The sequence below is a fragment of the Sinohyriopsis cumingii genome, unplaced genomic scaffold (genome assembly GCF_028554795.1).
Source record: "Sinohyriopsis cumingii isolate HCF-2022 unplaced genomic scaffold, ASM2855479v2 utg001460l, whole genome shotgun sequence".
NCBI classification, from domain to species: Eukaryota; Metazoa; Mollusca; class Bivalvia; order Unionida; family Unionidae; genus Sinohyriopsis; species Sinohyriopsis cumingii.
This window is the reverse complement of record NW_028316002.1, coordinates 1,743,449-1,853,448: the sequence shown is the minus strand read 5'-3', so window position 1 is coordinate 1,853,448 and position 110,000 is coordinate 1,743,449. Positions and strand designations below refer to the sequence as shown.

The following is a 110,000-nucleotide window of genomic DNA, read 5'->3' as shown; positions in this document are numbered from 1 at the left end:
TACATACATACATACACACACATACATGCATGCATACATACATACATACACACATGCATGCATGCATACATACATACATACATACATACATACATACATACATACATGCATATATGCATGCATACATAATTCTCCGTAATTATATGTTTTGTATAATTGTATTCTGGACTTGACCTTGTCCAAAATAAAGTTCATTGTGTACCTGACATGTGACTTTTATTTTGGGTACAAATTATACATATTTAATATTTCTTTGTGAGTGTGGGTTAACTATTAGGATCATTATTAAGGTAATCATGTTTATTTTGGGTCTATGACATTGGAATTCCCCAATGATAAATTTCGTCCACCTGATGTTTTCCATGATCTTTATTATAATTTTAGTAATAGATTTTATCTTGTTGACAATTTTTAATTTTCTAGAAATGAATATATGAGCCACATCCTGCATGGTACTTCATTTGTGTCTTAGCTTTTTATATAATGTTGTTTACTTGATAACTTACTCATTCTTGCATTTAATATCTGAGGCAGAATCAGCCTTATTGTAGTGTTCAGTATTTCATTTGGATAGAATTATTTATTGAAATTATTCACTGGAAATACAAAGTACTCATCTTTAATATTCTTGGACTGGAACATTAATTTGGAATTATAATAATTTCAGATGAGAACATTTTTGGATTATATTATTGTGATACATCAAAAGACAGTTAACACATCACCACACTACAGGCCACTGGCACATTAGCTATTTGAGGATACAGGCCTGCCCCACACATTCAGTATTGGAACTTATTTGGAATACCACTGGAATTCAGTAGGAACTTTATACTGTTGGGATTTATGTCACAATACTGGAAGTTCTTTGTAAATTTTCAATGTGTTCTCAGGAAATCAACTATTTGTTGAATTTTACAAAACTTGTTGGTTTTGGCTGTTTTCTGTTACCTAGTTTAAGACCATAGAGTCATAACACTTCATGAATACTGTTCAGTGTAGCGATGGCTGATCTTAATATTCATATCATGTTTGCAAAGTTTGCTTCAAATGCATTTTGAATTCAGTACCCTTTAAACCAATCCATTTGACTGCTGTGCTAAATTCTGTTAGTGGAACAACTATACCAGTAACTATTCCATACTAATGCAACTCAGCTGTTGAAATGCATAAACCAGAAGATACTGTTTTCATACATGCTTCTAACCAGATCAAAGCATGGTATATCCTGCTGTATTTCTTTTTCTTGCCTTTGTAGTGTTAAGACTTACTAACCAAATCATTTTGTATCTCTATAACGTTTGATAAAAATTACCCAGAACCTTGGAATACAGTTTCAATTTTCTGGGTCCCTTATTGATTAAGTATTTTCCCTTCAGTTATCTCCAGTCATGCCATTGCTGATGTTGTTGTTTCTCGATTTGAATACATTGCCATCAGGCTAAGGTAACTTACATTCAAAGAAAAGCTTCTCACAAGAAATTAAGCATGGGATTTGTTTACTGACTGTAATGATTTCTCTTTTTTATGTCTTTTATTGCCTCTACAGGACATTGTCTACATCAGTGTTGCTTTATCATGTTTTTCATATGTACCATTTCGTCACTTATATGAATCGTTTTTGCTCCTTTTTTCTTTTTCCCCTTCTGGTCTCATGATCAGTGCACAATTGCATGACATATATAGCTTAATTCCTTAATTTTTCAATCCATTGTTTCTTCCATACCTATCAGGTTGTAGAAACTCTGTCTTTGAAAAACAAAATTTTCATGCTGCTTGCTAAAACTACCTCTTCACTGAGCTTCTAATACATTTTGTTGATGAAATATTTTACCCAAATAGTGAACAAGTCATATCTCCTCCATTTCATGAGGACATACATATTTCCTTTCATTCTCATGGTCTTTAAAATCAATTCAGCATTGTGCACATCATTTTTGCCATATAGGGATAGCTCTTGCTAATACAACTTGCCTTTAAATCCTCTCCAGTTCAGGTCTGGAAGTTTGTAATCAATGGAATGACATAATAGTAGTTGCCTGAGTTTGAATATTTGCTTAGTGAGATTAGGAATGTGGCCCTTGAAAATATTATTGTGCATTTTGTTGGAGTGTGTATCATTTAATCCAGAGGTGGGCAAACTTTCCAGTGCAAGTGCCGCATACACAAATTTACACCTTGTCGCGGGCCGCATAGTTCATTAAGTAAAATAATTAATATTTGAAATGGCAAAAACAAAAGGTTTTTCTAAATAACATCTAATTAATTTTCAGTTGTTAATATGTGGTTAATATTTGAAAACTTAAACTTAAACTTCAAAAGAAGCGCATTTATTTGATAAACAGAGTAACATAAACAGAGTCAGTGTGAATGATGACTTGTTCCTAGGCTGCATGAAAACCCTTGGCAGGTTGCATGAAAGCCCTTGGCAGGCCGCATGCGGCCCGCAGGCCATAGTTTTCCCACCCCTGATTTAATCTGTATTGTTTTTGGAAATATCTTCCAAATGTTTGGTGTTACTTCTGACTCCAAGTTTGCTGCCCCTGGCAGATATGAACATAGCAGCTGACATTTGGTTCTTGAAAAGATTTGTCCTTGTAAATATATCAAAAGTTAACCTTCTTACAAAATTAAAATTTAATTTTTCATTTTGATTTTTTTTCTTCATAAATGTTACAATTCAATCATTGTTAAAATGTTCCAGTTGTTGATTATGACTTTGAATTTTTCATGCTCAAAGTTTCCATACTATGTGCATGTAAAATGTAATAGTGATATTAACCAACAGATGTATCTTGGATTTACAAACAAAACAAAGCAATAAAAAAAAGAAACAGAAAACAAAAAACCAAAGATATAACAAAAACACACAAAACAGTAACGTTCCTCCAGGGTTTTGCAAGTATGCAAAGGTAATTGACAAATCTTGCCAACCAATTGTTAACACTAGACCTGATTACATTAAGTTTTTTTTTTAAAGTTGTTGGGTAAGATAGCAAAGTTAATATACAACATAATTAAGGCCTAAATATAAAAAACCAAATGTGTTCTTAGAGGGCCAAGTAAAGAATTTTACCTCAACAAATTATTTGCAAAATCGGTGATAAAATTAGAGACAACTATAGAAATCATAATTCCAATAATCGCTTTATTGGAATATATAGTGGTTATGATGATCATAATGATTGCAATTTAAAGCTTAATATATAAAAAAAATATCACTTTTATTTGTTCATAACTTATCTGGTTATGAATGTTATCTGTCAATCACAGTACTTGTAAAGTGCACATGATTTAGTAAGAGCTTGGAAGTTTGTTAAAGAAATAAACAAATAGAATTGTAAAATGCAGGTTTACATTAGTAGATAGCTAAAGATTTGTCATTAAATCTCTTGAACACTAGTAAACAATTTAAAAGATGCAAAATTTATGGAAACAAAAAAAATATTTTGAACAGGCAGTAATATGATTTTGTCCCGCCCCCCAAACCATTTATAGACATCAATACTTGGATGCATTTGAAGGTATAATGAAAGAGTTATGCCTCTATGGTGGAGGGGGATACTAAGCATTAAAGTTTTCACACATACCCAATGATAATTATCAAAATTTAAAATATGTGATCTTACACTCCAACCTTAAAACAATTTGTGATATAGACAACTATTATGTGAAAAAGTATATTCTGTTGGTATGTGACTTCTCTAAATTGTTCAGAAATATGTGTACAAAATAATCAAACTTATATTCTGCGTATTACAATAGTGTTGCTGGATTAGCCTGTGATACAAGTTTAAAAATAAATTGTGCTAAACTTGAATTAACAACTTTTTAGAAAAAATGCATCTGACCATTCAAAGTATGGACAGAGGTGTGTATTAAAATGATACCTTATAAATATGTAGCAAATAAATCATGAATTTTTCTTATAAGATAGGATAAAAGATTATGTTGAATTAGATAAACCAAGACCAAATAATTCACAATACCCACCCCAATATAATCTATATGACTGGGCAATGTGTCAACATTGACCTGTAAATGTTTCAAATAATGAACAACAACATATGGTTAAAAGAAAATATGTTCATACCTTCTTATAATATTGTCACTGGTTCCATGCTTGAAGCAGATTTGGAAACATCAATATTTCTACATATATATGTTAAGACTACACGCTTGCTGCTGATAAACTTATTACAAATCGAAATGGTTTGTTTCCATTGTACAATGAATTGATAATGATTTGAAGCCCACACAAACTAACTGTTCCTCAGGCAATTATAACACTGGAAAACAAAAACAAGAATGTTAAACATTGCATAAACCTTGATATATGCATGCAGTTACATGTGAAATTAAAAAACTACGAAGAGTTTCCCTGTTTGAACAATAACCTTAGCTAAAAACATAAACTGAACTAATAAGAAGAGCTTGAGACAAAAAGCAACAAATGAATTTGAAAAAGACCGTTTCAACCGCGCGAATAATACGATATTCGGTAAACGGGTCGAAACCCGTATAAATAGAATAATAAAATAATAATAATAATTAAAATGTACAAATGACACAAAATTGTTCAAATTTTAAAAGGGTTTATCATTCGCCAGGAGAACAATTACTGACGAAGACTTGGTATTAGTGTGATAAAACAAGTAAAAAAAAACACAAAACAAAATATACAGTGTTAATTTGGAATACTCGAACTGTCAAAATGTTTAATGTTTGATAAAACCCACCGATGGAGAAATACATAAACGTTTGATGACAGATGTAGATTCTGTGTACTTAGCACGATACGGAAAACTTGTAAAGAGACATGAAGACTGACATCAAGTTCTTCGATAGAGAGACTTTTCCAAGGACAACGAGTTTAAGGTCCCTCAAGCTAACAAGCAGTTGTGGCGTTATGCAAAGGTGCGCTAAATAGAACATCAACAAGAGAATTGTGTGGGTTATTTGAAAAATTGGATTCATCGCGGAATACCATTGAGCATAATAACATGCTGATAAAAACTAAATTTAAATTAGATATGAACAAAAATTCCTATTCAAATCGCAAGGAAAATTTACCAACAACTAATAATACAATACTCGTAGAAACATGCTACATAGACTATCAAAATGAAGAAAGCAACATTGAATTCATACAATGATAACTATTATTTTGATTCCACAAATACATTGCCTCATTCTTTACTTGAATTTCTTGTCTTGCAAAGGAAATTCGTGCGCCATTAAAAAGTTTCTTAATTTTGTTTTGCTTCAAAGTATCAAAGAATCTCTCCTTTTATTTCCTCTATGATGTCATTGTTCTCTTTCAGTTCTCTTTCCATTGTTTTTATACCCTTGCTTACAAGACAACCAAAAATCTTTGATTGTAGATTTATACCTTTGCCAGATCATCTATAAAAATGTTTGTAGTTAGATTGGTTGATTTCACTTTTTACATCATCCACATTCCGATAATTGTCAATTAGAAACAAAGTATTAATTTCTTGGTACCAAAAGGTCTAACCATTTATCAGTTACCTTCGGGATCTGTCACAATCACTTTTCATCTTTGAGTAACCACTTTCTGTCATAAACCTTGCTGCAGAGAAATATCGCAGAGATGACAAATATGCAGATGAATTTTAAAAAAAAATAATCGTTGTATTCATTCTCTATCAAATGCAGGACAAACCATGTTTTCCAACAATTAGTCACCACACATATTATTATGTTAAGGGGTTCATCTAAATATATTTATACATGCCTAATAGAGAACTGACTGAGCTGATTTGTTTAAATGTAAACTAATAGGTAAATATACATTTCGTGAGCATCTACATTTCCTTTTCTATTTATTTGTAAGTGGATACGAAGTAAATATGCATTTTGTGAGCATCCACATTTCCTTTTCTATTTACCTGTAAGTGGATACTTTGTTGTACATTGATAATTTAAGACCGCTACCATGCAATATGTTATCGTATGTACGTCTCAAAACATGACTGACATAATTATCATTATCTTCGCCAGCCAAGGTTCCAATATATTAACCACGGAACCTTGCATAGCGAACATGAATTAATATCAGCAAAATAATTTTTAATACCTACGGTTAATAATTTTATATACGTGTATGTTGTTTAATGACAAAATACTTAGTGATTTATGTAAAGTGGTGTATCAATAGGACACGTTTTGAATGAACCATATTTGGTAGCCTTTCATGGTAACCAATATATTTTCATTTGCTGACTTGAACACGTTTCTAGAATACTTTCTCCACAATTTTGTTCATATTTACAAAACACCTTCCAAGATTCTTCGAAGAAAATCAAGTTTTAGGTTCGTTAAAGATGTGTAGGTTACTATATCAATGATTCTATCTTTTTGTTATGCTCTCATATGAAAAATTAATTTCATTTTGGTACTTATCATTAACCGACTGTGCAATGATTTAGATGATATTGAAACGTGATGGAGACATGTTTTCCAATTTATAGTATTGATTTCCGCCTGTCATAACTTCACCTGCTTTTTCAAGCGTTATGTTTAATCGCAAATCTTCATGAAGAACATGTGTATACCATGGATAATGATTGATTTATTAGAATGTAGAAGTAAAGTTGTACTCTAAACGTCTTTCCATTCACAATAAACAGTACAACGTCTGTACCAGTATCGTGCACAACAGCAGTTCATGGCCGTAGATTTGTCAGCGTTTCATTCATAATACCTTATTCATTCCTACTTATTCTAACCGAAATAAATTTTGTATTCTATGAAAATTGATGTAGTCATTTAAGTTGAAAAGAGCATTCCTTTTATGGAATATGATAATGTTGTTAACAGACATTCTAATTGTTTAGTACTGTTCCTTTTGCCGTAACATGAAACAACACGAATAAACTCCCATATTTGCTCCTAGCTTTGGTATTGCCATGTGTAAACATTGTTCTGGTTTAATGCTGCTAGGTGTGTGTGTGATAAAATGATATGTCTGATTTAGGCATGTAACTCTTTGTGGTGTCTTTCCCTGTTTTTCTTTTGTAGCTGAGTATTTACCATACGAATAAATCTTTTGTAATTTATATGCTACATACCTTTAAGAAGAGTATACACTAACATCCATCGTTTTTCTTGACAATGAGATGGTTGTAAAAACTATTCACTTTAGGTCGCCTTTGATTTTCAAGTTTGGCTGGATCATTTAAATCATTTCGGTTATAAGGCATGCATTGGTACGTATAACGTTTAGGGGAAAAACGTGGCGCAGGTTGTTTGTTCAAGTTCTGCATCCCCAGTTCTTGTTTTCTTAAACGTACATTCAAGTAGTCAAGTATCTTCGACGTATGTTTATTGATTTATGAAGTTTTTATCTGGTAATCTTCTGTTATCAATAAAGTCTAATTCTTTTTTCATAATCTTTATCAGGATTAAATAATTTGAATAGATAGTTGCTTCCTGTAAAGGCTAGACAGTCAGCTAATGATCTCCACATCATGATCGTACAATATCTTTATCCAATGTTATTTGTTTTAATACAGTTTTTTAAATATATTACCTTCAAGATTGTGTATTCTTGTTTCTTCAACACTTGATTTTATCTTTAGATCATTTTTAAATGTCTAATGAGTAAGAAAAACTTTGTTTATAGTTTTCATTTCCTCTTGATTTTAAATATGTAATTAATTCAAATACCGTATTTTCAGAGTCATCTGTAGTTATAATTCGTGAATGTAAAGCAATATACATTAAGGTATCAGTTTATTTTTCTCAAGAAAGAGTTTTCTATAATTGTTCACTTCCTCATTTACTAATTTTTCATATTCTGTCAAATATTACACTATTATGTTATGTATATCTATATTTCATGTAACTTCTGGTAATTTATTTCATTTAATTTTCGTAATTTTTATTCATGGTCATAAATTGTATAGAATATTTTTTTATATAAATTCTGTGCGTAATTTGGCTTTGTTAAAAACAAAAAATCACGTAAGATCTATAAACAGTTGTACACGTACGCGTTGACAATTAATAATAATAATCGAGATAATAAGACTTAAAATGGCGCGTATGGCGTTTTTTCTCAGTGCTGAGATGGGATATGGAAGTTTCAAGAAGAATTTTGTGGATTCCCATTGGTTGTGTTAGGTCTTGTAAACATGCATAGTTTGTCGTCAATCAATAGTATATGTTGTCACATGGGGTCTATTGCGAACTACTGTCGCAATATACATTGTATATAAGAAGCTTAATCATGCGGTTTCATTCCAATTTTTGGAGTCATTGTTGTACTTTTCGAGAGGACAAATGTTTGTTTGGACTATTCAGTGGTGAGATAAAATTACTCATTTTTTGGTCAATAATATTATTCTGAAACTGTTATAAATTATTCGAAAGAATTCTGGACAGCGCCATCTTGACAACGTCAAGGTTTATTGCCGGTATTAAAATTATATGGGACTTTTCATTCGTGTAGGACGTTCAAAGACTTGTGTAAGGACAAATCTGGATTCACTTCATTATACTGTAAGTTCTTCTCACATTTACACTTTAATAATTAAATTGTTTGTTGAGTTTTACAAAATATGATAGTTTTACTTCTTTTCTGTTACTTAAGTTTGTGACCATAGAATCGTAACAATTATGTAAAGCCATTCCACGTTCAATCAAATTTTGAATGCCTGTGTGTTTTTGTTCACTTTGTTTTCACTGTGTCCATTATAGCATTTGATGCGAAATTCTTTGTAAGCACCTTAGTCTTGAACGCATATACTGTTAAGAGTTTAGGCTCGAATAAACAGTGACACAGAAAGAGTGAAAACAACAACCTTTTTAAAATTTAACAAAATTTATTTTCCTGGAAAATTCTGTAAAAATGAAAAAAAAGAGAAGATCTTACGGTTTCAAGAATCAAATACAAAAATAATCTAAGAATAATCCGCGAATTATATTGCCAAAAGTCTTAGTAATAAATGTTCTAATAATTTCAAGTTCGAATCCTAATGAAAAATCCAAGATGGATGACCTATGATGTAGTCAGTACTGTGTTTATCTACAGTTCCATGTAGAAATATAAATAATGGCACTCCGGTGTTGATAATCCAAATTAAATTTGTAAGCAATGTCTTTCCAAAATTTCTGTGTGGGCACTGTTGAAAATATTTCCAGAGAATAAAGAATTAATCCTTTTGAAATCCAAATGCTCGGAAGATAATTAACTCAAAATATGGCACCAACAAAGAAAACAACTTGATACCAAGTGTAAAATCCCGAAAACAGATCTCTCTCTCTCTAAAACAATGGTTATATTGTATCATAAGACGCAGTTTCGAAATTCTCCCAAGTTGCGAAATCGGAAGGGGGATCACGTGATCGTGTTTATATCACGTACACAGAATATGGCCTTGATTAGACCAATGATTTTATTCCCAGAATAACAATAAAAAACTGTTTACTTCTTAACCCACGTAGTCCCATCATGACCTTGACAACAACCAATCATTTTAAAATAAAATAGAACTTTGTTTACTAATTTTGAATCAAGGTTAGAATTTAGATCAACATCTGGTCTTTATAAATAGTCAAGGTCAAACAATTTTCTGAAAAAGTATCATATCTAGTGAATAAATTTACATTATAATAGAATAAAAAAGTTTAAAACTGATAAACAATTAAATTTAACAAAATCATGAATAAAATCAGATATGCATAAAAATACTCATATTGTAACCATTATATGTGAAATATTTTGTCCTTCCTTTTGTATTTTTGCGTATGTCATCGATATTATCGTGCATCTCGCCGATATTTTTAACCAGTTGTACTACATGCATGTTTTGGCATCCGTTGGTAGAGTGTTCTACCTCAACATAACGCCTGTTCCACAACTCTGTGTATGTAACAAAGATTTTCCTGTTGGTGTTATCACTAAGAACAGCAATGCATAGATTGTAAGTTGTTATAAAAGAGATGACTCTTCTTTCATTCAAATTTTGTTTTTAACATCTTCTATCATTTGGGTTATCTCTGTTAAATAATTCTTTATCCAGACTCTGAAAATATTTTAGTATTAAATATTATATAGCCGTTCATGTCAGTCATTTTTTGCCAGAAACATTCATTATCATTTAATTTTCTTGATAGTTTTCTTGGATTTCATTATTCAGATCTTTCCGAAATTGTTCAAGTTGAGATTGCAAAGAACCATAGTTTTCCAGAGATTTTTATGTATTGCCTCTATCACACCTAACAAAGCAACTATGCTTCGATTGGTTGCAAACATTGTCCAATTGCAGGTAAATCATCTGATCTTTCTTTTACTCGTTTGCTCCTTTGTTCAGCAGTAGACAAAATATTGAATATATGACTAACGATTTTTGTGCATCTTAAATCTTGCTGGTTCTGTTATTATCAATTAACTTTAATAAATCAAAGATTTTATTAGCTCTTTCAGTAATAATTTCTTACTTTCTTTTCATCTTGTTCCCTCCAGATCCTGAAATCTTTCAAGATGCTATGTTCGCGAGTTTTACATAATTTATGACCAGTTCATTGGTTAACAAAGATGTCATTATCAGCTTCAGATATCTACATTTATTTTGTTATTATGGCGATTTAGTCAGTCTTACTTTAGGTATAGTTTGATCTGCTGCATTTTTTTTTTATCTTATACATTGTTTCGTGCATTTTCTGTTAAAATGTTTAAAGGTAAGAACTCGCCAGAATCTAAAACATATATTTCTCAAAGCATTCAACACTACTTTACAAGGAAAGCATAAGTTATAAGTTATAAGCTATAGGCGTACCATACAAGATTATGACTTTTCTTTTTCATCTGTCATGCTATTATTCAGTCCGTTAATTGTACCCCTCTGTAATTGCATGCAAGAACTATTAACATCGCATGAAACAAAGTCTCCATGAAAAATATAATTAACTGGCAACGATTCTAGAAAAGGCGAACAATGTCCATGAGTGTACTTTTGTTGTTGGTGATGGTGTTATTGACCTAGCAGAGGAAAATATATAAATGCTTTGGTTTCCTCTTTGACCGCCTTTATATCAAGTTTGTAATAAACGTCATGAATTGTTAAGTCCTAGTTTCATTCTTACCACATATTTTGAAAATGATAACGATTTCATGTTCATCAGAAATAGTGAAGTAACCAACAGTAAAATTTATTATCTTCAATGTAAAACACAATTTACCACTTCTGTCTTCAATTTTAAAGGGGAAATATTTTACGTTTCTTGTTTTACTCATCTGATTATTAAAATATACTCTTCATTACTTGTTTGTGTTGTTGGTGTAGACCACAATTTACACCATAGGTGATTCATTGTGATCATCATATCAAGGACACCATTGTACTTAAAGATGGCAGACGTTACTGTTTCATCATGTTTAAAAAATTTTTTTCGAATTATCTATTCATTCGATGTTTTCAAAATAAAAGTTAGTGGGACAACTATACCAGTAACTCTTCCTGGTATACATAATATATCTGCCCAAACACTTACTCAGGTTGAAACTGTTTTCTTATACCTGACTAAACCCAAATGAAAACTTTGCGAATAGCCTCGTATTAGTTTTGTATTCGATCTCCTTCAAGAAGTTATAATATCTTCAATATTTTGCAGACGTGTTGCGTTGCTATCTTGTATAGGATTTTCACTCATTTTTTGGCTACTCCATTTATTGAGTAGAAATTTTCTGAGGTACAAGTCCATTTGTTATGATGCTAGTCGACTGTGAACTGGTTATAGGAAATCACAATTATCTGCTTTAAAATTTCATTAATATCTATTGCTGATCATGGACCAAAGACTATTGTACTAAAAGCATGCCCTGGGCAACAGTAAGATCAATGCTTAAATTTGCATGTTAAATTGTGTTGATAATGCTAGTTGGTTCGCTAATTATTTTTCTTATTTATTTAGCAAAGACAACTGGCTGAATTGTTTTCCTAAATAAGTGCAATGGAATAATGACATTGAGATCAGCATATTCTGATGTCAACATAGTATCAGAGACTGCAATGGCTGGTTCAAATAACTGACAATAGTGTAGCACTTTGTCACAGCCTAAGGATGCGGTATCTGTTGTAGCCTGACATGCCTTATTCTTATGGCACTAGGAACAGAATCGTGAATAAATAAAACAATAATTAATCTGCTAACGAAAGTTGACGTGCTTATTTATAATATGTCTCCAATCTGTTTTCAGCAAAAGATGTAAATGAGGCTAATTATTGTCTTTTTCAATACAAAACGTCCAATGCGGTGTATACTGCCATCTTTATCCTACAATGTACGACCCTGATATGCATGATGCAGGTTGACTCATTCCCCCTTCCTGCCCTATGAAACATATGAGGCTCGACGTCTTACATTGTAGGAGGACTAATGACATCTCATCATCTCGTGACAAATGATGAAATCACTCTACGGTGAACCAAATAGAGCAGCAGAGGGGGCGAATCGGACATTTTGTCCAATCGTTATTTTGCTTAATTATTACTTTCTGCACTCAACGATCTAGTGTCGTCAGCGCCTGGTAAAAAAAAAACGACGACGACGCTGGGGGATCGTCCAATCGTCATTTGGTTTAATTAACACCTTCTGCGCGTCGATCCCCAGCGTCGTCAGCGTCCGGTAAGCACATCGACGACCGCGTCGATGTCATCGCCCCCTCTGCTGCTAAGTGGTTATTTACAATGAAAATTATTTACAACTAACCGAATATTTGGTCAAGTCCGATACGATATCGTGTCCGAGGATCATGTAAATTTATCGTTACGAATCCATGTGGGGTCGACTGAGCATGACTAAAAAAGTTTCGAAAAACATTAAAGTCCATGTCACCGCCGCACCATGTCTGCCAAATATTTCGTAGCGTGTGTGTATCAACGCCGTTGAACACAGCAAGAATATTACAGTTGTCTCTAATTACTTTTGGAATCTGAGTATACCGCTGAGTGACATATATCACGTCGGTGTTTTTATGCCTGCCTCTGGAAAATATCCTAGCTGGGTTTTTTTGATTGTCTAACATAACATCATCGTACACGACTAGATTGTTAACGTCGCCATCAATATCATCGATGCCTGGTGCATCATTGATATCTGTAATAAACTCAATAACATTTTTTCAGCGATCGCTGATGCATTCTCGTTGAAATCTTTCAACACCTCGTAGCATCGTTGATCATCTACGCTAGGAGCAACCAAATACAACTTATCCCACTTCATCCATCTCATTATTAAATTGAGTAACAATTGCGTCTTGCCGGATCCAGATGGTCCGATGATAATCATCCGGATCGAGTTTGGTAACGCTGCAACATGCTTAACTGGTTCTCTTGTTTTAGTCGCCGAAAAATCAATTATATTCATATCTCTATACATAAATTATGGATCTATATTGTGTGAAGTGTAGAGTACGTACTGGCACAAATGATATGACAACCGCTACAACAAGAAATAACAGATCGGCCCTTACTGGCAAGTGTGTACAATGCGGTACAAAGAAATTTAGATTTATTTCTATTAGACCCGGAGATGTTTTAAAAAAAAGCGAGGTGGTGACATCGCAGCCAAGTTATCAAAACTCCCCGGAACCCCGTGGGCAAAGTATCCAGGAGAAAAACACCTCCCAGGATATAACTACTGTGGCCCCGGAACACGATTAGATATTAGACTCGATGATCAAAATCAGCCCAAACCCGGTGAGTATCCAATAAACGCTATCGATAAGGCGTGTCATGCTCATGATGTTGCTTACAAAAGTAGCGATCTGCAACAGCGTCATATCGCGGACGTAAAATTAATTCACGCGTTAAATGCTATTCCTGATAAATCATTCAAAGAAAAATTGGCTTCATGGTTGGTAAAATCGGCTATGAAAGGTAAATTAATGATTGGAAGCGGAGCTTCTCGCGCTGGTAATTGAAAACGCTAGCGTTTATAATAACAACATGGATTCCATCTATTATTCCCCGAGAGGATACTGGAAGGGGAAGGCCGCAATTGGTAAACTCGCAAGCGCTGCAAAGGTAACAAAGGCCACTGCGGTTAATTGGTTATCCAAACAGGCTATATGGCAAATTTATCTACCACCGCCTAAACAAATCAACTTCTCGCGCTTTGATGTCAGCGTACCCAATGAAGTTCATCAGGCTGATATACTATTTTTGCCGCATGACAACGGTTACAAATACGCGCTAACCGTAGTTGATGTTGCGAGTCGATACAAACAAGCGGAGCCGTTAAAAACAAAGTCAGCAACTGAAGTAGCCGCTGCGTTTGAAAGAATTTATCGAAGAGGCCCTCTGCGCTGGCCAAATCTATTACAAGTTGATCCCGGTAGTGAATTTCGCGGCGCTGTTTTATCAACGCTGAAACATCATAGCGTCGCGGTACGACGAGGTCATACTGCGCTACATCGTGATCAGGCAATTGTTGAACGATTCAATCGGACTCTTGCTGAACGGTTATTTGGATATCAATACGCGAAGGAATTCATCCAAGAAAAACGATCTCGAGAATGGGTCAAAAGGTTGCCAGGTGTAATTGCAGCGTTAAATAACGAGATTACCCGAGCAATCAACATGAAGCCCAGCGACGCGATTAAATACGAGTATATACCCGGAAAATCAAAAATAAATAGCGTTTCCAAGTCGATTCTTGGCGATGTCACTGTTAGATATCTATATGAACCAGGAGAGCTTGAAGGCGGTAAAAAAAGAGCTACTGATCCTATTTGGAGTGTTACCACACATAACATATCAACGATAACACGATCAACTGGTAGACCACCGATCTATAGACTGGATTCAACTGCTCCTCAGCGCGGATTTACACGCGAGCAACTACAAGTGATACCTAACGATACTCAATTGCCCCCACGTGGTCTTAACTAGCGCCGTTGCGTCTATTGCACTCAAGACAGGTCAACCTCACATTGTTTTTGACATGACCGAGACTGTTATCGATCCTATCCACGGTAAATTGGCGAGTGTCTTTATCCGAATAACGCCAACTCATTATACAATTGCAACTCGCGCAGTGATTATTCTGTTGTTGTCGTAACGCAATTATTAATTCGGCATCAATATCAAAACGCCGCTGTTTTTTTTTATCCTGTTGGCGGTAACCCGAGAGTTTTCTATCAATGACGCTTGCATCGATGGTGACTTTGTCGCCGGCTTCGTCAGTGACTCCGTCACCGGCTCCGTCAACAACAATTCTTCGAAGCTGATTTATCCTTCGTACTCGGGACACTGCAAGATAGACTAGATTCGACCATTCGATGCGATTATCAACCATCCAAACAATTGTGTCCGTGATGGTTAGTCCCTGCGAGGAATGTATTGTTGTTGCGTATCCTAGCGTCCACGGGGATTTATCAGCACGTAGCGCGTCCTCGACGACACCGATATCAACGAGCACGATATCATTCAGCACGAGAATTTGTTTTTTTGTCCCTGACGCTGTCGGCCCCGGGATTTCAACTTCAATGTTCTGCCGCCGTGTGTCAGCGGGTCTATAACACAACGGCACTGGGCGCGTTGGAAACTTTTCCTTATGCAACGCAAACAACCTCCGCTGAAGTGTGTCTCTGACTATCTTTCTGCTCGCTACAATTAAATCGTTTGGTCTCCATGTTTCCCAGAATTCATTTAACGGCGTTTCCGGAATCACCTCGCGGATTATTTCACATTGAATTCTATCCGGCTGTAATCTGATTAGTTTTTTAACCTCGCGCAGTTGTTCATCAAGTGCTCGGTAATCAGTATCGGTTTCTTCATAATAGTCCACAAAACCCTTTAACCAATCATGTGGACCCTCGCCGACAAATGGTGGTGGTTGGCCATGGTCCCCACACATGATTACTGCTGTATTCGCGCGCAGCAACCACTCAAGAAACATTTGTAAAGTATCTAACGAAACAGTACATATCTCATCCCAGATGATAATGTCGGGAATAAATTTTTCACCCATTCGATCAGGAGTCCACTCACCGCCGCTGTATCGAAAAAAGCTGTGATAAGTAACGGCGTCAACATTTCGTTGTTTTATCTCTCGCGTTAGTCTATGGGTCGGTGTAAGCACGATTATACTTGAACGCGTTCGAAATAATTCAATTGCCCGAGTCGTCTTTCCTGACCCGCCACAGCCGCTTAAATAAACTGTTTTGTGTCTACAAATTGGATCAGAACACGATGGTGCATTAGACCATTCTGATAAATTATTACCGCGTAGGTAATTGTTCTCAACGATGACATTTGCTGACGGGGAATAATCGCGTCGTATTTCTTCTTTAATTCTCCATGTACCCCAACTCTCGTCCGGACTAGTAAACTCGGTTACGTTTTTCTTATACTTTACGTCAATATAAAATGAATCAACGGCTACTCTAACCGCGGTATCGGGGAATCTATTTATCATCGAGAATAAATTGATAGCGGCGTAACCCAGCATAGACGCCCTCAAATGTGGATACGCGGGGCTGTCTCCATCGCTGTAGGAAACAACTGTACCCAACTTTGTTCCATTGGACAAGAAAGCTGTTTTGCAGTTCACGTATCTATTTTTCGCCACTGCGTCCTTGATTACGAAATCATATTCTGCGTCATCTATAATCAGCCGTGAGCAATATCGTTTGTAATCGGTTTTTTCCACCTTGTGTAAACTTACCAATTATTCTTCTACCGAGATCTTTTGCCTCGTGGTTTCGTTGGTTGAATATCCTCCTGGACCATTCGATGATATATTCCTCGTCGGCATCAATGTGTTTTCTGGATTCATCAATTATGCTATCTAGACGCTCTGGTTCTGGTAACCAGACTTCAGTCTGCGCCCGGTATGATATAATCGCGTCACTGACAATCAACGAAACTAGCATGCTACAATCAATCATATACCGTAGCAGCGCTATTGGCAACCACTTCTTTTCAGCTATGTGTCTACCGATCCAAATATAGCAACAGCGATGGAGTCCTGCCGCGAATTCAAATGATACTATGCGAGCGAATCCGGTTAAATCAAAATCAGGCAGTGGTCCATTAATAGCAACACGAGTCATTTCATGTCTGGGGTGTCCAAATCGTTTGAAATACTCAGCGGCGGATCCATACCCGAGAAAACTCGCTGGATAACAGGCAACCATATCAACGGAAATCATAGCGTCGCGGTTGTATTCAGTGTTCCATAGTCCACCGTGATAGTATTCCAAACAACTGGATTGTACATCTGGTAAAAATTCCTTGCGCGTTGGTCTCCACGCATTTTTCCTTGCTGCAACATGAGCTACAACCGATGGAATCGTAAAACAATTTGTTAGCAGTTGTTCATCATGCTCTTCAAATTCCATGGCGGTTTTTTTCATCCTGTTGTGAAATGCTTCAGTACGATATAATTCGCCGTTTGGTCTTACAAACTGATCAAAGGTATCCGCATCGTTTTCAGCGCTGCGAAGTAACCACACTGATACAGGGTCGTTTTTACACAAGTAGGCAATAGCATCAAATAGTTTCCTCTCCGCGAGAAAACCGTCCTTGGAGAATTGTTCTCCCAGGAATTCTTCGGGTATATACTTTACTGTTCTATCCCGTGGAAATATTGTGATCGCGGGCGTCCATGCGTGTTCGTTATGATCAATAATTTTGATTGGGGCTCCCTTCGATTTATACTTCGATTCGTATAATACTTCACCGGTTATCGTTGTAACGGTTATTGGAAATCTCAGCGATGTTTCTAATCTCGCTATGTCGCTGATGGTCGCTCCACGCTCTTTTACGGTTAGTTCCCACTGGTTGATTTTGCTACGTCGTAAATCAGTCAATTTGTTTCCTCGACACGCATTTGTAAAATGCTCTATTATTCGTTCTGCTACACAATTTATCCCGGTTGACTGTTTCATCGGTTTCAGTTTTCCGATATCAGGTTTCTTATTTAACGGGTATATTCCATAAACAACTGCTGTTTCAGGATACGCTCGTTCATAGTATGGTCTGTCAATTCCGGTTAACAACCCCGGCTTGGAGTCGCGGCTGACAATGACTGTTTTCTTGTCGCTGAGAACCGGTTCAAATTTATCACGTATGATCCAATCGCCTGATTTCACCCGGACAATGAATTTTACTCTGAAGAAATATCTTTTACCGTCAAGTTGTGATATTATCGTTGCTGCGCGGTTGTCGTTCATGGTAGCATCAACAATGCCATCAATTCGAAATGTTGACCAACTGTGAGATGCGCCATCACGCTTGAATTCATTGATACAATCGCGTATTTTATTCAACAGGGTTTTATCGTTTATTAACGCTTTTGGTGTGTCCTTGAGGACTCTATCGAGATTGAATTTAATATTTTTCCGGGGCTTAATTGCTGCCAATCTCTCAAACTCATCCATATAATTAAAACAAGTATTTAAATGAAAGAATATAGTATAATGAATCACTGCAAATGGTTGATGATTGGGTCGACAACCCCGTGCAATAAATCATGTAGAGGTGAATTCTGCGGATACCATTTACAAAGCGTTCGTAATGGTTCTCTTGGCCCTCTCCCGTGCTTGGTTTGCCACGTCGGTGTAAGAGGAAAATCACAGTTATGTATTAATTGTGGCGGAAAGCGATACAGGGAACTAAAACGCTATTATGACAAGCGAATTAAAAACGCCGTCATTGACCCTACCGCAGACTTCGTCATCAAAACCCCCCAAGACTACGTTGAAAGATTTATAATTAAACCAAATAATAAATTAGACAAATAGTATTATTATACAAATGGACCAAGAATTTCAGCCGCATCCTGTGCTCGTCAGTTACGAGGCATCTCGCGACGGCATTGTTAGAAACCGCAAACTGAAGAAGCCGGTTGGTACCGTGAATAATCGGGGGTATTTGCAATTTAGTGCTGGAAAGAAGACGTATTTTGTTCACAGGGTGGTATATGAAGCGTTTAACGGATTGATCAAAGATGGCCTCGTTATTGATCACATTAATTCTAATTGTCAAGATAACAGACTGTGTAATCTGCAAGCTATCTCTCAGAGCGAAAATATTAAAAAAGGCCAAACTGGTAAGTGTTCAAATCAAGCAAGAGGTGTCAAATCGTTTAATACATCAACGCACGAGGAAAAAACATTTCACTCCATGCATGCGGCAGGAAAATATTTCGACATTTGTAGGGCCTCAGTACGATTTGTTGCAGAACGAGTATATCAAACAGCGATCTCAAAAAGGACCGGACACAGAATTCGATTTTCATATGTAAATATCAGCGAGTGACGAAGTCACCGGCGCCTATGGCGCTGACAAGGCCACCGGCGCTGACAATAAATTGTCCGTTCCGGAAGAAAACAAAGTATGAACACCTCGGAATTGATACACGGGGTTTTCATTTTTTTTTATTTAAAAACAAGATGTTTTATAAGAATAATGAATATCGAAGACATCAATAATATATTAACTGAGATTTCAAAATTAAAAAATCAAGGAATTGAATTATCTGATGGTCTCGACAGTGAAAAAATATTATCCGATTATGAGATTATTAACGAACAGTCGAAACGGGGGCGTTTTACCCTGGCCCGCGAGTACTTTTTTATAAAACGATTACAACATACGATTAATGAAAACTTGTACCACAATGACGCAAATGCATTCATTGGACTATTTACTGCCGTTGAAATAATACGAAAAAAACTCGGACGTGTTTATGAACGACGCCGGGAGATTTCTAGTAAGATCAAAAACATTAGAAGGATTATAGACGAAAACTCCGGCGAGAAATTAGAAATTGCTTCGCAATTGCAATAATGGTAGGCGAATCACTTACTACTCGGCTAGCCAGAGAGCGGCTAGCAGCGCTTAAAAAGTTTATACCGTTACGAGACAGGGTCCGAGAACAACTTCAAACGCGGCAGCAACTACAAACCGATTTTACTGTTGGAAGCGAACAACTCTTTGCCCCGGTAACTAAAGCGACCAAAGATGTTACGGCGGCAACTGTACCCGTTCTTGGTGCGCTTGAAAAGATAGCGGCTCAGACCGAACAAACAAAAAGGTCTTTAGAAACACTTCCTGCAAAAATAGCGGCTGCTACAACACGGAGGCCGCCACCACTCGCTATAACCGAACCACAAGAACCCTATGTTACAATGGCCGATGAAGAAGAACTAGGTGCTACTGCGAAAGAACCGGAAGAAGAAATACCAGAAGAGGAAATACCAGAAGAAGAAATACCGGAAGAAAAAGAGGGGAATATACCCCGTATTGTACTCAAGAAGAGCACAATAGATGAAATTAGAGGCTTCAGCAGCAGGGAAGAATTAATTAATTTTGCTGCCAACAATTTTGCTAAGAGCATACGAGATAAGAAGCATATCAATAGCGGTTACGAGAAAAATATAAAGTCGTTAAAGGACTGGGCAAGAATAGTGTATTTAGCGAGTAAACATAAAGAAGCATTACCACATCGTGGTGATCCCGATTACGATGAATTCCACAAGGAAGTTAAGAGTATAACACCAAAAAAAGGAAAAGGATACCCTGTTGGTAAAGAATCCTACGGCGTTACCTGTCCTAATAGTGTTCTCAGTGATATATCACGGCTGGAAGTACTAATCGGAGGAAAACGAGCCGGAAATAACTCTCCGGAAATAATCAATGAGGCCGCTGATATTTGCAAGCGGTTATTTGCAGGCGGTATTATGGACATTAATGCATATCGAACGCTCATAGACGAGCTCGTGGATGATTAATTGGAAAACTGGTGTTTTTAATAAGGATGATCATACACTACAACCACGATAAACCAGTACTCGTCTACGTGGTAAACTCGCGATTGCCTGTTTACCGCGCGTACTATGGAGATGGTCTCGGTAGCACCATTGCGGGGTTATTTACAAGAATGGCTCCAAAAGTAGCGCCGTTAGCCAAACAATTAGGAATGAAGGCTATTGATGTTATTCGTGATAAGGGTATTAGTGCTATTGGAGATGTTGCCGGAAAGGTGTTTTCAGCCGCGCGGGACAAACTAATGTCATTGGTGAAATCTAAGAGATTTTCAAAAAGAAAACAGATGCCATCAACGATAGTGATGCCTGCAAATGTCAGTAAAGTAATAAATAACGCCGTGGAAGAAAAATTAGAGTCATTGGCGACGACTCAGTCGTTGGCGACGACTCCGTCGTTGGCGACTTCGCCATCCGCCGATGCGGCATCCAACGCGCTCATGAACGCGATAGCGGGGAGTGGTTTAAATTCAAAGAATTTACGACGAAAAAATCGCAATTGAAAACATCAACATGATAAATAATAAAATGTTTGCGCGTACCGCTGATCCCGCGTTTGATATGGACGCCCCAGTGCGCAGGGATGATTCTGTCCGTGATTATCAATATTATTCTTATTATGCAGCGCAACCCGACCTACGATCGCGAATTGAACTTCAGGTCCAAGATACTAGTAAATATTTTTTGCCGTGTGAAGCGTTTATCGAAATTGAGGGGGAACTCGTGACAAATGCTGCCGATAATGCACCATACGCAGATGACCATCGTGTTCGAGTTGGCTTCGTCAACAACGGTATCATGGCGTTATTTGAGAGCGCCAGATATCTTATTGACGGGCGAGAAATTGAATCAATAGAACGCGAGGTTGATGTTGCAACGACGATAATTGGGTTGGCGAGATACTCGGATGATTATACAAGATCGGCGGGCCCATCTATGATGTTTTCGAAGGACACCACCAATAACGCTGACCATCTTCAGTACGTTAACGTGCTGGCGGAAAGAGATACCGCAGTTGACCCACAGGCTGAAGCAGCCAATCCAGACCGCAGAGCAAGACCAGGCGCTAATTTCAATATTATAAAAAGCACCAACAATGATTACAATCTAGGATTCGCAGCACGAGTAGGAATGTTGCAAGGACCACGCCGACAGTTTTCATGCGCGATTCCACTCCATCACATATTTGGATTCTGCAGAAATGTCAGAAAAGTTGTCTATGGGGCTAAGCATACAATCGCGCTGACGCGAAGGGGCGATGATAACAATGCAATATGGCGTGCTGCTGGCGTCGCTGCCGGTAAAGTCGTTTTAACTAAAATGGCATTGTGGATGCCGGTGCTGACTCCATCAGTTACCACGGAAGCACGATTGTTAGCATTTATGGAACAGGGAGGGAAATCGTTGTTGAGTTGGCTAGCGGTAACAACTGATGCTAAAGAGGATAACGTCGCCGATACGTTTACATGGCACCTGGCGTCAAAACAGGGTGTTTCAGCCCCGCGTCATATATTCATAGCGCTGCAGAATAGGGAACGATTGGGTAGTCAAGAACGCAGCCATATGATATTTGATCAATTAGGAGTCAGGGATGTTTCGCTGAGAATAAACGGACAACAGGAACCATCCGAGGATATACAGCTTAATTACGGCGACAACCATATCGCACGTGTGTATCATCGATTGCTGTCGTATATGGGTCGTGATCAAAACGTCGACACTGGTTTGCAAATATCACAACTTGATTTTAAAAACCTGTATCCGATTTATTATTTTTCGCTGGAACATCTTGATTTAACGAGACAATCCGTCGTTGATATACACTTCAGAGCTCGTATAGCCCCGGGTGGTGTTAATTATAGAGCGGTTGCTGTCATTCTCAGCGATAAATCAATGCTGCTAGAAGGCGTTGGTGGACGAATGAGAATCGTTGATGCGCCAGTGGAAAACATGTAATTGAAAGCACAAAACGCGTTTACAATAAAATGTCGTATAGTGTCGTCAGTGTAGAGTTGACTGATGGTCAAGTCAAGAAATTACGATCAAAGTCGGCTAAACAATGCGGGACCACAATAACGCTGAAGCCGTCACAGATGGCAGGTGGTAATCATAAGATATCGTTGACGGCGCGTCAAATAAAACATTTCAATGATGCGATGAAGAATAAAAAGGGTGTTCAAATAGATTTTTCAGCCGCAGCAATTAAAAACATGGAAAAGACCGGTGGGATATTTCCGCTGTTAGCTGCGATTCCGGCATTGATTGCCGCGGCCGCACCAGCAGTGGCTAAGGCGGCGGCGTTAGGAGCCGTTGGTACCGCGGCGGGAATGGCATTGAAGAAGGCAACCGGGAAAGGCTACAAAAAAAAACCACCCGTGGCCGGAAAGGGTCTAAGACTACCGGGAACCCCGTATTCATGGTACTCGGGAAAGGGTCTAAGACTACCGGGAACCGTTTATTGACTCGGGGGTCAATGACTCCTGAGTCTATGATTCCAATGTCTAATTTTGATTTAATAGACGCCGCAAACGCGCTAGCGATAAAAAACTTCAGAGGTGTTTTTATGAGGGATCAATTACCGGCGGCACCAAGGAATATTGAAACCGGCATAATTAACCTCGATGGGTCCTCCGGAGCGGGAACTCATTGGGTTGCATACGCGATTGATCCGCGTGCGATCGTCTATTTTGATTCATACGGGTTAGCCCCGCCGAAAGAGTTCATGCGGTATATCCGGGCGTGTTCAGCCCGGGCGTGTTCGGCCCGGGTTTTTTATTCCACGCTGCCAACACAGCGATTAAGCGACCCACCGATATGTGGCCGCGAGGTATTGAACGTACTTGCGGCGATTTCATCATCGCGAAAACCACCTCATGTGGTTGTAAACGAATACACTAGTGGGGTCGTAGAAGCTCAACGGATTTTAGAGAATAACATTTACAATAATAATGATTGATATCTGGGGACGACCGGTTTCGGCGCTGAAAAAGCCCACGGAAACGCCCGCCACCGATGACATAAAAAAACTAATTGAGGATGAAATCGCTGATACGTTGAACTTAACCAGTGTTGACCCAGATGAAATAGTTGTATTTCAAGACCGCCAGGGTAAATTGAAATCCAGTAATGTGTCGCTGGATGACGTTTTAATACGACAGCGTGATACCGCCGAGGACACTATCGCGCTGTATACCAGCGACGGACGACTCAAACCGGGTGAATCCATCTTGACGATAAATGGAAAAATAAGTACACTTGGCGACAATTATATAACCATGTCAAATTCGTTAAAGGGTTTACGTAGTGAAATTAAATTATATGAAGAACGGATCGTGTTGACGCTAACGCATTTCGACGATGTGCAACACATTGTCAATAGTTTTTTTCGGGGACCCCCGACGGCAACCGAACCAAATCTTGCAACAATAACAAATGCTATTTCGGAACTTATGGCGCTGTCGGCCAATTTACCACCGTTGCGAAAAAATGTTAACAGGATCGATGACAACTTTGATAAATTCTTTGGTAAAAAAAATACCAAGCCGGATGAGATTACAATAACTATAAATGATATCACTGCGTATGGACAGAGAATAGAAACAATCAAAACTGATGTTGCAACGAACAAAAGGAGTGTAGACGTGCATGAACGGGAAATAGGAATAATCGGCGCTAATGTTGCAACGATCATAAATAATGTAGACTCGCATGGACGGAAAATAGAAACAATCAAAACTGATGTTACAACGATCATAAATAATATGAGCGCGCATACACAGGAAATAGGAACAATCAAAACTGATATTGAAGCGAACAAAAAGGGTGTGGACGCGCATACACAGGAAATAGGAACAATCAAAACTGATGTTGAAGCGAACAAAAAAAATGTAGACGCGTATTGGCGGGGAATAGGATTAATTAAAACTGATGTTGCAGCGAATAAAAAAGGTATAGACGTGCATACATATGAAATAGAAACAATCAAACTTGATGTTGCAGCGAACAAAAAAAGTATGACCGAGAATACACGGGAAATAGAAATAATCAAAACTAATGTTGCAGCGAACAAGAATAATATAGACGCGAGTTGGCGGGGAGTAGGAATAGTTATAACTGATGTTGAAGCGATTAAAGACAGACTACCGAGAATGGCAGAGCAACTCGAAAAAATAAAAACCCCTCATGAGAACATCATCAACACAGTATACACAATTCGGCATGGATCATTCGATTGGACTCTTACACAGAATACAGTAAATATCACCGCAACTGTTAAGGGCATTTATCGACTGACACTGGTTTCAATGATGCAGTTTAATATATTATCGTCGAGTTCATCCGGGTTTAACAATACAATATCAACAATTATAGACAAGGACGCAACTGAACCGTTTACAATTTATGCCGTTGATGGAAATTTAACCAGGGCAAACATTACATGGTATGTGGAATTTGTAGCGAATCTAAGTAATTAAAAACACTAGCTCTTTTAAAATAAAAATGACCACCAAGGAAATTGAATCAGAGGTATCACCGACGTCACATCAATATCGATTCGATACCGCAAAAGAATTTTCCGCGAACTTGAAAACGCTTTCCGAACAATACCGTGCAAAAATAAAAAAATACCGCCGAAAAATAACCGCCATCGACGCGGTCGTGTACTCGGTATCGGGTATAGTAGCTGGCGCCGGTGTTATTTTATCCACGATGACCACGATAACCCCGATCGCTGTTCCAATCGCTGTCTCCGCAATGACAACAGTTGCTGGAGTTGCCAACGCAATCACTAGGAAGATATCATCGTGTTTTCAGAAAAAACTCAACGAGTATACAGTAAAACATCAAATAGTATCCGACGCATACTCGAAATTATCCGGGTTGATCTCGTTATCGATTGATAATTTGTTCGTATCCGATGTTGAATTCTCCACGATGGTCCAGTTATATAGCTCCGCGATGTCAAAAATCGAGGATTTTCAACTGGAAGCCGAAACCACCTGGTTGTTAAAATTAGACACTAAAAACAACGAATAATAATAATGTCGCTGAACCCCGAAGGGTTTCAATTACTTCAGCGGATCGCGGAGAACACCACTCCGGTACAAACAAATATGATATCGATAACTTCAACGAAACCCGAATTTAGTGTGAACTTCCCATCGCCGGTTCCAGTGAAGGAAATAGCGCTGGCAAAATTGCGAGTATATCACAGTTGGCCTAATATCCGAGCGGATGCATTTAACGGACAACAACCTAATAACTCGCTGGTTTTTGCACGGACAAATAAACCCGATGGGACCCCAAACTGGGAGGAGGTTACAATACCAACTGGGTCATACCAAATAGAGCAAATCAATAAAGAATTTCAACGCAGGATAAAATCGATCACAGGAAATGAATCAAAAATCGCTATTACGGTTCATGAACCGACGTTATCGTCGACGATTGAAATAAGCACACCGGGGTATATGGTTGATATCTATAACAGTTCAATAAGAACCATACTAGGATGGCCTAAGAATCCACCCGAGGACACCCCCCCATCAACTATCCTCAGACACGATAACGGGGATGATGGTAGGCATATTGCTCCATACAACGTAAATTTTGCATCGGTGATAGCGATCAATCTAGTGTGTGATGTTATCGAAGGGAGTTATCAGGTGGATACCAAACAATCAAATCAAGCTCAACAGGGGTATATCCTTTATTCGTTTTCACCAACAGCCCCTCCGGGATTTTTAATCATTGAGAGTCCGATTAATCCGGTCTATATGCGATGCCATGATCGGTTTTTAACGAGAATTAATTTCAGACTTACCGATCAGTCAAATAACCTAATTGATCTGCAAGAGGAGGAGTTAGTGATCACTCTGTTTGTAAGATCATTGTAAATAACCACTTAGCAGCAGAGGGGGCGATGACATCGACGCGGTCGTCGATGTGCTTACCGGACGCTGACGACGCTGGGGATCGACGCGCAGAAGGTGTTAATTAAACCAAATGACGATTGGACGATCCCCCAACGACGTCGTCGTTTTTTTTTTACCAGGCGCTGACGACACTAGATCGTTGAGTGCAGAAAGTAATAATTAAGCAAAATAACGATTGGACAAAATGTCCGATTCGCCCCCTCTGCTGCTAATAGATTATGAAATGAACGTGATGTTATTATCATTTTGTCGTGCACAGTTGACAGCATAGTTCAAATTTAATACATTTACATATCTGTATTTATTACGAGTCTGTAAGGTTTATATCCAATTTATTTCTTGTGAGATCATGTGGTCATCTGAAAACAGATTCTTTCATCAATATGTTCGAATTTCTGAGCCAAATATCTATAAAGAGAGAAATTCCATATTATCAAAATGGAGCTGTTTTTATGACATGCTTCTTCTATATTGTTTTACTCTTTTCACTTCTTTGTTACATGTTAGACTTAATTACTCATTTATTCATTGCATAGTTCTTTTGTAGTCATTAATTAATATGAATGACAGGTATATGAATCACAGGTATACTGTTATACTGACATGTTTTGGTATATTATTAATTGTATGAATAAGAAGAATCATCAATAATTGCAACCTTCATATAAATAATAACAATAGCAAAATAATAATAATAATAATAATAATAATAATAACGATTTTATTTTCAAGAGGGTAAAGCAATTAATTGCATGGAACTAATCCTCCTTGTGTCCTTCTATTATGTACTTACATACATAGCTACAGACACAATTTAAAAAAGTCACTTACAACTCTTATTTCTTCTTAAAAATAGAAACAGAACTAAATATTAATAACAAACTAAACTAAATTTATACATTGATATATTAAGCAGAATTGTTTGTAAGAACATGCTCAAACTGGGTACATGTGTATGTACAGTACAATGTAGTGAGACAAAGCATATATTTACACTTTCTCTTCCAAATTAGTGCTCCTGAATATTGAAAATATTTCTTAAAGAATTCTTTATCTGGTTTTGGATTGGAAAGGTGATAGTTGAAATTGATCTTGAATTGGGAGTGTTGTCTTCTTTCTAGCATGAATAGTTCTCTGATATAATTGGACCATATTTTTTTAAACTGTGCATAAGTTTTTTTAAAAACATTATATGTTCACTTACTGTTAACATTATAATATCATCCACTGCATCTGGAATGTTTTTAACATTATTTAGGATGAGTCTGCAAGCTCTTTTTGCCAGGCAAATAATTTGCAAATAATCTTGTCAGGAGTGTTTTCCCAAATAACATAACAGCAGTCTAGTTATGATTCCATTAGCTTTATAATATATTAGCTTATTTTAATTAACAGATACGACTCTATCTTGCTTAATAGCGACATATATGAAAGACTTTATGCTATATGACTTGAAAGTTTTAATTTCCACGCAAATTGTTGTCAACCATTACCCCAAGTAATATATCATGGGGAACTATTTGCAGTACAAATTTGATTAAATTTAAGGTTTATATTGTTGTTTTCAATTTTGATGGGTAGTAATAATTAATACTTTAGTCTTGTATTGTTTACTTTCAGGCCATTTTCCACGAATATAATTTGGGTAAGACTGTCTGAACAGACGCCTCTAGGTCTAATTTTCACTGTTTGAAATTTGATAGGGCTGTGTCACCTGCATTTATTTTGGCATATAAAATACAGTGGCCTATTTTAAGCGGCAGATAGATTATGAAATGAGAAAGAGCAATGGGTCCAAGATAGATACTCCACGTGTAATTGGTTCTTCTTTATAAATAACTGCCATTTTTTTCCAGACACTATTATCTTCTTGTCATGATGTGACTGAAAACTATCAATCGTGTATGTGTCATATTGATAAATGTTCAATTTATTGATAAGAATATTTTACGCCTCTTTATTCTTAAACTAAGAGAAAAGAGCGAAAACCAACAAGTTTTGTAAATTTCAACCAATAAGTTATTTCCCTAGAATACAAAGTGTTGTAAATTAAATCCCAAAAGTTCTATCACAAGTCCAAATGTAAGAAGTTCCAAATGAATTTCATGGTATTCCAAGTAAGATCCAGTACTGGATGTGTTTACGTGCCTGTAGTCTCAAACGAGATAATGTGCCAATGACCTTGTTTTTGGCGATGTGTTAAAAGTCTTTTGATGCATCACAACAATATAATCCAAAAAATGTCCTTGTCTATATTCACTAAATTCAAATTTAATGTTTGTGTCCAAGATATTTATTAATTAGCACTTTGTATTTCCAGTGAATAATTTCAATAAATAATTCCTCCCTAGTATAGGATTAAACAAAACAACAAGACTGATTCTACTTCACGATGTTAAACATATGAATACATTCTCAAGTAAACAACATGATATAAAATGCTAAGACACAAAAATAGAGCCAATACTACCCCTGGGAAAAATGTTATCAGTTGTACAGACCCAAACTATCATTTGTTTTAAATATCATTCATTAGTCAAGTTTGCTGTCAAAAGTTTGTCAGTTTGATTTTAAAACTTGTATGAAAATTTTATTTTTTTGTTAAAATTTAGTGTTCTAAAATTAAATGTTTATTTAAATTTCCATTAAAATTTAATTTGATCCATGTTTTTATATTTCAAACATATTTTCAGGCATGCCCTATCTTGTATTATAATTAAGCTTTTACTGCATTTACAAAATTCCTATAATTAAGGAAGATATTGTAAATTTAGTTTTGGTTTCTCAAGAGTACCTGGACAAAAACTTAAGCCCTGTGGAACACCAGCACGACACTCATTCTGACAGGTGTCACACGTCTTGTTTGCTAGGAAATTCAAAAAGGGTATAAAGTTGAAATAGGTGCCGCATGCAAATATAAAGGTTTTACTAAAATTGGCCCTAAAAAATCAGGTCAGAATCTGTACTTCCAGTTCAGTACAAAAAATGCAGTATTTTTTAATCTCTCATTTTGGTGGTGAAAGAAGAGTTATATTTATGCCTTTTTTGTAGGGATTTAAAGGTAATTGTTTATTCTTGAGAATATGAGCTCAGGGTGTATAAATTTTCATGTGTATTTCGGCGACAGTGCACAGTGAGTAATAAGGCCTTGCTGATGATCCGGAAGTGAAATCTGTGTTCTGTTTACACGCTGCTCTGTTGACAGTCAAGCCTCTCAAAAAAATGCAGGATAACCTTTGACAAGAACTCCACCGTGAAGTCATCTTTGAAGGTATTTTAGATTTACATATGATTTATATTGATTGTCACACAGTGGAAACGTCGGTATTGAGAAACAAATATAGAGAACATATAGTAAAATTATTTGTGTTTTATGCCCATAAATAGTTTGGCCTGACGGGAATCACAATGATTGGTTCAGTACCCATGAACGTAGTCCCGAGTATATTTTTAGAGCATTTTTACCTGTTTGCATTTGGTGGTGATAAAAGAGTTAGATTTAGGCATTCTTGGTATGGATTTAAGGGTATCTATGACAAGACCTTTACAGTGAGTTCATTTTTGAAGGTACTTTAAATGAGATATGATTTAAAATCATTAGGATACAGATGATAAACAAATGTAGAGACTATATAGTAAAATTAATTGTGTTCTCATTCCTGTTGGTACTGTATCCGCCATTTTGACAATATTGCGGTAAAAACGTGATCTTTCTTTAGTAAAATATTGATAGGTGTATAATAATAAATAAGTATATGTCTCTTGCATAATAAATTAAAAAATATATCTCTTGCATTAAATAAATCTTGTGGTCAGGGTCGGTTATTTAGACGTTACGATATGCGAGTTTTAGACGGAAGTTAATTCTTTTCAGGGGTGGGTGCCGAAGTCATAATTCGCAAAGGGGTACAAAAAAAAATTATACTGTATGTATTGTACGGGGTTGTATTTTAGTAATGACCCTCGTTATAATGAGGTGCTCGTTTCAGTAGAGATAGTCAATGAGACATTAAACGGCAACAATACTTCATCATGGTACCAATAGCAACAGGAGATGACGCTAGAGGGCGCTTGAGATCAATATTTAGATTTTCTCAAAATGGCAACATTATTACCCCCGTTATTTTCTCTGCTTTCATATATAAAAAGCCGACATGATTACATACGAATGTATTCATGTTTTAAAGGTCAAATGTTTATCTTTAGCGTATGTGAAAGTGGACCTTTTGTACAACATTAGGCGGAAATAAACATCAGTTTTCAAAATGCAGCAAAACTAAATAAATGAACATGTGCTGACCTACGAATACTTTTTAGTTACTTTGGAGATAATTTTACAAAAATAACGCTACATTGTATGAGGATATTTGCGGAAAAGTCTCGAATTATGTGTTTATAGGACTCATGGTACTAATTCAGTTTCCGTAGTAAATCAAAATTCAATAACTTCAAATTTTTGAGTGCTCATGATCACACCTGTATTTATCAGTATAGATGATGAAACCTGGATGTCAGCTTCTGTATAGAGGAAAGGATATGAGCCGCGGTATTTTCTGGAATTGCACGTGTTTGAAACATGTGCTTTCAATTCCGCACCAAAGAGTCAGGTGAAGTGAAGGTGGAAGATCCCGTATCTAAGGACTTTTCATTCCTAAACCTGTAGTGGATAAGTTTGTTAAAGTTTTCTTATAAAAAAAAGTGAATATAGCACATTGTGTTCTTCAAAGATGAAACAAAAACAAGTGAATGAAATATGGTCATTTGATTTTTTTTTCAAGTGTCTTGGCTAATTGAACTTCACAATTATCACTCTTCTTGGATTTAAAAAAAAATAAAAAAATTATTTCATAATGAAGTAAAATGAGCAGTCTGATAGCATATTTTTATATTGGTGACAAAACAATACCGCATAATGCCCTAAAGTATTTGCAAGGAAAAAAGATTTTGTTATTGGGACTAAAATTTTAGCCCGGGGACACCCAATTTCATTCAAGGAATGAATCATGGAGTCCTACTTTCAAAATCTTATCTATAATCCTGTTTTTTTATATCATAAAATGATTATGGCGATATATGCGTGGCTAGACGTATTGTATATTAGGGTTGAAGATGAAGTGAATATATGAAAAAGGTGGTAGCAATAGAGTGAGTACTAAAAATAGAGATTAAGCAAGTTTGGTATATAATAAAACAAACTTTCTGATTCCTGTATAAATGCCAGATATATTTCCTCCTAGGTACAGTACAAGAAAAAGATGTACCATTATTTTAACTCAAGGCTCCTCCATTTGCTTAAGTATTTTGCTTTTGTACCACATGTTGAAACATATCTGCTATTAATGTGGGAAAATAAAATATCCTCTAATTTCTTGATGCTTTGCACTTTTATTTTCTAGTATTTTATAATGTGCTACATTTTGCATACATTCAATAACCATCATACAGTGGAGGGAGAGAATTGGGGTGCACAGTTTTCTAAAGATTATTGTCAATTTACCATAACAGGATTTTTAAGGGAAAATTTATCATTTCACAATAACTGTATCAGTTTTTAAAGCTTTACTAATATGGTATCAGACTCTACAAATTCAGTACTTCATTGGTAAATGCAACATATGTTCTATCCAAATACCATATCTTGTCAGTTCTAAAGGTATTATTCCCTCCACTGCATTGTAGTCTATGAATACCTGATTGAGAAAATATATTTTCTAACTTCATTCACTTTGATGACAACTTTAATGTTTATGAAAGGTCTTTCTTAGTACTAAATAATACATGTTTATATGGAACATATTCCTTTCTTTACTAGAGATGCCAGTCAATTTCCAAAGCAATTCAATAAATATTACATTTGAATTTATTGAAGCTCAACTTAATTCTCTCTCTCTCTCTCTACATATATATATATATATATATATATATATATATATATATATATATGCGGGAGGTCGCTGGTTTAAACCCCTGCCAAGTCATACCAAAGACTTATAAAAGTGGTACTAGGAGCTGTCTCGCTTGGTGTTCAGCATTAAGTACTTATTGTTAGGACTTGTTGGCCTGATATCAGCATAATGTGACTGGGTGACATCATGCTACATGTCTGCGGCATGATGCCCCAGTGATAGACATCACTATAAACTGTAAAAAATCCAAAACACACACACATATCAAATGACAAACCAAACAGCCCTTGTCAGAAAGTTTGTGTATGATGTCACTTGCTGTGATGCTGCTGTTAACTTTACTGGAGTCTACTTCTGCAATGACACCATTGTACATGTGCTCCACTCAAAAAATATAATGCAGAGCAATGTCAGTGGTACATAGACAATCAAAATAGGAAAAATGACATACTTTGATATAATAAGAAAAATGGTAGAGGATGCTGACTAAATGTATCATAAAAGCATGTTTCTTGTAAATATGCACAAATTATAATAATAAGGAACCACCTCTGAACATCAGTAATGACTGTTCCACATGAAACTATGCCAGACAATATTCCAAACAGTATTACTAATATAGTTATCCACTGTAAGCAGTGTCATACTAATGAGGGGTGGGGTGTGTGCAGACAGAGCAGTTGCTCTAAGCACCAAAACAGCTGATAAAAATCCAACTGCAGGACAAATTTGACAGGGTTATCATTGTCACCTTAGGTGCCATGTACCCTTAGTATGCCACTGACAGTGAGTCATGTTGCTGTTGCATATTGGGTAGCAGACGGGGTGCCTATTATGGCAGGAAGTTGATTTGGCTATCTGGTTGGAAAAAGAGAGTAAAATGTTATTTTGTATGGTATGCATCTTGGTTTCACTTCACAACTGATAATGATAGTATTTTCAACAAACTTTTCTATTTCAAATTTCTATAAAATGAGTCACATTTGGTACAGTCGTTTCATTGAAACTAGTTTTGTCAGTAATTCAGATGTTGACAGTTCTCTGTAATTTACTTGACAATCCCCCACTCACATCTTATTGGCACTGAAGACTGCTTCATTGCTCTCTCTAGGTTGATTGTATAGAAACATCAAAGTGGCCATGTAATCATTACCAAACAGCAGCATGTAACTAACATTTGCAGGAAAAGTGTATGCATTCAAATTTGCATGGTCCAGGAATCTATTATGCCTGTTTGCATGATTTATCCATATACACCTTGAATGTGATGTCATTGTTATGTGATGAACACTTTAGTTCTTTCCCTTTGGTGACACTAGTTTTTGTTTAGGGTTAGATTTTTAAAGCGACTGCTCCAGTGGCCTTAAGTGGTTAGAGTGTCTGCCTCAGAAGCAGGAGGTCATGGGTTTGAACCCTGGCTGAGTCATATCAAAGGTTTACAAAAATGGTACTAACAGCTGCCTTACTTGGTGCTCAGCATTAAGAGGTTAGTGTTTGGACTGGTTGGATTGGTGTCAGGATAATGTGACTGGGTGGGACATGATGCTACATGTCTGCAGCATGATGTCCCAGCGCTAGACATGACTATAAACTGCCACACTGCAGACATTGTAGTGATATGACTGAAAAATTGTTAAAGCTGTGCTAAAAATCTGAATCACACACACACAGATTTTTAAAGACAAAGAATTTCCCAGGTTTTCCTCACTGGTTATCATGGCCATTTAAAAAAGACTTTGTACATCATAGGTATTGTTAAAAGAACTTTCCCTTTATTTTGGTGTATGATTGATAGGTGTATTTAGGGTTATAGAGGATACAACTTGGCCATTCTGCAGATGTGCACTATAAAAAAAATTTGCTTGCTCTTCATGGTCATTTTCACTTGCTCAGGACTTCAAAGGTAAATTGTATGAAAAAGAGCAGATGACTTTCTTTTAGCTTTTTATTTATTTTGTAATTCATTCACTGCACTTTCAGAAGTTGGTATTGTCTAGTCTGGGAATTTGTTTCTGTATTTTAATAACTTCTAAAGATATTTTACTTGGACTAATTCAGGCTGATTTTTTAGCACAGTGGGTGCATGAGAGTAACATACAGGTATGCCAATATTCTCTCATTTTGCATGTTGCAAATGCAAATAACTTAACATTACACCTGTTACTTTCTCAGAAGTACATAATACCTACAGAGTGCCCCTTTTGAAGTGACTGCTATTACACATGGTTGTAATAAAGTTATTGCAGAGAGCATAAAGTAGGGTGTATCCCTGAGCTACACAGCTTCCAGTCAAAATTCCATCATTTGCTTCATGGTTATGTATGGCAAATCTCTTGTCTGCAAACAGCAGGGTTACAGTTTTCATCATTATTGTTCATATACTTAGGCTTTGACATGGTGATTAGTGCTATTACAGACAGTTAAACTATACTTAATTGTTTTATCTAGGCATATACCAGTTTTTTAATATATACAAAATCAGAATAACAAGAAGAGTATTGCACATAGGCTCCAAAGGCAGGGAGACACATATCCCACATGATGCAGATTTGGGGGACAAACATTTTAGAGGGGCAAAAGAATATAATAATAATAGTGCTAAAAAAATTAAATACTCTTGTTTCAACAGGCTTTGCCATGTTAAGTTTCTGGCCTGCACTGTACTATCTTATTTTCATTGGTCTCTTACATTATTGCAATGAAAGTTTTATTCTGTTCTCAAGTAATTCATGAAAACATTAACATGTTTTAATATCTGGTTAACCTTAAATAGATGCATAATGGAATATTCCATTCTGGATTTTGCTGTCATTTAACTTTAGTGTACACTCATTATCTACCAGTATTTATTATAATAAATATATTTACCTGCTATATGTTTCCTGATTTTTCTTTCCAAACTAACAAATCATTAATTGAATGACAAATAGTGCATTTATATAAATTTAGCCACTTTTATCATGACTTCAATCTCCAAATAATTTGAATCTTCCTCACTGTACAATTTACATTGCAACTTGGCCAACTACCACAAACCATAAAGCCTTCATTGCCAGATACATTGTTTTGAAGTGGATATTCATTGCCATTTTACAGGTTTTATCACCTTTTGTAATTGTAGTCTTTGCTTGTGCCAACGGAGGCATGGATGAACATCCACTCAAGAATAGTTATAGATGTATTTTCATCATAAAATAGGATAGGACAAAAGGTTGTGGGAAATCCACAAGCCCACATGCAATGTGGAACTCTGAAAGAAGCATCTTTATTGAGAAGCCAATCTTTGAAATTTGCTGCACTAAGTTACCCTTCTCTAGTCCAATTTAACCAGCTAACTGTGAGTTATATAACCTTCAGGAGTTGAGCTGGAACAAGTTTAGCTGGCAGCACTATTGATTGTCAAACAAAGAAATAGACTATAAACTACCGGTAGACATGGTGACCTTTGAATTTCACTTCGTTAAGGTGTTTATTTGACAGTTTAATGGAGAAGCATATTAAAGGCAATTTGATATAATGATCTTTGGGATATTTTATATGACCATTGTTAGGTTAGGTTGTTCAGATTGTGCTGGTCAAAACCTTTGAACTGGTGGTTGTGTCTGGCAAGCACAGGGATTTAGGAAGCCCAATATATATTTTATATATATATATATATATATATATATATATATATATATATATATATATATATATAAATCCATTCAAACCTTCACTGGCAGTGAGTGGATTAGTAGAACACTCACTTGGCAGATAGTAAAGATGTGTAAATCCAAAAGATTGCTGCAATTCAGGGAGATGATTAATGGCTAATGGAACTAAACACCCTATCTGGTTTTCATGAGGTGGGAATCAGTGATATGGACAAAAGAGACTACTCTTGTAACCAGAGGACCCTCTCTGCCTCTGGTACAATCCCTTTTTTAAAATTTCATGTTGAATATTTTGTGTGCAAAATTTAGTGCTAATTGGAAACTGTTGAAAACGTACTTCACTGCTCAACAATTCAGTCCATGTGGGTGATGGAAGGGAATTTGAAGAGAAATATGGGTTGATTGAAGAGGTGCGGTGCTGAGAAGCATGGAAGAATAATTATATTTTGAAAAGTGCAGACAGTGTGCTCCGTCATTCAAGATTTTTGGTAAATGTGTTAGGTTGGTGGAAGGGGTTTGGTAGAGAACAGTTGAGAAGAAGGTATTTCCACATTGCTTTACTGCTAATGTTCAATATTTCTATTATTATTACAGATCATCTTCAAGTCTAAATATTACATGGCAGCCTAGTGAAGTTTTATCATCTTGAAAAGTTGTGTAAAGTTTTCAAGGAGAGAATGGATAATGACTCACTAAATTGGTTCAGATTTGCAAACTGTTTAGTGAATATCGGAAGTGAAGTACTCCAAAAACTCCTACATTTTCACATAAAGACATGCAGTTTCAGAGAATACCATGACTTTTGGCTGGAAAAAGTAACAGCAGACAACTGTATCTCAGGTGATCTGAATATATTGTACAATTCATTTAGTCAGCAGTATTCAACACTGGATACAGCAAGTCAGCCAATTGTGCAGCAATTACTTTTGAAATGGAAACAAAAAGTTCCAATAATGAAAGTAAGACGACAGTTGCTTGCTCTGGAAAAATGGGAAACGGATTTACAAGACACATCAAGTAATAATGCAGCACTGCAGGTCACACTGAGCAAGTGGTCAAAGGAAATAAAAGAACTTGTATTGGAGCATTCATCAATGTTGACAATTATAAGGAACTGGACCAAAGATTTTATCAACCTGTGCCATATGAATCAGTTGGATCTGTTGCATCTAACTGAAGAATTCAATAAAAGTACAATTACTCTCTGGTCACCTTTCAAGCAAGATGTGGGAGATCCTGCAAATGCCTTGAGAACCTGTCAGCAAAATGAACAAAGTTCTTTTCTCACATTAAAAAGAAACCTGCAAACCTTTTTCACCTCTTGGCAACCAAAGATAGATGAACTTATTGATTCATGGTTGATAAATATTCCAAATTGTCTTAATCAGAAGATTTTGAAGGATCTTTTAACAGATGTGAAGAAAGACCTGCCAGCAATTCACATGGACTGCCAGGTCAAGATTGATGACATTGGTGAAACATGGCACAAAAATGTACAACAGAAGTTGACTAAATGGAACAAGAAGTTACAGCGGGGTGGTAAATCAATAGTGGCTCTACAGGATCTTGCAAGGAGGTGGCATGAGAAATGCATGGTTTTTCCTTCTGTATCTGATCTACAAATCATTGAATTCATTAATTCAAAGTCAGCAGATTTGCAAAAACTAAAATCACGTGCTTTAACAGCACCACAATGGTCATTGCTGTTTCCACCTAAAGGTGTTGTAAACCTACAAGCATTTGACATAACATTGTTATCAGTTCTACTCAGGAATATTTGCACAACTCTGCAACCTGAGTTAGATAGTAGTGGTAAAATAGTGGACACAGACCTTTCTATTTCAGCAGACTTGATGAGATTGACAATCATCAGAAACAATTATTTTGGCCACATATCACATTCGTCCCTAATGACTTCTGACTTTGAAGTGATCTGGACAGAATTGGAAGCAACTTTGTGCCGACTTTCCATGCCTGTAGGAGATGAATTCTGTCAAGAAGTTCAGCAGAAAATATCTGAAATAAAAACATGTTCCTTTGATGCTCGAATGGAAATAAAACTTCAACTGGAGCTTCTCATTTGGTATAAAAGTAACTTAACGTATTTTGATCAAGCAACAGAGGAAAAATTTGAAAGCTGCCTTGCATCTCTTCAAACACTGAATGAAAAAGTTCAAGATTTGCCACAGCAACAAGTTATCCTCATATCAGAGATACAGGATATGAAGACCATGATACAAGATATGAGACAAGGTAATACATTTCATTGATATCTATGTATATTTCTCTTATTCAGATCCATTTTTAAAATGCAATGTTTTGACTTCTCCAGTTGGTCATGAAACCTAACATAACATAAACCCATCACTACATTAATTGACTTCCTTATACACTGCATAATTCATTCATTTTTCTACATTTTTGATGAAAACCATGTACATATGAAAATAAATTTGGTTACGTTACATTTTTCTGATTATTATAGTATTTGAATGAAATAACTGAAATTTTCCGAGCAAACTAGAACTGGCCAAATCACACAGGTTTGTTTTGTCATCCTATACAAAAGCCGAGAGGCTGTACTCAATAAACATGTTATGTTTTGTTTAGGCTTTAATGCTACTCTTTACTGAATCATAGGAACATTATTCATTTGTTGGCAAACCTCAAGGAAAAATCTGAAAAATATTAATTTGTTTAGGAACTATGGTTGGGTCTGATGCACATATAGTTCTGCTTGGGTCAAATAGTGTAATAATACCTAAAGGGTTTGAAAGCATGGTGGATGTTGACAGTTTTAATTGTATATGTCACTGTTGATACAGGCATGGTACTTTAGCCTTGAAAGCATGGTGGATGTTGACAGTTTTAAATGCACATGTCACTGTTGATACAGGCATGGTACTTTAGCCTTGAAAGCATGGCGGATGTTGACAGTTTTAATTGTATATGTCACTGTTGATACAGGCATGGTACTTTAGCCTTGAAAGCATGGTGGATGTTGACAGTTTTAAATGCACATGTCACTGTTGATACAGGCATGGTACTTTAGCCTTGAAAGCATGGCGGATGTTGACAGTTTTAATTGCATATGTCACTGTTGATGCAGGCATGGTACTTTAGCCTTGAAAGCATGGTGGATGTTGACAGTTTTAAATGCATATATCACTGTTGATACAGGCATGGTACTTTAGCCTTGAAAGAATGGTGGATGTTGACAGTTTTAAATGCATATGTCACTGTTGATACAGGCATGGTACTTTAGGCTTCAAAGCATGGTGGATGTTGACAGTTTTAAATGCATATGTCACTGTTGATACAGGCATGGTACTTGAGGCTTGAAAGCATGGTGGATGTTGACAGTTTTAATTGCATATGTCAGTGTTGATACAGGCATGGTACTTTAGGCTTCAAAGCATGGTGGATGTTGACAGTTTTAATTGCATATGTCACTGTTGATACAGGCATGGTACTTTAGCCTTGAAAGCATGGTACTTTTGTTTTAATTGCACATGTTACTGTTGATAAAAGCATGGTACATGTATATTAACCCTGAAAGCATGGTAGATGCTGATCACTGTACACAATTTGAATTGCATGTATCACTGTATATACTGACATGGTACTTTAGGGATATCAAAGGAATGGGGGAAAACTGTGGCAATGGAGATTGTTGATTGTTAAACTTCCAATTTGATATTTTAATATAAAACTTATGGGGCTGAAATTGGGACAGCCAGACTGATGATTAATTGTTATGGTAGAATCATCTATTTTTGAAAAAATCATTGCATATAAAAATATAAATAGAACATCTCAATATGCTAGCTGACAAGAAACGTGCCTGCAGGAAACTTTGTGAATTGAAGGCTTTAAAGATGTTTTCAGAAATAATAATAACTGATAGATCGGTAAATATTTTGCCTTTGTGATCTGTTTGAAGAGGTTCATTTTCTTATACCATTGCTTATTGTTCCAGAGTTTACAATGCAACGTTTGGAAAGAATTGAGCATAGGTTAGCAAAAATGGAAGAACACAATATGTCAAGTAAGTCATTGATTTTATAGTTGTTCCAGGATTCATAGTTGTAAAGGCAATATGAAGTCAAGACTACTTACATCAGTACATAATCTTGTTTTCATTGGAGATATCGGTATGATTTCTTGAGAGTTTTCCATAACAAAACTTACTTGAATGACACAGTATGTCATAATAACTTTCTTTTTTTCATGCTGATAAATTTCAAGCAAGTGATTGATGTTAATTGTGTAAGATTGAAACTGAATTTTTGATCCAAAGTTTATTTTCCAGTTATCTTTTGTATTCACAGTTAAAAAATTTGATATGGCTGTTTCATGCTTTAGGACAAGAAACTTGTATGCTTATTACTTTTGCAAAACTAATAATAATAATGACTTAATAGAGCACTTAATCTTTTTTTAAAAATCTCAGCACTTTACAACTGCAAGTTAGTACATAGGGGGTTTAGATCATTTTGCATACAGACTACATAAAACACATGAAAATATCTCACAAACACTATAAAAACAAATTAATTATTACACAAAATAACGACACAGAATAACAACATGAAACAAATAATTGGGTTTGCACAAAATAATCTGAAATCACAAAGTGAGCTTACAATACAGTATCAATCTAACAATAATGACATATGGTTGAATGCCAAATTTATTCTTGCTGGTGGAAAAGATGTCTCTTGAGAGCACTCTTGAATGTCATCATGGTCCCTTTGTGTCTGAGATTAAGAGGCAATTCAGTTGAAGTAGGTGGGACCTGATATGCAAATGAACGTTGTCCATAGGACTTAGTTTTAACCTATGAAATACAAAGAATATGAGTGTCAGATGATGAGGGCAAGCTTCTAGCAAGAGTGTACTCATGGGTGAGATCAAAAAGGTTGTTCGAACCAGAGGCAGTCAAAAAATGTTACAGAGAGAATAGATTTTATGGTTGATTCTATGGCAGACAGGTAGCCAGTGGAGTTTGTGAAGAAGTGGGGTAGTATGATCAGTTCTTGGTATTCTCAGAATGATCCTAGCTATAGTGTTTTGGAGTGTTTGAAGTTTCTGCAGAATACACAGTGGCAGACCAGAAAGAAGAATGTTACAATAGTCAAGTCTAGAGAGTACTAATGAACACACAAGGGTTTTTGTGGCATCAACTGTGAGAAGATTGTGAATAGTGTTGATGAGTCTCAGCTCCAGGAATGCTGCTTAATAAGTGTTCAGGACATGCTGGTTCAGTAAAAGAGAGAGAGCTATCCAAAGTAACAACTAGATTTCTATGTGATTGTCTAAATTTAATGGCAATATCACTGATATTAATTGATTCTGTTAAATGTTGGGCTTGAGAAATTCTTTGTGAAACATCAAGCATGGCTTCAGTTTTATCATCATTCATTTGTAGGTATTACACCTCATCCTTGACTTTAACATCCGAGACATGCTTATCTGTGCTTTCGATGGTGCTGGCAACTTTATATGGACAGCTGGGTTTGTACAGTTGAGTGTCATCAGCATACAACTGGTGGGACACAGGATGGCAATTTATAACACTTGATAGGGATAGTGTGTATAGAATAAAGAGAATTGGTCCTAGAACAGAACCCTTTGGAACACAGTAACAATGAATTATTTGGGCTGGAATGCTTACCATTACTGAAACAATTTATTTTCTTTAAATATGTTGCCCAATCATAGTCATATCAGTATTTTATTTTAACCATAAGACTTCTTATGATTTGTAGCTGTTGCTAAATTGAATTGGTACCAATCTGATATCCAGTATGGTCGCCATAGAACCCATAGTGAAATGTTTTTATTGTTATTGCTGCAAAATGGAAAGTCATATGAGCATTGGGTTTGCACCAGAGATATCTTCTGACCTCTCATGCAAATGTGCCAATCTGAAATCCATACGCCCACCACAGCAGCTAATTTGAAAATCTTGTTATCAGTGACAAATATCAGAGATGTCTTCAGATCTTGAATTACAAGAAAATCTTTTCGGTTTCTGGAGTGTCTGTCACAGGATGTCAGTACCTTTGAGGGACCATTGATTATCTTTATCAATCTAAAATTAATTCTCTTTTCTAATGTGACATTTAATTGATTTTAAAATAACTTTTGGAAACATATTAATAACAGTTAATCAAAAGTTAAAGAAAATTTACCATTATGAAAAAAAAGTGCTTAAAGAAAAGACACTACAATTGATGTTAGTTGTATGGCTATAAGTATGATAGTAACAACTCTTAGTATAACCGTAACAAATTTTGTAAAAGGATTAACACAAAATGGAGGAGGAACAATTGCTGGTGTTAGTAATGATACAAATAAGATGCAGTTATTGACCCTGATTTAGAACACAGACTGAACATGGATACCACACAGATCAAATTGAAGACCAAAAATGATTTGACCTAGACATAATACACATTCCTTTTGGAAATATGTCAAATCCAAATGTTCAGACAATCTAGGCAATCATCCAGTTAAGAAGATCTGCTTTATAATAAATTAAGACATAGATAAAGTCCAAGTCCTCATTGACCAATTTAAATCTGTATTGATCAAACATGATACCAGATACAAGAAACTTTCTTTGATGTCAGTAGTCAGGGTAACTTCAAAACATTAGCTCTACACAATCAATTTTACCAATGTGACATATGGCATATTAAAAGCAGACAGGTACACAGCAAATATTTACAAGAACACAGCAGAGATCAGATACACTGAAACGTCACCAGTAACAATAGCTACAGTAATTTATATGACATGCATACATGTATATGCATATTTTCTTTTCCTAAATAAATCAAGTGTATGTGATACTTCACAGAATGTGGAAATTTAGGTAAGAAATATGTCAATTTTTTTAGTTAAATACATGCACAAGGCCATATTATTAAGATATCACTTAATGAGGATGGTACAAAAATTAAATTAAACAAAATAAATTGATAAATAAAATAAGCATTATGAGAGCAGAATTTAATTTTTTTAAAATTCAGTAAAATTAAATAAACATCAACCTAATTGAAGTTGACCACTAAGGGGATTTGTGGGAAAAAATATTTCTGGCCCTCAGATAGCATGAAAAATATATTGAAGCTCTGATTTATAGCAAAAAGAACTTATTATATCCAGTATATTAGTTGGAGAAAAAAGAATATTTCAGGTAAAAGAAGAAAATATTCTTCCTCATAAGGAAATCTCAGGCCAACTCCCCCCACAAGTAAATGGTTTGTCCCTAAATTAAATCACACAAATATACACTGAGGCCCTGACCAGGTTTGAAATTGGCTTGCTGAATTCTTTAAAATCAGATATTGTTTTCATCTTACTGTACAGAGAGAATCACACTTGTTACAAAAACCATCAAATATAAATTTTAGTGCCCTGTCCTGTAATTTTTCCATTTAGTCAGAATTTTGCTTGCCAATAATTCTACTGGGCCAATACAAAGGTGCTATACCGACCTTAATTACAAACGTGTAGGTGTTGAGAAATTTCTCACAGAAATTAACCCTACTATAGCCAAGGACCTAGATTTGACCCTGAAAGAATGTGAAACACAAATTTACATAAGAGGTGTTTTTTAACCCTTTACCTCATGCAAACGTCTTTGGATGCCTCTACTCCATTCGCATGGAAGCACCTTTTGACACCTCTACTCCATTCGCTAGGTCATTTGATATGTGTATTCTCCTTCAGGTTTGACCCCTAGCCAGAATGATGCAAGTCCAATTCCTCCATTGGATTCAGCCAAATTGGTTTCCAATGCATGGTGTAGACTTGGGCAAACCACTTTGCCATGCTTCCCTCAGAAGGATGTAACTTTCAAGTTTAGCTGTGCTATTAAATGCTACAAGAACAAACCAAACTGATAATATTTGCCCAATACAAATGCTACTACACTGAATATGCACCTTGCTGAATACTACAGACCATGCATGCAGTCTCTTTAACATGTGTCACATGCAAATTACTTGAACACACCATTTGTTGGTATAATTTGGAATATTTGGAAAGAAACAAGTGATTAATAGTACCAAACAAGTGTTTCCATTCAAGCTTTTCATGTGAAACCCAGTTACTTATCACCGTACATAATCTCTAGGGAAATTTTGACAATACTTTGCAACAGATGTTGTAATCCTTGACTTTTAGAAAGTCTTTGATATCGTTCCTCATCAGATTGTTCTAAGTCACAGCACTATAAAGAAATTCTTCATTCAGGCTGCATTATAAGACATCTTATAGTTCATGGTGATCATTCCAAATCAGTGACCTTTGATTCTGATGTACCACAGAGCACAATAATTAGTCCCTTATTATTTTTGACCTCCCCTTTTTATTAAATCACAAGTCTTTCTCTTTTCAGATGACTTTCATTACGAGAACTGATCTGGATTAAAATAATCTTTGTGAGAAAACTGTGAGGGTAGAAATAATAGACATAAAATATACAAATTTTAATTTCTCCTAAATACCATTTTGCCCAATGGACTATGCCTTGTAAGGGCCCTTTTCTGCACAGAAATAAAAGCACACAAATTCCTCTGACCAAAGCCTGGTTTATGGATCCAATCCAGGTTTTTCTGGATTTTTTTTATTCAAGTAACAGAAATCTCCAGGCAATATCCAGATTTAAGACCCAGTCTAGAATGGATATGACACAAATCCATTGCAGCCTAAAAAATGTATTCAACCCAGACCCAGCCTGAACCTTGATTTTCATGTGCAGTCCAGTTTTTTTATATTCTGTGGCCCAGTTACAAGATTAAAGACTTTCAGTGTCACCCAGACTGTAAACAGATTCAAGACAGACCAACCTAAAACAAGCAATATCTGAACACTTCCATTTCGAAACACAGATTTAATGCAGATTAAAATTTCATAAGGGTAATTTTTACAGATAGTGGTGGACCAGACAGTTCCACTGGTTACCATGCTGCTCCATTTCCTAGCAACCCCAAACATGATACAGCATATGGTTCAGGTGGGATCTACAAAAGAGGGATAGTTGACAATACTGACTTTGATGGCAGACCTTATACAGGTATGCAGCCACCTTCTTGTAACCCTAACAACGGTATGGTAGAGGTCAGGGTCAAAGGGGAGTTAAAGCAGAATATGAATACCCTAGATGGTAAGAAAGGTGGTGATCAGGAGAAGGAATTAACTGGATATTTGCAGACAAAGCCTTTTTAGCCTGATGAATCCAGCCTAGATGGTAAAAAAGGTGGTGATCAGGAGAAGGAATTAACTGGATATTTGCAGACAAAGCCTTTTTAGCCTGATGAATCCAGCAAGACATGACCTTTAGATTTATTCATCAATTTTTAGTTTAAATTTCCCAGTCAGGAAAAACTTGTATATGAGTTTATTCAAGTTAATTCAGAAACCTTAGTGTCTCTTGTATGTGCAGTTATGAAAATTATGACTTGTAAGGGCCAAGATGATCCACAAACCAATACACATCTCTTTTGAACATTTCTTCATTTACTTAAAATTTATAAAATTCATAAAATTATTTCAAACTTAACTTGTGCATGTTATAAAGTGGAAACTAACCAGTGAGGTTGAGGAGGGGTAATGATGATAAAAACTTTATTTAGAGAAGATAACTCAGTTAGTTTCAGAATTAATTTACCTTGAGGCCTTCTATCTGTTATGTACAATATATACAGTATATAAAACATGATGTGAAGAGTCTGGCTTGACACTAAATAATTAAGTGATTTTAAAAATCAAAGTAACAAGCCTTGAACATATGCACAGGCATCTGTGAACACATAAACATATATAAAAAAATCATCCTGCAATGAAAAATTCAACTGTGAAAATGATGCACAATTACAGAAAAGCAGGCAGTATTTAGTTTACTAGAACTGTTCAATTTTCTAAAGATTTCATCCATTCGAGACATTGATTATGAAAAGAAGAAATGCTAGGAGCCTACCTTATGTCACTGGGAATGTTGTTCCATACCTGTGGACCAGTATACCGAAAACCTTTTTTAAACAATTCCTTCTTTGGCCATAATATATTGTAATTTTTACTTCTTATAGACCTTAAATTTGGAGTATCATCAGCATCTCTTTGGTGAAAGATATTGCTTAGATAGACAGGAATGGTTTTTCTCAATACTTTATACATCAATTTGGGCTTTCTAAGAAATATTCTTTCATGTATTGTTAAAATCTTTATATTATTCAGTGCACCCTGGAAATTGTCTGTACATTCATCTAGACTTAAGTAGCAAGCTTCTTTTGTAGTCTTAAAACTGTTGTTATGTTTGAATTAGAAGTATTACCCCAAATAACATTACAATATTCCAGATATGGCTGAATATAACTTTTATAAAAGATGACCCTATACTGAAGAGGAATGTATGTTTTGATTTTCCTCACTAGCCAAAGATAAGAATTTAAACTTTTTTAAAACGTGTTTAATGTGAATAGACCAAGTAAGATTGTTATCTATGAATACACCAAGAATTATATCAGGAGAGGTCATATTAAGGCTCACATTGTCAAAGAGAACCTGGAGCTTGTTGCTATAGCCTTGTTCATTTTATTTGCATTGTAACTAGTAGGGCTTTTGATTTTTCTGTATTTATGATCATACTGTTTTCCTTGCACAATACTTTAGTCTGTTTAGAGCATCTTGTAAGTTATTTTCAAGTATCGTTTTGGTTTTACCCATCTCAGACAGTGTAGTATCATCTGCGTAGAGGTCAGTGGAAGAAATTGAAGTTCATATTTGGGATGCATCCACCTGTTAAGACATGTATAACACAGCAGGTGTCATTACATGATATCGAGTCACCTAGACAAAACTGACTCACAACCCATTGAAATTTTGAATAAGCAACAATCTGCAACAGTTTACTGACAGCTGATTGGTAGAATTTGGGAATTGTTCAATTTCATAAGTAATGCTAAACATAAAGTAAAATAAGTTTAATATGCAGCAAATCACACAATAGGATGTAATTCAGTTGTCACTCACATGGTATAATGTCATATGCCATTTATCTTTGACTAAGTCAAGGGGTCAAATGTCAAAGTTAAGTGTTCATGTATTCTTAGGTAAATATCATATCATAAAATTTCAGTTCACATAAATTACAAGAATGTCAGAATATCCTAAATAAATCATTAAGCTTCTTAGAATATCAGCTTATCAGATCTTTGGCATCAAAATCTGAAGTCACACAAGGTGACCACTCCCACTCCCTCTCATAAAAAAGTAACATTTATGAGATAACAGCACAAAGTTATGATTACAGTGATCCCGTTTTAAAATGCTGTTCATGGGAACTCAAAAGCATACAGAGTTATAGCTAGAGGAGGCTACCTTATACTGGATTACAATGGAAGCAAGACTTTGTTACTGTCAAAATTTTGAATACAAGATATCATTTTTATTATCGAACAAGTTTTATGTGCAAAAAACACCATAAATGGTTAATATCAGACAGAGACTGAAGAAAAAAGAAAACAAATTAATTATTAATTTTAAAATTTAGTATTCATCAAATGTGCCATATTTCTCCAATGATAAAACCAGGAACTGTCCTAAAATAATTTTCATATGTGGGGAATAGGCCTATTCTTGATTTTGAATTTGAACCAAATTATGTAAAATTGGGTGTACTGCACTTCACTGTTCATGAAGTGATAGCATAATGGGAGTCATGCCTTTAAACTTATAATTTACTGTTTAGATGAAATATTTTCATTCTAAAACTATTTGGAGAGCACATCAGTTTTCATTTAAAGAACAGTCCCTTACACACACATACACCCATCTTATGTAACATGTTTAGACTCGATTAAACAGTAACATAAGAAAGAGTGAAAACAACAAGCTTTGAAAAATATAATAAATTATTTCCCTGGAAAAACAGTCAGAACGAGAAAAAAATAACAAGTTTTCCAGAATCAAATCCAAAAACAATCCAAAATAATCCACAAATAAAATTTTAAAAGTCCCAGTAATAAAATGTTCCAATGAATTCAAGTTTGAGTCCCGACGAAGAATCCAAGATGGAAGGTGATGACGTATGCTTTAACCTGTACTGTGTTGAAGTCTATAGTTCTGTGTAGAAACAATAATTAATCCTCTGGTTTTGGAAATCCAAATAAAAATTTTAAGAAATGTCTTTGTTCAAGAATTCTGTAAGAGCACACATAATTTTCCAGGAAAAATGAATTAATCCTATTAAATCCTAATAATCTAAAGAAAAATTAACATATAACTCAAAAGCTGGCTACAACAGAAGAAAACAACTTGACATCAAATGTTTAAAAGCCCAAAATTCTGAGATCTCTCTCTAAACATTCCTATTAATACTAAGTATTTTGCAATTTTGGAAATGCCTAAGTGTGAAATAGAGGATCACATGATCATGTTTACATATAAAAATCACGTAGCCCCTGTATGTCCTTGATAAGAACCAATCATTTTACTCTGAGAATAAAAGTTGTTTACTTGACCCTCAATCCAGGCCAGGAACTAAGTCAAAAATAGAAACAGTATTTCTATTATTAGGTATTTAAGGAAAGATTCAGGTCAAACTTAATTTTTTGGAACATATCAGATTCCTAGTAAAACAAAATTACATTACATTGACATGTAAAGAAAATAAAAAAGATTCCAAAACCCATAAACAATCAAATCAAATACAAATTAAATCAAATATAAATTAAATATATGTAACACACAGAAATGTACACTCTCAGATGTTGTACAAAAAAAACACTCATTTACAAACTCCAAGGTGTTTTACATTGCCTGTTTGTTTTTTGATGCGAATGTAAAGAAAAACTAAGAAACGAAAGCAAAAGTTTCCACCTTTTTTAAAACTTATTAATTCTGTTATTTACTTAGAATGCTGATTTTTCCGGCCTTTTGTGTGATAAAATACAATGTTTAAAATAGGTGAGATTTTGGATTTTTTATGTACTTATTATGATTTGTATATAACATATTTTGCAAGCAAGATTAGAACGTTGATATAAGATCATAACAAATTTTATTTTCTATAAAGACATGCATACATACATACATATCCTGCACCAGTGAGATGCATGATGGATGTTTGTTTCATTCATGCACAATTGTATTGCAGAACGACAAACATTATCAAATCATTTTGTGTTGAATATGTTTAAACCTTTTGTACCCTATTTAGTTACAACCAATTCTTATAACTGTTGTATGATCCTATATTTATGTTCTAAATAAAAGATAACAGATGACAAAATTAGACTGTGTCATAACAAAGTGCTTCAATCATTTTATTCTTGCCCACAATTTCAATACATGTGAATTTGCATTTCAGGTCTGAGATGTCACAGTCACATAGATGAGTGATATCACACCCACCGTGGCCTCTTGTTAATAATTATATCTGATACTGATAAAACCTTGTCTTAAAGTAATTAGAGTAGACTCTTTTTTTAAATATCCTATAATAATTTAATTGTTTGATGTCATCACTATAACTGTATGTGCAAAGCCAATAAAGAAATGATATAATCTTTTTTATTCCTCTTTCATTTTTGTAAATAGCTGATGATGAAGCTGCAGACTGTCACCAATCAGAATCCAAGAATGAGCTTGCTTCCGACTACGAGTCATCAGATGGTAATGTAACCTCTATGTGTTGTATAACAAGTTAAAGCACAAATGTGCTCCAACAGATTATAATCTGCTCTGTTCTGTTTGTCATTTCATCGCATAGACATTGATCTGACCGCACACTAGCCAACAATAAATCTGGGTCTGTGCAGTTCTTAGTTCATATAATATGCTGCTAAAGAAGGTTGCACTGAAATTGATACATTGTTTTCCATTTATTGTAGACATTTACATGCTGTGTTATATTTGATATTAAAATCCTTGATTTTCATTTACTGTAGACTTATACATGCTGTGTTATATTTGATATTAAAATCCTTGATTTTCATTTACTGTAGACTTATACATGCTGTGTTATATTTGATATTAAAATCCTTGATTTTCATTTACTGTAGACTTATACATGCTGTGTTATATTTGATATTAAAATCCTTGATTTTTGTTTTTAGGCTGAGATATGTATTATCCCCAGGTGTTTTTAAAAGCCTCAAGATTATTGCGATACCTTCCCATCTGTCCGTGACCACATCTCCTAAGTTTCTGGGTGGAATTTCATGAAACTTTATTTTTATGTTGTCCCAGTGATAACCATTTTGAAATATGTATCATCATTGGCTCCCACTTTTGAGTTTCTGAGAAGGAGCCAAAGATACAGACATTCCAATTAAGACATTTTGAAATATTTTCCAACCCAACTTTAAATATTTAAAAATATAACAGGATGATACATCAAATTTTGCATTTTGACATCTGTTTAACTATCAAGGGGAAGGGAAATTAGAACCGTCTGAATATACAGATATGATATACTTGATACACAGAAAGAAGCAGGGCGATTGGCAATGGCATATAATTGCACTTGCTTTAGTTGAATTTAAATTTATTGCATTAGGTTAATTCACATGAAGATGCTTTTAATGTAACAGTTAAATGTGGTAATATTCAAAGTAGAGGACCGTTCCAGTGGCCCAGTGGTTAGAATGTCCGCATTGGATGCATCAGATATTGGGTTTGAACCCTGGCTCAGTCATACCAAAGACTAATTAAAATGGTACAGACAGCTGCCTCACTAGGCACTCAGCATTAAAAGGCTAGTGTTAGAACTCATGGTCAGCCTTGTCAAAAATGGCTGTCATCACTAAATTAAACAACAGTTACAAAACTTCTTTTCTGAATCCGCTCAGCATAATTTGATCAAATGTGACAGAAGCATTGTCTTGAGGATCTTTCCAATTTGTTCAGTCAGTGCTGATTTACCACCAAGATTGCCATTACTGACGATAGAAATACATTAAATCACCTCATCTCAAGCTCCATTTTACAAAATTTTACTAAGTTCGGTAAAAATCTCACTTCATCTCAAGCTCTATGAAACAAAACTTTACCAAATTTGGTAAAAATCTCACCTCATCTCAAGCTCCATGAAACAAAACTTTACTAAGTTTGGTAAAAATCTCCCTTCATCTCAAGCTCCATGAAACAAAACTTTACTTAGTTTGGTAAAAATCTCACCTCATCTCAAGCTCCATGAAACAAAACTTTACTAAGTTTGTTGAAAATCATCCAAGCATAAAGGTCTTTTATTTTTATATAGATGATGCCGATTATGCATTCATTATGGCCTTAGATATAAAAAATATACAAGCCTAAAATCAGTTTGTTGTTCTCACCAAATTGGACAGGAAACATCCCAGCAGTAACTGCTTTCTGATTTGTATAAATGATGCAGACCTGCACTTAACTTAAATTAGATGTACTTAATAAATCTAGATAAGCTCTAATATGACTTCTCAAGAAATGCTTAACAGAATTCAAACAAATTCGACAGACAGCATCCAGCTGGCTTGAAGGGTTTTCAGATTTGTTTTAATGATACCAATCCACTACCAAATATGTCATTGCTGCAAATATAAACTTTCTTCAGTGATTTCTAAAAGATCATTCAACAAAACAAATAGGCCAATTTTGACAAAAACATCCTTGAATGAAGAGCTTTAAAATTAATTCCAATCCTGCCAATCTGCCATCAGATATTTCACTGATACTAAACATAGACAACTTTTTTTCAACAACCTCCTAACAGATTTGACTACATGAAAAAAGCACCCTTGTACAATGGGGCCATAACATGTTTGCAAGTAATGCCAATCCAACATCAAATATGGCCACCATTACTAAAATGAGAAAAATATACTTACAGATGAGTATAACTAGAGGCTGATTTACAGAATTCTACCAGCACTGACAAAAAGAATCATGACATAAAGGTCTTTGCATGACTTCATGGCTGTGATAATACAACTTTAATGCATGTACTACTGAACCCTGTCATAAAGGCCTTTACAGGACTTCATGGCTGTAATAATACCTCTTTAATGCATGTACTACTAAACCTTGTCATAAAGGTCTTTACAGGACTTCATGACTGTGATAATACCACTTTAATGCATGTACTACTGAACCCTGTCATAAAGGCCTTTACAGGACTTCATGGCTGTGATAATACAACTTTAATGCATGTACTACTGAACCCTGTCATAAAGGCCTTTACAGGACTTCATGGCTGTGATAATACCTCTTTAATGCATGTACTACTAAACCTTGTCATAAAGGTCTTTACAGGACTTCATGACTGTGATAATACCACTTTAATGCATGTACTACTAAACCCTGTCATAAAGGCCTTTACAGGACTTCATGGCTGTGATAATACCTCTTTAATGCATGTACTACTAAACCTTGTCATAAAGGTCTTTACAGGACTTCATGACTGTGATAATACCACTTTAATGCATGTACTACTGAACCCTGTCATAAAGGCCTTTACAGGACTTCATGACTGTGATAATACAACTTTAATGCATGTACTACTGAACCCTGTCATAAAGGCCTTTACAGGACTTCATGGCTGTGATAATACCTCTTTAATGCATGTACTACTAAACCTTGTCATAAAGGTCTTTACAGGACTTCATGACTGTGATAATACCACTTTAATGCATGTACTACTAAACCTTGTCATAAAGGTCTTTGCAGGACTTCATGACTGTGATAATACCACTTTAATGCATGTACTACTAAACCTTGTCATAAAGGTCTTTGCAGGACTTCATGACTGTGATAATACCACTTTAATGCATGTACTACTAAACCTTGTCATAAAGGTCTTTGCAGGACTTCATGACTGTGATAATACCACTTTAATGCATGTACTACTAAACCTTGTCATAAAGGTCTTTGCAGGACTTCATGACTGTGATAATACCACTTTAATGCATGTACAACTAAACCCTGTCATAAAGGTCTTTACAGGACTTGATGGCTGTGATAATACCACTTTAATGCATGTACTACTAAACCCTGTCATAAAGGCCTTTACAGGACTTGATGCCTGTGATAATACCACTTTAATGCATGTACTACTAAACCTTGTCATAAAGGTCTTTGCAGGACTTCATGACTGTGATAATACCACTTTAATGCATGTACAACTAAACCTTGTCATAAAGGTCTTTGCAGGACTTCATGACTGTGATAATACCACTTTAATGCATGTACAACTAAACCCTGTCATAAAGGTCTTTACAGGACTTGATGGCTGTGATAATACCACTTTAATGCATGTACTACTAAACCTTGTCATAAAGGTCTTTGCAGGACTTCATGACTGTGATAATACCACTTTAATGCATGTACAGCTAAACCCTGTCATAAAGGTCTTTACAGGACTTGATGGCTGTGATAATACCACTTTAATGCATGTACTACTAAACCCTGTCATAAAGGCCTTTACAGGACTTGATGCCTGTGATAATACCACTTTAATGCATGTACTACTAAACCTTGTCATAAAGGTCTTTGCAGGACTTCATGACTGTGATAATACCACTTTAATGCATGTACAACTAAACCTTGTCATAAAGGTCTTTGCAGGACTTCATGACTGTGATAATACCACTTTAATGCATGTACAACTAAACCCTGTCATAAAGGTCTTTACAGGACTTGATGGCTGTGATAATACCACTTTAATGCATGTACTACTAAACCCTGTCATAAAGGCCTTTACAGGACTTGATGCTTGTGATAATACCACTTTAATGCATGTACTACTAAACCTTGTCATAAAGGTCTTTGCAGGACTTCATGACTGTGATAATACCACTTTAATGCATGTACAACTAAACCCTTTCAAAAAGGTCTTTACAGGACTTGATGGCTGTGATAATACCACTTTAATGCATGTACTACTAAACCCTGTCATAAAGGCCTTTACAGGACTTGATGCCTGTGATAATACCACTTTAATGCATGTACTACTAAACTCTGTCATAAAGGTCTTTACAGGACTTGATGGCTGTGATAATACCACTTTAATGCATGTACTACTAAACCTTGTCATAAAGGCCTTTACAGGACTTGATGGCTGTGATAATACCACTTTAATGCATGTACTACTAAACTCTGTCATAAAGGCCTTTACAGGACTTGACAGCTGTGATGATACCACTTTAATGCATGTACAACTAAATCCTTTCAAAAAGGTCTTTACAGGACTTGATGGCTGTGATGATACCACTTTAATGCATGTACAACTAAACCCTGTCATAAAGGTCTTTACAGGACTTGATGGCTGTGATAATACCACTTTAATGCATGTACATCTAAACCCTGTCATAAAGGTCTTTACAGGACTTGTTGGCTTGATAATACCACTTTAATGCATGTACTACTAAACCCTGTCATAAAGGTCTTTACAGGACTTGACAGCTGTGATAATACCACTTTATTGCATGCACTACTAAACTCTGTCATAAAGGCCTTTACAGGACTTGACGGCTGTGATAATACCGCTTTAATGCATGTACTACTGAACCCTGTCATAAAGGCCTTTACAGGACTTGACAGCTGTGATAATGCCACTTGAATGCATGTATTACTGAACCCTGTCATAAAGGTCTTTACAGGACTTGATAGCTTTGATAATACCACTTTAACGCATGTACTACTAAACCCTGTCATAAAGGCCTTTACAGGACTTGATGGCTGTGATAATACCACTTTAATGCATGTACATCTAAACCCTGTCATAAAGGCCTTTACAGGACTTGATGGCTGTGATAATATCACCTTAATGCATGTACTACTAAACTCTTGTCATAAAGGTCTTTACAGGACTTGATGGCTGTGATAATACCACTTTAATGTATGTAGAACTAAACCCTGTCAAAAAGGTCTTTACAGGACTTGATGGCTTTGATAATACCACTTTAATGCATGTACTACTAAACCCTGTCATAAAGGTCTTTACAAGACTCGATAGCTTTGATAATACCACTTTAACGCATGTACTACTAAATCCTGTCATAAAGGTCTTTACAGGACTTGACAGCTGTGATAATACCACTTTAATGCATGTACAACTAAACCCTGCCAAAAAGGTCTTTACTGGACTTGATGGCTTTGATAATACCACTTGAATGCATGTACTACTAAACCCTGTCTTAAAGGCCTTTACAGGACTTGACAACTGTGATAATACCACTTTATTGCATGAAGGACTAAACTCTGTCATAAAGGCCTTTACAGGACTTGACGGCTATGATAATACCACTTTAACACATGTACTACTGAACCCTGTCATAAAGGCCTTTACAGGACTTGACGGCTGTGATAATACCACAATAATGCCTGTACTACTAAACTCTGTCATAAAGGTCTTTACAGGACTTGACAGCTGTGATAATACCACTTTAATGCATGTACTACTAAACCCTGTCATAAAGGTCTTTACAGGACTTGACAGTTGTGATAATACCACTTTAATGTATGTACTACTAAGTATACTAAGTAGAGTATTCAGAATCAATAGAACTGAAGAAATAATTAAGGTGATGTGAGTTGGCTGTTACTGGGAATAGCTAAACTTTAAATGTTTATCCAGCAGAATCTTTCAAGGTCTTGGCAAAGATGGAATATTCTTATGTTCATCTCAGTTCTTGGATAATTCTGTACATTATTGATTTATATATTTCTATAAATTCCATTAAGTTCTTTAAAAGTCAAAGCATTTGAATATTTCATGAAATCAAAGTAACTAACAATAGCAACTATCTGTATTTTCTGTGTTACTTATATCAATGGATAAGTGATGAATTCTGCAGAATATGTGATTTATCAAATGTCACTTGTTCTTGACAACTTGATAAAAAGATGTTTGCCATGCTGTATTTTTAATATTTGGTAAATGATGTTGTTATTGAAAAAAGATAAAATAATAAAGAAACTCTGTAGCAGTTGTTTTCATAACATATATACAATCAACAGCAGATGTCTACAGAAAGAGTCCATTGGACAATTTTTGGCCAGCTACCTTTGTATTTGTCTACTAGGTATTTGCCTGGCATGTGATAAATCACAGGCCCACATGGAACTCTTGTTACAGATGATGTTTATGCAAAGTTACATTCTTAATTAATTTCACCATCCTATCACTTCCACATTTTCAATTTTTATTTCATTCTATAATTTTTGTTCTGTCCTTCTGAAGGAAGTGACTTGGTACACAATTATGATTCTATCTGATTGATTACATTATTGGTGTCTGTCATTTTCAAGACAGCTTTGCCATAAAATTAATGACTGCTTTAAAAAATGATCATAATGTCATTGTATGAATAATTTTATTTTAAGAAATGACAGATTAAATGAAAGGCTGATCATATTGAAAGAGATTAGTATGTTATTACAAAGAAATTCGAATTTGCATCCTTTTTATTAAAATCACCATTTGCAATTCCAATTTTTGGTTTTTAGGAGCAAGTTAACTTTTATGATCGGCACTCAGATACCCAGATATAGACTGCCCATGTGCAGTCTGAAATCTGATACTTCCATTGAGTTAACTACCTAGCATTATGCAATTCAATTTACATCAAGCATGCAGTCAATTTAAGTGACTGGTTTTTCATTAGACACTGACAGCAAATTTTGTAATGTTGGAAAATAGTTATATCTCATCATATACTAAAAATACCTAGAAAGGGAAAGGGAATGTACAGGTAGGCAAGTAAAATGCTGATTTAATTCTCCCATGCACTAGCGATAACATTTTGTCACAATATTTTTAACATTGTTACAATTTTCTTTCACACGATTTAGAGGACACACCTGATTGGCAGCAGACAGCACATATAGATCATTCACTGCAACTGAGAGATTATCAGTTAGAACTTGCAGAAGATGCTCTTCATGGAGAAAACACCATTATTTGTGCTGAAACAGGGTCAGGAAAAACCTGGGTAGCTCTGTATATTGCCAAGAATCATCTGGAGTCAGCCGGTCCAAGAAGTGAGAAAGATTTTGATTTCCATATGTAGTACCTTTGAAGTTAATTCCTAGGAGATCAATAAATTAAAACATGTCTATAAAGGATTCTCAAGGAACCACAAAGTTTGTCCTTTGTATAGAGAAATTAACAAACTGGGTTCATAAATGCCTTATTATGGTGTCCTGTATATGGTGGTGTCTGCTAAGACACGTTCCTTTGTATTCCTTATAATGCATTTGTGTGTATCATTATTGAACATTTTTAATATTTTCTATGCTAAGGTATGGGGTTGAATTACAAATCTTACTGACAATTGAGTGATGATACACTGAAATCACATTGTAAAATTTAATGTTGCACATTTTCCATAATAAATGCAATAATTGTATCAAGAAACATTTCTTATCTATAACACAGTTATTGTGAAGAGTTAACATTCCAGACCAAAAAGGATAAATAATAAGGATTGTAAAATGTGTAGGTTTGTTTGCTTTCAGTGTCCTTGGTAGTGATATAAACTATTTGGAACCTTATAAATTGCTTGTAAAGTGAAGGTATTTTTCCAATTTTGTATCATGCAAAGAGGCCAGCTTATAAGCCCAACATATCGCTACTAAAATATATATTACTTATAAGCCAGACTTACTAAATATTTTACTTATAAGCCAGACATACTAAATGTATTACTTATAAACCAGACATACTAAAATATATATTACTTATAAGCCAGACATACTAAATATTTTACTTATAAGCCAGACATACTAAATATTTTACTTATAAGCCAGACATACTAAATGTATTACTTATAAACCAGACATACTAAAATATATATTACTTATAAGCCAGACATACTAAATATTTTACTTATAAGCCAGACATACTAAATATTTTACTTATAAGCCAGACATACTAAATGTATTACTTATAAACCAGACATACTAAAATATATATTACTTATAAGCCAGACTTACTAAATATTTTACTTATAAGCCAGACATACTAAATGTATTACTTATAAACCAGACATACTAAATGTATTACTTATAAGCCAGACATACTAAATGTATTACTTATAAACCAGACATACTAAATGTATTACTTATAAACCAGACATACTAAATGTATTACTTATAAACCAGACATACTAAATGTATTACTTATAAACCAGACATACTAAATGTATTACTTATAAACCAGACATACTAAATGTATTACTTATAAACCAGACATACTAAATGTATTACTTATAAACCAGACATACTAAATGTATTACTTATAAACCAGACATACTAAAATATATATTACTTATAAGCCAGACTTACTAAATATTTTACTTATAAGCCAGACATACTAAATGTATTACTTATAAACCAGACATACTAAATGTATTACTTATAAGCCAGACATACTAAATGTATTACTTATAAACCAGACATACTAAATGTATTACTTATAAACCAGACATACTAAATGTATTACTTATAAACCAGACATACTAAAATATATATTACTTATAAGCCAGACTTACTAAATATTTTACTTATAAGCCAGACATACTAAATGTATTACTTATAAACCAGACATACTAAATATTTTACTTATAAGCCAGACATACTAAATATTTTACTTATAAGCCAGACATACTAAATATTTTATTTATAAGCCAGACATACTAAATGTATTACTTATAAACCAGACATACTAAATGTATTACTTATAAACCAGACATACTAAATATTTTATTTATAAGCCAGACATACTAAATGTATTACTTATAAACCAGACATACTAAATGTATTACTTATAAACCAGACATACTAAATATTTTATTTATAAGCCAGACATACTAAATGTATTACTTATAAACCAGACATACTAAAATATATATTACTTATAAGCCAGACTTACTAAATATTTTACTTATAAGCCAGACATACTAAATATTTTATTTATAAGACAGACATGCTAAAAATATTTTACTTACAAGCCAGATATACTAAAACTATATTATTGATATGTCAGATATACTAAATATATTTACTTTCAAGTCAGATATGCTAAAAATATTTTATTTATAGGCCAGACATATTAAAAATATTTTACTTATACAAAATTAAGTCAGATATACCAAATATTTTACTAAAATTTGTTACTTATAAGTCAGATATACTAAATATGTTTACTATAAGCTGAATATATTGATATATTCAGTTTGTAAGTTGGATATAATACAAATCTCAGCAAAATCTCATTTTGTACATGAATTAACTTAATGTTTATTATTAAGAGGGTTTCAGCAGACTAACTGATATACTGTTTCTTGCCAAACTAATTCAGACTCAAAATATTAGCTAAAATATTGACCTATAAGTCAGTATATAAGGTTATTGACCTATAGAAGCAGCATCTATAACTATTATACTAGTTTGATATTCCCTTTTCTAGTCTACCTGATCAGTGTACAAGTCTGTCATGTTCAACAGAATTTGTTTTAGTGTTGCTTTCATTGTAGATATGTAGTATTTTAACCATTTTGACCAATTTGTTATTTACATGGTGTTATTAGTGTAACAAAAGTATAGTTTATAATTTGCATACATTGGGTCTTATAATGTAGAAGTTTTGAGAGGTAACTGATAAATAATGTCTTTTGCTTCTTTCTTACAGAGAAATTGATTGTTTTTATGGCAAAAACCAACCCACTAATCAAGCAACAATACCACAGATTTGTGAAACACTTACCTAGACATAAGGTTAGTGCATTTTCAACATACCTTTTTAACAATTTAAATTTCAAAATACAACAATTTTTTAACAAAACAAACTTGAGTACCAATAATTTCATCCCACTTTGAATTTACAGATCAGTTTCTTTTGATTCAAAAACTGTGTGAGGAATCCTGTTTTAATACTCATTACAAAGTGAAATGATTTCTCTATTGCTTTGCTTTTTCCTTGCAAGCAAAATATGAACATAATTACCATCTCATAAATTTTACCCATAAAGTGTCATCAAACGACATTTTATATTGTTGGATGAATTCTCATGAAAAAAAAACATTGTTTTATGAGTTTCTGGATACCTATGACATTACACTTTACAATATTAAATGTATTTATGTGATATTACACAGGTGAATTAAATTGAAAGTATGACATGGACTTCATTATTTGTTATATTAGTAAAACATTATGTGTAGATATGTAAGTATTTAGCCCAAGGTTTAATTTGAAATTTCTGAGCATTGTAGTATAAAAGACTTGGTTCTATAATTGTGTAAAATCGGTTGTGACTATAATTTGTTTACTGTGGAGCAATATAGTCACCTTCAAAACATGCTCTGTAGTCATGAATCTGACTGCAGAAATTGAGCTTCCGCACTGTGTCATTGAAATTTGATATTTTATTAAAAATTACTACAAACAATCAGCAATTCCAATTCCTTTTGTTGTATTTTAACCATTCTACAAGCATGTTTTAAATGATAAAATATTGAAAGATTTTTTAGATATCATAAGATAATTTTCAAAGCCTTTGATAAACTGCAACTATCCTAAGATTTAATATGATATCTTCACTTCTGAATCCTAGAATATTCTATATTTTGTGCAACTGAAAATTTTTAGATATCCTAGGATACCTAGTCTGAAGAAATTCCAGGTTATTTGCAACCAATACTAACAGTGTTTTCCAAGGCAATCCAAGCTTATAATCTTAAAAATTCTTAAGAAGGCATAATTTTTCCCCTAATGAAAATATTATTTTATCTTATGATATGTTAAGAATTACTATCTAAAGTTTGCAAGGGAAGTTATATAAGATCAGCAACTGTAGTTTCAAAAGAGCCTAAGCACAAATTTAAATCCATATTCAAGATTTTAAAATGTTTGATATGCATTAATTTTTTCAGGGTTTGTTCTCAATGAAGAGTAGCACACCAGTCCTGTTGATGGACTCTTTTTGTGCTAATATATAAATTTTGATTTTCCAGACCAAACTGGTTAATGCTGAGTCAGAGGAATCCTTGGAACTGCATATGGTCTTCCCATACTTTGACATCATCTGCCTCACACCAGAGATTCTTGTTAACAACTTGAAATGGAAGAAGATTTCACTTAGTGATATCAGCTTGTTGATACTGGATGAATGCCATCACACAAAGAAGGATGAGGCTTACAACAGGCTAATGAGAAAGTATTTGATGGCCAAAATTAGGAATAAAGTCCCAAACTTGCCACAGGTAATTTTTTCTTACAGGGTTGATTTATTGATATTCTTTCTTTCATTATGGAACAACTGAAAGAAATATGATCCAATTAATTCAGTAATATGTCCAGCTTTCCAAGGAGAGTATACCTTTACAAAATTTTCCACATGCCTTGAATATGGAATCCATGCATATTTTTAAAAACATTTCCCATAAGGACATATTATATCTATAGCTGAACCAGTTTTATGGATTTATGTGTATCCATATGAATACAGTATGGAAAAGTAATGGATTTAAGTGTGTCCATAAAGGACACAGTATGGAAAAGTTTTGGGTTTTCCATGTGTCCATGAGGGTGTTGAGGACAAAGTAATGAAAAGATATTGACTCCTTATATACTTCTTATGGAAAACCATATGGAATATGCAAATCAATCCATGAGTGCTGTAGACTGTCCATATGGAATTTCAGTATAGTAAAGATTAAAATTCCATAATTATGTACTCTCTATTATTACATATGGAATGTGGCAATATCCCATATGGTATATGTCAGTAGTGCATATAGATTATTGCAGTATTGAATATAAAATGCTCCACTTCATATGGAATATGGCAATACAGTCAAACCCACTTATCTTGACTCAGTTATCTCAAGAACCGTTGTGTGTTGAGTGTTTTGGTCCAGTCCAAAAAAATCCTATGCTAATTTTTCCCACTTATCTCAATCACTGTTAATTTGATAACCCGGTTATGTCGGGCATAAGTTTGGGTCCAAAGTAACATGTGGACCTGCTTAATTCAATGAAATACAAGTTTTAATCTCAGAGGAACTTTACAAGGAAAGATCTGGTGTTTCCACTACTAGCAGTACCTTGTACTGACAAGGATGGAAAAGTCGGTACATGACTATCAACCAGTCTCATCAATGCATGGCTTATCACTTGCATAGAGTGGAGAAAATTATGTTGTAAACACTACTTTAGAGTAAGAAAATTGAATCAATGCATTTCTGACCTTCACAGAAGCTGTATTCATAATGAACATTATCACATGTCAACACCATGACAATATAGTTCATTCCACACAGCATGACAAATTTAATCTTTCTGTAACTCAGAAAATTATCAGGTCAGCATCATTAAATGTAGATAAAAGTACCTAATTTGTTTCCTACAGAATTTGATGTTGAGTCAGTTAACTTTATAGACTTTTAAGTACATGAATACTGACAGCCTCATCTTTCTCTGGTACAGAGGCAAATTTTTTCAGTAAATCCGGCATATACCAGTGTAACTGAACCTTTGACGATCAACAAAAGTGATTGATTTTCACATACAATATTGGTCAGTTACATTTCGCTACTAGTCACAAGTCAACACTAACAAAAGAAAATACTGTTTAAAAAAGTATAGTTGTACATGTACTTAAATTGGCCTAGATTTTGGTCAGAGTGAGAAATTCCTGTCTTGCTGATGAGGCTATTCACAGGGAAATGCAAATAACTTTAAACCACTGGCATTGTTACAGTAACTTAGGTGTTGTAAAAATGTGTGACTTGTTACTTAATCTCTTTTAAAAGACCTCCAATCTTCTTTTTTCTGCAATCTGGCATGACTGAATTTTTTAAATATATTGTGCATTAGAAATGTAATTTTTGTTAGAAACAAAACTCCTCAGTTTTTATACTTCAGGTGCATTATCATTGTTTTGCAGTAGATCTGTCAACTAAACTCAGATATTTCTGGACCCAGTTATATTGACAATTTTTTTACACCCCAGATGTAATTGAGCTAACTGGATTTGACTGTAGTCAGTACGGAACATAGCAATAATTGCATATTGATAATTGCATATGGAATACTTTTCTCCATATAGAATATTATAACATTTTTTATCTTTTTCCTCATCACCCATTACCACTTAATAATGATGAAAAGAAATAATTCTTCCATGAAATTCATTTATCATGGCAAGTTTGATTTTGGACAGGTATGCTTTTCTGTAAACTATCCAATGGAAGTTTAAAGAAAACTGATATTTTTGCAGTGGCAGAGAAATTAAAATATGTAAATTTTACTGAAAAGATTCCTATATATGCTTTTTGTAAGACATGTAAAATAATTATAGTTCCTATTCAAAATAAGCAGTTGGGTTGCATCCATACAGAATTTCCTTGTCCTGAATTGTCCTACATTTGTTTGTATTCAAAAAGAATTGAATCTGATTGATTTTGTTGAACTGGCTTCTGTTTGATTTGAGCAGGACCAGTAAACTTTAGGCGGGATCAGTAGAAAAATTATTTTGGTGATCCTGTGGGTTTAAAAAAATCTTAGTTACAAGCCCTGTATCTTGTTTTACATATGCACTATTTCTACAAAACTCATTACATGTATATAAACTTAGTTTGCTATTAACCATGCATTCCCATCAGAGACATTGGAAACAAGGAATGAATACAAATGTATTGTTGGTTGAAACAGTATTTGTCAAAGTTAAACATTCTTTTTGTACACCTGTTAATACGAGTAGTTTGTCATAACATTCAAAAGTCTGTTAAATAAAACCTTTCAGTAGAGTACTTTGATGTACTGATAAGTTGAATAATTGCTTCTATAAGAGCACTTCATACACAAAATATATTTAATTAGCTGTTAGATTCTTTTTTAAATCAAGAATACTATTTTCCTTGCAAAATTGTTGCACACAGAGCCAAAAAAGCAGACTTGGATCTGGATCATAGCAATGAATTACAAAGGGAAGAATCTAGTAATGCAGGCTTTTCAGTCAGAGGATTCTCTCACAGCTATTTTGTCAGATATGCTGGGAAATGTACACATTTTTCCTTATGGATTTTGACACTTTTTTGCTTCACTTTCATAGACGAAGTCCTGGGGGGATTAGATGGTTAGGTTTCTCACCTCCGTCTGTTAAAATTGTGAACTCTTAGGAGATAAACAAGATTGCTAGCCATTGGAGGTATACTGAACCATCTCTTCTAAATGAATCTTGCCTCCTTCCCTGCATTGTGTATGATTCATTCACTATCCACTGAAAGTCTATTTACAGCAAAATGTATGTAACTTAAACAAAAAACTTACTATTTACGTTTGGCGAAAGCATCCCTTTTTTTTAGTTCAACATTCCATTGTCATTTTCATAAGTCTTAAAACATGTCTAAGTGTTATTCATGACCATCCTTCAAAACAAATCTCAACTTGTAGTTTCACCATCCATTTTTAAATGGCAGCAACAGGTACATTATATCTTTTTAAAGAAAAGCAATTAAATTACACATTTTATTCATTGAGACCTTTGAAAGAGAATAATGCCATTTTTTTCAAAAAGTAAAAACAAATATCAAAATTAGAGCATACCTGCATGTACATGACCTCTGAACTTGCCTCAGTTAAAGTTCACTTCATGAGGGCAATTGTAGAATTTAATGTAAATAAGAAGAAAAAGTCTGTAAGAAAAATGTACGTGATTAATAACCTTAACCTTCCTAATCTCGTCATCCTAATGTTCATAACTGCCAACATTGCAATGATTACGTGGAGCAAGATTACAAGGTCATCTTATTGGATGTACTGAGTGGGTGGGGGGAGGGCGAGGCAACCACACAGCAACAATGAAGTATAAAGCTGTAGTCCCATAAACTTGCAAAATACAACAGAATCTTAAGTTTGCTCACCAACATGATAACTCCATGACTTTTTAGTGCAAGAGTTATCTCATGGGTTCTGTAACTAGTTGATTTACATGTATTGGTATTACTTGCAAAGAAATTTCCCAAATATTTCATCATTAAACCAGTGTCCAGACTGTAAACAAGGGAAATAACTACAGTTACTGTCTTGATGAAGAATTAGGTCTCTGGCACAGAACATTTCTCCATGTGATTTTATTAGTTGATTTTTTTCTTAAAGCAAAATTGGTGTGGTATAATTCTTTATAGAATGCTGGTATAATCTGATTGGTCTCTCTTTCACTCTCTTTCTGTCTCAAAGAAAACAATAATTATACACATTTTTAAGTTTTTATTCGGTATGAAAGGAACTGTCAATGTAGTATTAATCTGATAATATATTAAGTATAAAAAATTAGAATTACTTGAACTTAAAAGAAAATCTTCACTTTTATGTTAATTTAAGCATCTTTAGCATAACATTATGTTTTTTGTTTGCTTCTTGAAATTTTTAAAAATTATATTTTTTTAATACCATCATCTAAAATATACTTAATTTTAGGTAATAGGTAATTTTTAGCTGGAGTGGTGAATGGATTCCCTTAGCTGCAGCAAAATATTAGAAGGGGAGGGGCAAAATCTGTGTCGTTGACCTGGTCCTATTACTTCTTTAAATATGTTACCCAATCATGCTACTTTACAATCCAGCCCTCCCAGATAATACTTTTAGCTAGTGGGAGCTAAAAGTTGTCTGCCAACCTAGATGGCGGTCAGTTAGAGTGATCTCCCCTTAGGTATAAGGATTGGCGGCAAGATACATGAGCCTGTCAGTTACTACTTCTTTTCATGCCAATAAGCATGCTTTCATCATGAGAGACCTAGCAAAAGCCAGAATCTATATGGAAGATACACCATTACAAGTTGGAAGCATTTTTAACTTCTTAGAAAAATATACTCCATGTGTATTTCATGCTTTTTCTCATCCTATGCCAACAAAGTTTAACCTTGACAATTTGCTAACACTTTGTTGTCGTCACACATTTACGTACTTGCACAGGGAACCTAAGCTACTTCACATTATGTTCGAGCTATAATTGTTTTATGTACATGCAAGTCTCAAGCACTTATAAAAACTCCTAATATATGTGTAATTCCATTACAAATGGGTATATGTCAGTGAGTTTCTATTCCAAGGCATTGGTAGCATCTCAGCACCAACTTAGTGAGTTCACTTGTACATGCAGTCCGTGGGCCTTTTTCCCTACAGGTAATTGCCTCATAATGGATATTTTCACACCTACTTTGTAAGGATCTATAATGGTGCCCCATTTCCCTTTTTATCTGAAGGTTTTTCATTGTGTAATATAGACACTTATGTACATTTCTGTATTGCTTCCACTTTTGTCAGACAAGTACAGGCAAGTTTTCTATACACCGTGTAATCAGTCACATTGTGCTCATGCATGTTTCTATAGGCAACGCTTGAGTGATGTTTATCTACATAAGATTTCCATCATATTTAAAGAAGACTAAGTGACTCACATGGTTAGCCAATGTGACTTCACAAGATCAGTTTGGGCTACAATATTTATATACATGCATGTCTTTATGCCCTTAAGAAACTCTTTAGTAAACGTCTGTCATTACTGGTACATACAGGTGAGAACAATACAGAAGGCTGGGAAACCCACCTACTACCATCCTTTCGGGAAGATAGAGGTACATGGTCTCCCCAAGAACACTATCTGCATATCAATAGTCTGGAGATGATTGCCACTGTGAACACCTCTCACCAGTGGCAGAAATATTTGAATGGCAAGAGGGTTCTCATTCTCTACAACAAATTGACAGTGCTGACTTATCCCAAAAGACAAGAAGAAACAATGTCCTCCGTCACATATGTCCTGGTTTGAGACTTTCTAAAGAGATTATGTCAACAACAAATTGATGAACAAATTTGCCATATCTCAGGACGCCTAACATACTAGCAGAGTCTTTGTCCCAGAGGAATCAACCAAGACAGATGGAATGGTCTCTTCATCTTTTGGTTTTCACTCAGGTGTGTACTCAATGGGACCAACTGTTGGTAGACCTGTTTGCAACAAAGGTGGAATATGAAACTTCCAACCTCGGTATCTCCAGTCCTAGACTCAAAAGCCTGGGCTGTCGACACTCTGTCCATACATTGGCATGGCCTGGATGCATACGCCTACCCTCCAACACCTCTGAATCCAAAGTGTTACAGAAAGCAAGAGAATCAGAGTGTTGCCTTATCCTCATTGCACCAGTCAGATGGGAGAGATCGAGGATCATTGAGGTCATCTATCATGCAATGGAAAGTCCTCAGCATATTCAGATTTTCCCTCATCTACTCAAACAACCACGACAGCAGTTGTTTCATTCCTACCCAGAGCTACTTGACTGCCCATCTGGGTCATATTAAACAGGCCCTCAGAAATCAACAATTCTCACAACCAGTCATGGAGAGAATCGATCTAGCAAGATGGCCCTCCACTCTCAAAGCATATGAAGGCAATGGCACATTTTCACCCAGTGGTGCACAAACGAACACATCATACCTCTCCAGGCACCCATACCACAATTACATGTAGCTAACTTCCTCTGGCTCTTCAAAGAGAGAAAGTTTGCACCAAGTATAATAAAAGGTTACTGCTCATGATCACCATGCAAGAGAGGATATCAGACAAAACAAGGACTTAACTGACCTTCTCTCCATCTTTGAGTATACAAGACCAAAAATATTAGCCCTGTGCCCAAAGCAGAACCCACCTTGGGTATTAACCTGGCTGAACGTGACACCTCTTGAACCACTCTCAAGGGCATCTCTGGCACACCTTTCCTACAAGACCTGTTTTCTTATGGCATTGTGAGAGTGGACAGAATTGGTGAATACATGCCTTACAGCAGACCTGAATTATATGCAGTTCCAATAAGATGGGACAGCCTTACTCATGACAGCATCTTCTTTCATTGCCAAGAACAGGCTGCCTTCCATGGGTAATAAGACTTTTATCATGAAACCTCTGTCTAGTCTGGACACATCAGCTCAAGACCACCTACAAGGCCCAGTTCAGGCTTTGAACTGGTACCTTGAAAGAACAGCCACTGCATCTAGGGAGATCATGCCTATTTTGACCTCTCATGAAGAACAGAAGGATATATCAACACAAACTATCTCGTCCTGGATTAAGTGGGGTATTTGCTCTGCATATCAAGAAATAACCCCAGCTCAAAGAACTTCTCATGCATTTTGGCTGACGAGGTTAGGGCAGTTGCCACCAGCTTAAAATTTTACCGGAACTGTTCTCTAGCCGACATCTTTCAGTTTGTGGGATGGAGATTGGAGCCCACATATTCTGACTTTTATTTTTGAGATGTGTGCTCACAAAGGGCTCAGTTCAATCTGGTGGTACCTATATCTGCAGCTGAACATGTCACCCTTCCATGTTAATTGACAGCTTCTTAAGACGGCTTCTCAACTTCCACTGGATTTATGGTGGGAACATTTTCCCCTGTTTGAAGCCACATCCTGACAGATGGAATCCCCTCCAGTTGGACAACCTAAAAGCTGTCTTACATACCTTAGGGGACTGGAGATGGTATCTCCAGGGTTAGGGGATGTACTTCTCTCCACCTCTTACCTCTCCTCCTAAGGTATTATGATTGGGTAACATATTTAAAGAAGAAACCAAGTTTTCCTAGTAAAATATGTTTCTTTGAAAATACTTAACCAATCATAATACACATAAACCCTCTCATTCTCCCTGCAGTTACATCAATACAGACCACGCCTTCTGCTCCAGTAATAACTGACAGGTTCATGTATTTTGCCACCAATCTTTATACTTAAGGGGAGATCACTATGCCCAATGCCATCTAGGTGGGCAGACAACTTTTAGCTACAAGTAGTATCAGGGAGGGCTGGATTTGCTAGGTAGTAGTAGTTCTCCTAAGGTATTATTGGGTAAGTATTCTTGAAGAAACATATTTGACTAGGAAAAATTGGTCTCTTATTGCATCTAATGCATTTTCTTCTGAAGATTTTACTCATCTTTTGGTAAGTTGAAGCTGTTTTTACTACATAATTTACCGAGCTATTTTGATTTATTTTAATTTCCCAGATTGTAGGTCTGACAGCCTCCATTGGAGTAGGTAAATCTACATCGGATGATGAGGCAGTGAAATACATCATCAGTGTTATGGCAAACTTGGACACCTGTAAATTGTCCACTGTGGAAAAATACAGTGAAGAGATAGAGAAATATATCAGCAGGCCCAAGGAAGGTTTGTACAGTATTTCTCCTGTGATGACACTAGAAAACCAGCCTAATACAGTAAAGGATAGACTTTTTATCAGACAAACATATCTTATTTGAATGCTTGCCAAATTTTGTTTTAAAGTTTTTTGGGGGAGTTATCAGCAAGCATGGGCTTATCACTGGATAAATGCAGTATTGGTGTTAATCTAAAGCCACATAATCCACATTATATAATGTGTTATGTTTTTGTCAATATTAGAACATAATTTAGAGATGGTTCTGTTCACCACATATTTCGTAATAGGTTAATAGTGCTAATCAAATATAGTGACAAACTCAGTTAAAATTATTTCTGTGTAGAATTCTATTTTTGCCATAAGATGCTTGACCAGTTAATAATGTATGCAATATGAGATTAGAAAACAGAAAAGAAAACTTGTTTGAAAACAGTGAGAAGTTTTAAAATGATAATATACTTGAGTGATCAGTTACATTGTAACATTTCTTTTATCATTGCTGTAATTAAAGAAATTGAAGACACACTCACACACACACATTCATTACATGCTTTTTCATTAAGTTTATAGAAAATTTGCTTTTATTCTGAGAAGTTGCATGGTTTCTTTTTTTCCTGGTATAGTGACAATACCAATGAAAGATAGGCTTGGTGATTTATGTAAGAAGAGGATCCTAGATGCAATGAATGATGTACAGGAGAAACTTCAAGGTATTTAATTTTCATTATCTCACCTGTAAAGCATAGGTGGGAGATAGGTATGCTCTTTCAAATAATTTTGTTGTATACATTTTTGGCATAGTCAGCATTGCACAATCAAAATTAATGCAAGTTTTTACTGTATTAGTCAATGACCATCCATTTGACTATTGTCTGTCTGTCTTTCTGTCTGTCTGTATTTTAACACAGGTTTAAGGATTGTCATGAAACTTTACACTCAGACATTCATGACAGAATGTATACATGAAAATGGCGCCACTCAAGTATGTAATGTTTACACCTTGTTGACCATCTTGAAAATCTTGTTATCACAACTACTAATCAACAGACAGTCATATCAACATGGAATTTTCACTGTAAGACTTCTTCTGGTCTGTGGGTGATTCTGTTTGAAAAATGGTTGAGATATAAGATCCAACATGGCAGTAATAGCAGTTAGCTTAAAATCTTTTTATTGCTATTCTTCCTGAATCAATGATCATATCAGCATGAGGTTTTACTAAAAGTCTTTTCATGATTGCCCTCAGTGAAAATAACTGTTTTGTAATTTATATTATATTGATGAAGTATCACTTAAGGAGATCTCATATGCAGTAGAACCTGTCTTGAAAGACCACCCTTCAGCCAAAGACTAATGGTCTCTTAAGGACACATGGTACTAATTATACGGAAGAACTGTGAATCAGTCTAGAAATGGGTGAACAAATAATAGAGTATATACGAGTTTGGTGGTCCATAACTGGTTAATAATGAAAATTAAAATTTTAGTAAAAGTATCTTTTGAGAGCTTATCTTATCTGTAATTTTTTAAAAATATAGACAAAATTCTATTGATACAATTTTAGTATTTTTACAGGCTTGACTTAGGAGTACTCAATAATGAAAGTAGCACCAAATTCATTGGTGCAGATTCAATAACATGTGTTTCATGCACATGTAGATTAAAAAAATGCCACAGGTCATATGGTGTTCTCCACACAGAAGCTTGCACCAAGGATAGTTGTGCATGGAGAAATGTAAGTCTGATCATCGGCACCCAGAAATTTTAAGTTATTGAATTTTGAATATGATGGTGTTTCCATATGTTTACTATGGGAGTTGAGTTAGTACCGTGACTCCTATATGTGACCTATACTATAATAGGATCCTGTTGTTGACATGGTTACCATGTGCATCCACAGTATCATTTTGGTGGTTTTTGCATATGACAATCATAATGGAGCCTTTTTTCATGGTTTGCATGTGATTTTGGAGAAAATATCTATACAAAAGACAGATGGGAAGGGTTTTATACACTGGATAGTGGCAGTAGATAGCTCAGGCCATGGGGAAAAGAGCATAGTATGGCCTGATGGCAGAATTTCATTTGATGGTGCCCAGAGATTGGCCTATATGGTTAAATACCATTTAACACATGCAACAATTTCCCAAAAGGGGGTGGTGGAGAGATGTTAAATGTAAGCCACTTATGTCACAATCACTTATGTATCAGTACTGATCATTTAACTTTAGAGACACATTCAGTAAATCAAAGCAGAGAGCATTGTAAAAATCTTGAACTGTGCACGAAACTGCACATGCTGCATTGCCTCAACCTGTAGATTGCATTATTATATGTCGAGTCACATTGAATATCCATTATATCTGTCCTATTTCCTATCATAGAATTAAACTCTTTGACACCTTTTCTATGTTCAGCCATGTCTCTCATATTGGTACATTCAATTTTTTGGCAAACAGTATTGGAACTTTTCTGCATCACTTTTGTTGAGGGAGCAGGGAGGGACATTTTCACTTAAAATAATAGTTTTTAACCCTTCATTTCCAATAGAAGTCTGCACAAGTCCTATCTGTACTGCATTATTTACACGGGCAGTTTTTCTTCCCCAAGCTCTCTTCGACATCTCTTCATACAGTTGAAACATTCTTGATGTATAACTGCATGTTGAACATACTGCTCTCTCCCGCCACACCAGACCTCTTTTCTCTTCATGTACCAAGTCCCATGATAGAAAACCTTTGTAGTCAGGGTGTTGGAACTGGTACTCTCGGAACACATTGTTCCACATCTAAGCATTTTTTCTTGTGTGCACCTAGCAATATGTGTTTTGTTCACCAGATCTGTTGTTGTGAATAGATGAAAACAAGCTTCATGTCAGAAATATGGTTTCAGATTTGAAACAAAAGCTAGTAAGGAATCATTTAGCTGTAAATTAGAGCTTGCTGCTTGGTATGCCAAATCAAGGGGTATTACCTCCCCTTTGACTGTAATTTAGTGATTGCAGGGTTTGCTTTGTTTCTCTTTTTTTCAATAATTTATGCATTTTATTCAGCTTTATATTAAAAAGTAAGTAATTTAACACTGCTTATAGTGGAAAGTAGCCACAATAATGATTTTGAGACTTTTTCTTAACTTTTTATGAGTTTTGGGTAAATGTAGGACTGGTCAAGATTTATGTATTAGACAACTTTAATAAGCAATTTAGTTCTATTACTTAAATTTAACAAGTAGTTTATGCAGTGATAAGTTTTATCAGTGTCTGAATATTGCATAGAAACATGGACTTGCCTTGGCATCGCAAAGTTTTCCACATATATTTCCACCTCCAGCTTACTTCTTAGCTTGGGCCACAGCAGTTTGTACATGGGCTTTCTGTCTCCAACATCAATTTCAGCATTATAGGAACTTTAATAGCTTTTTCAGATTTGTCTCTTGTTGTCCTAATGTAACTGACCTCAAGTGGCTGTGTCTTTGGGTTGATGCACATTTTTCCCCTTGTTGTAGGGAACATTACCAGGCTTGAAGAAATTACTCTGTCTATTCTTTGCTTCCTCTCCCTTCCCCATAGTTTTATGCTAAGAAGTAGCACTCATTTATTTAAATCTTCAGTATAATACAACTTATGGAACTTTTCTTTGGCTTTTATACCTTTTTATTAAGATTTGGGGGGTGATGAATCACATGTGATGATAGTTTAAATAAGTTTGGAATGTCAGCATCTCATGATGCTTCATGGGTGTGTGTATTTGTTTTAGTCACAAAAGGGCAATGGCCTGTTAACATTTTGACCTGTCATGTGGCACACTTATTGGTTTGGTTTGACTGATATGAATAGAGATGCACTGCATCTTATTTTTGTGAGAGTCAGCAAGAACAGAAATGCAGTTTTGAAATTTAAAACATTTAAAACTTGTCTTATAGCCAGTGAGAGATGAAAATACAATGCGTCATGTAATTTGATACCCTGTGATGTCATACTTGCTGATGTCAGCATGTTTGTGTTTCTTTTGTGTAGCTTGCTTGCCATAGAAAGATAGCATGAAGATACAAAGGCAGAAAACAACAAGAATAAGCCACTAATAAGTACAATACAACACAGCAACATGTAATGCGGATGCAATTTAGCTATAGACAGTGGTATCACATAAAATGCTATTGCACTATTATCCATGCACAAGCATGGCCTATTCTTTCTTACAGTTAGGCTCCAATATCAATGAGTAAAACACAACTTTTTCTAAAAAATTTAAATCTGGTTATAGGACACATGGTACTAATTATACGAAAGAACTGTGAACCAGTCTAGAAATGGGTGAACAAATAATAGAGTATATATGAGTTTGGTGGTCCATAATTGGTTAATAATGAAAATTAAAATTTTAGTAGAAATATCTTTTGAGAGCTTATCCTATCTGTAATTTTTTAAAAATATAGACAAAATTCTATTATTGCAATTTTAGTATTTTTACAGGTTTGACTTATGAGTACTCAGTAATGAAAGTAGCACCTGATTCATTTGGTGCAGAATCAATAACATGTGTTTCATGCACATGTAGATTAAAAAAATGCTGTGGGTCATATGGTGTTCCCACACACAAGCTTGCACCAAGGATAGTTTTGCATGGAGAAATATAAGCCTGATCATCAACACCCAGAAATTTTAAGTTATTGAATTCTGAATATGATGGTGTTTCCATATGTTTACTATGGGAGTTGAATTAGTATCATGACTTCTTATGAAACGTTTTACTCTATAGGCATATACATCAGTTAAAATAAATGCTTGTACCTATAAATGCTTCACCAAACAAAACATAAATGTGATGATGTGTGCTTTCAAAATACAAAATGTATGAAGTTTCATACATGTGATATCTCAGATATTCCAGCAATCTTCTAGTAAATCAGTAAAACTCCCATTCTCCAAACTGATAGACCTTATCTATTGTAGTTTGATCCATGTATTTAATGTCATGCTAAAAATATCATATTTTATTATCTTAAACTTTCTCATAGAAAGAGCTCAGATGCCTGATGAAAACTCTTTCTTTCATTAAGAACTTGCTGAGGATTAAAATTTCTTCCAAAAGGACAAATTCTGACCAAAATTTCTCTTAGGGAAATGACAAAAAAAGAACTCAATAATTACTTAATTTCTGGAGTTTAATTACAAACCTCTATTAGAAACCTGGCACACATAACTACTTGATTTTTGGAATTTAATTACAAACTTCTATTAGAAATCTGGCACACATAACTACTTGATTTTTAGGATTTAATTACAAACCTCTATTAGAAACCTGGCACACATAACTACTTGATTTTTGGAATTTAATTATAAACTTCTATTAGAAATCTGGCACACATAACTACTTGATTTTTAGGATTTAATTACAAACCTCTATTAGAAACCTGGCACACATAACTACTTGATTTTTGGGACTTAATTATAAGCCCTAATAAGGGCCATGGCACACATAACTACTTGACTTTTGGTTGAATCAAAAAGATATGAATAGGTGTAGCTTAGTCAGGGTTCTTTCTCAGAGGAAGAGAGATGGTTCTTAGAAGGTGTAACTGCCAAGGGTTAACTTGGGGGACCAGACAGATTCTGACCACTGATAGGTTCTTAGAATGTGTAACTGTCAAGGTTTAACTGGGGGAACCAGACACATTATGGCCACAGATAGGTTCTTAGAATGTGTAACTGCCACGGGTTGACTGGGGGAACCAGACACATTATGGCCACTGATAAGTGTGTAACTGCCAAGGGTTGACTGGGGGAACCAGACACATTATGGCTACTGATAGGTATTTAACTGCCAAGGGTTGATGGGGGGAACCAGACACATTATACCCACTGATAGTGCTGGAATGTCCATATTTTGCAGCAATTACACAGATGGTTAGAACCCATTTTCTACTGCATCATACCAGAAATGCGGGTTGCCACCCCCTAAGTGGATGATACACTTTTGGGGGGCTTATTCTGCAGCCTTCAGCCTTATGTTTTTACCTTTTGCCTGTAAATATTGAAAGCTTTGGAATAACTATTTAAAGTCTCCCCCCACCAGATTTTCTAGATTTCACTGTTTATTTATTAATTCATCCATATATAATATTACCAAGTATAGAACTGTTCAGAACCTGAATACCAAAATAGTCAGAGCCTTTAAGTTGATCATTAATGGTTTGTAAAGCACTTAAAATGGTGCAGTTATGGATATGCATACTATGCAAGAGACATCATAAATGGCATATGCATACTATGCAGTAGACAGCTTATAATGGTGCTGTTGTGGATATGCAATCTCTGCAAGAGATATCTTATAATGGTGCTAGATATGCATACTGTGCAAGAAATATCTAATAATGGTGCTGTTATGGATATACATACTATGCAAGAGACAGATTAAAATGGCACTGTTAGCAATATGCATACTATGCAAGAGACAGATTAAAACGGCACTGTTAGCAATATGCATACTATGCAAGAAATATCTTATCATGGTGCTGTTTTGGATATGCATTCTATTTTAGAGACATGCAAATAATTTGGGCACAACTGTATAAATATTAATTGTAATATTTTTTTCTGAAACTTTCCTTAGATCTCCATTTTTAGATAAAGGATCAAAATGGGAAATACAGGAAGAGAAAGCAGAATGAAAACATTTTCAACATTTCGTAGAATATAACTGCAATAAGATCAATTTAAAATTATATCCTGTGAAAAGAAAATACATCTTCATTCTTAGAAGTAATTTTGTAGAGTAAAGACAAAGCTAATGATGAATATACCAGTCTGAAGATAAATCACAAAAGCTAGCATAGAATACTGTAAAAAAATCACAAATTTAGCAAAGAGTACTGCAAAAATCACAAAATCTAGCATAGAGTTCTGTAAAAATTACAAAATCTAGCATAGAGTACTGTAAAAATCACAAAAGCTAGCACAGAGTACAGCAAAAATAACAAAAGCTAGCATAGAGTACTGTAAAAATCACAAAGGCTAGCATAGAGTACTGCAAAAATCACAAAATCTAGCATAGAGTTCTGTAAAAATCACAAAAGCTAGCATAGAGTACTATTAACATTGCAAATGCTAGTACAGACTGCTTTTAAAGTCACCAGTTCTTGCATAGACTACTTTTAAAGTCACCGCTCTGGTGGCCTAGTGGTCAGAATGGCCGCCTTGGATGCAGGAGGTCATAGGTGCGATCCCCAGCTGAGTCATACCAAACACTTGCAAAAATGGTACTAACAGATGCCTGGTTTGGCCCTCAGCATTGAGAGGTTAGTGTTAGGACTGGTTGGCCTGGTGTTAGGATAATGTGACTGGGTGGGACATCATGCTACATGTCTGCCGAATGATGCTCCAGTGCTGGACATCACTATAAACTGCCTCATTTCAGACATTGCAGCGATATGACTGAATTTTTTTAAAGCTATGTTAAAAATCCAAATCACATCACAGTCACAAATTCTGATATAGACTTTTGATGTCATCAGTGCTTGCATAGATTTCTTTCAAAGTCACAAATGCTAGGATAGACTACTTTTAAAGTCACAAATGCTGACACACAGTACAGTGAAAATCACAAATGCTAGTATAGAGTACAGTAAAAATTACAAATGCTAGCATAGGGTACTGTAAAAATAAAAAGTTCTAGCATAGAGTAGTGTAACAATTACAAATGTTAGCATACACTGCTTTGTAAAAGAATCACATATGCTATAGGATACTGTTTTTAAAGTCACAAATGCAAGCATTGACTACTTTAAAAAAAATATGAAAAATGTTGGAATAGACAATGTTACAAATCAAAAGTGCTAACATAGAGTACTGTAAAATCACAAATGCTAGCATAGACAACCTTAAACATTATAGTATAGACTACTTTTAAAATCACAAATGCTTGCATAGCCTTGATTAAAAATCATAAATGCTAACATAGCCTAGTTTAAAAATCATAAATGCTAGCATAGCCTAGATTAAAATCACAAATAATGCTAGCATAGTCTAGTTTAAAAATCACAAATGCTAGCATAGCCTAGTTTAAAATCATAAATGCTAGCTTAACCTAGTTTAAAATCACAGATGCTAGCATAGTCTAGTTTAAAAATCATAAATGCTAGCATAGCCTAGTTTAAAATCATAAATGCTAGCATAACCTAGTTTAAAAATTACTAATCCTAGCATAGCCACGTTTAAATATCATAAATGCTAGAATAGCCTAGTTTAAAAATCATAAATGCTAGCATGTGCTATATTAAATTAAGTAACTCATTTCTGCGTAACTTTAAAGGACAAGGAGGTTATGTATTTCAGTAGGTGAATTTGATAGTGTAAGGGAGCAGGAGAGGCTATGCTATGAAATAACCATGCTAGTTAGACAGACTTTCACAAGTATCCTCAAACCAGGGGCATAACCATATAAATTAAAAATAACAGGGCATAGCCAGATAAACTATATGGAACATGGGCATTGCCATAGACTATACAGGGGCATAATAATATGAACTACACATAACAGGGCATAGCCATATAACCATCTAAACTATACAGAACATGGGCATAGCAGTAAAACTTATAATACAGGGGCATAACTATGCAAATTATACATAACAGGGGCATAACCATAAAAGTATACATAAATGGGGCATAACCATAAAATTATACATGACAGGGGCATAAGCATAAAATTACATATAACAGGGGCATGACCATAAAGTTATACATAGCTGGGGCATAACTATACAATTATACATTAAAGAGGCATAACCATAAAACTATACATAACAGGGGCATAACCATAAAGTTATACATAGCTGGGGCATAACCATAAAATTATACATAACCAGGGCATAACTATAAAGTTATACATAGCTGGGGCATAACCATAAAATTATACATAGCTGGGGCATAACCATAAAACTATACATAACAGGGGAATAACCATAAATCTATACACAACAAAACAAATGGCCATTTATAAGTATGCATTGAAACTGAGTATTTTTATTAAAGTGAACAAGGAGATCACATTATTCAGTGTTAACATTCTCCAAGCAACATGGAACAAATTATTTGTCCCAGGTTGTTTGGATAATATGAAAATTGAAGATATAAGTATGGTCATGCCCAAAAAATCATTACATAAATGGATAGGTCTGTGTAAATCTATGTTATACAAACCATATGAAGAAAAAAAAAAATTATTTATCAAATTTCATGCATGTGATAATAGAAAGGGCCATATGCAAAAGAATTGCAGACATATTGACACGTTACAAATACAACTTTTTTCACCAAACGTTTATGCCATTTCTATGAACAAATAATCTGTGAAATGAATAAGACACTGTGGATCCATTTCTCTAGTTCGGCCTGATATCTCTAAATATAAATAAATGTAAGTAAAAACAAAACTGTATCATAGCCATTATAGGTAGCAAATTGGCAATATCACTAAATGGGTGATATTGTGCCTAAGAGTAGAATAAAAATGTACATTGTAAAACAAAGTGTAATAACCAGCATGTCTTTAACACCCATAGCTGTATCTGAAGTAACAAAACTAAAAAGTATTAGTAGGTGAATAGAGCTTGCTAGTAAGACCAGTCACTTTAATATTTTTTAAACTTTAATTGGTTTAATAACTGCAGTTGTAAAAGATGCTGTAAGTAAATAAACTGGAAATCAAAAGAAATATAGATGTCAGTAGAAAATATAAACACAGATTTATTTTTATTTTTTTCTACTTTTTATGTTTATAATCTAAAGTAAAATTGATATGCTCAAGCATTTATGTTAACATTGCATCACTGTGAAGCAATAATTGGTGACTAATTGAGTAGCCTAAAGTTTCACTGTTATAATTTAGACATTTTTGTGTGTAATTTCCTATAGTTTTTTTTTTTTATCCAGAAACTTAATTCATGGAATAGTTATTAATTTCTTCATTTATTCATTTCATAGTTCTAATGATTGAATTATTTTACTAATTTTATCAAATTGCCTTTAAAAGAATTTTTTTAAAACTTTGTTAGCCCATACTAATCACTCTGATTAATTAAGTAATATTTTTCTTACCATTACATTCAATTAAGTATACTACTTTCACAAATTTTCATACAATTTTGTGAGAATATTAAATATGTACATAATTGAAGTGCATATGTTAATAAATAAACACACCAAAAATTAATTAAATATATATTGATGTCATAAAATAATTTAATTAAATGTTCTGTCAATAAGTATAATTATATTTAATTACATTCACTATATTGATGAATGTTCAATTTTAAATTTTCCCTCCAGATTTAAAAGCTAAAAATGATTTTTCCTTCAAAAACTTTGGATTTATGTATACAATCTTTCCTCTCTTGGAATTAGTAATTATAAAAGGTGCTTATTTATGTGTTAACTTATAATAGACAGTATACAAGAAATGTTATATCTTCCCATGTACTACTTACATTACAGAATCATAAAAGAATTAGCCAAGATTTCTTAATCCAAAAATCATAGCATGTACTTTTTGAATTTTCAAGAAAAATAGAGAAGTAATCATAATGCCCATAAGTGTGTGTGTATGTGTGTGTGTGTGTGTGTGTGTGTGTGTGTGTGTGTGTGTGTGTATGTGTGTGTGTGTGTGTGTGTATATATATATATATATATATATATATATATATATATATATATATATATATATATATATATATATTCTAGTTTATGATTACATGTCAGAGATATAAGTTCCAGTTACATGGGCAATTTGGTCATGTTTCTTTCACAGGTGATTTGTCAGATTTCAGAATTACCTTAAATTCAGATTTGACCAATTTTTAGATTAAATGTCTTGCTTGATTTAAAATAAATGGAAAGTAATTGTCCAATTTTCCTGCAAGTAATTGTTCAAACAAATAAGAACCTTAAATTTGTGAACACATGGAGCCTGATTAATGTGTATTTTTATATATGTATAATTTGATGTAACTGTTTACTCTAATGTTTGAAGATATACATTCAAGATATGTGCAAAAATGAAATAGATTTATAGCAGTAAAGGAATATTAAAGTGATTGAAGCATATCCCATTTTATTTAGTCTTTCTTTCATGTCAGAAATATATAGAATCTGTAGCTGTAAAAAGTACTTTAATGGCTGACTCATGGATAGACAGTAGACAAGGGTATGTACATATGTAAGAACTGTACACTGGAAAGGTCTATAAACAGTTATGTAAGACAGTAGACAGGGGTATGTAAATATGTAAGAACTGTACACTGGAAAGGTCTATAAACAGTTATGTAAGACAGTAGACAGGGGTATGTAAATATGTAAGAACTGTACACTGGAAAGGTCTATAAACAGTCATGTAAGACAGTAGACAGGGGTATGTAAATATGTAAGAACTGTACACTGGAAAGGTCTATAAACAGTTATGTAAGACAGTAGACAGGGGTATGTAAATATGTAAGAACTGTACACTGGAAAGGTCTATAAACAGTTATGTAAGACAGTAGACAGGGGTATGTAAGTATGTAAGAACTGTACACTGGAAAGGTCTATAAACAGTCATGTAAGACAGTAGACAGGGGTATGTAAATATGTAAGAACTGTGCACTGGAAAGGTCTATAAACAGTCATGTAGGACAGTAGACAGGGGTAGGTAAATATGTAAGAACTGTACACTGGAAAGGTCTATAAACAGTCATGTAAGACAGTAGACAGGATATGTAAATATGTAAGAACTGTACACTGGAAAGGTCTATAAACAGTTATGTAAGACAGTAGACAGGGGTATGTAAATATGTAAGAACTGTACACTGGAAAGGTCTATAAACAGTCATGTAAGACAGTAGACAGGATATGTAAATATGTAAGAACTGTACACTGGAAAGGTCTATAAACAGTCATGTAAGACAGTAGACAGGGGTATGTAAATATGTAAGAACTGTACACTGGAAAGGTCTATAAACAGTCATGTAAGACAGTAGACAGGGGTATGTAAATATGTAAGAACTGTACACTGGAAAGGTCTGTAAACAGTCATGTAAGACAGTAGACAGGATATGTAAATATGTAAGAACTGTACACTGGAAAGGTCTATAAACAGTCATGTAAGACATTAGACAGGATATGTAAATATGTAAGAACTGTACACTGGAAAGGTCTATAAACAGTCATGTAAGACAGTAGACAGGATATGTAAATATGTAAGAACTGTACACTGGAAAGGTCTATAAACAGTCATGTAAGACATTAGACAGGATATGTAAATATGTAAGAACTGTACACTGGAAAGGTCTATAAACAGTCATGTAAGACAGTAGACAGGATATGTAAATATGTAAGAACTGTACACTGGAAAGGTCTATAAACAGTCATGTAAGACAGTAGACAGGGGTATGTAAATATGTAAGAACTGTACACTGGAAAGGTCTATAAACAGTCATGTAAGACAGTAGACAGGGGTATGTAAATATGTAAGAACTGTACACTGGAAAGGTCTATAAACAGTCATGTAAGACAGTAGACAGGATATGTAAATATGTAAGAACTGTACACTGGAAAGGTCTATAAACAGCTATGTAAGACTGTAGACAGGGGTATGTAAATATGTAAGAACTGTACACTGGAAAGGTCTATAAACAGTCATGTAAGACAGTAGACAGGGGTATGTAAATATGTAAGAACTGTACACTGGAAAGGTCTATAAACAGTTATGTAAGACAGTAGACAGGGGTATGTAAATATGTAAGAACTGTACACTGGAAAGGTCTATAGACAGTCATGTAAGACAGTAGACAGGGGTATGTAAATATGTAAGAACTGTACACTGGAAAGGTCTATAAACAGTCATGTAAGACAGTAGACAGGATATGTAAATATGTAAGAACTGTACACTGGAAAGGTCTATAAACAGTCATGTAAGACAGTAGGCAGGGGTATGTAAATATGTAAGAACTGTACACTGGAAAGGTCTATAAACAGTCATGTAAGACAGTAGACAGGGGTATGTAAATATGTAAGAACTGTGCACTGGAAAGGTCTATAAACAGTCATGTAAGATAGTAGACAGGGGTATGTAAATATGTAAGAACTGTACACTGGAAAGGTCTATAAACAGTCATGTAAGACAGTAGACAGGGGTATGTAAATATGTAAGAACTGTACACTGGAAAGGTCTATAAACACTTATGTAAGACAGTATACAGGGGTATGTAAATATGCAAGAACTGTACACTGGAATGGTCTATAAACAGTCATGTAAGACAGTAGACAGGGGTATGTAAATATGTAAGAACTGTACACTGGAAAGGTCTATAAACAGTCATGTAAGACAGTAGACAGGGGTATGTAAATATGTAAGAACTGTACACTGGAAAGGTCTATAAACACTTATGTAAGACAGTATACAGGGGTATGTAAATATGCAAGAACTGTACACTGGAATGGTCTATAAACAGTCATGTAAGACAGTAGACAGGATATGTAAATATGGATGAACTGTCCATTGGAAAGGTCTATAAACAGTCATGTAAGACAGTAGACAGGGGTATGTAAATATGTAAGAACTATACACTGGAATGGTCTATAAACAGTCATGTAAGACAGTAGACAGGGGTATGTAAATATGTAAGAACTGTACACTGGAAAGGTCTATAAACAGTCATGTAAGACAGTAGACAGGATATGTAAATATGGATGAACTGTCCATTGAAAAGGTCTATAAACAGTCATGTAGGACAGTAGACAGGGGTATGTAAATATGTAAGAACTGTACACTGGAATGGCCTATAAACAGTCATGTAAGACAGTAGACAGGATATGTAAATATGGATGAACTGTCCATTGGAAACAGCCATGTAAGATTACGATAAACTTTTATACCAAAATGCATGTCATATGTTCATGGGGGTTCATAACAACTCTGGTCTGGAATTATTAAATCTCTGTAATAATTTTTTCAGAGGCTTGCCTACTTGAGGAATCTATGATTGAAATTGTGTCATCAAAAAGACCAGAAGATCTCAAGTCGCAGCAATACACTCATTGGGCAAGGACTGTGGAACAAATGGCTGCAAGCAAAGTGTTGAATCCGGAAACAGTTAGATTGATAATCTCCTGTGTCAAATATCTAGTGGTACTGTTTTTTAAAATGAAGCAAACATCCATAGTGGCATAAAAAATTAGAACTACATTTGTTAAAGGCCATTTAAATAAAATACAACAGTAAAAGTAAATGAGTACCATGAGTCATATTAGTGTAAAACTAACATTTGTAGTAGTTGTAGCTATAGTGGTTTGAGCATAAGTTGTAGTTAGATTACAAAATGTTCTAGTGGCGTTATTGTTGGTATTGTTTGCAATAATACAGTGGTCACCCCTAATGGACCTTTTCATCAGGGAGGGTGGGTTGGTGTATTTTGTGGTTGATTATGTTAAACATATAGTGGAGTACAAAGAGAATCATGAAAAAAAGAAAAAAAAGGAGAGGATAGAGAGACAGCATGCAAAAAAGATATGAGAAAGAGGGAAGAGAGATGGCATGCATACATGATGGACTAGAGAGAGAGAGGAAGAGAGATGGCATGCATACATGATGGACTAGAGAGAGAGAGGAAGAGAGATGGCATGCATACATGATGGACTAGAGAGAGAGAGGAAAGAGAGATGGCATGCATACATGATGGACTAGAGAGAAAGGGAAGAGAGTTGCCATGCATACATGATGGACAAGATAGAAAGGGAAGAGAGTTGCCATACATACATGATGGACAAGAGAGAAAGGGAAGAGAGTTGCCATGCATACATGATGGACAGGAGAGAAAGGAAAAAGAGTCCCCATGCATACAGGCTGGACAAGAGAGAGTGGGAAGGGAGTTGGCATGAAAAAGAGGACAAGGAAGAGAGAGAATAGAGATGGTATGCATACAGGATGGACAAGAGAGAGAGGTAAGAGAGTTGGCATGCATACAGGATGGACAAGCGAGAGAGAGAGGGATGAGAGTAGGCATGTATGCAAGATGGACAAGAGAGAGAGAGAGAGAGAGGGGGGATGAGAGTAGGCATGCATGCAGGATGGACAAGAGAGAGAGAGAGAGAGAGATGAGAGTAGGTATGCATACAAGATGGACAAGAGAGAGAGGTAAGAGAGTTGACATGCACACAGGATGGACAAGAGAGAGAGGAATGAGAGTAGGCATGCATACAGGATGGACAAGAGAGAGAGAGAGAGAGAGAGGGACGAGAGTAGGCATGCATGCAGGATGGACAAGAGAGAGAGGGATGAGAGTAGGCATGCATACATGATGGACAAAAGAGAGAGAGAGGGATGAGATTAGGCATGCATGCAGGATGGACAAGATAGAGGGATGAGAGTAGGCATGCATGCAGGATGGACAAGAGAGAGAGGGATGAGAGTAGGCATGCATACAGGATGGACAAGAGAGAGAGAGAGAGAGGGATGAAAGTAGGTATGCATACAGGATGGACAAGAGAGAGAGATGAGAGTAGGCATGCATACAGGATGGACAAGAGAGAGAGGGATGAGAGTAGGCATGCATACAGGATGGACAAGAGAGAGAGAGAGAGAGAGGGATGAGAGTAGGCATGCATGCAGGATGGACAAGAGAGAGAGGGATGAGAGTAGGCATGCATACATGATGGACAAAAGAGAGAGAGAGGGATGAGAGTAGGCATGCATGCAGGATGGACAAGAGAGATATGGGAGAGAGTCAGCATACATACAGGATGGACAAGAGAGAGAGGGATGAGAGTTGGCATGCATACAGGATGGACAAGAGAGAGAGAGAGGGATGAGAGTAGGTATGCATACAGGATGGACAAGAGAGTTGTTGTTGTTGTTGTGGGGTTTAACGCCATTTTTCAGCACACGATAGGCTATATATGGCGGCCAGTATTAATGGTGGAGGAAGAACCCGGGAAAACCCCAGAAAGAACCACTGACCCACGAGAAGCTACTGGCATGCTTTCTCACATACCTACATTGGCTGAATCTGAGACTCGAACCAGTGCAGACAGAGGTGAGATGGCAGTGATCCGTAACGGAGAACGCTTTAGACCACTCGGCCACTTGGGGCCCCCATGGACAAGAGAGAGAGAGAGGGATGAGAGTAGGCATGCATACAGGATGGACAAGAGAGAGAGAGGGGGGATGAGAGTAGGCATGTATACAGGCTGGATGAGAGAGAGAGGGGGATGAGAGTAGGCATGCATACAGGATGGACAAGAGAGAGAGAGAGGGATGAGAGTAGGCATGCATACAGGATGGACAAGAGAGAGAGGGATGAGAGTAGGCATGCATACAGGATGGACAAGAGAGAGAGAGGGGGATGAGAGTAGGCATGCATACAGGATGGACAAGAGAGAGAGAGAGGGATGAGAGTAGGCATGCATACAGGATGGACATGAGAGAGAGAGAGGGATGAGAGTAGGGATGCATACAGGATGGACAAGAGAGAGAGAGAGGATGAGAGTAGGCATGCATACAGGATGGACAAGAGAGAGAGAGAGGGATGAGAGTAGGCATGCATACAGGATGGACAAGAGAGAGAAAGAGGGATGAGAGTAGGCATGCATACAGGATTGACAAGAGAGATGTCAGACAGTTGGCATGCATGCAGGCTGGACAAGAGAGAGGGAAGACAGTAAGCATGCATACAGGATGGACAAATTATACTTGAGAATAGTATCATTTCAAAAAGCAGGTAAAACTGTTGAATCAGACACAAGCATTTATATACCTATAGACAACTAGTCATAATTAAAAAATGAGGTTTGAGCATGCGTTTGAGCTCATGATGTGATGGGAAATTTGAAAAAATATATGCTTATTTTCAAACTGAAGATTAATACGCAGGACCAGTCAAAGCAATATGGCGCATTGTGTGAAAGACATTTAGCACCCCCCCCCACTCCCATCATTAAGAATATTTGCTGATAAGAAAGCTTGTAAGAAATTGATGTAAATTATGACCAACTAAAAGATTTTCATTAACAATTTTTGTTTCAATTTAGCTCCTTGTCCAATTTTTGCACCCTTTTCTTCTCCAATTTTGTACTCCCCTGTGCAAGTGCACTGCTCACACATAGCTTGCGCTGGCCCTGTTAACATGATAATGATCCAGTGTTGAACATATAATTACATACAAAATTTTACACGATTATTTCTAACAGAAATGATTTCATTTTCACTGGTATTTTAAGGAATCATTTGTGACCTGATTTTATTCCATTAGTGAAGTTAACTTCTTTCCATACCATTTCAGTTTTTTTCTAAATATTCTGACAGTGTCTGAAATGGAAATATTTAAAGAGATGGCTTCATATTTTCAAATTTATATCCATCAAATAGGAATCATTTTATGGATTTAATTAGCAAAAGTTTTTTGTTTTTCCCTGTCTTTTGTCTGTGTAATCATCAGTTGATGAAATTGACATTAGGTTTTCAATAAAGACAACTTCTAATAAAATGTTCTGTAAGTCCAAAATGCTAACAGTACTTATAGATCTCAATAACAAATATCGAATTTGGCTCCACTGGTCATGGACCAGAAGATGACCTGTTGTCTGCTGTCCACGTGTCCATTAGTTCATTATTGTGTCTCCTCCTTGGAGGATTGCCATGAAATGTTACACAATTCATCCCAAGGTCTAGTTAGTCTTGAATGATAATGGTTTCTGCTGAGACATGCATAATGTTCACCATGTCAGCCATCTTGAAAGTTCCTATTGCTACTATTGAATGGATGGTCATATCATCATGTGATTTTCACTAAAAGACTTATTTTGACATCTAGTTGGTCCAAAGCAGCCATCATAAAATCTTGTTAAGTCTACTCTTGTTGAACAGAAAGTTATATGGAAATAGGATTTTCACCAGAAGACTTTTTAAGATGTCCAGCTGGTTCTAAATTAAAATAGTGTCACTTGAATATTGATCATGGCCATCATACCACTATAATAGTGACTATCTTGAAAATCATGTCACCACTACTGGTCCCGAATGAATGGTCATATTAACGAGGGGTTTTCAGGAAAATACTTTTTATGATGTCTAGTTGGTCCTAAATAAACGGTGGCAATCTGATTTTCAAAATGACCATGTTCACTGCCATCTTGAAATGTTGTTATTGCACTCTTCCTGAATGGATAATAATATCAGTATGGTTTTTTCACCAGAAGATTTCTTATGGTGTTTAGGTGGTGTTAAAATAAAAATTGTTCCAAATTTATGTCCAATATGGCAACCATAGTGGTTGCCTTGAAAATCTCATTGCTACTTGTCCTGGATGAAGTCAATTCAACATTGGGTTTTTACCAAAAGATCTTTTATGAAGTCTAGTTGGTACAAAATGAAAATGTTGCTGATTTGACAGTAGTTTGACAGCCATCTTGAAAATATTGTTTTTGCTGCTCCTTCTAAATGGAAAGTCATAATGACATAGGGTTTTCACCACCAAAAAATACTTATGATATCTAGTTGGTCCTATATAAAATTAGTGCCAATTTTACCTCAAATATATCAACATGGGAACTTCATCAGAAGTCTTCTAATGGTATCCAGTTTGTCTTAAATGAAAATGGTGCCTATCTTGCATTCATTACAGCTACCACAGTCACTAATTTAAATACCTTAATACTCAAGAATATCAAAGAATGTTTCAATATTCAGCAGTTAAAAAGAAGAAATGGTCATCTCAGAAGTTTCCTTTAGGTTTAGTAATGTTTGAGGAACTTAAAGGATTGAAACTAAAGGTTATATGCTTGAAAGACCAAGGTCAAGTTTGACTTTGACCATCTTTCATCACAGTTTAATGAAGTCATGACCACTGTTCATTGTTTAAAATATAAAGAAGAAGGTATTTGTTTGCCTGTTCAGTGGTTTTGCTTCTTAGCAACAAATTGGAAACCAAACGTATGCATTCAGAATATAACTCTGGTTGACAATAAGTCTAATATTTACAGATTAAAGTTCATTTCTGATAGAAAGAAGGGTTGATATTTATTTTATTACAAATTATTGTGGTCTGGTGAGCTTTAGTAATTTGTAGAAATTCTGATAAGACTAGTGACAAAAATAAAACTACTTTAGGGGACATTTTGCTATCAGCATATCAAGTTGGTACCAAACATTAGATATTTGTCACTGCTTCTTCAGTTTGATGCCTTCTGTTTGACTGAAAATTTTAGCTTTATTGTTAGGGGCCTCATTGTCCTAGTTACCCATTTCTGTTGTGTTTTTTTCCCTCAAGACTTTCAATGAGGCACTGGAACTGAACAGCTTGTTGGGAATTCTTGATGTCTGCAAATTTCTGGCAAGAAAATTTAATCCAGAGAAGGAACATCAGAGTAAACACACACAAGAGGAGACAGAACTTCTTCAGTTAATTTTGAGTGAGTCTAGAGACTGCAAAAACAACAGAGGACTTATTACTTATCTTTCTTATACTTAGTTATTAAGTAAACCTTTTATTGTTTCCATTTAGCTGATGAAAAGTTCAAGTTAACTTTTTTAAAGAATAGTTTATAATATACATTGAACAAAAGTGCATGTAGTCTGTTGCAGACAGATAATGATGAATATGATGATGATGATATTAATAATAATAATAATAATGATAATAATAATAATAATATCCAAGTAACAGGTAGATTATTGCTACTAATAATAATAATGATAATATTAACTAGAGAGGGAAGCCTTCACAAATATTGGCATTCTTTTGTTGTCCCTCCCTCCACCCATTTCACTCTTACATTGCATCCAGAATTAAAATAAAAAATTTTGTTGTCATCTATTCATAATATATCAAGTGTAATTAATGAGTGTAGTCAACTCATCTTTGTAGAAATGTTATAGAAAATGTGATCACTCTCCCACCATCAGGGTAGCTGATATTCAGGTTACAAGGAAAACACTGACAAATGGATTCACTGACTTTGCTGATGAAAAGACTTGACTTATAAAAGCATATCCACAAAAATCTAAATAGATATCTGGCATTTGTGAAAAGATGTTGAGAGCAAACCAAAATATCCAGAAAGGCTTGCATTAAGATGGCATCATATTATGTGAAAACATTCATTGAAGCCATAGTTTTGAAAATAGTTACAACTTAAAATATAAATCCAAATGTCTCCACAACAAATGTACATTTACTGATATCAGCATGCAATATATTAATGTAAATTAAAGTCAGTCATGGAAGCTTAAGTTTTTTAGTGGGTAATGAATCTACAATACATAAAATTAACTCCTTTGAAAAATAATAATATTGATTGAGTGTCGAGGCAAATGGTGTGACCCTGCAAAATAATTTATTCATGAATTTGCCTGTTTACTCCCTTGTCATGAAATATAATCTCAAATGTTTCCTTTTTTATTTTGTGTTTGTACTGTACTGTTATTTCAATATGTTAAGGAGTCTTTTTTGAAGACAAGCTTACTTTCAATAGAAATTTAAACAATAGGGTAGTTTCTTTTTGTGGTTGGTAGACTTACTGTTAATGTTGACTTAGATTGCAATGTTTATTGACCATTATGAGTTTTCAGTACTGTGGAGCTAATAATGTTCTAAATTTTGAGCATAAGAATCTGACCTCTAATCATGTTTTCAGGGAATTTATGATGTAAATGATGGTCATAACATCAGTCATAATTACTGAACTGCTCAATGACCTGACATGTTATAAAATTTGTCAGACAGTTAACCTTGAACTAAACAATTAAAAGTTCCCCCAATCAAAGTTATCCAGACTTTAATTTGTAAATTTGGCAAACTGTCCTTTCAGCAGTTATTCTTTATTTTACACTTGGCTTCTTCATCTTATCTTAATTGATTTGTAATTTGTACAGAGGTACAGAAAGATCTTAGTGGGTATGGCAAGATCAAATCCCAAATGAATCCTAATCTACAGACAATAAGCAACACACTCCAGGAACTGCTTTTGGCTGAAAATGCAGATCCAGAATCCAGAGCCCTGGTGTTTGTACAGGCAAGAGCCACATGCACTGCCCTTGCACATTATCTGGATGGTGTGCTTGGTAGAGACAATATTCATGTTTACAAACTGACAGGAAAAGAAGGAGATGATAGTGAGTTATTATTTTACTACATACTTTTATCTCACCTTTGATAACAAATCATCAGTATCACTTTTTCAGTTGGGCTACTGTACGTTGTAGAATACAAAATAGCAAGATTTTTAAAAAAAAGTTTTTGAAGGTTATAGAGTATACAGACTTTTATAGGCAAAACAGTTCTCTGCAGACCTCTTGTATAGATTCCAAGTGACATGTAGTATATAGGAATCACTGTATAAATTAATTTGTAGAACCCTTGTATACCAATTAATTAGCAGTAGGTAAGAATCACTAACTTTCCATCTGTGTCTTCTTAGACTGTTTCAGCAACACAAAAAATATTAGTTACTATAATATGGAGTGCTTAAGGTAATAATGGACAAATGTTCAGTTTTATCTGTTATTACACCTTCTGTTCTTGTCCATTTTAGTAGGAATTTAGTCGACTGACATCTTTTCAAATAAAACTTGGTTTGTCACCAGCAACAACTATGCTAAAATGAATATTACTTACAAATCACCTAGCAGGATAGATTTGCAAATGTTTTTATTATTTATCATTTCAAGCATAAATATATTTTGAGAACTATCTTATGTTCCTTGTTTGTCTTTAAGCAATCTTTAGTTAATTGTACTAAAGTATTAAATTTGTATATAATTTAATTTCAGGTATGACACCAGCTGAACAGATAGAGACAGTGAATAAATTTGCGTCTGGAGAATACAAAGTTCTAGTGTCCACATCTGTGGCAGGTGAAGGAATCGACATCCCTGACTGTAATATTGTCCTAAGCTATAACTATGCAGGAAATGAGATATCAAAGATTCAAATGACAGGTTTGTAATGTGATATACAGAGAATGAGATAACAAAGATTCAGATTGCAGGTGAGTACTATGATATGCAGGGAATGAGATTAAAAAGATCCAAATAAAAGCTGTGTGTTGTGATATACAGGGAATGAGATAACAAAAGTCCAAATGACAGGTGGGTACTGTGTTATGCATGGAATGAGATATCAAAGATCCAGCTGACATGTGGCTAACATGATATCAGGGAATGAGATAACAAAGATCCAAATGTCAGGTGGCTACAGGATATAAACCAACAGGTTACACAGTACTATAACATGGAATTGGAATTATAAGTGGGTAACGATGGGTGGAGATTATTGCAACATAGACCAATGACTATGGACACTGTAATTTGGAAGGTTTAGTGGGTCAGTAACATGTATCATGTCACTTCGATATAAAATAACAGGTGGACACTAATACAGAGTAATGGATGGACACTGTAATATGGAATAAATGGTGGATTCAGAATCAGTAACATTGAATGGTTATTAGGTTCAATAATGATAATGGGATGGTATAAAATGTGAATATTGAAACATGGAATGATAGGTGGTACAGTAACTTACTGGAATGACAGATGGATAATACATCATGAATAATTGATGAGCAGTGTAATGAAAGGTGGATTCTGTAATATGGTCTGTCTGTAACATGGAATAAAATGGGGATATTGTAGTTTGGATATAATGGTATGAAATGTGAAATGGACTGATAACTTGCTTGTGTAACTTGGAATGATGGTTTGTGCCATACTATGGATTGATGGGTTTATATTTGTGATGCAGAAGGTTAGTTGATAACATTAACATGCAGTGCTAAGTGTATAAAATTAAGTATGTTATGAGCACATTACTCTTAAAATAGCAGATGAATACTGAAACATTGTGTGACAGATGAGTATAGCTTAACTTATTCTGATAAATTAAACCCCCAAATCTGTGTTGATAATGATGGATGTTATGTGGGTCTGATGTCACCTATTCATTAAAATGTGCAACTTTGCTGGATGCAAATCTTTCTGAAACAAACCAGTGTACATTTTAGACACTTACAGGAAATTGGTAAAAGCCATATCTAGTGCAAAATTCAAAATGGCCACAGGACAGAGGATTGTGCTATATGCATGGATTTGCAAGTCACCAAAAATAGGATTTACTCCAGAAATATAATGTACTAGCCACCAAAAGAACCCTTCAGAGATGGTAGGTCCACAGCTGCAAGAAATATACACTGATGTTTGCAGCCAAGGTTGGCTGCAGATTTTTGCATGTTTTAATGAATAGGTGATATCAGTCGCGAAACCACCAATCAATATCATCACTGGTATGGGACTGATTTATTGCCCTAAGCTTAACCTGATATGTCAAATGGATATTGATTGATTTTTTTCAGTACTGAATATTGTGTAATTATTGGTACCAATTTATTTTTTAATGCACAATTAACATCTTATTAGTTTAGGAAAATCCAAATTTGTTTTTTATCAGAATCCCCAACACAAGAGTCCACATTACTACTGAGTTGGACTCTGATGATAAGGGTTCCAGTCAGTTTTTTGTTTTATTATGGCTTTTACTGTAACATGGTAGGTTAAAGTGATTCACCACTTAAAGAGTATTATGTTGTGTATGCAGTATATGTCCATATTAAGATGAGACTGACTTTTGCATTATAAGAATTTCAGTCCTTATTGTAATAATTATTTTTTATTTTGGCACCGCCTGGTGGCAACAATGCAAAATTAAATAATGTATAAAGAAAGAATTTAAAAAAAAAAAATTCAAGCAATAAGCCAAATGTGTGTAATAATTTTACATATGCTTGCAGATTGACTGATGCTGACAGGTCAGTTGTAACCAAAATAAAGTAACTTTTATATAAAAAAAACATATTTTGCAGGTCGCGGAAGAAAAAAGAGTGGCAAGAACATTGTGATGGGATATGAAAAGACACTGGATATGGAAAAACACAACACATACAAGGCAGCCATGATGTATCGAGCCCTGAAAGCTGTAAAAAAAATGGACCCAAGAACACTGCAGCAGAAAATCATATTCCTACAGAAAAATGAAATAGACAAACAAGAGTTACATGATAGAAGTCTAGAAAAACAAATTCGCATGAAGAGAAAGAGCCACTTTAGATTGAGCTGCTATAAGTGTGCCACTGAAGTTACTGATGGCAAGAATTTACGTGTTTTGCGAGATACATATCATATTGTCATAGATAAGGAGTTCAAAAATTTAATAGATGTAAAGCCTGATAAGAAACCGACTCAAACAAAATTAGGTGGTCTTCAAAAAACAGATAGGATATATTGCAAGAAGTGTGGTATGGACTGGGGTGTTTATTTTGTTTGTGACAAAGTCCCACTGCCAACCATCAAGATTATATCATTCAAAATTATCAATGAGGATGGAAAGAGTTTTCTTTGCAAAAAATGGCTTGATCTGCCATTTGAAATAGAGGCTTGTGAGCTTTCAGACCTGCTGAATTTACTTGAGGAATGAAAACTTCATGTAAAACCTCCATATTAACACTGTTAATATTAAACAGTTGGTAGGAGGTCTGACTTCATATGATAAATTTGTTGCTTGGCAAATTAAATTGGATTAATTTTGGTCCTCTTTTGAGGGTGACAAAAAAGGAACTTATATGTAAAAAGCATATTGATATAAATTGATGCTGTATTCATTCATTTGAAAGGAAAATTGAAAATGAGAATACTGGATAGAATACAGTCTTGTGAAATTTATTTTAAGACCATAATGTAATTGGTTTGATTTTAGTTCATTATTAATTCGCAGACTACCCAATGCTTAGACCTAAAACGAAGGTTATGGTACAGTAATATTTATAAAAGTGACCCTCAAATTATCCTTGCGGTCTGTAGGATACATGGATACTCATCTCTGATCAATAATCGCTTTGCATATGGAGTTTGTGCTTAATTTTAAAAAACAATTATTGCATGTTGCCCTTTTCCCTGCTTCTGCAGTATTCTTGTTAACAGGTACCAGTGTACCAGATGGCTTTGAAAATGTCTGCCTTTACAACATTATATAGAAGATATCTATGTTTTCTTGTAGATATAAGGAAATTTTCTCTGCTTGTGGCAATATAAAATGCTTCCACTTCTTGAATGAAATATATCCTTATATCAATTCCAAAAACAGAATTTCTTTTTATTATCTATTTATAAGGCAAAAATATTTGATTGCATTGGATTTATTTCTCCATTGTGTGTTAATGGAATTAACAGCTGCAGTACTACATCAATAAAAAAAACTATGATATGCTAAAATTTTAGGACAACATTTTATTAGGTTTGATTTTACATTATAATAGATTAAATTGTTTAATTTGACAAATTAATTAATGTTTTCATGCAAAAATGAAGAGATTTTTAATTTTATTAATACATTTCTTGCTCAGATTGATACAGTGAACATTGCTGGTGTGAGGGTATTATAGTAACATAATAGAACACTCCAACATAACCACAATTTTTCCGGCAGAATTATGATTATGATGATGGTTAAAATTACTCCTTAAACAATTTTATTGTTATATGTCATCAACAATTTTTCTTAAAAATGTGTACCATTGCTTGTAGAGTGCAGTAGGTATACATTACATGAGTGACACAGAATATCTAATAGCAACAGTTCATATAAGATTCATTACTGACAATTTCCATGATTCATGTGGGAAATTAATTTTAAAAAATTGAATACTTGAAGCCTGCTTTTTGTTTTGGGTGTTAATTTGTAAGCATTATTGACAGTGCCTTTTCATTGATTACATAAATGTATACTAGAGGGTCTACATTCTTGACAGTGCCTTTTCATTGATTACATAAATGTATACTAGAGGGTCTACATTCTTGACAGTGCCTTTTCATTGAATACATAAATGTATACTAGAGGGTCTACATTCTTGACAGTGCCTTTTCATTGATTACATAAATGTATACTAGAGGGTCTACATTCTTGACAGTGCCTTTTCATTGAATACATAAATGTATACTAGAGGGTCTACATTCTTGACAGTGCCTTTTCATTGATTACATAAATGTATACTAGAGGGTCTACATTCTTGACAGTGCCTTTTCATTGAATACATAAATGTATACTAGAGAGTCTGCATTCTTGACAGTGCCTTTTCATTGAATACATAAATGTATACTAGAGAGTCTGCATTCTTGACAGTGCCTTTTCATTGATTACGTAAATGTATACTAGAGGGTCTGCAATTTTGACAGTGCCTTTTCATTGATTACATAAATGTATACTAGATGGTCTGCATTCTTGACAGTGCCTTTTCATTGATTACATAAATGTATACTAGAGAGTCTGCATTCTTGACAGTGCCTTTTCATTGATTACATAAATGTATACTAGAGAGTCTGCAATCTTGACAGTGTCTATTCGTTGATTACATAAATGTATACTAGAGAGTCTGCATTCTCGACAGTGCCTTTTCATTGATTACATAAATGTATACTAGAGAGTCTGCAATCTTGACAGTGTCTATTCATTGATTACATAAATGTATACTAGAGAGTCTACATTCTTGACAGTGCCATTTCATTGATTACATAAATGTACACTAGAGGGTCTGCAATCTTGACAGTGCCTTTTGAATGATTACATAAATGTATACTAGACTCTAGGATCTACAGTCTTGACACAATTTAAGATATATTCATCCTGATGAGAGATAATGCAGAAGGGTGGGAGAGAGAGAAAGAAAAGAAGAAGAAAAAATAAAATCAACATCAATATGGAAAAATAGCTCGAAATAAGATATGGGCAGATATAGTTCCTACATAGAAAAGATAAGTGGTTCCAAAAGTAATTTTGCCACTGGTAAGAAGTGTTATTGCGACCTGTAGCAATATAATTTTTCTCACACAGATACTAGAGGGTCTACATTCTTGACAGTGCCTTTTCATTGAATACATAAATGTATACTAGAGGGTCTACATTCTTGACAGTGCCTTTTCATTGAATACATAAATGTATACTAGAGGGTCTACATTCTTGACAGTGCCTTTTCATTGATTACATAAATGTATACTAGAGGGTCTACATTCTTGACAGTGCCTTTTCATTGATTACATAAATGTATACTAGAGGGTCTACATTCTCGACAGTGCCTTTTCATTGAATACATAAATGTATACTAGAGGGTCTACATTCTCGACAGTGCCTTTTCATTGAATACATAAATGTATACTAGAGGGTCTACATTCTTGACAGTGCCTTTTCATTGATTACATAAATGTATACTAGAGGGTCTACATTCTTGACAGTGCCTTTTCATTGATTACATAAATGCATACTAGAGGGTCTACAATCTTGACAGTGTCTATTCATTGATTACATAAATGTATACTAGAGGGTCTACAATCTTGACAGTGTCTATTCAATGATTACATAAATGCATGCTAGAGGGTCTACATTCTTGACAGTGTCTATTCATTGATTACATAAATGTATACAAGAGGGTCTATAATCTTGACAGTGCCTTTCCATTGATTACATAAATGCACAATATAGGGTCTAATTTCTTAACAGTGCCTTTTCATTGATTACATAAACGTATACTAGAGGGTCTACAGTCTGAACAGTACATATTCATTGATTACATAAAAGTATACTAGAGGGTCTTAAGTCTTAAATGTACATATTCATTAATTACATAAACGTATACTAGAGGGTCTACAGTCTTAACAGTACATATTCAGTAATTACATAAACGTATACTAGAGGGTCTACAGTCTTAACAGTACATATTCATTAATTACATAAACGTATACTAGAGGGTCTACAGTCTTAACAGTACATATTCATTAATTACATAAATGTATACTAGAGGGTCTACAGTCTTAACAGTACATATTCATTGATTACATAAATGTATACTAGAGGGTCTAACGTGTTAACAGTACATATTCATTGATTACATAGATGTATACTAGAGGGTCTACAATCTTGACACATTTTAAGATATATTCATCTTGATGGGGAGATAATGCAGAAGGGTGGGAGAGAGAGAAAGAAAAGAAGAAGAAAAAATAAAATAGACATCAATATGTAAAAACTACTCCTAAGAACATACATAAGGGCAGATATACTTCTTACATAGGAAAGGAATTTGGTTCCAAATGTGATATTACCACTGGTAAGAAGTTTTGCTGCCACTGGAGCAATATAATTTTTCTCCCCCAGATATATTTCAATATGAAATATGTAATAAAACATTGTATTCTTTTAAATTTACAACACTGCAACACATTTTGTTCCATTGTCACATTGCCCCAGCTGCATTTTGTATTCTTTAAATTTGCACCAGTTAAACCAAAGTATAAGGTCTCTCTTAATCAGCTACATTCTTAAGACAGACAGAATTTATCCATCCCATAAGTGGGTGGTAAAGATAAAACTTTTTCATCTTATTTAAAGAGGTAAATGATCTGTCTCATAAGATTCTGGTAAGCAGTAAATTGATTCATCCCGTAATTGGTTGGTGAATAGAAAATTGATCTATAATGCCACTGGAGGTTGGTAAAGAGAGGCTGAACTGTTTTATGGTATTTTAGGAGTTCATTCTCTGTTTGCCTGCAAGACTTTCATGAAAATGACTTCATGTACCAAAAGTGACATTTATTTAGAAGTGTTTTTATTATGCATATTGATTCTACATGTCATTATTTTTAATTTAGTAATATTTATTTAGAGGTATGCTTTATAATTTTAGCAAATTTAGAATTCACAAAGATCAAATAATTTTTAAATTTATTCAAGTAATGTTCTGAAATCAGATTAATTATTGCAATAGATTTATATCTTATCTGTTTTTATATGTCTGCTGTAAATTACTAATTTTCCATCACCCTTAAACCAAAGGCATATTGCAACTATAATGTGCAGTATGTAGCAATTAAATTCAAAAACCTTTTAATTTGTATAACTTTGATGATAGTGAGGTAACCTTATATATATATAGTAAAGTGTTATAACAAGGTCATGTCCTATGGTGTTTTAAAACACACCATTTTCTATTTAATGGTTTGAAATCACCTGATAGTTTTAATGTACCAAATATTAAGTGAAATAAGTTGCAATGATAAAAAAAGATAATTAAATTGGGTCAGTGACCATATCTTCATTATAAGGGGGAAACAGTATATACAGGGGCTTTATAGTGAGGGAGCACCATACTTGCAAAGCATGGAAAACTAAATTTTTTGAAAATAGTTCTAATTTACAGTATTCAGGAGTAGTTCCAGGATTTTTGATAAACTGGAGGATTCAGTTTTGAAATTGGCTGGTTTGTGTTGATTAAAATGGTATTTTATCTAGTTTCTCAGTGAAAATTGTAGCATATTGACTGGAAAGTGTAGATCATCAAAGTCCCTTTAAATCTGCCCCTGTATTCTAGATGCATAAAAAAACTGTTTAATTTCATGCATGCCTAGCAGAATACCTGTTTTGATAAAAGGCACTGTAGCAGCAGGGGGGGGCGAATCGGACATTTTGTCCAATCGTCATTTGGCTTAATTATTACTTTCTGCACTCAGCGGATCCGGTGTCGTCAGCGCCTGGTAAAAAAAAAACGACGTCGTCGTTGGGGGATCGTCCAATCGTCATTTGGTTTAATTAACACCTTCTGCGCGTCGATCCCCAGCGTCGTCAGCGTCCGGTAAGCACATCGACGACCGCGTCGATGTCATCGCCCCCCCTGCTGCTAAGGAGTTATTTACAATGAAAATTATTTACAACTAACCGAATATTTGGTCAAGTCCGATACGATATCGTGTCCGAGGATCATGTAAATTTATCGTTACAAATCCATGTGGGGTCGACTGAGCATGACTAAAAAAGTTTCGAAAAACATTAAAGTCCATGTCACCGCCGCACCATGTCTGCCAAATATTTCGTAGCGTGTGTGTATCAACGCCGTTGAACATAGCAAGAATATTACAGTTGTCTCTAATTACTTTTGGAATCAGAGTGTATCGTTGAGTGACATATATCACGTCAGTGTTTTTATGCCTGCCTCTGGAAAATATCCTAGCTGGGTTTTTTTGATTGTCTAGCATAACATCATCGTACACGACTAGATTGTTAACGTCGCCATCAATATCATCAATACCCGGTGCATCATTGATATCCGTAATAAACTCAATAACATTTTTTTAGCGATCGCTGATGCATTCTCGTTGAAATCTTTCAACACCTCGTAGCATCGTTGATCATCTACGCTAGGAGCAACCAAATACAACTTATCCCACTTCATCCATCTCATTATTAAATTGAGTAACAATTGCGTCTTGCCGGATCCAGATGGTCCGATGATAATCATCCGGATCGAGTTTGGTAACGCTGCAACATGCTTAACTGGTTCTCTTGTTTTAGTCGCCGAAAAATCAATTATATTCATATCTCTATACATAAATTATGGATCTATATTGTGTGAAGTGTAGAGTACGTACTGGCACAAATGATATGACAACCGTTACGACAAGAAATAACAGATCGGCGCTTACTGGCAAGTGTGTACAATGCGGTACAAAGAAATTTAGATTTATTTCTATTAGACCCGGAGATGTTTTAAAAAAAAGCGAGGAGGTGACATCGCAGCCAAATTGGCAAAACTCCCCGGAACACCGTGGGCAAAGTATCCAGGAGAAAAACACCTCCCAGGATATAACTACTGTGGCCCCGGAACACGATTAGATATCAGACTCGATGATCAAAATCAGCCCAAACCCGGTGAGTATCCAATAAACGCTATCGATAAGGCGTGTCATGCTCATGATGTTGCTTACAAAAGTAGCGATCTGCAACAGCGTCATATCGCGGATGTAAAATTAATTCACGCATTAAATGCTATTCCTGATAAATCCGTCAAAGAAAAATTGGCCTCATGGTTGGTAAAATCGGCTATGAAAGGTAAATTAATGATTGGAAGCGGAGCTTCTGGCGCTGGTAATTGAAAACGATAGCGTTTATAATAACAACATGGAATCCATCTATTATTCTCCGAGAGGATACTGGAAGGGGAAGGCCGCAATTGGTAAGCTTGCAAGCGCTGCAAAGGTAACAAAGACCACTGCGGCTAATTGGTTATCCAAACAGGCTATATGGCAAATCTATCTACCACCGCCTAAACAAATCAACTTCTCGCGCTTTGATGTCAGCGTACCTAATGAAGTTCATCAGGCTGATATACTATTTTTGCCGCATGACAACGGTTACAAATACGCGCTAACCGTAGTTGATGTTGCGAGTCGATACAAACAAGCGGAGCCGTTAAAAACAAAGTCGGCAACTGAAGTAGCCGCTGCGTTTGAAAGAATTTATCGAAGAGGCCCTCTGCGCTGGCCAAATCTATTACAAGTTGATCCCGGTAGTGAATTTCGCGGCGCTGTTTTATCAACGCTGAAACATCATAGCGTCGCGATACGACGAGGTTATACTGCGCTACATCGTGATCAGGCAATTGTTGAACGATTCAATCGGACTCTCGCTGAACGGTTATTTGGATATCAATACGCGAAGGAATTCATCCAAGAAAAACGATCTCGTGAATGGGTTAAAAGGTTGCCAGGTGTAATTGCAGCGTTAAATAACGAGATTACCCGAGCAATCAACATGAAGCCCAGCGACGCGATTAAATACGAGTATATACCCGGAAAATCAAAAATAAATAGCGTTTCCAAGCCGATTCTTGGCGATGTCACTGTTAGATATCTATATGAACCAGGAGAGCTTGAAGGCGGTAAAAAAAGGGCTACCGATCCTATTTGGAGTGTTACCACACATAACATATCAACGATAACACGATCAACTGGTAGACCACCGATCTACAGACTGGATTCAACTGCTCCTCAGCGCGGATTTACACGCGAGCAACTACAAGTGATACCTAACGATACTCAATTGCCCCCACGTGGTCTTAACTAGCGCCGTTGCGTCTATTGCACTCAAGACAGGTCAACCTCACATTGTTTTTGACATGACCGAGACTGTTATCGATCCTATCCACGGTAAATTGGCGAGTGTCTTTATCCGAATAACGCCAACTCATTATACAATTGCAACTCGCGCAGTGATTATTCTGTTGTTGTCGTAGCGAGATTATTAATTCGGCATCAATATCAAAACGCCGCTGTTTTTTTTTATCCTGTTGGCGGTAACCCGAGAGTTTTCTATCAATGACGCTTGCATCGATGGTGACTTTGTCGCCGGCTTCGTCGTTGGTGACTCCGTCACTGACTCCGTCAACAACAATTCTTCGAAGCTGATTTATCCTTCGTACTCTGGACACTGCAAGATAGACTAGATTCGACCATTCGATGCGATTATCAACTATCCAAACAATTGTGTCCGTGATGGTTAGTCCCTGCGAGGAATGTATTGTTGTTGCGTATCCTAGCGTCCACGGGGATTTATCAGCACGTAGCGCGTCCTCGACGACACCGATATCAACGAGCACGATATCATTCAGCACGAGAATTTGTTTTTTTGTCCCCGACGCTGTCGGGGCTGGAATTTCAACTTCAATGTTCTGCCGCCGTGTGTCCGCGGGTCTATAGCATAACGGCACTGGGCGCGTTGGAAACTTTTTCTTATGCAACGTAAACAACTTCCGCTGAAGTGTGTCTCTGACTATCTTTCTACTCGCTACAATCAAATCGTTTGGTCTCCATGTTTCCCAGAATTCATTTAACGGCGTTTCCGGAATCACCTCGCGAATTATTTCACATTGAATTCTATCCGGCTGTAATCTGATTAATTTTTTAACCTCGCGCAGTTGTTCATCAAGTGCTCGGTAATCAGTATCGGTTTCTTCATAATAGTCCACAAAACCCCTTAACCAATCATGTGGACCCTCGCCGACAAATGGTGGTGGTTGGCCATGGTCGCCACACATGATCACCGCTGTATTCGCGCGCAGCAACCACTCAAGAAACATTTGTAAAACATCTAACGAAACAGTACATATCTCATCCCAGATGATAATGTCGGGAATAAATTTTTCACCCATTCGATCAGGAGTCCACTCACCGCCGCTGTATCGAAAAAAGCTGTGATAAGTAACGGCGTCAACATTTCGTTGTTTTATCTCTCGCGCTAGTCTATGGGTCGGTGTAAGCACGATTATACTTGCCCGCGTTCGAAATAATTCAATTGCCCGAGTCGTCTTTCCTGACCCGCCACAGCCGCTTAAATAAACTGTTTTATGTCTACAAATTGGATCAGAACACGATGGTGCATTAGACCATTCTGACAATTTATCACCACGTAAGTAGTTGTTCTCAACGGTGACATCTGCTGACGAGGAATAATCGCGTCGTATTTCATTTTTAATTCTCCATGTACCCCAACTCTCGTCCGGACTAGTAAACTCGGCTACGTTTCCCTTATACGCTACGTCAATATAAAACGAATCAACGGCTACTCTAACCGCGGTATCGGGAAATCTATTTATCATCGAGAATAAATTGATAGCGGCATAACCCAGCATAGACGCCCTCAAATGTGGATACGCCGGGCTGTCTCCATCGCTGTAGGTAACAACTGTACCCAACCTTGTTCCATTGGACAAGAAAGCTGTTTTGCAGTTCACGTATCTATTTTTTGCCACTGCGTCCTTGATTACGAAATCATATTCTGCGTCATCTATAATCAGCCGTGAGCAATATCGTTTGTAGTCGTGGTTTTTTCCACCTTGTGTGAACTTACAAATTATTCTTCTACCGAGATCTTTTGCCTCGCGGTTTCGTTGGTTAAATATCCTCCTGGACCATTCGATGATATATTCCTCGTCGGCATCAATGTTTTTTCTGGACTCGTCAATTATGCTATCTAGACGCTCCGGTTCTGGTAACCAGACTTCAGTCTGTGCCCGGTATGATATAATCGCGTCACTGACAATCAACGAAACTAGCATGCTACAATCAATCATATACCGTAGCAGCGCTATTGGCAGCCACTTCTTTTTAGCCATGTGTCTACCGATCCAAATATAGCAACAGCGATGGAGTCCTGCCGCGAATTCAAATGATACTATGCGAGCGAATCCGGTTAAATCAAAATCAAGCAGTGGTCCATTAATAGCAACACGAGTCATTTCATGACTGGGGTGTCCAAATCGTTTGAAATACTCAGCGGCGGATCCATACCCGAGAAAACTCGCTGGATAACAGGCAACCATATCAACCGAGATCATAGCGTCGCGGTTGTATTCAGTGTTCCATAGTCCACCGTGATAGTATTCCAAACAACTTGATTGTACATCCGGCAGAAATTCCTTGCGCGTTGGTCTCCACGCATTTTTCCTTGCTGCAACATGAGCTACAACCGATGTAATCGTAAAACAATTTGTTAGCAGTTGTTCATCATGCTCTTCAAATTCTATGGCGGTTTTTTTCATCCTGTTGTGAAATGCTTCAGTGCGATATAATTCGCCGTTTGGTCTTACAAACTGATCAAAGGTATCCGCATCGTTTTCAGCGCTGCGAAGTAACCACACTGATACAGGGTCGTTTTTACACAAGTAGGCAATAGCATCAAATAGTTTCCTCTCCGCGAGAAAACCATCCCTGGAGAATTGTTCTCCCAGGAATTCTTCGGGGATATACTTTACTGTTCTATCCCGTGGAAATATTGTGATCGCGGGCGTCCATGCGTGTTCGTTATGATCAATAATTTTGATTGGGGCTCCCTTCGATTTATACTTCGATTCGTATAATACTTCACCGGTTATCGTTGTAACGGTTATTGGAAATCTCAGCGATGTTTCTAATCTCGCTATGTCGCTGATGGTTGCTCCACGCTCTTTTACGGTTAGTTCCCACTGGTTGATTTTGCTACGTCGTAAATCAGTCAATTTGTTTCCTCGACATGCATTTGTAAAATGCTCTATTATTCGTTCTGCTACACAATTTATCCCCGTTGACTGTTTCATCGGTTTCAGTTTTCCGATATCAGGTTTCTTATTTAACGGGTATATTCCATAAACAACTGCTGTTTCAGGATACGCTCGTTCATAGTATGGTCTATCAATTCCGGTTAACAACCCCGGCTTGGAGTCGCGGCTGACAGTGACTGTTTTCTTGTCGCTGAGAACTGGTTCAAATTTATCACGTATGATCCAATCACCTGATTCCACCCGGACAATGAATTTTACTCTGAAGAAATACTTTTTACCGTCAAGTTGTGATATTATCATTGCTGCGCGGTTGTCGTTCATGGTAGCATCAACAACACCATCAATTCGAAATGTTGACCAACTATGAGATGCACCATCACGTTTGAATTCATTGATACAATCGCGTATTTTACTCAACAGGGTTTTATCGTTTATTAACGCTTTTGGTGTGTCCTTGAGGACTCTATCGAGATTGAACTTAATATTTTTCCAGGGCTTAATTGCTGCTAATCTCTCGAACTCATCCATATAATTAAAACAAGTATTTAAATGAAAGAATATAGTATAATGAATAAATGCAAATGGTTGATGATTGGGTCGACAACCCCGTGCAATAAATCATGTAGAGGTGAATTCTGCGGGTATCATTTACAAAGCGTTCGTAATGGTTCTCTTGGCCCCCTCCCGTGCTTGGTTTGCCACGTCGGTGTAAGAGGGAAATCGCAGTTGTATATCAATTGTGGCGGAAAGCGATACAGGGAACTAAAACGCTATTACGATAAACGAATAAAAAACGCCGTCATCGACCCCACCGCTGACTTCGTCATCAAAACCCCCAAAGACTACGTTGAAAGATTCATAATTAAACCAAATAATAAATTAGACAAGTAGTATTATTATACAAATGGACCTAGAATTTCAGCCGCATCCTGTGCTCGTCAATTACGAGGCATCTCGCGACGGCATTGTTAGAAACCGCAGACTGAAGAAGCCGGTTGGTACCGTAAATAATCACGGATATTTGATATTTGGTTCCGGGAAAAAAATCTATCTTGTTCATAGGGCGGTATTTGAAGCATTTAACGGATTAATCGAGAATGGGCTTGTTATTGATCATATTAATAATAATAAGACTGATAATTCTCTTACAAACTTGCAAGCTATCTCGCAAAGTCAAAATACCAAAAAAGGGGAAACTGGTAAATACTCAAAGAAAGCAAAACCCGTAAAGTCATTTGATACAACAACTCACGAGGAAAAAATATTTCAGTCGATGAATGAGGCAGGAAAATATTTTGACATTTGTATCGCCTCAATACGAAGAGTTGCAGAACGAGTATATCAAACAGCGATCTCAAAAAAGACGGGTCACAGAATTCGATTTTCATATATAACATCAAAGGGAGATAACTCGTTTTGTGATAGCGTCGCATGACAAGAGTTATGTCCCTTGAAGTCCAATTAATGTTGCGATTAATTAATCATTTTACGATGAAAACTAATGAAATACACGCTGTTATCTAACAGCTGTATTCTTTTTTTTAATGTTTTATTTGAGTATTTGGTTTCATTTAAATGCCGTGAAACACCATTAATAAGTATTTAAGGGTTTAACGATTCAAGAGAATTCAAATTAACACACACCTTGTGACTGACGCCGCTGTATTAGTCACTTTATATATAAGATGACTCGTTATAAGCCTGGGGCTTTCGAAAGCCAATTTAACTAATCAAAACTAACCCACGCTCTTGACCCGGGCGTGTGGTTGTCTTTTGTTCACAATCATGCAACCGGGTTAATTTAATTGGGTTGCTTTTGATTGGTTGAATTGGCCGTAGAGTTCCGCCCCGCCGTTTTATGTTTGTGCTGTCTTGTGTCGTCCCATCATCCATCAATCATTTCATTGTAAATATATTCATCCTTAATTAAGTACATGTAGTGATGTCCCCCAAGCATATCTTCTGGGCGGTCTACGATGACGTTTGTCACCCTAGGCCTCCCTCCCGGAGATGTATGCTTTGGGGTTCCAAGATGTGAATGTCCTTAATTAAGTATATGTATATGCCTGCAATCTGCCACAACACTCGAGTGGACATCTACGGCATTGTACTGTCCATACAAAAAACGGGGTCAAAAATGGCCCCCAATAATTTTATTAAAATTTTTGATATTAGAAATAAGATGTTTATAAGAATAATGAATATCGAAGACATCAATAATATATTAGCCGAGATTTCAAAATTAAAAAATCAAGGAATTGAATTATCTGATGGTCTCGACAGTAAAAAAATATTATCCGATTATGAGATTATTAACGAACAGTCGAAACGGGGGCGTTTTACCCTGGCCCGCGAGTACTTTTTTATAAAACGATTACAACATACGATTAATGAGAACCTGTACCACAATGACGCAAATGCATTCATTGGACTATTCACTGCCGTTGAAATAATACGAAAAAAACTCGTACGTGTTTATGAACGACGCCGGGAGATTTCTAGTAAGATCAAAAACATTAGAAGGATTATAGACGAAAACTCCGTGGAGCCCCCGATGGTACACCTCGGCGGAAAATTAGAAATTTGCTGAGCAATTTACAATAATGGTAGGTGAATCACTTACTACTCGGCTAGCCAGAGAGCGACTAGCAGCGCTTAGAAAGTTTATACCGTTACGAGACAGAGTGAGAGAGAAACTTCAAACGCGACAACAAATGCAAACTGATTTTGCTGTTGGAAGTGAACAGTTATTTGCCCCGGTAACTAAAGCGACTAAGGATGTTACGGCGGTAACTGTACCCGTTCTTGGTGCGCTTGAAAAGATAGCGGCAGAGACAAAACAAACAAAAAGGTCTTTAGAAACACTCCCTGCAAAAATAGCGGCTGCTACAACACGGAGGCCACCACCACTCGCTATAACCGAACCACAAGAACCTTATGTTACAATGACCGACGAGGAAGAACTAGGCGCTACTGCGAAAGAACCAGAAGAAGAAATACCCGAAGAAACACCAGAAGAAGAAATACCGGAAGAAAAAGAGGGGAATATACCCCGTATTGTACTCAAGAAGAGCACAATAGATCAAATTAGAGACTTCAGCAACAGGGAAGAATTAATTAATTTTACTGCCAACAATTTTGCTAAGAGCATACGAGATAAGAAGCATATCAATAGCGGTTACGAGAAAAATATAAAGTCGTTAAAGGACTGGGCAAGAATAGTGTATTTAGCAAGTAAACATAAAGATGCATTACCACATCGTAGTAAATCCGATTACGACGCATTCCACAAGGAAGTTAAGAGTATAACACCAAAAAAAGGAAAAGGATACTCTGTTGGTAAAGAATCCTACGGCGTTACCTGTCCTAATAGTGTTCTCAGTGATATATCACGGCTGGAAGTACTAATCGGAGGAAAACGAGCCGGAAATAACTCTCCGGAAATAATCAATGAGGCCGCTGATATTTGCAAGCGGTTATTTACAGGCGGTATTATGGACATTAATGCATATCGAACGCTCATAGACGAGTTAGTGGATGATTAATTGGAAAACTGGTGTTTTTAATAAGGATGATCATACACTACAACCATGATAAACCAATACTCGTCTACGTGGTAAACTCGCGATTGCCTGTTTACCGCGTGTACTATGGAGATGGTCTCGGTAGCACCATTGCGGGGTTATTTACAAGAATGGCTCCAAAAGTAGCGCCGTTAGCCAAACAATTAGGAATGAAGGCTATTGATGTTATTCGTGATAAGGGTATTAGTGCCATTGGAGATGTTGCCGGAAGGGCGTTTTCTGCCGCGCGAGACAAACTAATGTCGTTGGTGAAATCCAGGAGAAAAAAACAGAAACCACCGGTAATGCCATCAACGACAGTGATGCCTGCAAATGTCAGTAAAGTAATAAATAACGCCGTGGAAGAAAAATTAGAGTCGTTGGCGACTTCGCCATCCGCCGATGCGGCAACCAACGCGCTCATGAACGCGATAGCGGGGAGTGGTTTAAATTCAAAGAATTTACGACGAAAAAATCGCAATTGAAAACATCAACATGATAAATAATAGAATGTTTGCGCGTACCGCTGATCCCGCGTTTGATATGGACGCCCCAGTGCGCAGGGATGATTCTGTCCGTGATTATCAATTTTATTCTTATTATGCAGCGCAACCTGACCTACGATCGCGAATTGAACTTCAGGTCCAAGATACCAGTAAATACTTTCTGCCGTGTGAAGCGTTTATCGAAATTGAGGGAGAACTCGTGACAAATGCCGCCGATAATGCACCATACGCAGATGACCATCGTGTTCGAGTTGGCTTTGTCAACAACGGTATCATGGCGTTATTTGAGAGCGCCAGATATCTTATTGACGGGCGAGAAATTGAATCAATAGAACGCGAGGTTGATGTTGCAACGACGATAATTGGGTTAGCGAGATACTCGGATGATTATACAAGATCGGCGGGCCCATCTATGATGTTTTCGAAGGACACCACCAATAACGCTGACCATATTCAGTACATCAACGTGCTGGCGGAAAGAGATACCGCAACTGACCCACAGGCTGAAGCAGCCAATCCAGACCGCAGAGCAAGACCAGGCGCTAATTTTAATATTATAAAAAGCACCAACAATGATTACAATCTAGGATTCGCAGCACGAGTAGGAATGTTGCAAGGACCACGCCGACAGTTTTCATGCGCGATTCCACTCCATCACATATTTGGATTCTGCAGAAATGTCAGAAAAGTTGTCTATGGGGCTAAGCATACAATCGCGCTGACGCGAAGGGGCGATGATAACAATGCAATATGGCATGCTGCTGGCGTCGCTGCCGGTAAAGTCATTTTAACTAAAATGGCATTGTGGATGCCGGTGCTGACTCCATCAGTTACCACGGAAGCAAGATTGTTAGCATTTATGGAACAGGGAGGGAAATCGCTGTTGAGTTGGCTAGCGGTAACAACTGATGCTAAAGAGGATAACGTCGCCGATACGTTTACATGGCACTTGGCGTCAAAACAGGGTGTTTCAGCCCCGCGTCATATATTCATAGCGCTACAGAATAGGGAACGATTGGGCAGTCAAGAACGCAGCCATATGATATTTGATCAATTAGGAGTCAGGGATGTTTCGCTGAGAATAAACGGACAACAGGAACCATCCGAGGATATACAGCTTAATTACGGCGACAACCATATCGCACGTGTGTACCATCGATTGCTGTCGTATATGGGTCGTGATCAAAACGTCGACACTGGTTTGCAAATATCACAACTTGATTTTAAAAACCTGTATCCGATTTATTATTTTTCGCTGGAACATCTTGATTTAACGAGACAATCCGTCGTTGATATACACTTCCGAGCTCGTATAGCCCCGGGTGGTGTTAATTATAGAGCGGTTGCTGTCATTCTCAGCGATAAATCAATGCTGCTAGAAGGTGTTGGTGGACGAATGAGAATCGTTGATGCGCCAGTGGAAAACATGTAATTGAAAGCACAAAACGCGTTTACAATAAATGTCGTATAGTGTCGTCAGTGTAGAGTTGAC

General features: G+C 35.6%; 1 protein-coding gene across 3 annotated transcripts; it reads left to right on the top strand.

Annotated features, from left to right (window-relative positions):
* Nucleotides 1-30,194: 30,194 nt before the first annotated feature.
* LOC149772478 (antiviral innate immune response receptor RIG-I-like) lies at nucleotides 30,195-97,054 on the top strand. Of its 3 annotated transcripts, none has more exons than XM_089947757.1 (15): nucleotides 30,195-30,288; nucleotides 36,893-38,551; nucleotides 40,278-40,346; nucleotides 45,246-45,389; nucleotides 49,913-49,987; nucleotides 57,143-57,331; nucleotides 59,982-60,067; nucleotides 61,307-61,555; nucleotides 69,355-69,517; nucleotides 70,133-70,219; nucleotides 83,496-83,668; nucleotides 88,803-88,944; nucleotides 90,407-90,646; nucleotides 91,304-91,471; nucleotides 93,391-97,054. In XM_089947757.1, exons 2-15 carry the CDS (start codon nucleotides 36,976-36,978, stop codon nucleotides 93,999-94,001), a joined length of 3,972 nt encoding a protein of 1,323 aa, XP_089803883.1. In that variant the 5' UTR covers nucleotides 30,195-30,288; nucleotides 36,893-36,975; the 3' UTR covers nucleotides 94,002-97,054. The 3 variants fall into 3 exon arrangements, with proteins under 3 accessions (XP_089803883.1, XP_089803885.1, XP_089803884.1); XM_089947758.1 differs by having other exon boundaries at nucleotides 30,197-30,306; XM_089947759.1 differs by lacking the exon at nucleotides 40,278-40,346.
* The last annotated feature ends 12,946 nt before the right edge of the window (nucleotides 97,055-110,000 follow it).

Bases quoted from the DNA above. Each gene is read 5' to 3' on its own strand.
- LOC149772478 (XM_089947757.1), top strand. From the start codon at position 36,976: ATGGATAATGACTCACTAAATTGGTTCAGATTTGCAAACTGTTTAGTG. The intron at 49,988-57,142 runs GTAATGTAACCT...CACACGATTTAG, and splicing joins CGACTACGAGTCATCAGATG to AGGACACACCTGATTGGCAG. The intron at 83,669-88,802 runs GTACTGTTTTTT...TTTTCCCTCAAG, and splicing joins CCTGTGTCAAATATCTAGTG to ACTTTCAATGAGGCACTGGA.